General features: G+C 38.1%; 2 protein-coding genes across 3 annotated transcripts; both read right to left on the minus strand.

Annotated features, from left to right (window-relative positions):
• Positions 1-4,778: 4,778 nt before the first annotated feature.
• EXT2 (exostosin glycosyltransferase 2) lies at positions 4,779-100,220 on the minus strand. 2 transcript variants are annotated; one of them, XM_088145756.1, is made up of 15 exons: positions 100,123-100,220; positions 97,374-97,511; positions 95,461-96,025; positions 94,945-95,034; positions 88,855-88,971; positions 84,174-84,369; positions 81,332-81,471; positions 77,230-77,323; positions 52,594-52,725; positions 39,489-39,678; positions 24,606-24,772; positions 19,181-19,324; positions 15,425-15,553; positions 14,247-14,329; positions 4,779-8,845 (listed from the first exon to the last, which is right to left on the minus strand). In XM_088145756.1, exons 3-15 carry the CDS (start codon positions 95,994-95,996, stop codon positions 8,707-8,709), a joined length of 2,157 nt encoding a protein of 718 aa, XP_088001882.1. In that variant the 5' UTR covers positions 95,997-96,025; positions 97,374-97,511; positions 100,123-100,220; the 3' UTR covers positions 4,779-8,706. The 2 variants fall into 2 exon arrangements, with proteins under 2 accessions (XP_088001882.1, XP_088001881.1); XM_088145755.1 differs by lacking the exon at positions 97,374-97,511 and having other exon boundaries at positions 100,123-100,215.
• A 17,472-nt stretch (positions 100,221-117,692) lies between these two features.
• Positions 117,693-143,850, minus strand: ACCS (1-aminocyclopropane-1-carboxylate synthase homolog (inactive)). Its single transcript, XM_088145757.1, has 15 exons — positions 142,732-143,850; positions 139,170-139,786; positions 136,523-136,582; positions 135,288-135,358; positions 135,087-135,156; positions 131,942-132,008; positions 130,374-130,471; positions 129,828-129,905; positions 128,588-128,688; positions 127,251-127,340; positions 125,940-125,985; positions 125,673-125,814; positions 125,012-125,154; positions 124,074-124,227; positions 117,693-118,474 (listed from the first exon to the last, which is right to left on the minus strand). The coding sequence occupies exons 1-15, from the start codon at positions 143,387-143,389 to the stop codon at positions 118,176-118,178; spliced, it is 2,694 nt and encodes an 897-aa protein (XP_088001883.1). The 5' UTR covers positions 143,390-143,850; the 3' UTR covers positions 117,693-118,175.
• Between the last annotated feature and the right edge of the window lie 329 nt (positions 143,851-144,179).

Genomic DNA, 144,179 nt, shown 5'->3' on the forward strand with positions numbered 1-144,179 from the left:
CAAATGACTTTGCAACCAGGCCAGGTTTTAATGAACACTAGCTGAATATGGTAGCCGCTGATATAAAGCCCTGTGCTAGAACAAGTTGTTGCAAGAAGCAGTGTCTATTCATGAAAGTATTTATGTGGAGCGTGTGTGTGACAAAGAGAGATGGACAAAACTGAAACCTTTTTGCTATCTGGAATTTGGTTGAACATGTTTCCTCTTCTATGTGTCTCTCTAACCAAAAGCAACCCATTTGTGGAATTTGATCTTAGACTGTATAATTATACTTCTGCTACTTCGTTTGCTAGTCCTGCCCCAGGATAGAAAAGTTAGCAGGATATAAAAAGGGCTGAGGAGTCTTACTTCATGTCTTGCCTCTGAATGTTATGATCCAGCCTGGCATAATAAAATATGCACCAGTTTTATGCTGGTATAACCAGGACTGAAACCAAGTGATAAAGGCACTTGAGTATTAACAGCTTCTGTACCAACCTGTGAAAATGAGGTCGTATAAGTCCAGCAATTGAACTAACATAGAGATAACAAGGGATGGAACAAAAATATTGGCTTCAAAATGAACAGACTGGAGCTATAATCTGCCAATTCTACAATAGTAGCAAGTGTCTTTTTATTTCATGGTTACAGTCAATAACCTTGTGAATTTTTGAGACTAGAAAGATAAAATTATAATAAAATGCCAAGCAGCAGACCAGATTCTATATTCTGTTCATGCACCTTCAAGAGATTCCTTAAACCTTCCTCACTTCCAGCCTTCAAGGTGGTTATCATCAGCATATATGTGATCTTATGTTTCTCATAGCAATTTTAATTCCAATTTCTATTGCTTCTAGTGTAGCACTTCCCGCAATATATTCTGCATATAAATTAGTGACAATATACAACTTTAATACTCCAAATTTTGAACCATTTGGTTGCTCCATATTTCATTCTACATGTGGTTTTCTGGCTCATCATACAAATTCTTCAGTAGATAGATGAGGTAGCCTGGTATTCTTCTTTTTTTAACCCTTTTCTAAAATGACAGCCAGTGGGATTTATAAGGCCAAGCTATCTGATGGTGCAAAGTTGGGAAAGAACTAAGCATGTACGCATGTGCTGTAAGAGATCAAAGAGCACTGGTTACAGGCCTGATAAATAATTTATCTGTAACTGAAACAGAGTAAGCTTCCCCTTTTAAGACCAATTTTTATTTTTAGAACATAATTTATCATAATACGATAGCAACTGAGAATATATACAGCACTGTGCAAAGGTTTTAGGCAGGTGTGAAAAAATGCTGTAAAGTCAGAATGCTTTCAAAAATATATATTGCAATTGTTTATGTTTATCAATTTACAAAATGCAAAGTGAGCAAACAGAAGAGAAATCTAAATCAAATCAATATTTGGTGTGACTACCCTTTGCCTTCAAACCAGCATCAATTCTTACACTTGCACAAAGTCAGGGATCTTGTAGGATTAGAGTCAGCTGTATGATTAACCATTATACCAAGCAGGTGCTAATGATCATCAATTTCAGATGTAGGTTGAAACACAGTCATTAACTGGAACAGAAACAGCTGTGTAGGAGGCTTAAAACTGGGTGAAGAACAGCCAAACTGCTACTAAGGTGAGGTTGTGGAAGACAGTTTCATGTCACAGGCCATACACTGTGGTAAGACTGAGCACAGCAACAAGACACAAGGTAGTTATCCTGAATCAGCAAAGTCTCTCCCAGGCAAACATTTCAAAGCAGACTGGGGTTTCAAGATGTGCTGTTCAAGCTCTTTTGAAGAAGCACAAAGAAACAGGCAATGCTGAGAACTGCAGATGCAGTGGTCGGCCAAGGAAACTTAACACAGCAGATGGAAGACACATCATGCTTACTTCCCTTCAACATCAGAAGATGTCCAGCAGTGCCATCAGCACAGAACTAGTGGAACCCAAGTACACCCATCTACTGTCCTGAGAAGTCTGGCCAGAAGTGCTCTTCATGGAAGAATTGTGGCCAAAAAGCCATACCTCCAACATGGAAACAAGGCTAAGTGACTCAACTATGCATGAAAACATAGGAACTGGGGTGCAGAAAAATGGCAGCAAGGCTCTGGACCAGTGAGTCAAAATTTGAAATATTTGGCTGTAGCAGGAGGCAGTTTGTTTGCCGAAGGGCTGAGAGCAGTACAATAATGAGTGTCTGCAGGCAACAGCGAAGCATGGTGGAGGTTCCTTGCAAGTTTGGAGCTGCATTTCTGCAAATGGAGTTGGGGATTTGGTCAGGATCAATAGTGTCCTCAATGCTGAGAAATACAGGCAGATGCTTATCCATCATATCATACCATCAGGGAGGAGTGTGATTGGGCCCAAATTTATTCTGCAGCAGGACAACCCCAAACATACAGCCAATGTCATTAAGAACTATCTTCAGCATAAAGAACAAGGAGTCCTGGAAGTGATGGTTTGGCCCCCAAAGAGCCCTGATCTCAACATCGAGTCTGTCTGGGATTATATGAAGAAACAGAAGGATCTGAGGTTAGTTCTCCGAGGATCTGAGCCTACATCCACAGGAGATCTGTGGTTAGTTCTCCGAGGTGTTTGGAACAACCTACCTGCCAAGTTCCTTCAAAAACTGTGTGCAAGCGTACCTAGAAGAATTGATGCTGTTTTGAAGGCAAAGGGTGGTCACACCAGATATTGATTTGATTTGGGTTTTTCTTCTGTTTGGTCACTTTGCATTTTGTAAATTGATAAACATAGACAATTACAATATATATTTTTGAAAGCATTCTTACTTTACAGCATTTTTTCACACCTGCCTAAAACTTTTTCACAGTACTGTATTTTGTTACCGGTAAATGCCAGGGCTGCATGAAATAAAATCACATCTATTCATGATATGTCTGGTGGTTGACCCATGACAGCAATTGGGAATGTAGCCCAGTTGATTTGCCCTCCCAGTTTCAAGTCATGCATCAACTGCAACGCCAAAGTTGGAGAGATGAGATAGTGTGGTGATTGGGGAGATTGACAATTGCAAAGAATGCTGCTCACAGGTGACCAGTTATGAATGCCTTCATATGGACTTGGACCACAAGGACAAGCTGGGGGCACTGTTCACGTACCATCCATTGAACAACTCTTCCTGAGCCCCTGGATGGAATCTTGAGACTGTTGAAGTTCCTGAGATTTCTGCTCTTGGACTTCAACATCCATGCCCCAGGGGAATCTCCGTGTTACAGTGTAGTTTGTGAGTTCATGGTTCCCATGGCATTCATGGGCTTTTAAGTAATATTAATCCCATCACACGCATTTGATCTGATCTTCACTTTGGAGATGATTCCCATATGGAAGGCATTGACACCTATTATTTGCTGTGGTCTTCCTTGTTAGGCTGCACATAGCAGATGCCCTGCCCTCTGCATGTGGAATTGGACCCTTGGGTTGGTCTACCCTGGATGCCTATGGGAGCCAGAAGGCACTTGGGCAGGGATATTGTGTCTTAATAGCTCAGTTGTGTCTTAATTCCCATGGTAGGGAGACAACCAGAACATTGGATGAGAGTGCTTTTGCCCAATTGCCAATCCCAAACAGCTCCCTACTTTACCAATGTGCTAAGGAAGATGAAGTGTTTAGAAAAAAAACCTATAGTGGTGAAAAAGTTTGACCATTTTTAGTAAATGGTACTAAACCAGGCAGTATTAAGTCTGAGCCTACCTGGTGGTGGTAGGAGCAGCAAAGTGTCAATTATTTGTGCTTACTGTGTCTGCAGATTCCCACCCAGCAACCCTGTTCAGAGTTACCTGGACCGTTTTGGAGAAAGATGGGCAAGACAAAGTATCTGCCGGCATGCTGGATGTGTGGATTTTTTTATGCGTTAAATGGTTCCTATTCACTCCCACATCATTTGGGCAGAGTCCACAATGGTGAGCAAGACAGAGTCCTGTAAAATTATCACCTGAGGGTGGATAGGATTCTCCGTGATATGAACACCACCTGTATGCTTCATTTACACTCCTTCAGGCTGCTGGATCCAGGAGATTGTCAATGCTTCTTGGGAGGAGCTAATGCTGCCTGCTTTGAAGGAGGTGGCACTACACCCTCTCTTGAAGAAGCCTACCCTGGACCCAGCCATTTTTTTTTTTTAGAGCTTCTGCCTAATCTTCCCCTTTTAATTTATCTTATGGCATTTTTGGGCCATTCTACTTCCAATGGACTCTGGGCACTGAACCACAAAATTATAACACACTTAAAATCATCATCGCTATCATCTGTCCCCATTCAGCTTAGCTCAAAGGACAATGAACTATATGCATATTAACTTGTTTATGAAAAGCCATGCAGGGGCCACTACTGGAAGGGTCTGCAGTCTTGTCCGTAGCCCATCACATCAAAAAAGGTGGGGTGGGGACCCTCAGCAGGTCCTGTTGAAATGAACCAGGCAGGCAGGTTCTGTTCTGCTGAGGCATTTCCTAATGTAACCTGACACACTGCAGTATAGGTTTAAAAGTGACCGTCACTTTGAATTGGTTCCAGAAGCCCACTGGTATAGCAATGTCAAATTAGCACTAGCTGGGTTGACCGGGTAGCGCTCTACACTCTGCGTTTTAAACTTGCTGTAGTTTCTGAGTCATCTTCAATGACAGCCCAATACAGAGCATACTGCAGTTTTATATCAATTTAGGTTTTTGTTTTTTCACTTTATAACACCAAGAAGTTTGCTTTACACAATACTCGGAATTGTATGACTGGACAGTTTAAAAAATTGGTAAGTAAATAAGTAAATAAAATTGACTGAGACACGTTTTTATAAATGTTATTTTTCAAAACAAAACAAGTGCACACGAACATTGAGAAATATGGTCCCTGGATAACTTCTGTATTACAGAATAAGGGGGGGGGGAGCTGCAGTATAGAAACTGATATGAAATCCTTTAGTACAGTTCATTTCAAAGTGGAATGTTCACTGAACTTTATATCTGCAAATATACAAATATGTGTTCAGTTAATATTTCTGGAATCCAGGTGGACAGAGGTAGATATTTCAGACCACTCCTCATTATTTTCTCATGACCCAGTTGCAAGGTTGGATTTGCAGCTGAGTGTATGTTCAACAAGAGCTGTAACCAGCCACAGCTCCTAGACAAGTGTACAAACATATGCACTGCATTCACATTTTACACATATTTAAAATGTCATAGGTGTACGTCATAGAAGAGCAATGTAGTGCTGTTCAGATGTTATGGTACATAGTTGTCATAAACCCTTGCCATCTGCCGTGTGGCTAAGGCAGAAGTTAGAATTCCAAACACTTAAGGCTGCACCAGGATCCTTTCTTTCCCTTGGCATATACCTTTAAAAGTGTCTTATGCAGGTTCTGGGAAAGAAATGGTGAACTGAAGACTGCTGCGGAATCAAGAGCCGGTGAGTAGACCAGCTCTTCGTAATTCCTCTCCAGACAAGGATAGGACTTGAGATTGCCCACAAGTGCTCCATATAGTTGCTCCTCACAAGGAGACTGCATGACAGCTGTCTTTGGTGGGCTTACAGTTCTTGGAGATGAAGGAATAAACATCTTGCTCAAACTGTGAATGGTGATTTTGGAAAATTACAAACTAAGTGTCCAGATGAATTTGAAATAAGATTTTGGAATTAATTATAAGAATCCTTCCTGTGGGAAAATGCTTTTCCTTTGAATTCTCTTAAAAAACAAAACAAAACATGATAGGATGGGACTTTGAAGGTTGGACACTAGAGGGAACCAGAAGGAACTAGAGATTACACTTAAAGGAGAAGAACACTTAAATTTGACTTACTAATACAGAATGAAGCAAAATATTTTAAGATTGGATGTACTGAAGGATATTTTTGAACAACAGACTCAGAAGTTAATTTTAAGAGTGTCTACCTCTATAGACAGACTGTGTTTCAAAAGTGTCTTATGCAAAGTGGAAATTGGTAGCTAAGGACCACTTGCCAATTGGAATTTGCTCCAAATGCTGCTGTCTAACTTATTCCTGAAAGTAGAAATTGCAGATACAACTGAACACTCAATTAGCATCCTCAAAGAAATATATACACCACCATGGTAAAGGTCAGCTGAAAGGAAAATTTGGGGTTATACTATACTGGCATAATTATCCTGTTGAAAACAAAGAGCAATCAACATGACAGATGGCACACCGATCCTGCATACCAAACATTTCCAAGTTGTATAAAATTGTGCCAGTAATATGCTGTTCTTTACTAATCCAAATGTTGGATAAAATATTAGAGGGATTAATCATGGCAAATTGCAAACCAAATAATTAACCATGATGCCACTGTACAAAATTTGAGACAAACTTGTACCTCCTTTAGAACTAATCAGCATAACTAAGTGTACGGAAAATTGTTCCTGCTAACGTTGAAAAAACACATTGAAGAAAAAAGTTTTGGTGAAGAATAGGTGAAACAATCAGCTGAGCAGTCCTGAGCACACAGAAAGAACAGGGGACACGAGTCAAGTGGAATCTGAGCTTCAGCAAGGGTTCAAACATTGGAAGCAATTAATTGAGGCATCCATACTGCACCTTCAAGAATGGTGAAAAGGAGAGATTTTTAAGGAACTCATACATGCATTCTTAGGAGGGAAGTGTAAAGTTTTTTTAAAACCATCAAGATCACCTGGAATATAAATTATATTACATGTTGAGATGGGCTTAATTCTTAACTGATTAATAACATTTCACAGCAGGGTAAAAACCCTCCTTCACCACATAGGATTAGTTATGGAAGAATGTGGACAAGCAACACAAACCAACTTTGCATTGGCTGCCCCAAAGAAGCCTGCTCCCATGGTAGAAGCAACTTAATTGAAGAATTCCCATAAGGATTCCAGATGGTGGAGAAGTAAAAGGCAGTAACCTTCACTTTCAGAAGAGAGGCAAAATTAGGCCGCCCCAGAAGAGCACTCAAACATATAAAAGAAATGTTTTGACATTCTAGTCAATAGTACAATAGATGTAAAGTTTAGAATAAAAAAGGTAATTTAAAACTCCAATATTTAACACAGTTTGCTTTATACATTCCCTGAGCATTTGAATCAGAAATGCCCTTGCTGCCACCCCCAAATTTTGTATTCTATCAGCATTATCATGGTAATAAGAATATTTTTACCAGGATGCTCTAGATAGACAATGAAGTACTTCTTGCATTATATTTCTCTATAATTTATTTTTAGAAATCTATATATTTTTTCTTTTTCAGACTTAAGTGGGAGGGTGAAGAAACTTCCTAGTCTGTCAGTGGAATCTGCAGCTGAGGAAACTGCATGAGTAGAAATTATGGACTGAGTAGCCACTGAAAACAGAACTCAAATAGGCCTTGCAGAAATATGTTAATCTCCCGTAATGGACCTAATTAAAACATCACAATGCTGATGCAAAGAGAAGAACCCATTCCTACTCTAAATATACATCAGCTATCTTAGGTAGGGAATATTTTTATTAAGATTTAAACAGCAGAGAAATAGTTATTCTTAACCTTCCCTATCAGTAGTTTCTTGGCTAAACACCTGATGCTATACTGGCCCAGGAAGAAAGAGATTTAAAATTCCTTCACACAGGGCTCTTATGATTTCAAACTGATAGTAAAGTTCTTTCTACTTTGTGACACAAGATACTTCTGAAATGCAAAGGCGTCGCTGTCTCTCATTCTCTGGTGCATGTTCTTTATATCTACTTCAGCATCAATTGCTTACATGATGGATTTTCATTATCTTGTGATAATGAGTTCTATACATCAAGATGTAAATCCTTTCAGGAGAAGATAAACTGCTTTCTATGAATCATCAATATATTGCACTATTAGATAATCCAAATTGTCATGCAAAGCTCCCTTCCAAAAATAAATGTTAGAACTGAACCCAGTATTTTTTATCAAGAGCTCCAAAGTACAAAATACATTTTTATGTTTTCCTAGTTTAGAGATTGGTCAACTAAAAACTGTTCCAATATGGTAAGGAAAGCGGACTGAAATATCAAAATACCCTAAGTCTGAAATAGTCATTCTACACACCTAAAATGCAGTCTAGTCTGAAGGTGTTCTACTATTCAATCTTCTGTTCAACAGAAATGATGGAAAACATGAAATCTGTTCATTTACTAACAAGTAGATATCTTAACGGAAAGAAAAAGAAAAGCTGCTGCTTTATTCCACTTCAATTATCTTGTCATGTAAAAACACGAACCCAACATCAATACACATTTTCTTTTTTTAACCGACTGAGTAAAAAAGGCTGCCAATCCTATGGCAGAATTAATGCTTATGATGAATTTGAAAAGATGCTAAAGCAGGCCTGGCAAACCAGCAAAAGAGGGCACCTGTGCAACAAATCTAGAAAGCAATCTGCAAGTGGACAGATGTGAGAACTAGCAGCCCTTAGAGAAGAAGTATTTTCTGTTGTGTGACCAGAAATGTTGCATTGTGTATGCTCACATGCATGCAATCTTTATAGAGCAAGTAAACATTTCAGTAGACCAATGCAGCAATTCACCACCACTGCTTCATCTTGCATTAAGAGTTTTATGCTCTGTGGAAAGGCTTTCCAGCAGCAAAGTATTAATCTTTGTGACCTCTCTCTGTAATACTCCCTGGCATGATTCTCTCAGGCCCTAAGATTTTTCCTAGCATCAATTGCCGTCTGGGGTACTAGATCCCAATATCCAACTTGACTCGTGGCTGTTCTTCACAGGCTTCCAATGTTAGGAAAGCTCTTCAGCTTTTCAGGAAAGTCATCTTTGTACAAGACTGGATCTGCCCGGTGTTCCACCACTTTCAGGGGCATGGTCCCAAAGACAGATGCAAACTTGTTAATGCATTCGGACCTAGAGAAAGAAAGAAATGCAATGCTTATTAACAAAATTGCTCCAATGTATGTTTAACTATGTTTCTTTACCAACCTATTACAGCTCCCCCTTTCATGTTCTCCCAAGTAGTTAATATTTAATTAATTAGGAGCAAAGCAAATCCAAAACAAATAGGATATGCCTTCCAGAGATGTTAAGGCATTGCAAATGCAATAAAAGTAGCCCCTAAAAGATTGATGTTATTATGGTGCCTGCTTTATTAGAAGTAGGAAACAGGACAGGGAGCTTCTCACACTGGAAAGATGTGAGCCTCTATGACTAAAGTATACAATCAAGGCAAAATGAAAAGAGAGGCTATTAACTGCACATGCGTGCAAAGCGGTCAAGGTTTCACTAGCTCCTCTCTACCAGAATTCTAGACATTCTTAAAGCAGTACACATGCCGTAAACTACAGTGGATTAACTGCCAACATATCTCTTAAACAGCACTGCCAGGTCAAATTTGGCTCTGTACAGGGCTTGCAAAAATAAGCCTGCAGGAAACAAAAGGCATACAAAAATACTTTGGGTTTTAAATTTTTTTTTATTTTTTAAATCTACTGGAGAAACACTTTATCTCCTTTATGTTATCTACACGAACGATTGTGCTTGAAAACTTAAATTACAAGCTTTCTTTAAGAACTAAAACCTGAAATGGACTAGTTAATTTTCATTGTCCAAACTCAGTGAAACAAACTGTCTACATTTTTAAAAAAGCATACTGGATTCTTATTCACCCCACCCATCACCCCACCTCTCTCCATAAGGCCAGTGGGTGCTTGAAATACAAGAACATATTTATGTTAGGATATACAGTGGTACCTCGGTTTACGAACTTAATTCGTTCTGTGACTCTGGTCGCACCCCGAATTGGTCGCAACCCGAAGGAAATTTCCTCATAAGGTTCAATGTAATTACTGTTAATCCGTTCTGGCGTGGAGGACAGGGAGGCGGCTATTGCTTGGAGGGAGAGTCCCCCTCCCTACGACCACATGTCAGGGGCGGAAAAAGGCTGCGGACGTGTCGGGCGGAAAAAGGCCGCGGACCACGTGTCAGGGGCGGAAAAATGGCCGCGGACCACATGTCAGGGGCGGAAAATGGCTGCGGACCACGTGTCAGGGGCGGAAAAATGGCCGCGGACCACGTGTCAGGGGCGGAAAAATGGCCGCGGACCACGTGTCAGGGGTGGAAAATGGCCGCGGACCGTGTCACGGGAGGGAAAATGGCCGCGTATCCTGTTCGTACCCCGAGGCGGAGTTCGCAAACCGAGGTAAATTTTTGCAGCCGGAGCTGGTCGTAACCCAAAAGGTTCGTTAACAGAGGCGTTCATAACCCGAGGTTCCACTGTAGTTATTTCAGCTGTGATGTTTGGAGAATATTTAGATACATCTTGCTGAACATTTAGCAAAATAAATTTCAATGGATATGAAACAATAGGCCAAAAGGTACATATAGTGTATTCTGAAAGTATTCAGACCCCCTTCACTTTTTTCAGTTTTGTTATGTTGCAGCCTGATACTACAATCGTTCAAATTCATTTTTTTCTCATTAATCTACACTCGGTACCCATGACAAAGTGAAAACAGAATTTTAGAAATGTCTGTAAATTTATTAAAAAGAAAAAACTGAAATATCACATTGGCATAAGTATTCAGACCCTTTGCAACAACACTTGAAATTTAGCTCAGGTGCCTCCCATTTCTCTTTATCGTTGCTGAGCTGTTTCTACACCTTGATTGGAATCCACCTGTGGTAAATTAAATTGATTGGACCTGATTTGGAAAGGCACACACCTCTCTATAGAAGGCCTTACAGCTGACAATGCACACGATACCAGAGCAAAAGCCATGAGGTCAAAGGAACTGCCTGCAGAGCTCAGAGACAGGATTATTGCAAGGCACAGATCTGGGGAAGGCTACAAAAAAAATTTCTGCTGCACTGAAGGTTCCCAAGAGCACAGTGGCCTCCATAATTCTCAAATGGAAGAAGTTTGCACAACCAGGACTCTTCCAAGAGCTGGTCGCTTGGCCAAACTGAGCAATCAGGAGAGAAGAGCCTCAGTAAGAGGGGTGACCAAGAACCCGATGGTCACTCTGACTGAGCTCCAGAGATCCTGTGTGGAGATGGGACAAAGTTCCAGAAGGACAACCATCACTGCAGCCCTCCACCGATCTGGGCTTTATGGCAGAGTGACTAGACGGAAGCCTCTCCTCAGTCCAAAACACACGAAAGCCTGCTTGGAGTTTGCAAAAAAGCACCTGAAGGACTCTCAGACTGTGAGGAACAAGATTCTCTGGTCTGATGAAACCAAGATTGAACTGTTTGGCCTCAATTCTAAACGTTATGTCTGGAGGAAACCAGGCACCGCTCATCACCTGCCCAATACCATCCCAACAGTGAAGCATGGTGGTGGCAGCATCATGCTGTGAGGGTGTTTTTCAGCAGCAGGGACTGGGAGACTGGTCAGGGTTGAGGGAAAGCTGAATGGAGCAAAGTACAGAGATATCCTCAATTAAAACCTGTTCCACAGCACTCAGGACCTCAGACTGGGCCAAAGGTTCACCTTCCAACGTGACAATGATCCTAAGCACACAGCCACAGGAATGGCTTAGGGACAACTCTGTGAATGTCCTAGAGTGGCCCAGCCAGAACTCTGACTTGAACCCTATTGAACATCTCTAGAGAGACGTGAAAATGGCTGTCCACCGACAGTCCCCATCCAACCTGATTGAGCTTGAGAGGATTTGCAAAGAAGAATGGCAGAAAATCCCCCAATCCAAGTGTGCAAAGCTTGGCGCGTCATACCGAAAAAGACTTGAGGCTCTAATTGCTGCCAAAGGTGCTTCAACTAAGTACTGAGTAAAGGGTCTGAATACTTAAGTATCTGTGATATTTCCGTTTTTTCTTTTTAATAAATTTACAAACATTTCTAAAATTCTGTTTTCACTTTGTCATTATTGGGTACTGAGTGTAGATTAATGAGAAAAAAATGAATTTGAACTATTGTAGTATCAGGCTGCAACATAACAAAACTGAAAAAAGTGAAGAGGGTCTGAATACTTTCCAAATGCACTGTATCTGCTAAGAAGCAGATATGTTATTCTTTCCTAAAAATTGGCCACTTTAATATACTTATTTAACTGCAAAATCTGTCCCAGAAGCGTGCAGTTATCTTTAACTAGTTGATGCTTTCAAACCTAAAGTTGAGATCCAAGAGCAAACCTGAAGCCCCAATACCACATGAAGCCCAGTGAGGCCCTCAAGAACTTTTCTCAGGATTATTACAGAATTGTATTTTTTATCATGCAGACAAGGGAAGTAAGTTAGTTTATTTATGAGATTTATAGCCGAAGAAACTATATTCATTGTATCTCATTAGTGGAAAGCAAATTTAGATTTTGTCTTAGCCTCCGAATGGCTAAGGATTCTTGGCTGAGCACTTAGAGGTCAAGTGCCCAAAAAGGTGTACGTCCCAGCCTTGTGCTCCATGCATTCCAGACTGTCTCAGCACTCTTGAATACTCAATGCTTGAAGCAAAGGCAGTTTTAAGATGAAGCACCTAGTTATTGCAATTCAGTGACCAAAAGGTGAGGCAATGAGGAACTACCATGGATTTTGCTAAAATGTTAGTTTCTGATTCTCTAGAGCTATAGGAACATTTCTGCAAGTTTTCTATTTCTTCTGTAAGAATTAATATTTAATACACTTTTGTGAAATGAAGACACAAATACATAGTATGAGCACAACTCTACTGTTAATATAGCAGCTTTTTGAAAATCTGAAATGAACTTCAATTTGATCCCCTCCTTAGAGAGGGCATGGGTTTGCATAATAAAATCTACTGATATAAATTATGATTAAATGGTACTGTGTATAGCAAATAGACATTAAAGCAGTAAGTGTTCTCTACTTTTAAGAAATGATGAACCAGGGTTAAAATATTAGCACAGACTAATAGAAATATTACCAGTATCAACCAATGAAAAAAATGGGTGCATTCACAAATTATCTATCCCATTGATGATTCTCATTATTACTCTTATGCAGATGTACTATGGGAGAGGATCTGGCAAGAAATTTCCTACCTGAAGACTATAATTATGTCTCACAGTTTGAAATGTTAAGTACACATTCTAAGTGAAGGACAATGAATATGTTTCAAAACAATAACATTTTGACCACTGGATTATATTAAATTGAAAAAAAAATATTCAGCTAATAGTCCAAAACTTCAAATCCCCAAAATTTAGTGTGGTTTCATCTATGACTGCTAGGCAATAGATACTTCTGCCATGTCCTACTGTATCAAAAATATAGTATACTGCTACAGTAGTGTAGTTGTTTTATTCTTTTGGTAAGTTCACAATGATATTGTTTGAGGCTGTTGTTGAAAAAAATAGATAAGAATAATTTCACATTCAAAGTTCGTAAGGAATCCATCACTTCCTTTTGGAAACTATTCTATAGGATAATATATCATGACTGAGCAGTAGTTTCCTGATAGCTTTCCAAGAATTTAATCCACTTATTTCGTATTATATACCCTCATGCCATCTGAAATAACTTATCACCATTCTTGGTGTTTACAAGACTTAAATATCTCAAGACTTGAATATCTCAAGACTTGAATCTATTTACTTATTTTATATCCATGCTATATATATTCTTAATCCCATCACATAAATCAATCCTTCCTAAATGCTCTGATAATGTTTATTTCAACAGTGATCTCTAACATTTTGATAAAAGACAGAGATGATAAATATGCAAAGCTAATTACTAATATCTTTGTACTGTTACAGAGAAAAGAAAACATATTAGGACACATATCCTTCAAACTGTTGATCAAACTTTTAATCTGAAATATATTCTGAAATATAAATTAAATCCACTTGCTTGAATTAACATTCCTTTTCATTTTAATTTTTGTAGTGACATATAATACTGTTTTGTAGCATAACACTGTTACTGCTTTCCTTGTATATATGAACTGAAAATTACTCTTCATATTTATCCTTGTTTATGATGGCAAAGACTTGTCAATTAAGGCTTGCTGAAACTGCTCAAAAAGTTTGGTTTAAGAACAATTCAATCCTGTTTCAAAAAGCAGTAATACCCAAACTGAGTAACCATAAATCATCTGCAGTTATTAATTTAGGAATACAGGAATTCATATATTTTACCTGAAGTACTATTCAGATAATATTATAATGTATGTGTTTGTATACATCCATATATATATTTTATCAGTTTTCTCACTCAAATTTTTACATATGGACCAACAGATTTAGCTGAAGTTTGGATACAATTAGCTAACTCTTTAGAGGATGAAAATAGATTAAGCATTAGAAATGAGAAAAGAACAGGATGAGACACTCACCTTTCTACCATATGAGTCTGATCTAAGGATAACCCATCAATGGCTGTGCATTCTGGACATTTGAATTTTTTTCTGGGCGTCACCTATATAAAGACAGTATATAAAGACAATATAACCATAGACTTAACAGTGCAAACATTAATCTCTCTACTCAAAAATGCAACATTTGAAATGCAACCTATTTGGCAAATGTAAATCACATTCTTGAATATGAAGGAAAAAAATATCCATGCCATTTACTTCCATCTGGCTTAGCTGACAGCAAAGCTCACAGTGGCCCAATAAAAAATAGTCTTGGAGGGGTTTTGCCTGCTATAAGTGGAAAGTAGCAGTGATGACAAGCTTCTTAATTCCTGTTTAATGATTGTTTTCTCACTGCCAAGGTTCCTGTATAAACACCATTTGTTCTTGAAGCCATAAAAGTGATGAAATATAGCTTCCCATACTTCACCGTAACCTTAATCCAACAGACACACTTTGCTCATTTAATAGCTGATTGGCAAACTCTGTGAGGCTCTCCCAACTGTATGACTTAGCAGTGCCCTAGCAGAGTTTGGAACTCTCACAGCAAAAACACATGCTTTATCTTTTGAGGCTTTTCTCAGAAACACAACCACTGGTCTGGGTAAAAGGTGATGGACAGACAGGAAAACAGACCTTGCTAACTGAAGCAATGCCTTGAGGCCTCTAAATCTCATTCCAAGTTGACACATTTCAAAATGAACTGAAAATGAGGATCTAGGCCAAAAATGTATTGAAGTATATCAGGAAATTCATTCAGGAATAAAAGTTCATATAAAAACTGATCTTGCAATTAATGTTTTTGCAATGAATAGTCTAATAAATCAGCTCTTGAGATAGACCGAAATGGATTGTTCCTCCTCGCCCCCAACCCTCTTAAATCTTGTTTATTTTTTAAAAATGGTTTAACTTTCCCCCTTGAGTTCTCCTGCAGCTATCTGGTCATAATGATCACAACCAATGGAGTATATTTATTAACAAAAAGATGTATGGATTTGGGGAGTTGAGTCTTTTACAAATAGATGGGATCATCTTCAAAGTAAATGAGAAAAGAGGCACAGGACTCTATTAAGCTATGTTGAAACTATCTATATAATCATGTAATCTATGATACTGCTGCATAATTGACCCCGAGGAGCCACTGAATAAAATCTCACCTTAATAACTGCTTTCCCAGTTACATTGGCCACTAGAAAATTCATGGCAATATCTTCACAATTCATATGAGCATCCACCCAGTTCTTGATGTCCCCAGGCATTTTATATGTGTACAAGTAATTAAAGTACTAAAGAAATAGCACAGAAAGAAAAATGTTTAGTTTTTAGGAACATGTGCCAGAGTTGAGGCACTAATAAAACTTTATGTGGAATGAGTACCTAATGTGCAAGTTTATCCAAAACATATTTTTAATGCTTATATCATACCCTATCAGCAGCTTTTCTCAGATGCATTGAGTGATATAGTAACATCACTGAGTTATATGATCCAAAAAAAATCAAACCATATGAGGCTGATGTTTCAGATGGCAAGAGAATGACGAGACAAGTATTCCAAAGACACAGATCCCTTTTACTGAAAAGCCCCTCTCTGGCTGACATTTAGCTAACAGAAATAGAGATCTTCAAGACAACAGCCAATGTAAATATGGCATGGGGCAGATATGTGGGAATAGATGGTCTTTAACCATGCAAGTTGTTAAAACTAAGCATTTTACAGGTAGTCCTTGACTTACAACCATTTGTTTAATGACCATTAGAAGTTGCAACAGTGCTGAAAAAGTGATTTACAACTGGTCCTCGCACTTACAACTGTCACAGTGTCTCCAGAGTCATGTGATCAAAATTCAGGTGCTTGGCAACTGGCATGTATTTATGATGGTTGCAGTGTCCTGGGGGCATGAGATCGCCATTTACGACTTCCCAAAGAGTTTCCAACAAGCAAAGTCAATGGGGGAACCTGGATTTGCTTAATGACCTCATGATTCACTTAACGGCCATGGTGATTCACTTAAAGACCACGGCAAAAAAGGTAAAATTGGGTGCAACTCACTTAACAACCGTATTGTTTAGCGACAGAAGTTCTGGTCCCAATTGTGGTCATAAGTCAAGGACTACCTGTACACAATTTTCATTTTTAAACATAATTTGTTTTTTAAAAATACCCAATATATCATGCTGCCCAGGATTTATTCCCATTCAGTAGTTTAGCGAAAGTACCATCAGATATATCATTTTTTTAAAAAAAGGAATAATTCTTCCCCTCAGCAAGTCAGCTTTGCAAATGTATAAACAATTACAAATATTTTTTAAAAACTCTTTTTGAGAATTATAATTGTGCTGGGAGAAGATATCCCCAAAGACATAATATTAGCTCCATATGAAGGTCTGGATTTGAGTTACCTTAAATGTAGCCTCCCATATGCTACCTCCCAAGCTGATTCTAAAATTTTCAGAAGCATTTTAATGACATAGTATATATGGTGTCTTTCTGTCATTCAAAGGTAATAAATGCCATTATGTGGAGATATACAGTGGGGCAAATAAGTATTTAGTCAGCCACCAATTGTGCAAGTTCTCCCACTTAAAAAGATGAGAGAGGCCTGTAATTTTCATCATAGGTATACCTCAACTATGAGAGACAAAATGGGGGAAAAAATCCAGAAAATCACATTGTCTGATTTTTAAAGAATTTATTTGCAAATCATGGTGGAAAATAAGTATTTGGTCAATATCAAAAGTTCATCTCAATACTTCGTTATATATCCTTTGTTGGCAATGACAGAGGTCAAACGTTTTCTGTAAGTCTTCACAAGGTTTTCACACACTCTTGCTGGTATTTTGGCCCATTCCTCCATCCAGATCTCCTCTAGAGCAGTGATGTTTTGGGGCTGTCGCTGGGCAACATGGACTTTCAACTCCCTCCAAAGGTTTTCCATGGGGTTGAGATCTGGAGACTGGCTAGGCCACTCCAGGACCTTGAAATGCTTCTTACGAAGCCACTCTTTCGTTGCCCGGGTGATGTGTTTGGGATCGTTGTCATGCTGAAAGACCCAGCCACATTTCATCTTCAACGCCCTTGCTGATGGAAGGAGGTGTTCACTCAAAATCTCACGAGACATGGCCCCATTCATTCTTTCCTTTACACGGATCAGTCGTCCTGGTCCCTTTGCAGACAAACAGCCCCAAAGCATGATGTTTCCACCCCCATGCTTCACAGTAGGTATGGTGTTCTTTGGATGCAACTCAGCATTCTCTCTCCTCCGAACACAAGTTGAGTTTAGACCAAAACGTTCTACTTTGGTTTCATCTGACCATATGAGATTCTCCCAATCCTCTTCTGGATCATCCAAATGCTCTCTAGCAAACTTCAGACGGGCCTAGACATGTACCGGCTTAAGCAGGGGGACACATCTGGCACTGCAGGATTTGAGTCCCTGGCAGCATAGTGTGTTACTGATGGTAGCCTTTGTTACTTTGGTCCCAGCTCTCTGCAGGTCATTCACTAGGTCCCCCCGTGTGGTTCTGGGATTTTTGCTCACCATTCTTGTGATCATTTTGACCCCACGGGATGAGATCTTGCATGGAGCCCCAGATCAAGGGAGATTATCAGTGGTCTTATATGTCTTCCATTTTCTAATTATTGCTCCCACAGTTGATTTCTTCACACCAAGCTGCTTGCCTATTGCAGATTCAGTCTTCCCAGCCTGGTGCAGGTCTACAATTTTGTTTCTGGTGTCCTTCAACAGCTCTTTGGTCTTGGCCATAGTGGAGTTTGGAGTGTGACTGTTTGAAGTTGTGGACAGGTGTCTTTTATACTGATAACAAGATCAAACACGTGCCATTACTACAGGTAACGAGTGGAGGACAGAGGAGCCTCTTAAAGAAGTAGTTACAGGTCTGTGAGAGCCAGACATCTTGCTTGTTTGTAGGTGACCAAATACTTATTTTCCACCATGATTTGCAAATAAATTCTTTAAAAATCAGACAATGTGATTTTCTGGATATTTTTCCCCATTTTGTCTCTCATAGTTGAGGTATACCTATGATGAAAATTACAGGCCTCTCTCATCTTTTTAAGTGGGAGAACTTGCACAATTGGTGGCTGACTAAATACTTTTTGGCCCCACTGTAACAATCTTTGCCTTTGCTACGATACCCATAACAATATAATTCCTGAGTTTAATTTTATGCTATTATAATTTCTTCAAAAATCAAAACCACCATGTAAATTCTAAGCATTAAAGTGACTTTAAAAAGACACCTCTGCTTTTGCATCCAGATTAGCTAGTAATCATTAAGAAACTATGGGTAGTCCTCATTTAGCAACTGCCTCATTTAGCGACCATTCAGTTACAACAGTGATGAAAAAGTAACTTTTCGATCAATCCTCGCATTTATGACCTTTGCAAGTCTGTAAAGCAAAGGAAAGGTGAAATAAGATCATAAGCACAGTCATGGTTTCACTTAGCAACTGCTTTGCTTAACAACTGAGTTGCTAGTCCCAATTGTGGTCACTAAACAAGGACTATATGTACAAGTGGGAACCTAGAAAAGGTATAGTATTTGAGATGTAGGAAAATGTTTCAAGTATTTTATCAAAACAGAATTTCTAACAAAACACTGTCTTATATATATCTTATGTCCAATAACATATAAAGATCAACGCCACATTTTGCAATAAACCTTTGATTCCCTACTTGTGGAATATAAGGATCCTTTTCCCTACACCAGTGTTTCTCAACCTTACCAACTTTAAGATGTGTGGACTTCAACTCCCAGAATTTCCCAGCCAGAATTCTGTGGGTTGAAGTCCACACATCTTAAAGTTGTAGAGGTTGCGAAACAGTGCCCTAGCCAATACTAAGCAAGTTCATAATTTCAGCTTCCCACCTGTTTTTGGACTCAGCTCTTACCTTGTGGTAAAATGCTGCCCCTGTTAGCACCATTGAAACTTCATTGGTCCACTCTGATTCATACTTCCATTTATTTGTTTCATGGTCCCACAAATGTAGGCGGCCAGGATATCCAACTAATCTATCAGGGAACTCTCTCCATACCTGCAGAACACAGTAAGTGAATCAATTTATTTCAGTAGGATAAAAAATGTCACAAAGAACAGCTAAGATTAAATATATTGTTAGAGGGTGTTGGGGAAGTAAAAAAGAAATGAATGTACTGCCTACTGTAGCTAACAGAGATAGCATCTCTTTCTCTCTCATACAGTACATCCACCCATCAGAGTTATACTAGCTGTTTTTGGTGACAGCATCTTAGGAATAATTCTTTGCTTTTAGAGCAATAGATCTACAAGCTGTGCTCCTCTTGTTTTTTGAATCTTTTGCTCTTGTACAAAAGCAAAATACGTCTCCACTATTGTGGCAATGTGCTTGTTTCTTTGGTAAATTTATATAGCCATATGTGACTCTGGGCAGCGAACAAAGTTAAAAAAGAACAGTACAACAAATAATTTAAAACATAACAAAAAAAAACATTAAAAACATCAAAAGCAGTAAAACCATTAAAACCCATAAAACATAATTCCAAAAACGGAACAAAATGCAACTGGTTTGGCAGAAGAGGCTTCAGGCAAGGTAGGAAGGAGAGAGGTAAGAAAAAGCCAAGTACATCAGCAGTAGCTATGGAAAAGCAGGGAAGGGAGTATCACTTAAGTCAGTGTTGTCCGAACTTGGCCACTTTAAGATGAGTGGACTTCAACTCCCAGAATTCCCCAGCCAGCCATGCTGGCTGGGGAATTCTGGGAGTTGAAGTCCACTCATCTTAAAGTGGCCAAGTTTGGACAACACTGACTTAAGGGAATGCAGATGCTTTTCATCCAGCAGATCCAAGGGCGTCTCCAACTCCCCCCCAACTGTCTTGTAATAATCCTTATTATGACCAACTCATCTATTCTGGGCATAATTGGGGCCTTTGATATTATGTGCCATCAAGTCACTGCCAGCTGTTAGCAACCACTTAGATGATTTTCTCCAAGATGAAAATGGGGCCTTTAGGTGGCCACAGTTCCTTTCACTAACTGCTAGGAAGGCATCTGTTCCCTATCCTAACTCTTTCTAGCTGACAGTCTGGGAGTTCAGATTGCTCGCCTGCCTCTGTTTCTCAGCAGCATATGGAGGCAGGTAACTTGCTTCTCAAAGCATTAAACTAGTATTTCCAACACTGAAAAACAAATGGACATAGATTCACCAATATAACACCAATTATCAAAGTTATATTTTGGGACGCAAAGAAGTACAATAAACTGAAATACTGCTTTCAGGAAAGAAGCAGTTTCAACTCTCAATTTTATACAGGGCATTGTCAAGATTTTTTTTAAAGAAAAAGTTCCAGACTCTTGACACGTCAACCTGCAAAACCTGCTTGAGAGCAAAACTAGATTCACTATCTTTACTTTAAAAATGGTAAGTAGCTGAATATATGGTCCATTTTTTGCATGTTTGCTTTTATCTTTCTTGCAAAGTGAACAGAAATTGCTGATGATTGGTAGAAATGTTGCATAGTCCTAACTGCTTAAGAGCCCAATACATTATCTGTCAGTACTTCTATCAACGCAACACTGAGAAGTGTCCTTTTCCTGCATGCAAAACGTCCACTTAAAATCACAGAGCTATAAATATGCTTATGCCTCTTTAAACAAAACAGCATATAAAGACTGTGTTGCTCTTGTTTCAGTAGTTTCGCACTACGCAATAAATCATTAGAGACCCTAATAGTTCACTTTTAACAAGTAAAAAATGTCTGACACTTTGAGTGTTACTTTAATTTTTATGGCTGAAAGTGTACAGAGATCAAAGCACCCCTTCTTTTCTTCTTTTTTTATAACAAAGCTTGATCGATAGAGCCAGACAAGTCTGTGCTGATACAAAGTTCAACCACATGTTTAAAAATAGGGTCTGGAGAATAAGGAGGGGAAGAACTTTGCCAATATCCAATTCCAAATATTTCTCCTGAGTGAAGCAAAACCCCTAAAAAAGGAATCCTTGTAACATTATACGCTGCTACTGTCCTTACAGATTTCCCTTGCAAATTACTAAGAAATGCAATAGATACTTTCCTGGTGAAATATATAAACAGATAAATAAATTACTATAGGCTGAGGACAAGTTAAACATCTGGTAGCCAGCTCAGGCCTGTCAAGCAGGTCAAAGACACTCTGGTCTGAGAAAGATTGATCTGCAGTCACTGATTTGTAGGTTGAAGGTAGGAAATACATTTATACATGTTTCCCTTTATACTTTTGTAGAGAGGAAACTCTATCCCAACTATAATTGAAAAAAAACCCTCTGCTATATTGGCATTTGATATTTTTAATTTGGAGAAACAAAATACTACCCTTGTATTCACATTACTGGAATTTTGCATCTATCCAGATCTGTTTTATGAAGTTATTTAAAATCCCTTCTTTGTATTGCTGCCTTAGAGAGCAAAGTTATTTTATGAACTGGAATTCATTATTTTCAAAAACAACTTCTGTAAGGTGCAACACTCAAACAGAAGAAGCTGATCCAAGGGGCACCAAGTTCATACAAAGATTATCCAGGTTGTTGGGCATTTCCACAGTCCAAACATCTGGACAACACACTTCAGACAAAATAGGTGAAAAGGTCCCAGAAGTTCAAGTGCAGGGCTTGGAGCTGCAGTTCACTGATTCAGTTGATGAATTAGTGTAATATCTTGGGAAAGTAATTTAGCATTCTCAGTATAAGCCAGATTCATGCCTATTAATATACTCTGTTAATGTATAAGTGGCTTGTTCAAATGTGCATCAATGTATATTGAAAATATCCATGCCATCTGAATCACTTTTTCCTTTTTAAAATGAAGTCTGTGTGTGTGTGTGTGTGTGTGTGTGTGATCTTGATGAAAGCAAATATATAACTTCCTATGTCATATAACTTTTCTTCATTTTAAATCTAGACAACTTCCCTTAAACAAGGACATCCTAACCATAGTATACCCTGCCCATATGATAAGGATATGAGTATGAGAAATGCAGAGAAAAATTACTTATTACTACATGAATAATTCCTCCAGTCAAGTCTTTAACAATGTGTATTAATTGCTGTACTGCTCCTAGTGAGGAGTATAACAGTACACCCACACAATTTTTCCAGCGAATTGAGTCTGAATAATGATACCCAATTTTTATCAATACATAAAACAGAAACCAATACAAGGACAAGGATAGGTGTGTGCATATGTTTTGTGCATGCTGTTTTATCACTATTTTCTTTAAAACATCTTCAGGAGAGACCAACTGTTTGTTTTCTATTGACAGCCTTTTGGATAGCCGCCTGAACAGAAGGTGATTTTTCCAAGCACATTGTTCTCTTTAGCAAGAATGATTAAAATGAAAAGGAAGGTGAATGCAAGAATTCAAGCAAGTGAACTTAATTTTCAGTTTATAACTAACATATCTAGTGTACAGTATGGTGAAGACTTTCTGAGTCTTTTTCACATAGCCTTGCCAGGGGAAGGCAGGTGTTTACATAATGATTGCTCAAATCTTTGGGTCTGAGAACCACGTCTTACATCCAGGTTTCCTTGATTCAGAAGCAAAAGCTATTTGTGTTTTGAAGACAGGAGAACTCTGATATGAGCTCTTGATTTTTTTTTGCTGAGAACATCTAAGTGTCATATGAGCAGTACAGAACCCCCCCTACTATTTAGGGGTCCTTAATATTATTAATATTTGTGTGTAACCCAGCAAACAGAGCTGAAGCTATTTCATTATATTATAGATTTAGTAAGGGATTTATGTATCTAACTTTCAGCATTATTTTCAGGGTTGTTTACAAAAATGTAAATTAAGACTATAATGTGTTGAAACAGCAACATATGAAAAAGCATGGGAAAAATAAAAATATTTATATCTGATCCCAGGAACAGTAAAATTGGTCTTACTGAAGAAGAAGGGAACTCCATAAGTAGAGCTCCATAACTAAAAAAGATCCTCTCTGGCTGCTACCAGCCTTATCATATCTTTAAAAAAAAGTCTCCAAAAATGTCCTAAATAATTCATGAGACAGGACCAATCTCAACCCATATAAGATTTTAAGGGTAAGCCACAGCACTTAATACACATTTCAAAAAGATGAAGCACTGACATATTATCATTAAAATGTTCAGTTGCCATTGGCAACCTTACCAATTGAAGCTTCTCTATTCTTTTTGATTTTATTTACAAAATGTTTGACTTACATGTTTATGGCTTAAACCATTTCACGGCATAAAATAGTTAAAAAAGGAATTTACAGTATGTTAAACATGAAATAACAACAACCATCTAAAACACGTACTTAAAACTATAAAGCAGCTAAAACGCCATAGTAAATTAACAGAACAGAAGGCAATAGTATACATTTAAACAAAAGTGTAGGTAGACAGATAAGTTACAAATCTTCTAAGGCTCAGTTTTAAGAAAGAAATTCCATAATTGTGACCCTTGCATTGAGAGTACTTTCTTTCAGTAAGCCATACAGTGAATCCATGGCAAATTCAACATTTTCAAAAAGCATCCCCATTAGATGTCAATTGAGAAGCAGTCAGATAAGGGGAAAAGTTACATATTTCAGGTTCTAAACCATACAGGACTTTGTAGATCCATCAAAAGAACCTCAAACGTAGTTCAGCAGCAAATGGCAATCAGAGCACCATATTCAGGATAAGTGTAATATGTTTGTGCTCTGTTACTGATGACTATTAGCTTTGATGGATTCGCAGTAACTCCAGAATCATGAGTAGCATGCCTTGAATATTTGCTGCAAGGAAGCAACTGTGGAGGAGAGCTATCACCTTTCTACCATATTTGTGAGCTTCTTGGGAGCAATTAGGCTGGCTAATTAATACATGACATATAATGCTAGAATAGATAGGCTTTGGCCAAATCTAGCAGGGGGCTTCTTATGTTCATAATAATACATAAACAGAATCTCTGAAAGCTCATAGCAAGTGAACAGATTCTTTGTTAGTAGTAGCACCTCAACTATGGAATGCATTTCCTAGGGAAAGTAACCTGCCACCTACTCTAGGTTTTTCTTCATACATAAACATATTTCAGTCTTTCTAGATTTTAACATCTGTTTAGCCTATATTTTTTATTCACTGTTCTTGAACTGAACTGTAACATGTTTCATGGTTTATTCGTACTACTGAAATGTTTATTTGTATGTGTCATAAATAATAAATAAATATGCAGGAGACTGAACATATAAGGATTTGGACTCATTCTGTTGGAGAAATAAGAACGTTTTAACATTTCTCCTCTGAAGCCTTTATTTCCATGAATTTATACCACATAAAAAATAGCTGTCTTCTTACCTCATAACCAAACTGCAGCTCATCTGAGGTCAACATGATGATGTCATCATCAATGGCTAACACAGCCTCTGTTTCAATCTCAGCATAGGGGAAGAATCGATTACTCAGTTTGTTTTCTGTGGTTCGTACAACTGTTAACGGAACTCGAACTTTAGGCCAAACAGTTTCTGCAAAATTCAAAATCAGAAAGAGTTTATTTGCATTCCTGTGTCTAGCTGAAGTTATCATCATAACCTTCTCCAAATCAAGTCATTTTATTCAATGGTGGTACTGTGCAGGGGCCTGAACTAGGGCTACCGTATCTGGGTTGCAAAAATCTGGACAATCACTAGATGGTAGCAGAGAGATTTTTGCAACTGGATATGGTTAGTCCAATAAGAAAAAAATACATTTGATACACCAATGAATTCAAAAGAAACTGTAACATGTAAGTGTAATTTCATATTTTTTAATGTGATCCATAAGACCTCAAAGCATTATTGAAGATACAAAAATGAGTGAAAATTTTGCATGTAATTGGTTTTCCTTCATGAATTTATGGAGACTGAAAACAAGTTATAGGTTGGAATTTATTTTAGACAAAAATGTGGATAAATCAGGGTCAATTTGCCTGAAATCAAATCCATGCTGGTCAAGAAGATTGAATTATTTAAATCACAATTTATTCACTAGTCAGAAAGATTCTGTAATAATTGTTTCTCATAAAAGTGCATTCTTATTATTTGCTATAACCCACATGTACTCTCTGTAGTACTCAAATATGTAGATTTCATTTTCACAAAGCATAGAATCATAAGGTTGAAAGTAACCTTGAGGTCTTCTAGTTCAACCCTCTGCCCAAGGGAGGAATCCTCCGGTCATTCCATCCAAATGACTGTCCAACCTTTGTTTGAAAACCTCCAGCAATGGAGTACTCATGACTCCAGGACGCAGACTGTTCCACTGCTTCATAGCTATCATGATCAGGAAATTTCTCTTTAATCTGAGTTTGGATTACTCTCTCTATTGCTTCCACCCACTGATTCTTACCCTTGGGCACTATGGAGAATATACCTACATACTTTTTAGAAGATTCATATAATACTTAGATTTTTTTCAGATTAATTTTCCTTAAAAATAGAGTGATGATCTTGATACCAAATAAGCATTGGTAAGTGTGTGTGTGTGTGTGTGTGTGTGAGAGAGAGAGAGAGAGAGAGGTGAGAGAGGATTTTTTTTTTTTAATATGACCGATTAAGTGTTGTGGACATTTGGTGATTACTTTTGCCTGATATACTAGGAAGACAACAAGCTTTTATGATAATGTCTCAAAACCTCTGTTTATTTATTGTCTTTTTGGGGGGGGCAGGTTTAGAGAAAGGACAAGTACCACATCTGCTAATTTATCTCTTAACACTGTATCAGCAAGTAGAATACAATATAATTAGAAGTTATGCTTGTGATTAAAAATGAATATAGCTCAAAGTTTATAATGAAAATTGTAAAGAAAAACAAGTGAAACAAAAACTCTAATTTTAAAGTTAATCTGAAAAACATTGATTTTTATCTGCTCTGCTTACAATACTTTGTATAATTATAGTAAGGGTGCATACTTAATAGGAACTTGTAAAGAATCCTACAAATGTAATTTATAATTTTTTTTCTCTAGAAGTTTCTAGATCTGAGAAAATGAAATGAAATCTATGTTTATAGAAACAGATGCTCGGGTGCTGGATATGGTATTGCTACTATCCAGTTACTATTATGGTTTAACTCCCATAAGATGTTATTCCAGCTGGGACATGAATTGAGGTGGCCCTGTCTTTTAGTGGAAGCAAATCAGGAATAACAACAATGGAATTCTAAGTATAGCCTAACTAGAAAATTTCTAGTTTACTATGTATTTATTTACATGAATATAACATAAATTTTCTGATATCTAGCCCACTGAGGAATTCATAGGTCAAAAGCAAAACCCTGAATTGATTCCAGAAACATAATGGAAGCTACTGCAATAGTTGGATTATAGATGTCATGAGTTCTAGTCAGGGTACCCCCATCAAAAGATCCCAGCAGCATTTGAACTTAAGTTTCTAGACAGTAATAAAGAGAGTCCTACACAGAGTAAGATACAATTCATTAAAAATGAAATTTCAAAATATGAAAGGAAGTTCTTCTGATTTCAAAATGGCTTAGCCCTTTGTGTACATTCGACTACACAGGTCTTTCTTTGGTAATACAGCAGAGTATCAGTACAGGATGAATGAATCTATTCTAGAACCCTCTCTTTCCAAAATCTTAACTGTATTCTTCAATAATGAAGGGCATGTCCCTATTCAACCAGATTTGAGTTCTCTATTGTCTCAGTTGTGTCTGTTAAGTGGGTATGAGGGGGATGGGGAGCAGAAAGAAGATGTGCTACACAAACTCATATCTACTTACGTAACACTGATTATAGACCAAATATTCAACACAAGTCAACACAAGGTGCATCCTATACTGGTTATGGAGCATGGGGCCCTTGTCCCAAATAAGGTTTTCCCTATATCATTTCACTTTTGGATATGAAAATGTGAGCACCACTGTAAGTAAAGACTGCAACTAGTTTTATGTGAACCTGGCAGGGCTCACAGCTTACCATTATATGAACATACAACAGAGATGTATAGAACAATCTATATTTCATCATGAAAGAAATGTTGGCCAAGACAGCATGGTTGGATACCTACATTTGCTGCTAGGAAAATTATGATTCTATAACTTACATAGAGTACTCTTAATGAGCATATAACGTTCTGTACACTTCTGATGTTGGCATCCAAACATAATACCGGAGACAGCTTCCTTAGGAAAACTGTATCATTTTCCAAACCACACTAAAAACTATGTAAAGAAAGTTTACCTTGGAAGAAATTGGAGGAGTTTTTGGCTTGATGACCAAAAAAAGTAAAAAAGTACAGAGTGAGAAGGATTGGAAATATCATTTCAGTTTCTTACTCCAAGGTGGCCCCTACAAAACTACAAAAATGCTTTTAAAATCTTTCTAGCACTGTTAGTGAGGTCTTATTCCAATGAGAGGAATATACAATGTTTTGTATATGGAATATAATTTACTACCACTGATATTATTCTCAGTAGCTCCTCCCCCATGTTCTAAATAAAGGAGTAACAATCAGGATGGGGAAACACCGTCAGCACTGGATCACAGAATTATAGATTAGGAAGCAGGCACAGAGGCAATCAAGTCCACCTCCTGCAATATGCCCAAATCCAGATGCAAATATTCTACTGGAAGGAATTATATTCCCTGGAAAGACCAGATTTAATGCACAATTTGGCCATTCTCTGGGATTTCATATTACCAGTAGAGGCAAAGATGGACCTTTATCAGCTTTGGTTATATGTGGAAAGGGCAAAACTAACCAGAGTTATTTGTGTACTTGTTATACCCAGTTTAGACTACAGTGATACTCTTATATGGTACTGTCTATAAGCATGACTCAGAAGCTCTGTCTGGTACCAAATGCAGCTGCTTATTGCTTGTGTATCCAAATAGCACATAACATTTATTCTGTCCTGGCTATGTGAGATGGTAGTACATTTTCTGGGTTCACTTAAGAATTCTGGTGATTATCTTTAAGACTCAATTTAGGATCAGGTTATTTGAAAAACTATTTACATTTATATGAACTTGCCTGAGCTCTGAGAAGCCCAGGATTATATGCCTTTTTACAAGGCTGCTATCTATTAAGTGGGCATGTGCGTGATGCAAGTAGTTTGATCCTTATGGAACTCTTTCTTCCAATATGTGTGATTAAAACTAACCAAGGAGGAAGCTCAAAAGTTCTGCTTGTTAATTTGGATGAATGGAATATAGCATTTAACAAGTGATTCCCTGGAGAAAGTTTCAGAACAAGATTTTGAATGGCATCTGTTCTGGTTTCAAACAAGTACAGTGGCACTTAAAAGTTTGTGAAGCCTTTTGAATTTTTAATATTTCTGCATAAATATGACCTAAAATGTGATCTGTTCTCCACACAAGTCCTAAAACTAGATAAAGAGAACCCAATTAAACAAATGAGTCAAAAGCATTATACTTGTTTATTTATTGAACATGACCCAAAGCTACATATTTCTGTGTGGCAAAAGTATGTGAATCTCTAGGATTATCAGTTCATTTGAAGGGGAAATTAGAGTTGGGTGTTTCAATCAACGGGATGCTAATCAAATGTGAGTGTGGGAGGTTCTGTCTTATTTAAAGGACATAATTCTGGGTATTCACTATCAAAGTCTGATCTTTACAACACAGATATTGGAAGTGTTTCATGGCTCGAACAAAGGAGATTTCTGAGGACCTCTGAAAAACAGTTGTTGATATTCACTAGGCTGGAAAGAGTTACTGAACTACAGTCGTGTGAAAAAGAAAGTACACACCCTTTGAGTTCTATGGTTTTACATATCAGGACATAATAAAAATCATCTGGTCCTTAGCAGTTCTCAAAAGTAGGTAAATACAACCTCAGATGAACAAGAACACATGACATATTACACCATGTCATCATTTATTTTATAAAAAGAAAGCCAAAATAGAGAAGTCATGTGTGAAAAACTAAGTACACTTTATGATTCAATAGCTTGTAGAACCACCTTTAGCAGCAATAACTTGAAGTAATTCTTTTCTGTATGACTTTATCAGTCTCTCACATCATTGTGGAGGAATTTTGGTCCATTCTTCTTTACAACATTGCTTCAGTTCATTTAGGTTTGCGGGCATTTGTTTATGCACAGCTCTCTTGAGGTCCCGCCACAGCATTTCAATCGGGTTGAGGTCTGGACTCTGACTGGGCCATTGCAACATCTTGATTCTTTTCTTTTTCAGCCATTCTATTGTAGATTTGCTGGTGTACTTGGGATCATTGTCCTGTTGCGTGACCCAATGTCGGCCAAGCTTTAGCTGTCGGACAGATGGCCTCATATTTGACTCTAGAATACTTTGGTATACAGAGGAGTTCATGGTCGACTCAATGACTGCAAGGTGCCCAGGTCTTGTGGCTGCAAAACAAGCCCAAATCACCACCCCTCCACCACCGTGCTTGATGGTTGGTATGAGATGTTTGTGCTGATATGCTGTGTTTGGTTTTCGCCAAACATGGCACTGTGCATTATGGCCAAATATCTACACTTTGCTCTCGTCTGTCCAAAGGAGAGTGTTCCAGAAGTCTTGTGATTTGTTCAGATGCAACTTTGCAAACCTAAGCTGTGCTGCCATGTTCTTTTCAGAGAGAGGAGGCCTTCTCCTGGCAACCCTTCCAAACAAACCATACTTTTTCAGTCTTTTTCTAATTGTACTGTTATGAACTTTAACATTTAACATGCTGAGGCCTGTAGAGCCTGAGATGTAACTCTTGGGTTTTTTGCAATTTCTCTGAGCATTGCATGGTCTGACCTTGGGGTGAATTTGCTGGGACATCCACTCCTGGGAAGATTGGCAGCTGTCTTGAATGTTTTCCACTTGTGAATAATCTTCCTCACTGTAGAATGATAGACTTTAAATTGTTTGGAAGTGGCCTTATAACCCTTCCTAGATTGATGGGCAGCAACAATTGCTTCTCTAGGATCATTGCTGATGTCTTTACTCCTTGGCATTGTGTTAACACACCTCAATGCTCGAGACCAGCAGACTCCTAACACTTCAGCTGTTATAGAGGTAGTCACACTTGCTGATGATCAAGGGCATCTGATTAGCAGCGCCTGGCTGCTACTTAGCCTCTTCATACCTATGGAAGCAATAAGGGTGTACTTAATTTTTCACACATGACTTCTCCATTTTGGCTTTCTTTTTATAAAATAAATGATGACATGGTGTAATATGTCATGTGTTGTTCTTCATCTGAAGTTGTATTTACCTACTTTTGAGAACTGCTAAGGACCAGATGATTTTTATTATGTCCTGATACGTAAAACCATAGAACTCAAAGGGTGTGTACTTTCTTTTTCACACGACTGTAATTCCAAAGAGTTCGGACTCCACCAATCCACTGTCAGGCAGACTATGTACAAGTGGAAGCAATTCAACACCATTGTTACTCTCCCCAGGGCTGGTCGACCAATCAAGATCATACCAAGAGCAAGGCGTGGAATACTCCAGGAGATCTCAAAGAACACCAGGGTAATGTCTAAGGAACTAAAGGCCTCTCTTGTATTAGTGAATGTCAGTGTTCATGAGAGAACCACCATCAGAAGAACACTGAACAAAATGGTGTGCATAGCAGGGTTGCAAGAAGAAAGCCATGACTCTCATTGTTGCTTGTCTACAGATTCCAAAAGACCACATGGATAAGCCAGAAGGCTACTGGGAGAATGTTCTATGGATGGATGAGACCAAAACAAAACTTTTGGGTTTGACTGAAATTGGGTTTGCCACACGCATTATGTGTGGCAAAAGGCAAACGCTGCATTCCAGCATAAGAACCTTATCCCATCTGTGAAACATGGTGGTGGCAGTATCATGGTTTGGACTTGCTTTGCTGCCTCTGGATCAGGATGGTTCACCATCATTGACGGAACTATGAATACTGAATTGCAAATTCTACAGGGAAACGTCAGGTATCTGTCCATGAACTGAAGCTCAAGAGAAAGTGAGTCATGTAGCAAGACAATGACCCAAAACATACAAGTCATATGACAAAAGAATGATTAAAGCAGAAGAATGTTTTGGAATGGCCAAGTCAAAGTCCTGACCTTAATCCTATAGAAATGTTGTGGGAGGACCTGGAGCGGGCAGTTCATGTGAGGAAGCCTACCAACTTTCCTGAGTTGAAGCCGCTGTATAAGGAGGAATGGGCTAAAATTCTTCCCAACTGATGTACAGGACTGATCAACAGTTACTGGAAATGTTTAGTTGCAGTTATTGCTGCCCAAGGAGGCGGGGAGCACACCAGTTACTGAAAGCAAAGGTTCACATACTTTTGCCACACACAAATATGTAGCTTTGGATAATTTTCCTCAATAATAAATGAATACGTATAATGTTTTTGATTCTGTTGTGGGGAGATGGGCGGGGACAAGTCAAATAAATAAATAAATAAATAAATAAATAAATAAAATTTGTTTAATTGAGTTCTCATCTAGTTTTATGTAGTTTTAGGATTTGTGTAGAGAACAGATCACACTTTAGGTCATATTTATGCAGAAATACTGAAAATTCAAACAGGTTCACAAACTTTTAAGCACCACTGTATATTCCTGTATGTTATGTACTGCACCTAATACAGAAAACTGACTGAAATAACTTATTAATGTTAATTATGTGGGGTCAACCAAGAACAGTATCTGTTATATTAACAATTAGTTATTCAAAATGTTATTTATAACTTCACTGAGGTATAAAATGAAGGGACAACGTTATTGAGGCAGCAGCAATTATGAGATGTAAAAGATGTCAACACTAAGCAATGGTTAAACAGTAAGGCACATAAAATGTTCCAACTTTTTAATAGCAAATTTGTATTCTGAGCTTGGAGCAGTAAGCTGTATGTTCCAGGGTCTGGTTCTGAAGTTAGGGCAAAATACAGTATGGTGTTTTGAGCATTCTGATGTGATTACCTTATATTTTTTAAAAAAAGCAAAAACAGAAAAACAAGGCAAAGAACCTTAGGGAGTGTATTAACCAATAAAACAGCACAAATGAGTTTTATCCTTCCTTCCATTGGCTGGAACTAGTTGAGAACAGGAGGGATAGAGTGATGAAATATGAATATATTGCTGCCTTCCTAGGAAACCATTGTTTTATAATTATTAAAAAGTATTATTAAAAAGCCTCAAGCTACTATCCCAAGAAGAGTCTTTTTGCTTTTTGTTTTGTTTTTCACAGGCTGTGTTGAATGAATCTACTGTTGCTGCACATTTACTAGGCTGTTATACAGCTATTTGTATAGGCAGAATGCAAAAACATGCTTAACTGTTGCTTTCATTGTTTTAAAACATTTTAAAGTATTATTTTAACCATCCTCTTCTCTTATTTTCTGAAGTTTGGATGGTAGCATTCATCATGGATTACCACTCCACCTATTTTTGTGGTCCTAGGAAGAAAAATGAAAGATCAAGGAGCTGGTCTGAGTTCCCTATTGTTTCCTATGCAGAACACTAAACTTTTTGAATTTTCTTTCTGTCAGAACATAACCCCTTTACACTGTTCCAATTGAATGTTTCAAATGAGATTGTTTTGTTCTCAGTCCAGAATATATATATTCTATTTTATGCACATTCTACTAAAGAGTAGGGAAGAACATTATGAAAACATTTATATCCACACTGCCTAATTTTCATGAACTTTAAATGGTGATGGAAACTGCAGGATAAGCTGAAAGAATTCTAATGATATTTATAGCTACTCTAATATTTCTAAAGCAGACATTTGGACCCACTTTTTTTTTTTTTTTAAAGACTTACATAGAAAGTCAGAGGTATTTGTATGGACAACAGCCAACAATTCTTCCTTACATACTGAATGTGAGAATATGTTTCAAACATTTCATAAATGCTCTGGAATGAACATTGGAAAGCATGTATCCAGTAAATATATCTAGTAAACATAACATTCTTGTAAGCTACATGATACTATGCACAGACAATCCTCCCTAAGAAAAATGTCCTCAAAGCTTTTTTTTCATCCTGCTTCCCCTTATCAAATGTAAATTAATAGGGAAACGTGAGTGAAGCAGGATGGAGAAGGCAGAGTGTGTGCCTTGTGATTGTTTCTTCACAATTCTCTGCTTCAGAGGACCTTAGATGTCCTAGCTTTCTGTTCACACTCATTTTGATATCTTTGTTTTCCTTGGAAATCTTGGCACAAATTTTCTAGATTGTTTTAGAAAATTGGACAAGCTGGAAAAGATGGATCTACTAGAAACAAAAGAAGTAATAATGAAGTGACTAAACTCAGCATCTCCTATCTGATTAATTTCACAAGTTTATAGAAAGGGCAATGACTATTAATTATTATATCTGAAGTACTGCTGCAATCCTTATAAGATAAGAAGTTTGCAACAGCTTTTCCTTGGACTGGTGGGGATAGGACGACCTTTTTTGATCTGGAGGCCAAACTTCATTTGTATTATGATTATGATTATTTCCTTATTTCCTCAAAGAGTTGCAGGGATGTATCCCATGCAAAGAAATGTGTTAAGTAAAGTAGAGGCTGAGCACATGCATGTTGCACCTTTTTATTATAAATAAAATTTGTCACCAACTTTTGACAGTGAAATACAGGAGTGCCTTTGGGCCTACAAAATGGTGGCTGGGAGGCCCCATGTAGCTTGAAGCCTGTCCACACATAACTTATGAATCACTCCAAGCCTCTGACGCTTTTTTTACTGTTTATGCCACATCTATTATGGTATTTCTTGTTCTTATTGACCTATGGCTATTTATTTCGATTTATATAGCCACCCATCTCACTTACATGACTCTGTGTAAGGGTGGCTCGCAAGTTGATCACAAAGATCAACTCATATAAATAAATTAAAACAATTAACCAGAAATGCAAAAGCACAGGAAAGTGCCAGTCTACAGCTCAAAGACAATACAGCCATCTTGCAGGCTCCCCACATCCACAGGATCCCCAGGCCTGATGGCACAGCCAGGTCTATAAGGACTTCCTAAAGGCCAGCAAGGTTGGGTTTGATCTAGCCTCAGGGGAGATGATGCTTGTTGATCAGACCTATTTTAAGCAGAGCTGTTAACCTTTTGGTAGACTTTGTCTGAAATTATTTATTTTATTCAATTTGATGCTGCCCAACTCCAAATGACTCTGGGTGCCTCACAATACACTAGACAACATAAAAACAATATAATAATAAGCAGCATACAATAAGCAGCATACAAACCGAACTAGAAAAGGAAAAAAAAACCAAGATGGCAAACCTAACAGACACCTCAAAACATCCATCAACATCTAACATCCAGCAAAGAGGGCTTCAGCCGTTCTAGCCTAAGATCTGGGAGAATGCCAGGTCTTTATGGCCCTCCAGAATACCAACAGGGTGGGAGCCATAGGATTTTAGGGGAAACCGCTTTCCAGAGGACAGGTGGGCTCCTGGGTTCTGATAGATGCCATTGTTTAACCAAAGAAACCATTCTGTCAGCCCTTACCAGCTAGGCAGAAACCATAGTAGATAGGCCATCCCTCAAATAACCAGATCCCATATCATACAGAGTTTTATAGGTTATAACCAGTACCTTTAAATGTACCCAGAAGCAAATTGGCAACCAGTGCAGCTTGCAGAACAAAAGTGTCACATGGACATACTGAGGCATGCCCATAATTGCCTCTGCCACTGCACTCTGGACTAGATGAAGCTTCTGAGTAGTCTTCTGAGTAGCAGGGCAGCCCTACATAGGGCATGTTGCAATAGTTGAGCCATGAGGTGACTAGGGTATGAATGACTGTCTGAAGGGCCTCCTAATCCAGGAAAGGGCACACCTGGCACACAAGATGAAGCTGTGTGAAGGCCTTCCTGGCCACAGCTGCTACCTGCTCATCAAGCAGGAGCTGTGAGTCCATGAAGGCTCCCAGACTGTGCATCACTTTTGAACCCCATCCAGGATCAAAGTTGGAATATCCCTAGAATCAGCTGGCTCCAATATCCACAGCCATTACCCTCAACTACATGGTTTTCATAAGACTGAATTGAAGACAGTTCCTCCCCATCCAGGTCCACACAGCCTCCAGTCACTGGGATAGGATCTCAACATTCTGTAACTAGAATTGAATTTGGTTACCTTGTGAGTTTCCTTGCTTTGTGCTACCTACTCCTTATATTATTTAGACTAATGTTTCCTAACTTTGAAAAATGAGGACCAACTCCCATAATTCCCTAGCCAGTATGGCCATTTCTGAGAATTCTGAGTTAGAAGTTTATACATCTGGCAGCTGCAAAAATGAAAACATTGATCTAGAGCTATCTAATCAAGCACAAGATTTTAACCTTCTGGTATCTGGCAGATATCCTCTGGTATCTGTTTCCATGCCTCCCCTAGAGCAGGGCTTCTTAACCTATTTTGTACCATGGACCCTTTTGAGAGTCTAGTGAAACCTACAGACCCCTTCTCACAAAAAAATGTATTTAAATGCATAAAATAAAATACTTATAGACTGTATTACAAAGGAAAGAAATTATGCTCAAATACAGTTACCAATTTTTTTTAAAAAAGTAATATAATATTATATGTGCTTCTTTATTAATACATTAAATCAATAACAAGACAAGCTAAATTTCAGTTGGAGGATAATAAAAATAAAGCTGTAACTTTTTTTCCCATCCAAGTTCATAAACCCCCTGAAATCTATCCACAGACCCCATATTAAGACCCCCTGCCCTAGAGGGATTTGCTTTCCTAATAAAGCAATCCTAGAGTTGCTTTGATGACTGAGACAGACAATAAATTATTAAATAAATAAGCAAACTTAGAAAGAATACATCATTTTTATTTAAAAAAAAAGTCACCTACTGCTTCCCCAGTTATCAAGGATCTCAAACTGAGTGACGCCCAATAACATTAAATGCTGTATTTTTAGCCAAACTGTTGTGATTCCAGGCTCCTGTGGTTTATTTGTTAGATTTATATTCCATCTTTCTATGTGAGCTCAAGACATATTACTTAGGAATGTCCCTTTTAAATGTACAACAACAAACCTGCCAGGCAGGCTGCTCTGAGAGAGAATAATTGGCTAAAAGTCACCCAATTAATTTCCATGACTGAAGGAAGATTTGAAACTGGGTCTCCCTGGTCCTGGTCCAACACTATAGCCACAACACTACACTGGTTGCATGCATTTGCAGAAGACTTCTTGTCTCAAGAAGGAGAGAAACTAGAGTTTGAAGCCCAGGGAGAATATGTGGCTACACAATTTCATAATAAAGAGGAAGCCAGAACAAACTGTGATGCAGAGAATGCAACAGTTCACTCAGATAGAAGGCATTTGAAAATGCAGAATATGAGATGGAGTGCCTCTAAGTTTATAAGCCAGGGATTCTCCTATATCATCATAAATTACTAATAGTTGTGTTAGCCAATCAACAAAACTGACTTCCTCAAAACTCATGAATTGATGATGCTATCTAATAAGTTTATTAAATGTTTGTAACCCCAAAACAAAGCTCAGAGAATGCTAACAATGCAACATGAGTATTTGCTTTGAGCTTTGGGCCATAGAGCAGGCCAAGTCACTAATAATAACTTAGGCTATGATTTGATCTGCAATATCACAGCCAGAATCTTTAATTCACAAAAGCTGTAGAATCCCCTTATCTCAAACACAGACTTTTTCCACATGGAAAAAATGAATGCTGTGAGAGGTAGGATTTTGCCATGGGATGGATTGCAAAGAGAAATGAAGCTATTTATACCCTGCTTTGGAAACTAGCCTGTAATCAACAAACCATCTGAAAATGAAGGATTCTTTTATCTTTTCCCCTTCTCTAGAAATAATAAATATAAATTATTCTTTAATTTTTATACAGCAAATGATTTAAAGACTGGAAAAATAAATTTCTAAGAAAAAATAATAAATTTGGCATTACTATCTTTCTTGATGGGAACACCTGCAATTTCCTCAAGAGTTTTAATGACAAAGCAAGAAATCTAGAGTTTGCACAAAATAGTTGTGACCCACGGAAACCAAATTTCTGTATGATTAGGTTTTATGTCTTGTTATCATATATAACATGATCATAGCAGTAGCATTTGCTTTATAGAAACAGAGGAGGCACAGAAACTATCTAAGATATCAAAGTGACTTTAAATTGTCCTCCACCTATTCCAATGAACACTAGCATCAGTTAATATTTTAAAAATAATTTTGCCTACATCTTGCACACAGACATATTTTTACTATACAGCTTGATTATAATTAAGCCATAATAACACAGAAAGAGTTCTATTTATAAAGTTATGTGGCCATAATAGAGCAGCGGTACAATAATGTTTGGATAAGCTAAGAGACATTATGGCTACTACTGCAGTAGCCAAATGCAATTTATTATAGGCCATAATGAGTGAAATTACCTTTGATATCTGCTTATAGGTCCAATCTATGCATAGCAAAAATACTCTCTGCAGTGAACAACAGAATCAAAATCTGATTTGCTCAAAGTCAGAAATATGTTCCTTATAAAGCAATAGCCAGGATATCCTGCTTTGATACTCAACCTGGTTAACAGTTCCAGCTTTACTATTACAATTAAAAGAAAATAGCCATAAAAGTGCAGATACTACCGTAGGGTAATAAACAAGACCTTATCGTTGACAGCGGTGCGCATTACTAACTTCAAACTCATTCCTTGTCCTAATCCATCAGAAACTTCCTGGCTTTAATAGGCTATAAATGGTAGAAGCTTTGAAGTCCAAGGATTAGGAGCTATAAGAGACAGACTGAATGAAAGACTTAGTGAAGCCAACTTCTGCTGTCCTACCAAAGAGCTAGGTGGAATGAACTGTATGCATTTGAATTAAAACAAATTAAATTAAATCCTTCAACAGCAGACCAAAAGATTCCACAAGCTATCCAAGTGTTAAAAATACACAGATGAAGGGGGTAGCTGGCGGTCACATAAGAAAGTTATTAAAATATATACCTATAGATAATTAAATCTCAGTAAGAAACAAACCTATGACCTTCAAGGCCAATTATTTTTCACACCAACAAGTTCAGATGTTTTCAGCAGCAGCCAACAAATGGCTATTCTAAGAATTATTGTAACGGGCAATATTTTCAACATAGCAAATGTATTTATTTATTTTATTTATTAAATCAATTTATATAGCCGCCCATCTCGTCACAGGTGAGTCTGGGTGGCATACGACAAAACAGCAAAATCTTACTTGAAAATACTGTAACAATTTTGCTATTAATTAATGTGGGTGCATTGAAAGTTCAGATATTAAAAAGTGAACACACAGCAGTACAGAAGCAATAGCAAGAAGCCACTAAAATGCTTCTTTTCAACCTAGGTACAGATGTGGTAGACTAGAATTTTTATCATCTTCACCTGACAGTGATGTGGAAGCTGCCTAGTTGAGGAAACCTGAGTATTTATATATGATTGATTGATCGATTTTTAAAAAGATTTATACAGCCTAAATGTAGTATACAAGGAGAATAAAAACAGGAAATTAACAATACAGGAAATAACTGTTAAAATGACAGGAAAACAAACAGCAAATCATCACCAAGTTAAAGCTATTCTACAATGCTTTAAAAAGAAAAACTATCAGCCAGAGAAATAAAAACAGTTTAGCCTGGTGCCTAAAATAAAACAATGTTGGTGTCTGGCAAATATTCCTCAAGAAAACATTCCACCCTACAAAACAGCAGTGTAAAAATGTGGTAGACACAAGAAGACAGCAGGCCCTGCCCCCCTCCCCCCTTCAATGATTTAGAAAGGTTTAAAATTCTCAGAAAATAGGCAGGTCTTTACCTGGATGTGTATCTGTCAAGTGAGCATGACTGGGAAAAATGTTCCAGCAACAGAGAACACTGTCTGGTAAGCATTCAACTCAATTCACAAGAAAACCTTCTGATGATCTCAATGATCAGATAAAACTGGGACAGCAAGAATAATTTATTCCTTAGAAGCTTTAAAAATAAGCACTCATATTACAAATGAAGATCAGGAGTGAGCCAATGCAACTGGCTGTTTCGAGCATTTAACAAATATAGTTCCCACTCCTATCATGAAATGAGGGCGCCATTTTTTCCTGCCAGGAAACAATCTATTTCTATTTCTAGAAGCATTCTTGTTTTCAATTCAAAAGCATACACTCTTCTCATTCAGAATTTGACCCACTAGTACTAGAGTTAAAAGCGATCTCCAAAACATTTAAGGTCTTTATCTGACTTACCTTCTGGTGGAACTTTATTCTGATTGTTCCAAACAACTAGTAGCTTGGAAAGGCTTGGTACCTTTGAGACTTCAGTGATCACTCGAAAGAGACTTTCAACACGATCATATGTCAAGACAATAGCAGTGAAGCCTTGCGACTGGGGTGGTATCAGTGGGAGAAACAGTGGATTGCTTACACTGCTCCATTTCTAAAAAAATGAAACACAGAGAACCAAACTAAGATCAGATTAATTATAACAGAAGAAAATTTCCAAAACAAACACACAAAGGAGATCATTTTAATGAATATCTTAATTGATCCAAACAACAAACCAAAGAAACCAAAGAAACATGTATTTTAAAAGCTATCGCTATGAGAGACAGGAGACCACTAAACATTACTTTTTATATATTTTTAGTTCATGAGCAAACCATCAAGTGTATTTAAATAAGCTGGAAAAAATGCTGAAAGAAAGATTAGTGGAAGACACACTAGAGGGTTTTAAAATGTAGCTACTTTGGGTGGCTTCTGGCAGTCATCTCTCTTCTAAAATGCTGCTTTGACTGTTTATTAACTAAAACTAGGCCAGTAAGCAGCTTGAGTGCCACAATTTTGGAGTAATATGAAATAAAGGCAATTTCATAAACCTGGCAGAAAGTAGGCATGAATAACTTTTCCTACATAGAAAGAAAAAACATTAACTTCAACAAGAATGGAGTTGTTCCATGGTTCTAAATATTAACCACTTAAGCACTAAAACAACACAAGAAAATAAGCAAAGCTTCAAACTTATTTAGTGTCCTTTGGCTTTATCAAGAATATCCTCTAAATGCTTGAAAGGTTAATTTTTAATACTGCCAATATAACCAAACACAGGATACAGGAGCAATTAGCACAATAAGATGGAATTGCAGGAGAAGACATTTATGAATACCTTTTTCATTCCTAGTTACTGTACAGGCATGATGAAAGACAAAAATAATAGAATCATATAAGTACTGAAAAAGCAGCTATATCAATGAGGTTCATTGAATCTGGACTCTATAAAAACCTTAGGAAAATTATGGTTGGCCAAAAAGATTTTTCACTTTTTGTTTAAAGTCACAATTATACAGAATGCTATAAAACACAGATCTAAAAGATCTGGGCAACTAAATCACTTTGCTTAATATATGAGATCTTGAATTTCAGTTCCATGTTAAATCCTTCAAATTACATTGGATTCTGCTCCAAAGTGCATGACAATGTCCATGCATGGAAAAGACAAAGAACACATAATAATATTATTAGAAAATTGTAATAACTTGAATAGTATAGTATTATCTGTCTTAAGATTAATGGAAAGGTGATAAAATATGCTTTAAAAATTTTCATATTTCTTTTGACTAATCCACTTTCTTTCTCTCTGTAATATATAGGAAGGCTTGTTTTTTTTAAAAGGAAGAGCAATTATGCAATCCCTCCTTTTTAAATTCAGTGGAGTCTGAAAAGGGACATGCAATGTATTTTGCTGGATGTGCATAAAAAGGTCAAGAAGATGCCTTTCAGTAGATCTCCACTCCTGGTAACTGCATCTATGTTATTTTTTTTCAGCAGCATTATGGAAAGAGAGTTCAATTTCCCAGTCTAATCAAAAGCTCAGTAATTACCCAGTGGCCCTTCATTCAAAATTTAACAAGAGCAGACATTACTTTGTTTCTGAGATAAGCCAAGGAGAGACAGATGCTGTTACCTCCAGAGGCCTAAATGCGCATATTGGTCCTTAAAGGATGCACGGCAATAGCTTCAACCAAGTACAGTAAAATAATTTGCTTTAAAAAATAAATGACTAGATCCTTATTTTAAATGCTGGTATATGGTCCACATGATTACAGCTGCAGCTGTGTGCAGAACTCCATGGCTTATCCCTGGAACAGGAATGATCTGAGCATTCCAGGACTGGATTATCAACTTCCAGAAGTGTATCTTCTCGAACAGGAAGTGGCTTGTGATGTTCTGGACATTTGATTAAAGATTAGGAGGAATATCTTGAAAGTAAGGCTTATTTGATGGTGGAACAGCTGTCTATGAATTCTTGGTTAATTGTTGTTGAATTCTTGGTTAATATTTTTAAATAGAGCTTAGCCACTCATCAGCTGAATAGTAATCAACTTCTTCCATAAGCAAGCTTGAACTGTTGACCTTTGAAGCCCCTTCAGACTCTATAATTCTAAATCTTCTTCTCATAAAAGTCAACTATTAATTAAAAATGCCAAGATCAATTAAAAGAAAACAGCAAAAGCAAATGCTACAGTAGAAACCTAGCCTCCAGATGCTCTGGATTATGAATTACATCATACTTGACCGCTGGCCTTGATGGCTGCAACTTATGAGAACTGTAATCCAAAACATCTGGAGGGAACCAGTTGCCTATCTCAAGTTGCTATAATGCAAGTAAAAAAAAAACCCCAACATAATAGAACTCTGATCTAGCACTTCACTAGTAAAGAAATAATGCAGCTATACTCATCACCTCAAAAGCTTCCTTAAATAGACTCACTGTTAATTTGGCAGTAGAACTGAACTGAAAATACACTGCCCCACCCATGTTAGCAGCTGCTTGGATGGAACATTTTCATAAGGAAACATGAGGAAATAACTGGAGCCCATTTTTGAGGCAACTCTGCAAGCCTTACAAAAGATACAGCTGCTTTAACAGTTTGAAGAAAGGTGCTTTATTCACATTAATGCTCATTGCAAAATACCTCTTCCAAACATTTTGCACAGGCCTAGTTGGGTTGTGATATCATCTAGTCAGAAAAAAAGTGTAAAAACTCTACAAAACTGGAATAAAATGAAAGAATACATTCAACTTTGTGACACCCAACAGTGAACTCTTCAAAAATCAAGTTTCTTCATTTGAGAGTAACATTTCAAAAGAGCATTTAGGCATGGCAGAAGCACCATTAAGAGCCAACCCCCTGCTGCCTGCCTGAAAAGTGTGTCTACAGTCTGGGACCTCTTGACCTCTCCTTCTGCAGGAAATTGAGCAAATTCAAACCTCCATGATTTACTTGGGTCTTTTAAACTTCTGTTGAAGAAAGGCAAACAATGCAGGTAATTATCTCAACAGAAGCCTAATTAAATCACTATTATAGAAACAGGGCATGAAATTGATGGTGACATAAGGATAGTTCTTCACAAAAATGGAAATGTGACAGCTACCATTTGTTTTAGGGATATCCAGTCCTTGAACAGACCCAACTGAATGTTCATCTAACTTTCCCACTAAAGCAACTGGTGTTCATGATGCAATCATCCATCACTTTCCTTGACAAAGTGTTGACATTCAGCTATGGCTAAGGCACTCCTATCCCACTCCCCCTTTGCCACCATCAACTAGCTGATATTCATCACATGAGCCACAGTAACTCAAGACTGATAGATCTCTTATTGTGAATCAGTTTTATGCACGACCGATAATCAACTTTGCAATAATGATCTCACATTGCTCGGTCTGCCATTCCTGGCTGTTTGACAGTATCTCCTTTCTACTGATAGCAAAAGAAGCCAAAGCACAAGAATCAGAACCTGAGTGTAAGGCTGGGAAATCTACCCATTTTGGGTGAGATTAAAAGAAAAAGATACAGTGCCACAAGAAACAACTCACTTGTGTCACATTTCCATAAATTTCCCATTTACCAACATTTTATTTTCTTTAAGAACTGGTGACAACATATTTTTCTCTTTCAACTGCAGGCAAAATAAATCTATTTAAACACCAATAAAGGAATTAGTATTATTTCCTCTCTCAAAAATAAAAAACTGGACCTGACTCCAGAGGAAAGGGAAAGAGAAAGAGAAAAGCATATCAGCAAGGAAAAAAAAAAAAAAAAGACAAGATTCATGTGGGACTATAATGTGGCATGTAATAAGCTCATTTCTTCTGAAAATATCAATGTAATCTTTCTGATATAAATAGCTCAGCCATAATAGTTGAAGTAATTAAGTTTATGACAATGATGAATAATGATACTGATGTGGAAATAGCCTGATACCTAAGAGAAAGATCACAGGTGGAATAAACTCTTATACAAGTAAAAGGACCCAGAAGAGATTATTACTGGCCATATTCTTCTTAATAACTATCAACTTACAGATAGCCCTTGGGTTACTATGGCAATTGGGACCAGAACCTCCATCGCTAAGTGATGTGGTCATAAAGCATGACGTCACTCCCTGCAGTCCTGGTAGCTGTCGTAATCCCAGGACTGTGCAGGTTGTTAAGCAGGAAGAGGCAGGAGTCCTGGGGGGAGAGGTATGCCACGGGCAGGCACTACAGAACGCAGGTGGGTTGATGGGGGGGTGCTATTGAGTATGAGATCCTTCTACTCCATAGTGGGGCTCCTCGGGAGAAAAAGCAGCAGGAGGAACTTACAGGAGTGACTTGTGACCTTCCCTGCCGGCTTCCCCATTGACTTTGCTTGGTGATCATGTAAGTGCAAGCTGGTTGCCAAGCTCCGAATTGCAATCTCATGACCACAGGGGTGCTGGAACAGCCAGTCATAAGTACCACTCATTCAGTGCCGTTGTAACTTTGAGCAATCACTGAACAAGTGGTCTTAACTCAACTCAAGGACTACCTGTATTACATATATTTCATGTATCAAAGTGGCCAGACACATGCCTGATGTGGAGAGACTGCAAGTCCCAGTATTCTGAACCAGAATTCTTGAAAGATGGAAATTCTTGAAGTTGCAATGCTAGCACATCTGAAGAATATCAAGTTGGGGAAGGCTGGTGTTAAACAAATGTAAAATCTGGACCAGCTTAGAGAGATGAAGGGAAAAAAATGAATGGAGCAGAGAATGAAGAAAGGGGTAAATATAAGGCGAGAAATAGGAAGCACAGGAAAATTAAAAGGAAATTAAAGGTTAAAAGAGAGCCAGTTTGTTGTAGTGCTTAAGGCACCAGGATAGAAACTGCAAGGCTCTGAGTTCTAGTCCCACATTAGGCATGAAGCAATCTCATCCCTAGGAAGAAGGTAATGGCAAACCCCTTCCAAAAATCTTGTCAAGAAAACTGCAGGGATTAGTCCAGGCAGTTGCCAGGAGTCAACTGACTTGAAGGTACATACAGTACACATTAAAAAAAAGATTAAAAATAGGAACGGTGGAACAAAATCAGAAGCCTTATTTAGATTTGCACTTGCCTGCCCACAGCCAATTTTTATGTTGTATATTCCAGTATAGATTCCTACAATCAATAGGTAGTTCACTAGCAATCTACAGATCTTAAAGTCTACATTTGATTAGAGTTTTAAGAAAGAGGACAAAAATGGCATACCAGATATTAAGTGACAGATAAGAAAAGTTCAATTTATACATGAAGTTTATGCATGCTATTCTTTCACTGGATGCTTCAAGTAAACATTTATCATGCTTCTCATCCACAACTGATCAGAAGGAAAACATTGACAAGTTTAACTTGCTCCAGTTCTTCTGTATTCACTAATAAACACATCTAAAGTTTACCACTTTAGGAAACTTACCAACTGATTTAACTGTCATATATTCTAATAAGCTATAAAGCACAATCTATTACTGAAACATAATTTTAATCCAGCAAGGGTTATACACTGATATGTCAATTTTAAAAGATCCAAAAATCTGTATCTGGAAAATGTCTGAAAAATAATGTAACCACATCCAAACTGCACAAGATTCACATTTCTTACCTTCCCTATCAACAGGTACAGTGGTACCTCAGGTTACAAACGCCTCTGTTAACGAACTTTTCGGGTTACGACCAGCTCCGGCCGCAAAAATTTACCTCAGTGCGAACTCCGCCTCAGGGTATCAGCAGGATACGCGGCCATTTTCCCTCCCGTGACACGGTCCGCGGCCATTTTTCCGCCCGACACGTGGTCCGCGGCCATTTTCCACCTGACACGTGGCCCGCAGCCATTTTTCCACCCTGACACGTGGTCCGCGGCCATTTTTCCACCCCGACACGTGGTCCGCGGCCATTTTTCCACCCCGGCACGTGGTCCGCGGCCATTTTTCCGCCCCTGACACGTGGTCTGCGGCCATTTTTCCGCCCGACACGTGGTCTGCAGCCATTTTCCGCCCCTGACACGTGATCCGCGGCCATTTTTCCGCCTGTGACATGCTCCACGGCCATTTTCTGCCCCTGACACGTGGTCGCAGGGAGGGGGAGTCTCCCTCCAAGCAATAGCCGCCTCCCTGTCCTCCATGCTAGTACGGATTAACGGTAATTACATTGAACCTTATGGGGAAATTTCCTTTGGGTTGCGACCAATTCAGGTTGCGGCCAGAGTCACGGAACGAATTAAGCTCGTAAACCGAGGTTCCAGTGTATAGGCTAGGGGCAGAACATATTTCTCATCTCCATCCATACATGTTTAAAGAATACACAGGTAGTCCTTGATCTACGACTATTCAGTCAGTGACTATTCCAAGTTATGATGGCACTGAATGAATGGTGGTTATGACTGGTCCGTGGAGTTCCAGCCATCCCAGCACCCCCGCAGTCACATGATCATAATCTGGGTGCTTGGCAACCTGCTTGCGCTTATGACCAGTTGTCAAGTGCCCCGCAATCATATGATGGCCATTTTCAACCTTCTGTGCTGGCTTCCCCAGAAAGTCAATGGGGAAGCCGGCAGAGAAAGTCGCAAATCATTGGGTTGATCATTGGGAAGACTTGAGTGAGGAGGTCCAAGATCATGGGGAGAGTGAGAAGAATCTCAAACATCTCCTCAGCCTGCAGCCTAAGTGTGTGAAAGCTAAGAGGATGAGACTCGCACCACCCTAAGGAATTCGAAGTGTTTAGTTGCAGTCTTTGGGGGTTAAAGTTAGTCTGGCGAGATTCTGTCTAGTAGGTGTAGGCTAATAAAGTAACTGAACTGTTCCAGAATTGTCTCGCTGAGTTTCTTGGGCTGAGCCTGACAGTTAAGTCTCCTAGCCCCTCTGTGCTCACACCATGCTAGCCACTCACACACACTGCGTACCCTCCCCCTCCCTGTGCCACACCCCCACGCATCTCCTGACCCTCCCTGCACCTCTCTCACAGTCTCGTACACCATCCCCAACTTGTGCGGCACCTCTTGTGCACTCCCTTGCACCATCCCCAATCTGCGTGGCCCCTCCCGCACATCACTACACACCCCCTCACACCCTCCCCCACACAGCAGCAGCCACTTGCCTGCTGGCAGGCCTGGGACTTGCAACTTCCTGCTGGCTTCCCCACTGACTTTGGTTGTGGGAAGCTGGCAGGAAATTGCCTCACCTAAAGACTATGGGATTCAGTTAACAACGCAACCAGGATTGTAGGGATTGCCGTTGCTAAGCTATGTGGTTGCACATTAAGACCATATCACTTAGCAATGGAAATTCTGGTCCCAATTGCCGTCGTAAGTCGAGGACTACCTGTATATGTTTTTATTTTATATACAGAATAGGATACAACCAATAATGGAACTCGCTATGCCACAAAAATATTTAAACCTTTCTGTCTTGATATGTATTTCTTATTTACACCAGCATTTCATAATGTAGGAGTGAATCCATATCTATCCCTCTAAACTGATGAGAAGTTTCTATCTAGCTATGGCATATAATTAACTTCTCTGATAAAGTTAACACCCTGCTGATGAGGTGTTTAGAATTTAGTCATGTTTAGTCATGTTTTTCCTTACCAAATTAATAGATATAAGATTTTTTTTTAAAAAAGAACTTAATGTTGTTTATAAACGTATAAACCAAACAATAGCAATTATTTCTTTACATGTTGCTTTCATAATGATGTCATATGTCAAACAAAAATGACAATCTCAAAGCGTGTTTTCTATTCCTATACACGATTAAAAGCTTAAGTAAGAGTTGGGGTGCTTCCCACTCTGTAAGCTTAGTAGGCTGGCTACACATGTGAGGTTAAGGTTACACTTTAAGAATGATAATGTCTTCTATATGGGCTTACCCTTGCTGGTGCAGTATATGGTGGACAAGCTGCTGAGTGAAGATCCCAGCCAAGTGCAATTAAAACAACTGCAGTGGCCAAGTCAAGGTCAAGGATTTGCTTATGACATAGAAACCCCTAAACAGCTTGGAATGAGGACCTCTGATGGACTGCCTTCATTATTTCAGACCCATTTGAGATTGTCTGGGGAGGTCCTACTACATATGGCTAGAATCGCAGAGTACCATCTTCCAGTTGCTTATGGGCAGTCTGTCTTTGAGGTGGCACCTACACTCTATAGTGCTCTCTCCCCTAAAATTTCTGAGTCACTTGCATTACACCTGCCTGTGGAAGACATATCTCTTCTGTATCTTTTATATGAATTTTGGATGTATGGTTTTTGTTTCTGCTTTTATTTCCCCTGCCACTTCCTTTTTAGTCTCTGTGTGTGTCTGCATGTAATATATTATTGTGCATTTTTTAAATTTATAAACTGTTTTCAGATGCTTTGTATAGAAAGCAGCATTAAATAAATGATTACTATTGTTAAGATCACTATCACCACCACCACCACCACTACCACCATCATCATCCTTTCTAGCTAGTCATGCAATTTTGCAGCAAGTAACATGATTGAGCCTTCTTAACGTTTTGGTTTCTATATTCAGCTGCCTAAAACTGCACTTTACTAGGTTGCAATGAGACTGACAGAAATAATTCACGTTTTTAACTTAACTGCTATTAGTCTCAACTTTATACAGGGCTCATCTAAAATCAATGTGATAGTACTTCAAAAAGGAAATATTTGAGCTACTCACACTGAATTTTCAGGACTGACCTATCAACATGAAAAGAATAATTATCCAACCCACTTAAGTGGGTGAGTTGTAAAAATAACTGAATATTTCAAATGTTTGAACTGATATACTGAAGTATCAAGCGAGCTAAAACCAGTTCAGTATATCAGATTAACTGATACAATACAATTAGGCTACATCTTAGCCAAAAGGGGGAGGGGAAAAGCCATTTTCTTCTATCAAATAACATAAGACAATAAATATTTCTTCACGGACCATTCTACAAGAAGTGGGACAAGCTCATAGCAATGCATGACATAAAATTCTCCCTGGAAGCATCTCTTGAAAGCCCAATATTTTTGAAAAGCCCAAATTTTGAAAAACCTTTTCCAAATTTCCGGTAAATTAAGTTCCTTCATGGCAACCTCCAAAATGCTATTGTTTTTCTATAAAATGCTTTCTTAAAATTATAGTTAACACAACGGGTTGATCTAATCATTCTGGCTTAATATGGCACATCATCCAAACTTCTGAGCGCTAAATCTACAAGAACAGGCACATACATACATATACATATAAAAGCCTATTCATGGAAAAGAGTTTAAACAGTTTTGCAAGACAAGCAAAAGCTACTTCATAAGGACTAAGTCAGCATATTAAAGACACTACATTTGGCCTTAAATATCATTGCAAGCAACAGAAGGTGCACTGCCAGGTGGAATGAAACCTAGAGGAAGGGAAAAACCAAATGGACAACCCCCCTGGCTACAGCAGAAGACAGAAGCTGAATATGCGCCCACCCAAAGACTAATTTTTATTTTTATTTATTTATTCATCCATTTATAATCTGCTTCTCCTTCTTAAGAAGTATTTACATGTGGGTGCAGTCTCTCTAAGGAGGTTCACAAACACAAACCAGTCTAGCTCCAGTAGTAAAAGCATGTTAATGTGTACTTTGATCATTCTCCGCTATTCTCCTATACTTTACACATGATTCAGTTTTGTACAACTTATGTGTATTTTCATTTAGCAGGGGTTCATTTTTCTGTCTTCCAGCAGTTTGCTTTATGACAACAATCTACAAATGGAAGTCTATTAAATGCCGTGATTCTCCAGACGATTATTAAATAGTGGTGCATAAACTAAAATTTATGCTACCCATTAGCACTCAAAATTATCTATGACATGATTGAGTTAAACATTCTGTACATTAGCTCATAATAGAAAATTTCCTAAGCACGAAATAAACTGACAAGTGTAAGCACTCCCTTGATTTTAACAGAGAGCAGTCAATAAACATTGTTTAATTACTGACTATGCTCTTTTAACATAAATCAAAGTATAGAAGTATAATCCATCACATATGAATATTTTTATATCACTCTCACAGCATTGTTTTAGGGTTCTTTTGCTAATATTGAAGAGAAACAATGCTTAACAATCTCACTGGTCTGACCAACTACAACTACTATGAGATGTCTGTATTTTTAATAACATGATGACCTTTATGTAAAGGAAGATCTTCTAGGGCGCTCTTATCTGGGCAAGTTTTATATTTTAAAAAGTTCTAATTTATTAAACAGTGATAATACCAATTCTACAATTCATGTAAAATTAGGTGAATTGTGAAATCATTTTCAGAAACATAGACCGAACTTTAGCTTTTTCATCTGTGATCAAATCCATCCGAATACTGATTATCAGCCTAAGCACAATTAAATGGGTAATATTATTTCTACTGTTCTAGATAAATTACAGTTAAATAAAAACTGGTTACTTTATGTACAGTGGGGCAAAAAAGTATTTAGTCAGCCACCAATTGTGCAAGTTCTCCCACTTAAAAAGATGAGAGAGGCCTGTAATTTTTATCTTAGGTATACCTCAACTATGAGAGACAAAATGGGAAAAAAAATCCAGAAAATCACATTGTCTGATTTTTAAAGAATTTATTTGCAAATCATGGTGGAAAATAAGTATTTGGTCACCTACAAACAAGCAAGATGTCTGGCTCTCACAGACCTGTAACTACTTCTTTAAGAGGCTCCTCTGTCCTCCACTCGTTACCTGTAGTAATGGCACCTGTTTGACCTTGTTATCTGTATAAAAGACACCTGTCCACAACCTCAAACAGTCACACTCCAAAGTCCAGTATGGCCAAGACCAAGGAGCTGTTGAAGGACACCAGAAACAAAATTGTAGACCTGCACCAGGCTGGGAAGACTGAATCTGCAATAGGCAAGCAGCTTGGTGTGAAGAAATCAACTGTGGGAGCAATAATTAGAAAATGGAAGACATATAAGACCACTGATAATCTCCCTCGATATGGGGCTCCATGCAAGATCTCATCCTGTGGGGTCAAAATGATCACAAGAATGGTGAGCAAAAATCACAGAACCCCATGGGGGGACCTAGTGAATGACCTGCAGAGAGCTGGGACCAAAGTAACAAAGGCTACCATCAGTAACACACTATGCTGCCAGGGACTCAAATCCTGCAGTGCCAGATGTGTCCCCCTGCTTAAGCCGGTACATGTCTAGGCCCGTCTGAAGTTTGCTAGAGAGCATTTGGATGATCCAGAAGAGGATTGGGAGAATCTCATATGGTCAGATGAAACCAAAGTAGAATGTTTTGGTCTAAACTCAACTCGTCGTGTTCGGAGGAGAGAGAATGCTGAGTTGCATCCAAAGAACACCATACCTACTGTGAAGCATGGGGGTGGAAACATCATGCTTTGGGGCTGTTTTTCTGCAAAGGGACCAGGACGACTGATCCGTGTAAAGGAAAGAATGAATGGGGCCATGTCTCGTGAGATTTTGAGTGAACACATCCTTCCATCAGCAAGGGCATTGAAGATGAAACGTGGCTGGGTCTTTCAGCATGACAATGATCCCAAACACACCGCCCGGGCAACGAAAGAGTGGCTTCGTAAGAAGCATTTCAAGGTCCTGGAGTGGCCTAGCCAGTCTCCAGATCTCAACCCCATGGAAAACCTTTGGAGGGAGTTGAAAGTCCATTTGCCCAGCGACAGCCCCAAAACATCACTGCTCTAGAGGAGATCTGGATGGAGGAATGGGCCAAAATATCAGCAACAGTGTGTGAAAACCTTGTGAAGACTTACAGAAAACGTTTGACCTCTGTCATTGCCAACAAAGGATATATAACGAAGTATTGAGATGAACTTTTGATATTGACCAAATACTTATTTTCCACCATGATTTGCAAATAAATTCTTTAAAAATCAGACAATGTGATTTTCTGGATTTTTCCCCCCATTTTGTCTCTCATAGTTGAGGTATACCTATGATGAAAATTACAGGCCTCTCTCATCTTTTTAAGTGGGAGAACTTGCACAATTGGTGGCTGACTAAATACTTTTTTGCCCCACTGTATCTGTGGAATGTCAAATGATTACACCGTCTTGATTTAATAAATTACGCACTCACTTTCTCTCATCATACATATAATGTATATCTTGAGAGACAGAGTCATAGAGAATGAGAATACCCCAGCATCAATTCTACTATTTCAATACCGGACACAACCCTAACTATCTCTAGCAAAGGAACAGTAGGATGAAATGTTTTTATTTAAAATATATGCTGTATTTCATGGTCTAATTATCTCAGTGCAAGATAAATTGTGTCTCATTCTACCTAAGAGGTTGGTATATCAAAGGGTTTTTCAGAAGAGGACTTTGAAGAGCAGTGTGGGTATCACTTAGAATCTAGATAATGACTGATAACCTAAATTAGCTGTTCTAAGTTCATACTGAAAATGTGACATTGTATTTATTTTGCAGACTAACTATGGAACAGGAGTAGAATTATCAATTGCTGAGAAATGGCAATGGATCAGATCAACAGAATACTAGAGCAGATTTTATAACCACTGCTTTGTCACCCAGTTCTCAACATTACTTATTTAAAATGCTTGAACTCAAAAAGATTTCCTGACCTCCATTTTAGAAGCCCATCTCCAAATACACTCTTCAGAGTACTGTAGTATAGTTTGCTTGTCTGAAAACCTATTTGCGAAGGAGGAAAGTTGATTTCCTACTGATGACAATACATAAAGTATGCATGTATTTCTAGGCAAACTAAGCTTGCTCTCAGGAATCTACTCTTCTCTCATCCCTCTATACACCAAAAAATGAAAAAACAAAAACACAACTAAAAGTTCAATTTTAAGGGAGGGAAAAAAAAAAACGTAACAAGGTAATACACTATCCTTTAGGAAACTGAAGTTCAATTCAAAATGAATTCACGTTTTTCATGTTGAACCTCATAATATAAAATATTTATTCTAGAAGCTTTTGGTTTTAAACCAGTTCAGCATATTAAGTTTAATAAATAAATAACCTCACTTACAATTTCTGGGGGATCATTCCATTCTTCATATGATGTGGCAGCATATGGGTAGATCCGGTCATTGATTATCTTAAGAGTTGCCAAAGCAATAGCTTTCATTGATTGAAAGTAAGCTTCCCAGAACCACCTTGCCTGCAAAGAATAATTAATATTATTTTCACATTGTGTGTTTCCCAGACAGCAAATTTTAAACATCTATAAATGGGTGTCATACATATGATCTATTTATATTTTCAAGTTTCAACTTAAGCTACTATCATTAAGATGCTAAATCTGTTTGAAATTGAAGTAGATTTGGCCTCAATAGCCCTCTGCCTTAACTCCTCATGACTCAGGATGGTTTAGTTAATAATAACTTAAAATCAATATGTTATACACATTACAGAGGCAACCCAGGTCCGCTGTCCATTCCAAAAGCACATCAGAATAAGATAGTTAAGAAATGTAACTTGTAGCTGCAGCACCTTTTCCTTTTAGGTGTAATGTATCAGGCACCATAAGCAGATTATTTATTGAGCCACAATTGCAAAAGGTTTGAGAAACACTGTTGGAAGGTTCTTTTGAATTCATCTCTTCCAGCTTGTCTTGGATTGTAAGGGGACTGACTTATTCTTCATCTCTTCCTTTGTGCATACAGGTAATCCTCACTTACTGACCACAATTGGGGCTAGCAACTCAGTCGCTAAGCCACATGACTGTAAAGTGAAATGTCACATGACTGTGCCTGACTTATGTCAGTTCATTAGTTAAGGTTGTGGTCATTAAGTGAATCACCCGCTATCATTAAGTGCAATGTCACATATCCACAACCTGCAACTTCCTGCTGGCTTCCCCGCTGATTTTGCTTGTCAGAAGCCAGCTGCGAAGGTCACAAATGGTAATCACATGACCATGGGACACCGTCATAAATGCATGCCAGTTGCCAAGCGCCAAATCGTGATCATGTGACTGTGGGGACGCTGTGATGTCCACAACTTGTAATGCCATTACAGTACCGTTCTAACTTTGAACAGCCACCAAACAAGCAGTCAGTAAGTGAGGACTACCTGTACTATAGAACTCTCAGAAATGTGTGATAATGCTTTCAAATGATTTTTTTTGGTAGATAAAATCTCATGTTCAGGCCAGTCTGGATGCCATCTTTGATTCAACTATTAGAGTATCTAGTAATTCCTCTTATATAGCTAGGATAAATTTTAGTTTTATGATATCCATGGATATGGACAAACTGCATGGAATGGTATACTGTCCTCTGGAACTGTGCCCAATCTGGCTTGTAACTTCTAGTGACACCTCAAATAAAACTATGTGAGTGGGCAGGGGACCTCCTTGTTTAAAGGAAATAATTCTTAGCTCTTAAGAAGCCTCTCCTGGATCCTCCAGATACAGGCAATTATAGATCAATCTGTAATCTCCTATGACTGGGTAAAGTGATGGAAAGAGTGGTGGCTTCTGAACTGCAGACAGTCCTGAAGAAAGCAGATTACCTTGAACCTATTTCAAACTAACTCCAGTCAGCCTATAGGACTGAGAATGCCTTGGCTGAGCTATGATTTTTGGGGATCAAGAAAAGGAGTCTCTGGTTTGGTGCCTGATTTTGATGCCATTAGCCGTAGTATCTTTATGGATCACCTGAGAGATCTGGGAACAGGAAGCATGGGGTCTGGCAGTTGTTCTGTTCCTATCTATTAGCTAGATTTCAGATGGCATCACTTAGAGACAGTTGCTCCTCAAAACAGGAGCCATTTAATGGTGTCTCTTGGGACCCTATTCCATCCTAAAGTTTTTCCATAGCTACATGAAAGCACTGGGGGAGCTGGCTATATTTGTATACTAATGCCACCAAGATCTAGTTCTCTGTGTCATCTTATGCTGTGACTTCACTGAATGCCTGTCTGCAGTCAGTAGTGGACTGGAAGAGGTTTATATAACTGAAAAATGCAGACAAGATAGTAGAGTTCATTGTGAGAAAACATAATTTTAGCGAAGTGATAGATTAGCCTGTTATGAATAAGTTTACACTCTACCAGAAGGACCAGATATGCAGTTCTGGGCTGCTTCTGAACTCAAATCTGTGTTTTCCAAATTACAGCAAGAGCCAAAGCATTTTTAGTTTCGCTGATACTAACGAAATCCCCTCCCCAAATGACCTCCCCAATGTGGAAATGTTCCCAGCATTGAGAACAAGATGAAATCCTAAATACTAGATGTCAGCCACTGGTCTCAGATTCCTAATTAACCAGGAGCTGTTAATGAATATTTGGCCCAGTTAAGTTTGATATTTAATTCACACCATACTGAACTGTATTCTAATACCGGAGCACTGATAAGGTATTTTAAGAGGCTAGACAAATCTGTAGCCTATCAGAGCAGAAAGCTTCCTACTGAAAGAAGCATCCACAGAAACCGCTCTATCTAATGTCTGTGACATTTATTGAGGTAAACTGTTACATTCTTTAGATATATACAAATTGCATTATAAGCATTTCTTCTCAGAATGAACAACATCAGGTTATACCACAGTATATCCCCATAATACATAAAGACTCCATATTGCAACAAGACAAATGTTCCAGTTAGTATCCAAAAATGAGCAATGACTAAGTTGCAAAAAACAGCAAAATTAATACAAACATATTAAACACATGGAAGCTATGTTTAATGTGGAAAACCTCTGACTTTCACTGAATCACTTAGAACTTCTAACTGGAAAGAAGAAATTTAAGTTAAGAGAAAAGGAGATGATGGCCTTGCGAAAAGGCAGTAAAAGTTAATTGTCTAACCTAAAATGTCAGGCGCCATGGTGTTGTAACATTTTGCCCCACTGCAAGAGTCAAGTGTTCCCAGAGTGACACACTTCACACAGTTTATGAGGCCTTGAAGTATTGCTATTTTCATGTTGACAGACATTATTTTGAAAGCTTTGCTTTTGAAAATAAGTTACAGAGAACTCATATATATTTTATTACCATTAGCTCAGTTCTAGCACAACTGCACTTCATCCAATTTTTTATTAGTTTTTGTCCCTAATTTAAGTTTCAGGACTTGCCAAAAAAACCTTGCTGCATTTAAACTCCTTGCTTCATATTTTTCTAGCCATGAAATTATCAACTTCCCCTCTGCCATTAACAGCATGCCAGCACCCAATGTTTAAACAATCCAAAGCTCAATGCTATAAAATACATTCTCAAGCTTGTACCAAGTTTACTGAGTATAGGTCTTCCAAATTAACATTTTTGGATGAATTTTTAATTTGTCTATGCAGGCTGTAGGAATCAATTAAACATTTAAATTGATTACCAGAGATGTTCCTGCTTTCAAAAAAATATACCAGATACACAATGAAAGATAAACCTCTCTATTGCTGTCTGTAAACATAAACACAAAGAGGAGCCTAACCTGAAAAACACTTATTTCTACAAACATGAAGAGTTTTCTGTTTCGGCAGGTTATCTAATTCTTAAACCACCAATTATTTCCATAATTTCAAATTGTGCACATGTGCTAAAGTGATGTCATTCAAATTATTCTACATTTATCTACAAAACACTGTTCTAATAAGCCATAATTAGTTTTTGAAAACACAAAAAGCTCTGCAAAGTATTTTTTCCCCCCCAAATTTGTAGAGATACTACAATTCAAAAATATTTATCTTAGTTTGGGGACACCTCCCCCTTTTTTTCCCTGTCCTCAGCACTACTGAATTTTACACAGATACACTTGACATGGATCTGAATTAAATAAGTTAAATAAATTTTGTTAAAAATTTTAAATTTGATTGTATAATTTGAAACCTGAAAAGAACAAAAATGTAATTCTATATAGGAATGTATCTCAGATAAAGAAAGTGGGCATGTCTTGGCCATCAATACATGGACAAAATATATGCCTCTTTAAAACAAATAATTGTAACCTTTGTTGGGATATGTGTTGTCTAAATATGGGAACAGATATGTGTTGGGGCATAACACTTCTTTACTTTTGGGAATCATTGTTTCCAAGAAAGTACTTTATTTCATTCTTAGAAATTAACCTCATGAACCTCAGTTTTCATTTTATTTTTTTAATAAGAATATATAAAAGCCACTAACTAAACCTATTCCTAACAATTCATCACATTGCATGAAGGGTTCTGCAGCCAAAGAAACTAATAGGTCAATGAGGATGAAATGAATTTGTCAGTTTTTATAGAAAGAAGTAACATATCTAATTCATTTGGCTGAATTATATGTTAAAATTTCCAGAGAAAGTTGCTAACTAGTTTGATTTCTGGAAGCAAATACTTCTACCACATTTCTAGGAAAGAGTAGCAAGCAGTATTTATTTATATGATGAGTATTTTCTTCTTCATCATCTAAATAAAATCCCAGTATTTGGAGATGCAGATGGGTAATCAGGGGATGCCATGTCCAGAATTATATAAATCTATATTTTTATTGAAGTTTTTAATTCTTTTAAATTTAGATTAATAATTATCTCCCTTCCAGTTCCTGCATTTCTGACATGAGATGAGACGAGCAAGTTTGTAGCTTATTATAAACCAATGTAAAGTTGAGGTATGCCCCCCTCCGAATTAACAAATGAGGCATGCACAGAAATTTGAGAGCAGGTCATGGTGCTCTCACAACATGACTGACATAAGAGGGGCTTGACTATTTATTAGTGGTTGCCATGGATAACTGTAGGCAGTCACAACATACCAGTTTATCAGAAGACAAATTGAATATCTTGTTCCCACTTTACCAAAGTTACAGTTTTCTACTAGCTGCTCTAAATACAGAACCGGCCAAACACTAACATTCAGTATGTGGGGACTGCATTTTATAAGTTCGCTACCCTTTTCCAATTCCAAGAAGGCAGAATCAAAATTGAATTTTAAGAAAGGATTTAGTATATAGATATATTCATATTTTGATTATTGTTTATAAACAATACAGTTGATTATTTCACATATAGTTCAACCAGGATTAACACCTAGTCAAGATGGAGGGATGTCCTAAATCCCATCTAGTCCAAAAGTTATAAAGACAGTCCCCTACTTGCAAACTTTCGTGTTGCAAACTTTCACCAATATGAACAAGATGGACCTGGAAATCAGAACCGGAAGTCAGAACTGGAAGTCAGGCCAGAAGTTGGGAGAAGGTGGGAAAGGGTTAGTTTGCAGCATGCCGCAAACCAGCCCTTTCCTGCCTTCTCCTGACTTCCGTTTGCACTGGAGGTTTGCACTGGAGTTGGAGTTCCCAGAAAGGGTTAGTTTACATGGCACACTCCATCGCTGGGTGAGACAGGAGGGGGGAGGTGGCAGAGGACAGGGGAGAGGGGGTGGAGGTCTCCTGCCTAGCCCACCAACAGAGCATGCCGCACCCCACTGCCTTGTCCCTTAGTCCAGGGAGCCACTGCTGCCTCTCCTGCCTCACTCACCTGGCAACACATTGGCAGCAGAAGATAGGGCTCCTCTACCCACACCACTGCCCTGCCTCCTGCTTTTTTTTTTTTTTAACTTTTTACTTGGTTGGACTTAACGAACAAAACGGACTTATGAACAGTCTCTTGGAACGTAACCTGTTCATAAGTAGGGGACTGTCTGTATAACCAGAATTATGTGCCATCCTAAACTATGCCAATTATCATATCAAAGCCTTGTCTGATGATTATTGGGTATACAAAAAACATCTATTATTCTTCTTGTTCCGTATCTAAGACTGATTTAAAAAAAATCACAAGTTGGGATTCTACACTGACATGTGAAATAAAGGAATTATTTTAGCATGTGGCACTGTATTGTCCATATGACTTCCTGGTTCTCACATACAGTCCTTTTCCTAGCATTTGCACTGTTTCTTTAGGGTTACGTACTAAGATTTTGAGTTTGTTCCATCAAGTCTTAAGTCTGAAAACCTGGCTGTTTCCCCAGGCATTTTGGGCCAGGAGGTTAATGCCTCCTAAGATTATGGGAAGAAATGGCAGTCCCTTGAATAAATTGTCTTCAAAAAATTCACATGGTTCTAATGGTAGAGCTATTACTCATCTCATTTTTCACATGGAAAAAGAGATGAATAACAACTGGCTATTAGAACTTTTCTTAAGGCCTTCACATTGTAAGTGTATTCAACAATACTGTTGCCAATATTTGGCAGGTTTAGATATCAAACTTACTCTAATACAGAATTAATTATTGCAATGCATTTGATCTAGATTTCATCTGATCTTAAAATGAATTGGGTGTAGAAAACAAAATATATTTTTTTCATTTATTTTTCAGCCTTAAATTTACAAGGATCACCAGGTTCACAGTTCAAAATCATTGTATCACCCTTCTAATACTTGTCACCCGGGAACACTTTCTATGGCTTCTCTGTATTATCGCTGAAAAACAACTTACTCACTGATATGACTCCCAGTGGTAACATTAAGAAGGGAAAATAAACTGCATTATTACATTAATCTTACTAAGATCTAACAAACTCTGCTTTCTACTTTTTGCATTTTTATTCAAATGCATAACAATAAGTAGGCATTATATAAATATTGACCATTTCTAACTATTTGTTTATGCATAGTTTTAAGGCTAATATATATTTGTGGAAGGACATGTATAGTCATTTGCAAATTTAAGATGTAAAAGAATAAGCATTTAGACTTGAAAAATAAAAGATCTTCTGAATATATCTCCATCTTTCTTCTGGTGGATTTCCTGGTGATAATATAAAGGATCCATCTTCTCCTTCCCCCATGCTTGGGCTTTCCTTCCCATATAAACTTTATATGCTTTAGCACTGGTAGAAAATATTGAAGAGTTGGCAAGAGACTAATCTCATTTAATATGTAAAACATTTATGCACATTTGTCTCAAGCAGCCAAGGCAAAAATAGTTTAGAAAGTCCAAGAAAGTTGCTGCTTTTCATTTCTCCCTTTCCAAACAAAGTTATAAAATACAGCAATAGCTATTAACGAAAACTATGCTGGGCTAGCAGGAAGTTGCCAGCTCAGACAGAATACCAAATGCTATACTGAACCCTGGACACAATTAAACATATCAAAAATTACTGGCCACCAGAATAGTCAATGACCTGCCATTGTTATTTCTACAGAGCTAGCTTCTAGATGGATTTAGAATAACAAAAAGAAAAGGATGATATAAATTCAGTCATTCTTTCTATGTACTTCCAGTCCTCACATACAGTCCTTTTCCTAGTATTTGCACTGTTTCTTTAGTGTTACGTACTCAGATTTTGATTTTGTTCCATCAGGCCCCAAGTCTGAAGATTTGGCTGTTTCCCCAGGCATTTGGGCCAAGCTCTACTGCTGATGTGGTTTTTCATTATTGGGATGTATTGATTTACCTCAAGCATCATGAGTTATTGGTTTTAGCTGTGGTTTTAATCCTTGCATGCTGCCCAGAATCACTGTCATGAGATGGGTCATGACTGATTGATATGAATCACTGAAATAAATAACTCAGTTTTGAGTCTTAGCAACCACACAGATAGACCTTATCCAGGTTACTTAGATTGGAACTACAGGTAGTCCTTGCTTACTGACCACCTGTTCAGTGACCATTCAAACATTGACATTGAAAATAGAGACTGATGACCAGTTCTCAAACTTGCAGCCACGGTAGCATCCCCATGGTCACATGATCACAATTTGGGCACTTGGAAACCAGTACACATTTACAATAGTTGCAACGTCTTACAGTCATGCAACTGTCATTTGCAATCTTCACTGCCTGCTTCTGACAAGCAAAGTCAATGGGGAAGCTGGCAGGAAGTCACAAGTCACAGTCACATGACATCACATTTAACAGCCGTGGGTGATTCACTTTAACTATCTCAGCCAGAACTGATATCATAAGTCGGTGCGGTCATGTGACATTGCACTTAACAACCATGCTGCTTAGCAATGGAGTTGCCAGTCCCAATTGTGGTCAGTAAGTGAGGAATGAATACATACATACATACACACACACACACACACACACAATGTGTGTGTGTGTATCCACCCACCCACCCATCCATAAAGCAACGATCAAGTATTTTCAGGTCTCCAGAACCAACCAACCAACTAAATAAGCAAATGCCCCAACTTTTATAAGATGTCAAAGATCTCACAAAATTTTGGGTAAATATACACACAGAGAGACAGACATACAAATCATTAACTTAGAGATGTTTCAGGTGTCAATGTAGTGTGCAACATACATTGTATGGTGACCTTATTCATAGACAAAGGTTATACCATTTTCTACTTGCCTGCCAATCTTGTTATTAATACACAGGAAACTGGCAGCTGAAGCACTCTAAGTTCTGCGGTAGTTAGGGAAGACAAAATAATCTATCCTTCTTGCCTTATTCCACACATTTATCTGCATGGAATTCCATGCACTTGCCTGAGAACAATAGTGTTCAAGAACAGCTGGCAGAACAATGTGGACTACACCATTCAGAAACCAAGGAGCCAATAAGCAACCCAATCCCTATGGATTCTAGAACTTAATTATTTTGACTAAATAATTCTACTAACCCCAAATTATGTTAGTTATCTGACAAAGCCAAATCCACACAGAATATTCACATTCCCTAAAATTACTGCAAATATAATTATGGATGAGGAGGCAATAATCCATATTGCCCACACCTGTGCAGTTTATGATATGATTGCCAACTGAAAAAAAGGTGAAAAGGGTTCAGCTACATTTCTGACAAGTGATAGACAGCTTCTGAAATAGAAAGCAATAGGTTTCTAGTCTCGAGGGTATCACTTTCAAATATATCAATGTTCTAAGGGTGGATCAGTTTTCCATGCTGTAGCCATCCTGCTGAGAGGTGAAGTCCCAAGAAAAATATAGGAATCCGGCAGCAAGCCTTTGAGGTGGCAGGAACCAAGGGAGGTTCAAAGACAAGGCTGGTCAGTGGGTAGCACCTCCAAGCACCACAGAGGTTAGAGGTTAGTAAAGCAGGAGCCACTGTCCAATAAAACAGTGTTTAGAGAACCTACTTGGCAGATAAATTGAGGATCTGCTTACATCTTTCCCAGCTTTCTTAGCTGCATACTGATGCTTCCCACTGTGATTTGGTACAATGTCCCTAGCATCTACCTTAGTCACAAGCTGCCTGGCTCTTGACTCAGTCAGTTTAAATGTGGCTGGAAACTTTTAATCAGTTTCCAACATCATAAATAAATAAATAAGCACCCACTGCCACAAAATTGATTTATCACAACAGACTTACTAAAACCAACAAAATGGAAGATTTCCCATGGGTAGAGAGACAAAACAAATTCAGTAGCTCTAACACACGTAGACCTCCATGTCTTTCTTATTTCTGACACTCTCTTATGTTGGTGATTGTTTGGACTGTTCATTATTCTATTCCAGTCAACAGATACTTCATATTTCACAAATTGCTTAACTTCAGTGGTCTATAAAACAGTTGCATCATCTATTCTTATCTATTATAAGAATTCTATTCTGTAAAACTAGATGTTTATTTTTTAAGAAAAGAAGTATAAAATTGATTTATAACCCACCTTCTGAGTGCTGGCCATGGTAATACAGGCACATTTCACATCCTCGGTGATACTCTTGCACGTTTCATGAAACAGGATTAGGTCCAATTCCTGCTAATTCTAAGTTTCAGATCTGAAAATCCAAATCTATCTCAGAGGGAAGCCATGTTAATTTGCTGCACAGAAACCACAAGAAGACTAATACTTAATTCTCTCTCCTTTAGGCTAAACATATCCAGCACTTTCAATCACTTCTCATAGGAGCTGGTTTTTAATCCCTCATTATTACCTCACTACCCTTCTATGTAGATACAGTGGGACCTCAGGTTACGAACGCCTCTGTTAACGAACTTTTCGGGTTATGACCAGCTCCAGCCGCAAAAATTTACCTTGGTTTGCGAACTCCGCCTCGGGTTACGAACCAGATCCGCGGCCATTTTCCCTGCTGCCACGCAGTCGTGGCTTCCTGTGGGCGAGATTGCGGTAGCAAGGAGACGTTCGGTGAGGCTTGTGGTGTGTTTTGTGGCGTTTTGGAAGGTTTTTGGTGTGCTTGTCAGCATGGCTCCAAAGAAAATGCAGAGCAGGCTTGGCAAGAATAATTTGCTTCAGGTTGCAACCAATTCGGGTTGCGACCAGAGTCACGGAACGGATTAAGTTCGTAACCCGAGGTGCCACTGTACTTATCCTTGTCCATGTGATAGTAGGATATCAGAACTGGACAAAGAATTGCAGATATAGCCTGAACAGCACAAAGCAGAATCCTCTATGTCCTTTCTAGAAGAGAGTTGTTTTACAAATCTCTTAAAAAGGCATCCAAATCTTAATCTACCTGGCAAGTAGTCAGCTATCAGGGCTATCTTTCACTACCACCCCTTCCTGCTGCCTGATCTAAGGATCTTTTAGAATGGGAAAAATAGGCTTCTGCTTCATACATATGATAAGCTGAAAAAAGTGTCAAGGCCTGACATTAATGAAGAAAGAATTCTAGAAAGGCACCCTAGAAAGAATTAAAGTGGGGTTAGGTGTTCAGGTCATACAGTCTACAATACTACAAATGGCAGATGGACAAAGGTTATTTTCAATGTGATAAAGATTCTAAAAAGAAATTAGCTTCTCTCAGGGGGAAAGACAGATGGTTAGATGTCAAATATATTAATTAAAAGCCTTTTAAAGACCTAGAATTTGCTCATAATGATTTTTTCAATCATCTGTTAGTCATGCATCCAAATACACTATAGCTTGACTAGAGGTAAATCTTGTATGCATATACTAAATAAACAGGCTAGCGTGTAGCTCCCTTAGAAAGTTATCCCTTCAGACCCCAATTTGATTTGCTCACTATCTGTCTAGTACAAAAATTTTTCCTGAGTTAAAAACAAGAGATTTCTCATGCCTGCACACATTGCCTGGAGCCAGTAATAGCTTATATAGCTGTCAGCAAACTGATAAGAGCCAAAATTACTCCACAGAGTCCTCTTTATAGAAGAGCCAAAAGCAGCACATTAAATTAAAAGGGGGAAGGGTCACAGAAACCAGTCACTCATGCTGTTAATGTGGCATTAAAAACAAATATATTATTTACTCCAGCAAATGTCTGATTTGACCTGGAGATTGAAGCCCACTTGGAGGTCAGAGTTAAAGCATTTGGAAAAGTAAAAATTCTCCCTTTTGTCTGTTTTTTTTTCTGAATGAAAAGGTTAGAAAAGCACTAACCTCACTCTCCTTTTTTGGTATTAAAATGAGAGTGGTATGACAACAATAATAACAGCAGTGTTAGAGGAGAAGGGGGAAGATGGGAATTTTCCCCAGTAGGCTTTCCCCAGGGCTTGTTTTGCTCATTTCATAGTAATATCTTAAGGTGGCTACCAGAAAGCAAAATTCAACTGTCACTAGTCAAAATCCATTAAAAAATATATTCAAATAAATGTCATTACAGTGGAATAGAATGGTATGAGAATAGTTCTTTGCATTGTAGGAAAAAGCCATGTTAGCCTACTGTGGCAAAAAATCAGAAGTCTGGTAGTACCTTTTCTGAATAACCAATTTTATTAATAGGCACAAGCTTGATGTTCTCCATCATTCTCTTGCATCTGTCTACACTCTGAATAGAGTTCTGTGGGATGCACATGGGGGGAGGGGGAGTCCTTCTGTACTGTACTCCAGGGTTCCTCAACCTCAGCAACTTTAAGATGGGTGGACTTCAACTCCCAGAATTCCCCCAAGTATCAGCTACTTAGACTGAAGATAAATAATTTTCATTTATTTCAATTTAAATCTTCTAATTGTTTCTAACTATTCCCATATTAAGTATTAACCTAAGACCTGGCCCCATCAAAATATGAACTGAAATATGGTCCCATCAAAAACAGCACAGGTGGCCATATTTCAGTACTGCAGAATACACTATGCCCACAAATTAGATATGAAAAATAGTGACTCAAGTAAAAAAAGATACAGCCTAGGAATTTACTTCCACACACAAAAAACACTCCTGAGTTTGTCTTCAAGTCTAATTTTATATTGAGGGAGCCTTTATGTTGTTTCTGTTATTAAGCATTTCTGAACCAGAAACCACTGTCAAACTACTGCAAATCACCCAGAGGTCTAGAGGTATTTCCTGAATTAGCTTCTGCTCATCCTGATCAACAGATTCACTTCCCCAAAAACTTTTTTTTTGTGCATGGCTATCTAGTAAATTACTGTAATTCAAAATAATAAAACCAAACATGGCTAAAAACTATGAGCCTAACATCTTTCTTTATGCAGCTTGTACCTTTGAGACTTATCATTACTTTCTCCTTAATTCACTTCATACTATATATCTCTATGGGCCTGTTACCAGCTCCTTATTTCTGCAGCTGTTTTTTAGTATTTTCATGAGCAGTAACTCTTCATGTGTTACTCTGCCCTCCATGTACAGGATTTCTCAGACTTTTCTCTACTCACTGTTGAGGAATGGATTCTTCAAGTCTCATGATTTCCAGAACCACCCATACAGAGACTACACTCATTTTCTTACAATGATGCTGCCTTCGTTTTTTTTATTTTCTACTTTGTTCTTTTTCCCCCACAGCCAGCCAGTAATTCACTTCCATTGCTTTTCCCTTTGCACTGATAAAACGATTCAGCATTCTTTTCTATTCCTTTGGCAAAGCTTTAACACATTTCCTACAACTTCTTACTTTGTGGCATTCTTTTTTTTTCCCTCTTATGTTCTGTTGTCATATCTTGGTATCCTCTCTGCTGCAAGCATTTAGCTGCCAACATCATTCATCCCTCATCACTTTGATATGACATTCCTCTTAAAATGCCTATATTGGCTTCCTCTCCATTCTCAGAACCAATGTATGTTTCTTGTCCATCAAAGCCCTCCATGATTTTGTTCTTGCAACTTTGCTTTTTCTAATTTAACAGTTCTCCATGATTTTGACTTTTCCATTACCATACCTTCAGCTTGTCAAAGTTCTTTGACACCTTCAAAAGATCTAAACTTTTTCTTTGCTGGTCCATATGCTAAAAACTTTTTCTTAGAAATATATTTTCTAGAATACTTTACTTCTTATAAATTTCTTCTCAAAATCCATTCATTTCAAGAAAGCTTCAGCTAAAACTCATAGTTCCTATTCCTTGATGTAATTCGGTCTATACTAAAGCCTACACTTGGAACAGATCTTTGTTCTGTCATACCAGGTACAGGCAATCTGGTGCTCAGAGACAGTATTGTGCATCCTGACATCTTGCTGGTGCTACTAGGATCCTCTCCGATCCAACATTTAAAAAATATTTGAACTAAGGAAATATAATAATAAGCTGACATGCCTCAAAGTACAACCACAGCCTCCAACACTATAATTATTTGCAAGAATTTCTTTTGGGACCAGCGTGCCCGCTATGTCATCCAGTTTGTGAACAGAGAGGTGTCCCATGGCAGACATTTTCTAATTATATCCAGCTCATGCTCTCAAAATCCCAAATGTGCTCCTGACCTAAAAAGGTTACCTACTCCTGTGTTAGATCTATAAAGCACTATACAAGCCATTAGTACTGTACAAATAAAAATGGACAACTATGGACAGTTCCTAAACATGTCATTGTATCACAGAACATCTTTATTTATTCTTTCTAGAATAAATGTGAGCTAAAAATATGTAAAGGGATTGGGACTGTCCATACATCAGCAGGATAACTCTTCAAAAACAGAAAAGGATCAGATTTTGTGTAGGGGGAAAAACAGGCAAAAGCAGGACTGAATTCAAAAATAGCCTGGATCCAGTTGGGGACTGTGCAGAAAAATAATCCCTATGAAAGAGGCAGCAAGCAGGAGCTCAGAATGCTGCTGCCACCTCTATTTGTCTTCATCTTAAAATCATTTATTTTTGCCTTTATATATTTAATTAAACAGAACGGAATAAGGAAAAAAAATATTGGGGTTAGAGTTCTTATTGCTAAGAGATTTGTCCTTCAGCATGGAAGAATAAATGTATGGCCCCAATGACGCAGTGGTTGAAGTCCTGATGTTATTTGCAACTTATAAATAAGTTGCCTGTAGCCATAGGAGTTGCTGATGATTTCTCCACTATATGCTCCTATTTCTCCACTATATTCTTCCTCCTAGTCACATGATTCAGAAATGGAGAATGTGCAGCTTGCTTTGTGCTCCCCAGTGCATAAGTATACACAAACACAAGAGCAGAAACACAGACCACGTATGCTCCCACTCTGATTTGACTTTCTTTCTTACACAGATAACACATATATGCCCATCCTGATTAAACCCCCACCCCCCCATGCATACACACACACCTATGCACACACACACACATATACACTAATTATTTTATTACATAGAAAATACAGATGCCACTTATGGCCACTGCTAGTAAAGGGGTTGGAAACAATTCCAGAAGCCTTGTTCTACATGATTTTCCTACCTAGTTATTCTAGGATTGCTACTTTAAGAAGAAAAATTTAGAACAGAAAAAAATATTTTTAAGTTTTTTGTATAAGATTTTATTTTGTGTCCTTGCATACCTGCTGTCTTGATCTTTTATTCTTACAAAGGTCAAAGGATGATTGTGGGACAATCATCACCACTAAGCATAGTTTTACAGAACTACTCTGGGTATAAATTGAGAGGAGGGCACTCGTACATTCTGCTGGATTTCTTGGAAGATCATCCAAATGAAATAATCATTTTTGCTATTTACAGTTTTTGCTACTTTCCAAATTCCCATTAACTTCAGTACCTTAACAGATTTAAAAGGAGATCAAAGATAAAAATGTTCTGTAAGTGACAGAATAATAATGTGTATATGAACAATTATTTTTTGTGAAATTACAAAAAAATGATTTTTGTGAAATCAGTTTTCAGGCTCCATGTGGATTTAACATAAGGGAGAGCAGGTTGGAGAAGAATGCTTACTAGGGGGCTTTTTTAGTAATCAGACTGGCAACAGAACTTCTTAGCAGACATGGGGTGGTCTTGAAAAATCCATGTGTTCAGCCAGTTTGCTTTAACTTTCATAAATTCAGTTGGCTCATGTCTCTTCCAAGCGGCAAGTCTGCTGGGGTTAGATAAAGCCAGAAGAAGCCTCTGGTTTCTGTAAAACTAAAAGAAGGAGCTTTGTTTGGAGGGGTGGGGGGCAGAAGAGGGACATTTACACTCTTCAAGCACACATGGCCACCATATTTTTACTCTTTTAAAGGCATAACTACATGGGATTAAGCATGAACACAAATCAGATTGCAGGATTAGTAGTCAGGTATCTGTCAAATTTTCAGGTAGATTTGGGACCTTGTATAACAAAATGTTTAGCCTATTTAATTATGAAAAATTGAAATTGTAGAACTTGCTTAAGATCTCAGTGCAAGTCAGAGATAAAGGAAAAGGAAAAGAGAAAACCTTCCACCCTCCAAATTCTAACACTGTATCAAACCACAAAATACCACAGCTTCTCATCTCTGGTTTATAGTTCTCATGTTTTCTTGGCAGCTCTCAAAAGTAAGGTCACATTGAATAAAGTTTGCTTCTAAAATATTCAAGTACACCCATGAGAAAATACTGCACACCAATCTTAACAGCAATGATTAATTCCAATAGAGTATGGAATGCATTTTTCCCTCAGCAGCAGAAACTCATATAACCTACACAAAGCACTTTTCCAGGAGTTTTTGTTGGGGATTTGTGTTTTTTCTTAATTAAAAGATTTTGTTTATGAGACACAAATATTGTGGCTCCAGAACAATTTTAAATTACAACCATTTAAAACATAGAAACAAAAAGGGTTTAACAAAAATATTAGAGTCTAGAAATTATTTCAATTTTAAAACAAATTATATGTTTTAATATAGAAACTACAGAAATCTAATATAATAGTCATGGAATAATCAAGAAAATGCTTAAATTATAATAGATCTTGGTGCTAATAACCCATTTCTAATTTTCAGACTTTTCTCAAGCATTTTATAGCCACAAACAGCTACTTTAAATTCATGTTACTCTACATGACTGCAATACAAATATTACAAACATGCACATACATATGTTTGCATGTATTCTAAAACTATACTGTATATGGATTATACAGTGTATATGGATTATTAAATTATTTTGTATACAGTGTACATGGATTATCAAATGCTATTTCACTGCCTGTTCAAATCTATTATGGTTGGTCGCAGTCAGCCAGATGTTTATTATTATTTGACTTCCGAGGAAGAAATGGCAAACTCCGCTAAAAGCAGAGGAATGGAGAGCCAGCAAGTAGACCGGCTCTTCATAATTCCTTTCCAGACAAGGAGAGGACTTGAGATCCCCCACAAATGCTCAATACAGTTTTTCCTCACGAGGAGACTGCACGACAGTGGTCTCCGGTGGGTTTAGAGCTCTGGGGGATGAGGGAATAAACATCTTTTTGCTCGAACTGCAGTCAGCACCTTCAAAAGTACACTGGGTTTGTATATTTCCTTTTCTAATCGCTTTTTGGATATTGCTTGTTACCTGCTTTTCAGCTATTAGGAACCTTTGGACTGACAAGTATTACAGCACCAGGTGAGTTTCTTTCAATCCTTAGCAAAAGAAGTTTTAAATACAAGTTTAAGGAATATGAATATACATTCCTTAAATAAACAGCAACAGAGTGATCAGAACTTTCATTTTGGAAAGTTACAAACGGACTAAAGGTCCAGGTGGATTTGAAATAAAATTTTGGAATTAATTATACGAATCTTTCCTGTGGGAAAATGCTTTTGTTCTGAATTCTCTTAAAAAAACATGATAGGATGAGATTTTGAAGATTGGACACTAGAGGGAACCAGAAGGAACTAAAGATTATAATTAAAGGAGAACACTCAAACTCAACTTACAAATACAGAATGAAGCAAAATATTTTAACATTGGACATATTGAAGGATATTTTTTAACAATGGACCCAGCAGTTACTTTTAAGAGTGTTTGCCTCTATATATAGACTGTGTTTCAAAAATGTTATGCAAGAGGAACAATATTTACTTGACAAGATTGAGACTGATCTGAAAGTGGATTTAAAATGACACACTACAAGAATGATATGGAAAAAGATGTTACATTGGACATATAAAATAAACCAGCTGATGTCTTAATAATTAAAAGGGATATACAAATAACAAACTAAGAGACTGACCTGGATAATTTTCCTATATTGGATTTACAAAAGAGACTTGTTAAAGCTTTGAAGAACTTTGTGAGAAGGGTTAAAGAAAAAATGAAAAGAAGTCAAGTTTTAGGGTATTATTTGAAGGGACTAAAGATCAAGAATGTTAAAAGTAAAAGGAAGGAATATGAAGTTGGTTTATTTGATCAAGCTTAAAATAGATATTTTGTTATCTCTGGTAACCCTTAACAGACTTTTACTGATCAGGACTGAATGACGAGGCTTTAAGGATTTGTTTATAGATAGAGATGGGATATGGGAAGAAGAAATAATTTGTTGTATTTTAAGAGAAGGTGATAAGTTACTAAAATTGTTTATACTTGTTGTGATGAAAGGGGAGGTCATTTCTTTATGCATTTCTTTTCTTTTTCTTTACTGCATTATTCTTTCTTTCCTATTTTTCTATTTTTTTCATTTCTGCACTATTTTTTCTTTTTTCTTTTTTTTTTAGTTAGTGTTTATCTTTTTAATTGTAACTTTTAATAACATTACTATAAAAAATTATTCTATTTTTATCCCACCTTTTTCATATATAACTCAAGGTGGCATACGCTTAATATTCCTGCCTCCTTTTTTCCACACAACAGCAACCCTGCGAGGTGGGTTGGGCTAAGAGAGAGTGACTGGCCCAAAGTCACCTAGCTGGCTTTCATCCCTATAGCTCTACCACTTCAAATATAAATAATATTTTATAGAGTTAGGACTAAAATGTATAAATCTTTGTATCTTGAATCAGTAGTCATAAAAACAGAACATGGAAATGTAAATAAGTTATAATATGCATGAGTTCCATGCACATACATGCAACCCTTTGCTACCCTTCACCTGAGCAGCAAAACAAAGCAGGAAGTTAACCAGCTCCACCTCTGGAGGCAACAACATGCTATGCTTAGCTGTAGTTTCCTGCTTTGTTTTGCCTCTTGCACAAATGGAGGAGTCAAGCAGCAGTAAAGGGACCGAAAATAACTACGCAAAACCTGTGCACATATTTGTGTACTAAGCAAGAAACTGACTACCTGGATACAGCCAATCAAAAATATCCATGAAAATAATGTAATACATAAAAAATTAAATATTATACAAATGAGCCAGAGAAATAATCTAAAATAATGAAATTTCAGTGTAATTTGAAAACTCTGCAACCACATATGATGTTTCTTTTGAAACTACATCTGGACTTTAAACACACTATATTAATCTTGAAAGTAGCTCAGAAAGTGGAGATACAAGTATAGCAAACATCAAATCACAGAGTGAACAAACAATATGGAAGAAAAGATTCTGAAACCACATACAGGAAAGAAGTAATTTTCTTTAAAGGTTCTTATCCCATCAGATAATAATACCTTTGCTCCTACCAGCCCCAAGTGTCAGGCTTAAAGCTTGAATTGTCTCAACTCAGCCCCTAAAGCTTCGTATCCTATTCTTTTTTTTTTTAATCATGGAGGCTTCCACAACATCAGGGAAGTATAACTCTTCCAAGAAGACAAGTATGAAAGAGAAGAGCAGAATCCAACAAAGATCTGCAAAATCAATAACCTAGAAAACCATAACACTTTCTTTCTTATCCTCACCTCATCCCCTTCACATTAGAGAGAAAACAAGTATGTTTTTAACCTCTGTGTCAAGGGCCATCTTTAACCAATCACTTCATTGTGAAATAGTTCCATAGCAAAAGAGACAGAGAAAAAAAGAAAGAAAAAATGAACAGCTGCTGAGCAGGTGGTGGAAGTTTTCACATGTCTCCACACAAATTAAGAATGTGCACCCATCGACTATTTTGCCATTCAATATCTATGCTGGAGACAATTTTTCTGAATATGTATTTCCTACAAGTATCAAATAACCATGTGTCACTTTTAAGATTCCACAGATGTTTTAATATAAAAATCTGTTAATAAATAAGACTGATCATAAATGGAATGTGTGTATTCTGTGCATGGCATGCAGAAGTAATGGCCACATTTAGCAAAACCAAAGTATGCCACTGTTATATAAAATATAGAATATATTGCTATGTATCCTAGAATAAGAATACTTATTCTAGAAAAAAAATACAATTTATTCTATAACAAGCATCCAAAGATCTGCTTTTGGCTTTATTGATATAAACTTGCTCAAGAAGAATGTGCAATACTTCCAGCAGGCTGGACTACTGGATCCAATATGTTGCCCTTCTTCCAACCTTGGGTTTCTTCACACCCTTTCTATTTTCCCACAGTAACAGAATCAACTGTTCTTTAATGCTTCAACCCTTCTCTTCTAGTGCTGTCATTTTTTAAAAAAATAAAGCTTAGCTAAACTAAATCTTAATAAAAGTGAAAAATCTATTCAAATTACAGGAAGTCTCAATGAAAACATGGTACAGACTCAATTACGGTAAAATCTCAATTTAATGGATCATTCAGAGGAAGGGATATCTGTTAAATCCAAATATCTGTTAATTTAAGTAATTTGTGTCAGTTTAGTCATTTGCATAATTATGTCACTGACACAAATGGTTTCATTTTCAATGAAGACTCAGTGATAGACCAATTGATTTTTACGGATTTTCTATGATTTAGCGGATTTTATTTCACTAAGTAAGAGTGGAATGAGAGCCAGTTTGGTCTAGCGGTTAAGGCTCCAGGTTACAATCAGGGGACTGTGAATTCTAACACCACCTTAGGCATGAAAGCTGGCTGGGTGACTTCGAGTCAGTCACTCTCTCTCAGCCTACAATGTCAGGCTCAGGCGACAAGCCAGTCAGTCAATTCCTATCACAGCCAATGGATCAACATTCCGTTGGTCTGGTAAAAAAAAAAAAAAAAGTGGATCATGCACCTACAGGAAAAACGCTAAGAAGAAAAAAAAGTAAGAGCGGAGTGATGTTGTATCTGAAATCTGCTAAATCAAATTCCATTAAACTGGCTACTTCATATTATTAACACAATTAAGATATGAAGATTTTAATATTTTAAAAATTAATACTGCAAGGAGATTTTGAACTGGGTTTTAAAAAAGTATTAGTAACCATTTGAAAACATCCATAGATATAAATACTGGTAGTTATTACAGAATCTAGGAAACATCTCTGTATAGTGATTTCCAGATTCTAGATTTTTCTAGAGAACATTAAAATAATTTCATGAATTTTTTATGCTGAAATTAGTCATGCTTGTTAGTTTTTTTAAAAAAAATAATGTACATCAAGTCAACTGATGCTGACTGTACACAACTCTACAAATTATCCTAGTGATTAAAGTGGCTTTTCAAAAGAAGCAGAAAATCATCAACACAAATTGAATTAGAATTAGAATTGGAAAAAGAAAGTAAAATAAACAAGGTTCTCAACTGACTAAATTGATTAATAATCTGCTTTTAAAATAGTGTATAATGAAATTGTGAACATTATACAGGTAGTCCCCAGTTTAAGAACGAGTTCTGTTCCCAAGGTCTGTCCTTAAGTCGAATGTGTATGTAAGCCGGAACAGTATTATTGTATAATACTGTATAAGTAGTATTGTGTAATTAGCTCAAACCATTGTGTATAACTTGAATTTTGCTATAATATGCTCTGTTCTTAACTATGGGTCGTCTGTAACCCGGACGTTCTTAACCCGGGACTTTGGTAGACAGGGACTGTATAGTTCTAGGTGCTGGCCTAGAAAACAGGAGACTGAGAGTTCTGGGACTACCTGTATACCAAAATATAATTAAAAGAGATATCATGTTTGAGTTATTGAAAAGGATGTAAAATCACTGATACTTTAACAAAACCCAGCATTAATTTTTAAAAGGATAATATTTAATCTTTCTTTTTAAACCCATATATAATATAGAATCAAAACAAGATTTTAAGAATATACCCGTATTTGCAACTCCAACTAGTAAATATGACCCTCAAAATAAAAGTAAACTAAGAATCTAATTGAACAATACTCAGAATGTTTGCACTCCCAGAATGATAAAATAAAAGCAACACAGACAGATTCAAAGATCAACACTTGCATTTTTTTTTCTCTTAGGTACCCATTAATAACACCCCCCGAGTATACAAGTAAAGAAATTACGTTTTTAAATCCTAGTAAATTTGAGCAAAAGTTTCTAAGTGAAGGAATAGTTCAGCAGAAGAATAAATTACATGTGGAAGGTGTGGAATCTCATTGTTATAAAGGGTACACAAAAAACAGACTCACATAGGTCTGGAATAGCCTAAGCTGGAATTGACAGGGTGGGGGTTGATTAGATGAACCATTGGAGCCCTTCCAATTTTACAATTCTGTGATTTCAGAACACTGACAGATGTGGTTCTAATTTCATTCCTACATTTTTGCCAGATGTTGCATCCTCAATAGACTAAAAGAAAAGAAACAGGGAAGGGAAGTATCTATAAACATAATTACAAATTTAAGGATATGTATTTACAGTTCTGTGCATTACACTAGCTGGTTTCAGATTATAATTCAGACCATAGTGGCATCTACAAATACAGAATTAAAATGCCTAGATGTGCTCAAACAGGGATATGCAGACAACATATGAAGGATATGGCACAAGCATAGACGGTTTGGAAAGACAGAAAGATATAGATATAGAGAATGGTGTAAGTGTAAACTATTATTTAGCTATATTTCCTTCATGCTTTAGTATCTTCAGTTTACAATTTCTTACTCGTTATCTATGCTTTGCATAATATTGCTTAACAGAAAGAAAATGATGAGCATGTATAACATGTGATACTGTTATAAGAAAAAATAGAATGCTATGGATACCTGATCACATTAATACACAACACTTGACCGTTTTTGAGATTTAATGTACACATCAGCATCTTCAGTTACTGGGCATAACCCCTTTTGTTTATAGCCATCTCTAGTGAGGACCATTGTTTTAGTACCTGAGCCTTTCCTTCATCAGCTCAGTTTGTAAACAGCTTTCAGTAAGAGCTTATAGAAGCTCTACAAAAAGGGGACTATTACTTTAAGAGCAAGTTCTCTCTCTCAAACATGGTCTAGTTTAGATAGCAAATTTCACAACCTTCCAATTTCTTTATATTCAATTGTAATCTTCAAATGGAGTGTTAAAGCCCACACATTTTGGAATAACATTCAGGACACCAATACAGTACCTTAATTAGGTTTATTTCCAGGGGTTTCAGATAATTTACAAGGCTTTCTATTTCTTTTACTCTGTCCTCCCTCTGAGCAACCAAAGATAAAGTTTCATAAATAATTTGCTTTAGAGATTATGCTCCAAAAGAGGGTAAATATAATAAAATTTAAGACTCAAAAGTTCACGTAAACCCTGGCTGTCTCAACCTCCACATCCCCCGGAAGGAATTCCTCATTAATACACTTGCAGTAAAGACAACCCCCTATTCTCAGTCGTACTCAGAAGTTAACCATTTCTAGCATAACTGTACTGTTGAACTAACCTCGTCTATCTCCAAATAGAGAGTCTAGCAAAAGGCTATGAAAATCAGAATGAATCAAGGGAGCAGAGACCTCTTCTGGCTATTTGTCATATTGGCAAAACCTTACAGCAAAAGAAAAATCTCAGTGGGATCTCTCTCACACACTTAAGTAATCTAATTACCTCATAAATAATCCAAGTCCACATTAGTTTCCAGGACTGTCTCATGTCAAGTGACTTGAATAGGAAAATTACTACCCCCTCAAAATTTGGCCTTCATATTACAGTATGAGTTTTCCTGATATTTATGCTTGATTTCATATATTTCAATATCATCCTTGTAACCTTGATTACATTCCCTAGACACATTTATTTTTATAATGGATAGGGCTGATAGACTGATTCCTCATTAAAGTTCTTTAAAACAAGTTACAGGCTTTGTTTTTCCAAAGAAATCTTGAACATTCAACTGATCTGTGCTCCAAAACAGAAGGTTCACATTTTTAAATTGATGTTGGATTATCATTCTAAAAAGAAACAAACCTTTGTTTAAAGTTCTAACAGACTTTATCTCTGAACTCTGAATGTCAGTTCTCCTGAATCACATGCGTTTATCATTTATTTATCCAACTTTCCTTTTATCTACATATTTAGATAACCTCACTCTTAGAGTTGTCTTCCTATTTTATCATTAAACACTTGGCACAGACAATAATAATTGTTATATGACCATGTCTGTGTAAATATCTAAGATAAACAGAGAAGCAGGTACCTCACTGCTCCCAGAATTTGCACTGCATACTTTGAAAGTGTGGCTTCATTAAGTTTTAAAAAGCAAAAGGATAAAAGCAAACAAGAACTAATAATTTCTACCCTTCTTGACTATTAGTTCTTGTTTGCTTTTATCCTTTTGCTTTTTAAAACTTAATAATGTTCTTTTAAAAAGTGTGGCTTTCATTTTGTAATGTACAATATTGATCAGGTGTCTGCCACCTTCTTAAAAGCATCTGTGAAGTGTTATAAACGGCATGTCATCAATTTATTTAATCCTTCATTCATTCATTTACTATGCTCACAAAGCCAGAGTTTGATTTACATAATCTACAACTAAAGTACGTAAAATAATCTTCAGCATGACAAAATTCAAATTATGTAATACACAGGTCAACATTTATTTAGTTTCTGTGCTGTCTTTCTTCCCAGAGGAGCCCAGAGTTATTGAGTTATGGAGAGCCAGTTTGGTATAGTGGTGAAGGTGCTGGCCTAGAAAACAGGAGACTGGGAGTTCTGGGCCTCCCTTCAGCATGAAAGCCGGCTGGGTGACTTTGAGCCAGTCACTCTCTCTCAGCCCAGCCTACCTCACAGGGAAACAACTACCTGTTGTTGTGGGGAAAATAGGAGGCAGGAGTATTAGGTATATTCACCGCCCTGAGTTTTTATTTATTTATATTTATATTTATACATATACATACAGTATATATAATTTTCAAAGGCAGGATAAAAATATAATAATAATTTACAGGGGGAGAGGGGAGTTAAATAACATGGCCAAGGTCTCCAAGTCAAGTTCATCTCCTAGTGGCTTTATGAGCATATCCATGTAGTTTTCTTGGCAACAATATGGAAAAGAACCCCTGTTGCTTTCTTTCTGGATGTTTGTTTCACATTCTCCATCTAGCCTACAGCCCTGATATTTCCTAGAGGTCTCTGACCAGAGCACTAACTGGATCCCAAACCTGCTTTGCTCGCAGTCCAAACAAGTAAGTCAGGTCCTGCCACTATACTTTAAAACACATAAATACAAAAACAAAGAAACAAAGTCCATTAAAAATCATCATCATCATCAAGCTAAACAACAGTCAAATTAAAAACAGTATGATACTATAACAATTTGAACAAATCAAATGCTAACATTTAGAAACATGCAAAACATGACATTTACCCCATATAAAGTTACCCGACATATATACACATGCTTTGGCTCACAGCAAAACAATATTGGTTTATCTTCTATTTCTGCGTATTAATGGATTATCAATTCTACCTGTCTCTGCATTTCTTCAATCTGCCGCTGGGGTATGCTCTGTAGAATGTTGTACAGCTCAGGCATCTTCTCCTCAGGTATCACCACAGAAGCTCTAAATGCAGAAACAGGAAAAGAAAAAAGAGGAAATATTTTGGAAAAGTACGCCACTCCCCACTATTATTAATTTCAGAGAAATTAAAGAATCGTCTAGATCCAGACATTGACTCTCCTGAATGAAAGGGTGCCTTCCATTTGCAGCAGTGTTTCTCAAGCTTGGCAACTAAGATGGGTGAACTTCAACTTCCAGAATTCCCCAGCCAGCATGCTGGCTGGGGAATTCTGGGAACTGAAATCCACCCATCCTAAAGTTGCCAAGCTTGAGAAACAATGATTTATAGCATGATTCAGTAGAGATCTGCAGCTGGCAGAACGAAAGGAGCCTTGAAATTCAACTTTGAAAAGTGCAAAGAGGAGGAGGGGGGAATTGATAAAATCTACCTCCTTTCCATTTATTGAAATGTCCTGAATCAATCTCTCCCACAGGAATGTTTGCACTGATGGGGGCAAATTCAAGATCCAACAGAAGATCCACCTAGTTAATTAACTAACAGAAATGAGGAAATACATTATACAGCCAAGTTGATAAAACTAGAGATCTGAAGGCCTAGGGGAAAAAAAAAATTAAAAATGGGGGAATGAGATTTTTAAAAAAGTATTTTCTTTAAAAAAAACTTGAGATTTTTTTTTAAAGATGACATATTTCCTAGTACTTTATTTTTAAGTAATATATAAAATCGTTAAAATATGACAGAATTTTGTCTATGTTTGAAAATGTAGGATATCAATAACATGTGATAGAGAAACTTGCCTCAATAGAGACAAACCACTTTTCAAAAGTACATAAAATAGGATAATAATACTTGTGGTGACAGTACTTCACATTTAGAAAATGAGACTGATTTGACAATATTTAATATGGCAAAGCATACATTCTGAGCCTTGTGTTCCTTCTATTTTTGTCAGGTTTTCCTCAACATTAGTGTTTTCTAGGGATGCGCAACAGTTCTGTGCATGGAACAGCTATTTCAGGTGGTTTGTGTTTGAGCTAAAACATGCATGTTTAGTCTGAATATGGAACAAAGCTAGACTATTTTTTTCTAGATACAAGCACAACCATGGTTATTCTGGGTAGAAGTGTTTTGGGGAGGGGGTCGGAGCAGGTGAAAGCTAAGGATAACAGTGGCAACAGCAGTTAAGGTGAGAAAGGAACACGAGATCACTGGGAAGAGCAGGAACACAATGGGATATGCCACACCGGGAGCTGCTGAGAGAAGGAGGTAAGAGAGGGATGTTATGTACCATCTCTAAAAATGATTTTATGAAGTGAGCAGAGCAAGGCTGGCACCTGTCCTCCTTATAAGTTTCATACAGGCTAAAACCCCATAGTTTGAGTTTTGTTTCTGCTGAACCACAGCTGTTCCAGAAGTCTGGCAGAACTTCTGGAACAGAATATATTTGTTCTGAGTTCAAAACATTTTCTATTTCATGCACATCCCTAGTGTTGCTTGTACAGGTGAAACTCGAAAAATTAGAATATCGTGCAAATGTTCATTTATGTCAGTAAGACAACTCAAAAGGTGAAACCAATATATGAGATAGACGCATTACATGCAAAGCGAGATATGTCAAGCCTTACTTTGGTATAATTGTGATGATTATGGCGTACAGCTTATGAAAACCCCAAATTCACAATCTCAGAAAATTAGAATAGTGTGAAAAGGTTCAATATTCTAGGCTCAAAGTGTCCCACTCTAATCAGCTAATGAATCCATAACACCTGCAAAGGGTTCCTGAGCCTTTAAATAGTCTCTCAGGCTGGTTCAGTAGGAATCACAAGCATGGTAAAGACTGCTGACCTGACAGTTGCACAGAAAACCATCACTGACACCCTCCATAAGTAGGGAAAGCCCCAAAAGGTAATTGCAAAAGAAGTTGGATGTTCCCAAAGTGCTGTATCAAAGCACATCAATAGAAGGCTATGTGGAAGGGGAAAGTGTGGTAGAAAAAGATGCACAAGCAGCAGGGATGACCGCAGCCTGGAGAGGATTGTCAGGAAAAGGCTATTCAAAAGTGTTGGGGACTTTCACAAGGAGTGGACTGAGGCTGGAGTTAGTACATCAAGAGCCACCACACACAGACGGATCCTGGACATGGGCTTCAAATGTCGTATTCCTCTTGTCAAGCCGCCCCTGAACAACAAACATCAGAAGCGACTTACCTGGGCTACAGAAAAAAAGAACTGGTCTGTTGCCCAGTGGTCCAAAGTCCTCTTTTCTGATGAGAGCAACTTTTGCATCTCATTTGGGAACCAAGGACCCAGAGTCTGGAGGAAGAATGGAGAGGCACACAATGCACGATGCTTGAAGTCCAGTCTGAAGCTTCCACAGTCTGTGCTGATTTGGGGAGCCATGTCATCTGCTGGTGTTGGTCCACTGTGCTTCATTAAGTCCAGGGTCAACGCAGCCGTCTACCAGGAGATTTTGGAGCACTTCATGCTTTCTTCCGCAGACGAGCTTTATGGGGATGCTGACTTCATTTTCCAGCAGGACTTGGCATCTGCCCACACTGCCAAAAGTACCAAAACCTGGTTCAATGACCATCGGATTACTGTGCTTGATTGGCCAGCAAACTCGCCTGACCTGAACCCCATAGAGAATCTATGGGGCATTGCCAAGAGAAAGATGAGGGACATGAGACCAAACAATGCAGCGGAGCTGAAGGCCGCTATTGAAGCATTCTGGTCTTCCATAACACCTCAGCAGTGCCACAGGCTGATAGCATCCATGCCATGCTGCATTGCGGCAGTCATTGCTGCAAAAAGGGCCCAAACCAAGTACTGAGTACATATGCATGCTTATACTTTGCAGAGGTCTGATATTGTTCTATTTCCAATCCTTGTGTTATTGATGTCATGTAATATTCTAATTTTCTGAGATTGTGAATTTGGGGTTTTCATAAGCTGTACGCCATAATCATCACAATTAAACCAAAGTAAGGCTTGACATATCTCGCTTTGCATGTAATGCATCTATCTCATATATTGGTTTCACCTTTTGAGTTGCCTTACTGACATAAATGAACATTTGCACGATATTCTAATTTTTCGAGTTTCACCTGTACCTGCTTGATATAATGAAGGATAAAGTGGAGTCCTTGGGGTTCTCTGAGCTTGGTTGTTTTCTTGCAAACATTTCATTACCTGGCTAGGTAACATCTTCAGTGCTAGAATGGAATGGTGTTTGCTCTCTGTTTATATACAGTGGCATGCCCTGCCAGTGGGTTGTTTTGTTTTTCCCCTCTCTGGTAGTTCCTTGATTAGGGTATTATTTACTGCTGATTGTATGTCTGGTGATAATCTTGGTGTTAATCTCTGCTTATCTGGATGATGATTGCTGGTGAGGAGATGTTCTGGTCTTTTGTTTTTATTGTCTCTTTTGAATAGTGTGTAGATGTTGTTTATCTCTATGTGCCTGTTGATGGCTGCCTTGTCTGAATACCAAGCTTCCAGGAATTCCCTTGCATTTTTGGATTTAGTTTGATCTAAGATGCTGACAGTTTCCCAGTTGAAACTATGGTTAAGTCTGTCCATGTGTTGTGAGATTAAGGAGTTTTCATCATGTCTTCTGACTGCGAGTTGGTGTTCATGGGTGCACTCTGCTAGCCTTCTGCCTGTCTGTCCTACACAGTGGTTGTTACAGTAGCCCAAGAAGAAAAAACAGGAGTCATCTACAACATACAGTGTAAGGACTGTAACAACCACTATGTCAGACAGACAGGTGCTCATTTTCGACTTCCCCCAACTTTCCCCCCCATTATTTCAAAATTTCTGGGAATTTTTTCATCTCTAAGACAGACCAAGGAAAAGAAAGAATATATTGAAATTCTTCTGAGATAAATGCTTGGACCACTTTTCATTCTCTTATCCATGAACAGCTGGCTATTCTTGTACATCTTAAAAGAATGACAAATGGATTCAATCTATATAATATCTTTTTTCAATGTTTTTCTCAGGGTCATGCAGTCCCCAAACAAGCAACAAAGAGATGTTAACAGAATGTACCTCTTCCAGTCCAGAACTTCAGATAAAGGAAGAACATAAGAATCAGCTATGACAACAGGGATGCAACCAGCCTGAAGAACATCACTCAATACAGCTTGTCCTAAACGTGCTCCCCGCAGAACAACACAGAATGTGGCTTCCTGTGGGCAAATAGCCACAAAACAGTCATATCTGTTTTTCTATTATTTTATTAAATTAAAATTAATGCATGGCTTATTCACTGCATTGTAGAAAGTTATATTTTGGAAACTGGATTTCATGATTACAAACATCAAATACAAACAAGGTTTTCTTTCTTCATATTACATTACGATAAATGTTAATTACAACTTTAAAATTCTAAACTAATATCCCAACCATCCTTTTCAAGCAATTATTTCAGTCTCTTCAAGTGGCACTATTTGGCTCTCAGATGCTCCCATCTAATCATGAAATAAAAGGAAGCCCCATACCTTTGTGGCAAACATGTACACCTGAGTTTCCTGCATGAAAGATATTGTATTTAAAAAGGTTCATATCATATCTATAAATGTGTATTTTTAAACACCTAAATACTAATTTCTGAGTCAGGGCTGCAACATTGCTTTACCTGAAACCCACTTTTAAAACTTCTTAAGAAAAAATAATGCAACTCCTATGGCTGGCAGAATCACTATCATATTTTTTACTCATTAAATGTATATCCCACATTTCATTGCATATAGTGCTCTCTTCTAAGATAATGCTTGATGTGACATAGGCATGCCACACCTAAAAAGGAAGCATTTTTTTCAGGAAAAGTTTCCATCTCTATGCAGATACATGCAGATTTATTAGATCACAAAAAGTTTACATGAGTAACCTATTAACTGACTAATCAATTACATTTTTTCACCCAAAATTTAATAACCACAACCAGTTAGGTTTTGCAAACAAGCATATACAGATGTTTATATTTTTATCATTGAGTAACATATATATCTTATATATTTCCTCCAAGAATTTAACATTAACTTAAGAATATATTTCCTCCATTGTTCATCTATGTTTTTCGGGGGGGGGGGCATAGTTCTCCACCACCATTTCAGTATTCTTCCTGAATTACATTAGCCAATCAAAATTGAACCTTTTCCAGCAAATAAACTTCCATTTTAAGCTTTCAGTTTGGTTTAAATAGTCTGTTCATTTAAAAGCTTAACTCAAGAAGAATGCATAAGAAAACTCCAAAGCAAATATAAATTACACAGTGGAGTGATTTGTTTTCTGCAGTTTGATCACAACTGGTTTCCAGCATGGTACAAGTTATACATGGTATAACTTTATTTTCTCCTACAGGAATGAATGGGAGCCAGACATTAGGATGTTAGTGAGACACCAATGAGATAGGAAATGAATTCCTTCTGTCTGACATATTGAAGTTCACTACTAAAAGTGACCCACGTTTTTCCCTACTTACATGCTTCAAATGATTTTCCATACCATTCTTCACCTACAAAAAATGAGTTCTGTGGCATGTAGATTTATATGCTTATCTACCAACAAGCCAATTTTTCAATATGGACAAAAGGTACTTCAAGTACATGCTATATCATTATTCCAAAAAGAGACATGGGCTTCTGTAAAGAGAAGTGTTATACCTATTAATTATAAACAAATTAATTATATAAAAGAAATGGGGGGAAAAAAACTGACCAAATGAAAGAACATTTAAATTCAAAAAAGGGTCTGCATTCCAAGTGTTAGTACAGAATGTTAAGGAAACCTGATTTTACACTTCTCTTTAAATATTCAGCTTTACTCTCCTTTGTAGAAATTCAGAATCTAACTCACTGCTATAGTTAAGGATGTGGATAGCAGCATCCACAGGAACTTCTTGCTTTTGTTAGAGTGATAAAAGCAGCATCAGGCTGTAAAGTCCGCCTTATTGCTTGAAAGACTTCTGAAGACAGTGTGAACGTCAATCCCAATGTTTATTACTGAATGTAGGCAGATTACATGCAGCTTGTATTAAGATACATTCCTGGTGGTTATGCTTTACTTTCATAAATTCCTTTTACGGACTCTTCTGGTTGGCCAGAGTTTAACTATGTGGAGGAGATGAAACCAGGTGCTGTAAGAAATTATTATTCCTCTCTCATTGATCCTGGCCTGAAAATAGCAAACATCAATTAAGCCAGTTTGGTGTAGTGGTTAAGGCATCAGGCTAGAAACCGTGAGACTCTGAGTTCTAGTCCTGCCTTAGGCACAAAGCCAGCTGAGTGACCTTGGGCCACTCACTCTCTCTCAGCCCTAGGAAGAAGGCAATGACAAACCACTTCCAAAAAACCTTGCCAAGAAAACTGCAGGGACTTGCCCAAGGAGTCACCAGGGGTCAAAAACTAACTTGAAGGCACAAAAACAAAAAGCAAAACAAAACAAACACCACCAACATCCAATTACTTTAAGTCATATCCAGAACTGCCATGGGGGGAAAAAACCCTCTGCTCCTGACTCATTCACAATGGGAAAGCTGGGAGAAGGTGAGATTCCAGTAATCTTTCCTTTTCTCTCAAAATTTTGCTTTGGAAGATTGCTGGAATCCCTCAGAAGAATATCAGAAGTGGTGCAAAGTATAGGTTGGAAGGATCCTGCCAATTCCATTTTTTGCCAGAATCCTTTACTAGAGCTCAGTAACTTCTGCTCACCAATAAACTTTTCCATTCCTAGAAGGGTAACAGTGCACCAAACTCATCGTATATAATAAATGAAAGGCTGTATAAATCTTATGCTTCAGATATTTATCTGCATAACCCACCATATTTTTAAAATAAATCATACTCTCTTGTAACCAACAAGAAATGATAGGAGCAAAATGCAGCATTACCTGAAGGACCTGAGGGTAATCAAAGATCAGATTCTTATGGCAACGTTTACGAATAAATGGAATTCCCTCTGAAAGGTTGGTACACTTGTCCAAGATTAGCACAGATTCTGTATTCTCTGCTTGAAGAGTCTCCAGTTCTGAACGGTATTCAGGATGAAGAGCAATTTGAGAGGAGAGGAGGAAATATCTGCGGAGACTGAAGAACACACAACAATGGGAACCATACAAGTTCAGCAGTGTTTTCATTAGGTAATTGAAAATATATTTCTCTTTATGCTGCTACAGGACTTGGGCATAGTGGCTATACAAACATAGTCTTAAATATTTGTCCTCCTTGTTTGGTTTTTGGTGCACTACGAACAATATGAGAGTTGAAAAAAATCATATATAAACCCAATTGTGAAGACATTATTAAACAAGTTGAATAAGCAAAAAGCAGTAGACAGCACTGTAAAAAAAATACATACTTCTGATCAATGCACTGAACACAATGTGAGCCATTAAGATCAATGAATCATGAATAAGTATGGCGGGACTGCAGGCAAACCACCTAACCCTCTGAATTTGCTGATGTCATTCTCAATGAATTCAATTAAACTTATTTTCAAGGATGCACTGAAATACAATCTAAGGCTGCACCATTATTTGAAAGCAAGCTGTTTTCAAATAAATAAAACATTCTCCAATACATAAAGTTTATACTTAAAAGAAGTTTTGAAAGCAATAACATAATATGCATTTTAAACTTAGCCTCAGCATCATACTGAAAAACACTTTCTCTTAACTCTTACATTATTTTTTCATTTGGTTAGATACCAGCTTGTAAATATTATATGAGCAATAGATGCCAGCTTGTAAACATTCTATGAGCAATAGAAAACAGAAATTGTCTTTTTGGTTATAGCTGAACTATCCCAGTTTTGTTCAGCAATACTAGCATTCCTTCCATTCCAAAAATCTAAGAACTAACTTTTAATCAGGTAAATCATTTTTTAAAAAATCAAAAAAATCATTTTTTAATATCTAGGTGATGAACAAGGCCTACAAACATAATTTATTTAAAAACTTGTCATCACAACTAAAATCCCTTGAATACATACCAATTCAGACATGCAGAGAGTTACTAATACTCAACCAATAACAGTAACAGAAAGTTACAAATACAGTTAAAATTAGTTCCAACTTTCAGATGGGAACCCATAGCTTTAGAAGCAATGTAATTTAATTTACAGAACACTGCTACATGACAGTGTTATCAGTAGTCACATGTTTGTCTTATAATGGGGTTTAGCTTGTTGCCAATTTGGGGATCATACTATCCTGATGGTATATATCTTGATTCATCTGGAGAAACTAGCTCAGATTGAAGTGGTTTATAAATTTCATAAACATACCAACATATTAGTAGATATCTGCTTTATATTCTCAAAAAATGACAGGTCAATCTAGAAAAGATAGCTATTCTTGCCTCCAGGCAATATGAAACTGGTTTAATCTAAGCCAGATCAGTTTTCCATCTAAAAGTGCATTGTCTATGACAACAGGGCAAGATATCAAGTCTTTCCTATTCTATTATCTTTTTTTAATAGCTGTCTGTTACTTACACTTTATAAGTCACCTGCAGGCAAATATTTTTATTGTATTATTAAATGCCATTGCCTTATTACTCAGACTGATGTCAGATATATCATTAAATTAGTTTAGCTATTACTGGAACTCCACACTTTTAAGTATAAAGTCACAGATTTGTAATAAAAACAAAACTGAACTCATAAATTTCCAAAACAAATAATAGTTAAAACATGAAGCAACAAACCCATAGTGAAATGCTAGCAATGCCAGTAGTGTGAACTAAGAGGCATATGATTGAAATCACTCTTTAAAAATAATCTATCAGACCTGCTATGAGTAAGAGATAAAGCTCAGTTTCCAATAAAAAGTTGAACCACTGAGAATATACAACTCCAAGCAGAAGGGAAGTCAGATATTCTTTCTTTCATAACCCAGTTTTCAGGTAAAAAAAATCCCACTGAAGAATACTGAAACCTATACTGAATCTTTACACTTAAAGCAAATAGAAATATAAGCCAGCAGACAACACTCTTCATCTATAATACCTTGCTCACTGCTTGTTATTTGTTATGCCTCATTCATAGGGCTACATCAAAAGCTGATAGCCGTGGAAGTTAGTGCAGCAATGTGAAGAATAACTGAATTAACCACAAACAGAAGTAAACTGTGCAGGGCAGTATGAAAATAAAAATGCCTTATGTAAAACGTAAAAATTATTACACCTCAACAATTCTGATGTAAACTTCAGTAAAACTTCTGTTGTGGCCCCTGCCCTTTGGAACATCATCTCCCCAGACATTAGATCAACCCCAACCCTTCTGGCTTGGGGATCTGGATGGGTGGCAGAGTCAGGGTATGGTTACGTTCATCTGCTGTTGGTTGTTCTGTTTTTACCTTGGCTGCTGATTATGTTTGTGTTCTTTTTATTATGTTTTATGGCGCTTTTAACTGTTGTAAGCTGCCCAGAGTCATAAATTTGAGATGGGTGGCCATATAAATTGAAATAATAAATAGGTAAAATAAATAAACTGTGAGAGCCAGTTTGGTGTAATGATTAAGGCATCAGACTAGAAACCAGGAGACTGTGAGTTCTAGTCCTGCCTTAGGCACGAAGCCAGCTGGATGACCTTGGGCCAGTCACTCTCTCTCAGTCCTAGGAAGAAGGCAATGGCAAAACACTTCTGAACAACCTTGCCAAAACTGCAGGGACTTGTACAGGCAGTTACCAGGAGTCATCAGTAACTCGAAGGCAAACAAACTGCAAAGTAGGTAAAATAAATGTTTTTAAAACATCAATATAAAAACAGATATTAATCTTAAACTAGACTTTTGAATATTTTGATTGTTAAAACTTTTCTTAAAAGTTTCTTAAAATGTCTTACAAAATCAAAGATATTATAAATGCAGCTCAAAAATATAAATATGAATAACACATTTAATTTTACAGAATTCTATTCTGCTTTATATGAAAATGGAAGTTATTTAAAAGATATTATAACCAGCTTTTTGCTAAATTTGTAAAGACAAAGAAGATTAATAGAGAATTTGGGATGACCGATGAGAGCTTGGTAAAGAGGAGGAGTTTGGATATAAATGTAAGGGGCAATGGAGAAGAACTGAAAGTGATACAAAGGTGAGCAGGAAACACTCCTAACAGTTCTAGAATTTGAGGAAGAACTTTCTGGTCCTGAAGTATACCTTCTAATGACTAAAACCTAATAATGCAAGCAGGTCATAAAATAAGTGAATAAACAAACAAAAGCAAGACTATTTATGGTATCTTTTATCATCTACTAACCAAGGAAGATGCAGATTATGTTTTTTAAAAGCAAATGGCAGATGTTTCAAAAATACATGAAATAGTAGTGAGGGGAACTTTAGGATCTTAAAATGTATTGGAAGACAAGCTCCCAAGTATGGTCCTTTCAATTCCTGAGTTGTCTTACTGACAATTTATTCTACAAAGAATGGAAGAATAAATGAGAAAATGAGCTCTCTGGGATACAAACCTATAGGAAAGTCTTAGTCAATGAAGTGAAAGTAACAGGAACATTATGGAAAAGTGATCATGTAATACTGGAGTTCTTGATTTTAAAGGAAAGGAAAGTCATGTATAGTCAAACACATATAATAAACTTTAAAAATGGATTTTAATAAGCAATGGTAAGTAGGATTAGATAGAAGCAGAAGTTAACATGTTTTCTTTTTGCCTGTCTGTTTTGATACATTTTTTCTAGACATTTAATCTTGCAAAAAGAAAAGAAATGCGGAGCTAATGAGGAAAGGAGTTCTTAAAAAGAAGACATTAAAATGTAGTTATAACAATTCCATTGATGGGGGACAGAAAACACCAAAACAAATCAGTGAGGATACCCCAGTACCGTAATGAAGATCTAAAAACATAAAAAGACACAGCCAGGAAGTAGAAAGAACAGTTCTCCAAGGGAAAAAACACAGAGAGTTTGGAATTGAAAAGATAGTCAGAAATGTTAATGTTCAGAATGATCCAAGGCTTGGCGAAGGATGTTAAAAATAAGGGCTTCCTCAGTTTTCAAAACAAAACAAAGTGAAAAGTATCTGGATACTGCCTGCTCAATGGAGTCAGCAAAATGTTAATGGGAAAAAAGGCAGAGTTATTCAATTCCTACTTTGGCTCAGTTTTCTCCAACAACAGGGTATGTGCTCTACTGGGTAATTATGAAGGAACAGAACTAAAGCATGAGACTGATAGAAACACATTCAAGAAATACATATTTACTTTGAATGAGGTGAAATCTCCAGGGTCAGATGAATTGCAATAGGAATTCGCTGATGATCCAGTCAAACATTTATATATTATCCTGGAGAAATCATGGAAAATGAATGAAGGACAAATGTTGTTCTCATTTTCAAAACAAAGGGGGGAGAGGATCCAGAGTTTACACAGTCAGTCATTCTGACATAATATTTGAGAAGAGTCTATCGAGTCTATTGAATATTTCAGTTCTACTGTTCTGAACGACTGAAGGAACACCGATATTAACAGAATTTTACCCAATTCTGCCCATTTCTGCTCTGGCTGGTTGAATTTCTTAGCAAAAGCACAATTAATTGTACCATCTCAGCTTACCCTTGTCCTTTATTTGGTAGTTGTACTTCTGCAGATAGTGGACTGTAAACTGGAATACTGACATCATATCCTTGCCGATAGGTCCATGTAGAAAAACCACCTCCTGCCAACAGAGCTCTGAGGATGATCGAAGGAAAATACCAGATTCACATAAGTTTTTTCAGATGTTCATTCATTCAAAGGACTTAGATAATCAGAGAGGTAAGATAAAACTAGAACAGAAACATGCTGACTGAAAGACAATACGTATACAACTAAAGACAATGTATCTAAAACTTAAGCCAGGAATTCAGGTATCTGTTTAACTAAACAGTTTCTATCTACCTTTCAACGGCTATGAATGGTTGTTAAATGAAAAGCTGTATATTAGTAGTTTAATAAATGAGTAATATGAAAAGACAGCACAGTTCCGGTTTGCAAATATTTTAATTGTACTCTTTTGAGAAAGCAAATAACATGACCTCTTGCAATATCAAATCCCCCACCCCCACTAGATACATCCAGAACCAAAATACACACTGGATTAATGGAGAAGAATTTAGTAAGTAGAGATTTTTTTTTAAATTGTATTATTTGTTTATTATCCATTGTTTTTTATTAGGACAAAGATTCTAAAGCTAATTTCCTTTTCATAATAAATGGACTAATATTCATATGAATAGTTCGTAAGAATTGAACCAGAAGAGGATTTCACTTTATTCCTCTTAAATTCAGGATAATAAACACAAAATTGTAAAAAAAAAGTCCTAGATCCAATCAAATTGATATGAAATCTGAATGCCTTCATCCTCTACTACAGTAGGACATTATTACTATATTTTCTTAATAGGAAATCTTATGACAGGAAAGGCAGGAATGAGTCTACTGGTTCTTTCGAACACCTCAGCAGTTTTCAATATAACTGACCACAATATACTTCTAAGCGCATGCTACAGTGCAGAAATCTCACTCCTACAGATTTGGACAGTTCCAGAAAATGTTGCTTTGGAATTATCATTTCCCCCTCTGGCATGCTACAGGATACCATATGCTTCACGCTCTTCAACATTCCTGTTCATCTTAGGGATGTTGACTGAAGTATCACTAACATGCATTCACCTCTTCCCTCTAGATCAGTATTCCCTAACTTCAGCAACTTTAAGATGCGTGGACTTCAACTCCCAAAATTCCCCAGCCAACATGCTCTAGATAGTTGAGGCAATTTATAGACTGAACCAGTACAAGGGCAGGGTAACAGAAACAAGATAAAAAATGTATACGGTCTAAAGAGAAACCAGACTATTATACAAACATCAATGTATGGAAACAATGCAATGTACTAAGATTTATAACATCATAATAAAAAAGGAACAAAAAACAAGGGAGACTGACACCAAATAAAGAAAAGATGGCAATAATGGGGATGCTAAATGCAGACCGAATATAAATAGTGTAGAGAATTCATTGGTCTAAGCAAGTGACTTTCAGCCAATTTTAGAAAAGGCTTCATTTCCACCTAAATCAAAATATGTGGGCTGATACCTTTCGCATGTACTCCTCCAATGTTCTGACAACTGGCTGGGGCTTATGGAAGTTGAAATTCAAAATATTTGAAAGGCACCCACGTTGCCAACTCTACCATTGGCCCTACTCTCAGAATCAGGAATATTGTCTGAGACTATCCTAGGATCACACCTGGCTCAAAGTATCTTTTATAGCTTAGACTGATCTAATAAATATGAATTTACTGGACAGATAGTCTTCCAACAATTACTCATCCTTTGGCTGTCTCCCATTTGGACTGCTGCAATGTGTTATATACATGTGGCTGTGATCTGTTGTGATTTGTTCCAAAACAAATCCTTTGGAAGCTTCAACCACTCCATATAAGGCTATATTGTTATAGGGAAATAATGGGTATGATCACTTTATGATTGTTAATGGGAAATAATTGGTATGATCACTTTATGATTCTGTTTTATCACGATCATTGACTGTTAATAATTTTTTTACTGCAATTAACTTTAGAAACTCTAAACAGTTTACACAATTCATAAATCTAGTTGCCATAATGTAGGATTTTGGCATAGATTTTACATTTATACAAATTCATGGAGACTTGTAAGTGTCAGGTTTTACACAAGACATGGCTATAAATCTCAATTCTCCAGACACTCAATCTCATATTCAGAAAGTTCCTCACATCAGAAGGTTTATAAAACACAACATGGTTAGATAGGTGTTTCACTGCAGACAAGTTAGAAGACATGTGTACAGAAAAAAAAATCAACCTACTGCAACGCACCAAAATCCTGCCTTATACAGTGGTACCTTGGTTCACGAACTTAATTCGTTCCGTGACTCTGGTCACGAACCAAATTGGTCGCGAACCGAATCAAATTTTCCCATAAGGTTCAATGTAAATACGGTTAATCCGTTCTGAACCATATGTTGTTTTTTTAAACCGCAAAAATATGACACAAAGTACAGCACAAAGAGAGAGAACGCTAACCTTGCTCGACGCGACTTCTGGCGTGGAGGACAGGAAGGCGGGTGGGGAGGCAGATATTGCTTGGAGGGAGAGTCCCCCTCCCTACAGGAAGCCACGACCACATGTCACCGGAGGGAAAATGGCCGTGGATCCTGTTCATAACCTGATCTGGCGTTCGCGAACGGAGGCAAAATTTTGCAAATGGAGCTGTTCATGAACCGAACTGTTCGTGAACAGAAGCGTTCGTGAACCGAGGTACCACTGTATATAACTCTGTTCTAAAGCTGAAATACTGTTTACAGATAAATGGCAATTTGACTGCTTTCTTCCTGCCCTGGACAGTGGGAGATATTTGCTCAACGTTTATATAACAATCCTATCTAGCCTGATAACTGCTGGTTTCTACCTCACCAGTTTCAGCTCTTATATGACATTTTAAAAGATGACTTAAAATTTCACATTCTGAGATAGCAAACAATTCATTAGCAATGGGTGAAATCAAATGCCAATACATCTACTGACAGAACCAAGAAGGGTAAACGATTCCTCCCCCTATCAACTCATATGCATCCCCAACATTTCTTCAAGAAGAAACCAAAAACTCTGGACCAAATTTAGAGAGTATATCCAGGATGGAGGGAAAGTTGTGATTTTATTTATATAAATTTTGTAGGTGCCATCTGATTAACAGAAGTAAAAGACAAACAATACAGAACATATAAGTCCACTGTCCCCTAGAAAGGTTTGGCTACCTATACCTGAAGACAAATAAATAAAGTACAAAGACTTTTGGCCTACGTTTTCTTTATTAATGCAGTTGACTGTTTTTAGGAGGAATGGAATGTGGCTTTGAGAAGAAACATTGAAAGACCTTAAGACTGCAAAACAATAATACTTGACTGCCCTCTGCAGGCTAGCCATGTTCCATCTATGCATAGGATTTGACTTTTTCATTAAACGTTTTTTTCTTCAGTTTTTACATTTACAGTTAAATACTAGAAATACATGCTGCATTAGTCAGTTTTTTGCACAAAAATAATTATTTTTCTTCTAACACCTATTTAATTATCCATACTGAAGTACATATAATTTTAACAGACAACAATGCAGATAATATATTCCTTTTGTAGTGCATTTTGATATACATACTGGAATTTAAAGGCAATGCACATCCCTTAAATCAACATCAAACTTCCCTCACTTTTAACTGTCATGCATTATCTATATAAATATAATGAAATATTGAGGGTAGCTAGACACAAACCAATGACTCATATCTATGGGGCTTTAAGTTTTGAAAGGTTTTACTTTTCATCTTCAATAAGAACATGCCTTTGGAGTAACTGTAAATTGGGCCAAAATCTATATATGGAAATATTTTTTAGAAAGCAGCAAGATAAATCAATGGGCCCTCTGTCTGTTTTCTCTTCTAAAATCAGGGAAGAATACAAAAGGTCAAACAGAGAAGTGTTCTCATTTACTGAATACCCCAAACCAAGCATGTGCACATAGTCTTCCACTTCTTCACCTAACTTGTTTTTGTTGTTGTTGTTCAGTCGTTAAGTCATGTCCGACTCTTCGTGACCCCATGAACCATATCACGCCAGGCCTTCCTGTCCTTCACTGCCTCCCTGAGTTTGCTCAGTTTCATGCTCATTGCTTCAGTGATGCTATCTAACCATCTCATCCTCTGCCGTCCTCTTCTTTTGCCTTCAATCTTTCCCAGCATCAGGGTCTTTTCCAAGGAGTCCTCTCTTCGCATTAGGTGACCAAAGTATCTGAGCTTGAGCTTCATTATCAATCCTTCCAATGAGCAGTCAGGGTTGATTTCCTTTAAGATTGACTGGTTTGACCTCCTAGCAGTCCAGGGGACTCTTAAGAGTCCGGCACCACAGTTCAAAGGCATCAATTTTTCAGCGCTCAGCCTTCTTTATGGTCCAGCTCTCACAGCCATACACTACTACTGGAAAAACTATAGCTTTGACTATGTGGATCTTTGTCGGCAAGATGACATCTCTGCTTTTTAATATGCTGTCTAGGTTTGCCATAGCTTTCCTCCCAAGGAGCAAGCGTCTTTTAATTTCATGGCTGCAGTCTCCGTCTGTGGTGATCTTGGAGCCCAAATAAATGAAGTCTGTTACTGCTTCCATTTCTACCCCTTCTATTTGCCAGGAATTGATGGGTCCAGATGCCATGATTTTAGTTTTTTTAATGTTGAATTTCAAGCCAGCTTTCGCACTCTCCTCTTTCACCCTCATCAAGAGGCTCTTTAGTTCTTCTTTACTTTTTGCCATTAGGGTGGTGTCATCTGCATATCTGAGGTTATTGATGTTTCTCCCTGCAATCTTAATTCCAGCTTGTGATTCTTCCAGCCTGGCATTTCTCATGATGTACTCTACATATAAGTTAAATAAGCAGGTGACAGTATACAGCCTTGTCATACTCCTTTCTCTATTTTGAACCAATCGGTTGTTCCATGACTGGTTCTAACTGTTGCTTCTTGGCCCGCATATAGATTCTCAGGAGACAGGTAAGATGGTCTGGTACCCCCATCTCTTTAAGAATTTGCCAGAGTTTGTTGTGATCCACACAATCAAAGGCTTTTGCATAGTCAATGAAGCAGATGTTTTCTGGAACTCTCGTGCTTTCTCCATGATCCAGCAAATGTTGGCAATTTGATCTCTAGTTCCTCTGCCTCTTCGAAACCCAGCTTGTACATCCAATGTACAATTTTAGAACTACCGGTAGTTCTCGGTTCATGTACTGCTGAAGCCTAGCTTGTAGGATTTTGAGCATAACCTTGCTAGCATGTGAAATGAGTGCAATTGTGCAATAATTTGAGCATTCTTTGGCATTGCCCTTCTTTGGAATTGGAACGTAAACTGACCTTTTCCAATCCAGTGGCCACTGTTGCGTTTTCCAAACTTGCTGGCATATTGAGTGCAGCACTTTAACACCATCGTCTTTTAGTATTTTAAATAACTCAGCTGGAATACTGTCATTTCCACTAGCTTTGTTGTTAGCAATGCTTCCTAAGGCCCACTTGACTTCACTCTCTAGATGTCTGGCTCAAGGTCAGTGACCACACCAGCATGGACATCAGGAACATTAAGATCTTTCTTGTATAGTTCTTCTGTGTATTCTTGCCACCTCTTCTTAATCTCTTCTGCTTCTGTTAGGTCCCTGCCTTTTTTGTCCTTTATCGTGCCCATCTTTGCACTAAACGTTCCTTTGATATCTCCAATTTTCTTGAAGAGATCTCTAGTCTTCCCCATTCTATTGCCTTCCTCAATTTCTTTGCATTGTTCATTTAATAAGGCCTTCTTATCTCTCCTTGCTATTCTCTGGAAATCGGCATTCAGTTGCTTATATCTTTCCCTTTCACCCTTGCTTTTCGCATTCCTTCTTTCCACAGCTACTTGTAAAGCCCCAGCAGACAGCCATTTTGCTTTCTTGCATTTCTTTTTCTTTGGGATGGTTTTAGTTGCTACCTCCCGTACAATGTTACGGACCTCCGTCCATAGTTCTTCAGGCACTCTTTCTACCAGATCTAATCCTCTAAACTTGTTTAGAGACCACTTACAAAAAGACTGAAATAAACAACAGTGAATATTGCCTACCTGTCCCTTGGAACATCCAATGCTGTGTTATAATCAGGTGGTCCTCCAGGCAGCATATTGAACAAGAGATGATTCGTGCCTCGATCCCAACTAAAAAGATAAAGGAAATGAAAAAAAAAATCTGAACACAACACAGAACAGGTACTTGAATGTTGGACATAAATAAAACCCCAAAGCAATTCTAAAATAAAACAGCTAACAAAAATTAAAATATCCCAGCTATCCCCGTTCCTCTGATTTCTGCACCAACAATTAGCCTGTTTGCAATCTTATACAAAACTATTAAGAAACAAATCATAAGAGTCCAACTGAACTTATTTCTAGTGTATGGGTATAGGATCACAGCCTTAATTATTAATCTTTGGGAGGAAAGGCCACTCAGTAATTAAGACTGTTCTTCAACATCAAAAGCTAAAATGATATTCATAACTTCACTATCACATTTTTTCATAATTCCTTTTCTTGACTTCCTGTTTTAGCTCTGAAATTTACTATAAGTTTTCTCTAGGTAGGTACCGGGATAATTGTGCCAAAGCCTGAGCTGTTTCCTTGATGCGCAGTGTGTTCTGGTTCAGAACATCAATAGATGGTACAAATAGACAAGCACGATTGATGTCATCTGTGTAGAAGTCACTATCAGAAATAGCAGTTAATAGTTCATTGTATTCCTTGGAAATGGTATGACTGACTGGCATGTTATATTCATCCACATACTTCTTTAGGGAATAAATATAGACTTTGATCTTATTTTTGGGATTGAAGCCACAGCGATAAACATCAAAACATGTGTGCATCCTGCAGCTAAGATCTCCTCGTTCTGGAATGGCACTTTCTGCAGGAATCTTGATTACAGGTACATCATGAATGCTGCGCTTCTCAAGGGTCCACTCATTTGAGGACTCAATGGAGTGAGGCCAGAACTGGAACATGCCAGTGGCAATTAACCCCAGTAGCACAACAGAAAAGAGAGCAATGTAGTAGATGCGATGTTTGGTCTTCATTCTTGGGATGAGGGCTGGACCCCGAGTGTTGTATTTGACTGACGCACACATAATGAAATAAGCCACCTTCCCACAAGCTTCTGTAGAATACATATAAAGAAAAATTAAAAGGGAATATTTTATTACTAAACCAGTAAAACATGTTTGCTGATAAAAAATAAATATTACATAGATATTTCCATTCTCATCTCCAATTTCTGCTTTCTTTTTTTTTAAAGCACTTCTGACTTTTGCTTTATATATCTATTATTCTGGAACTCTGTCTCATAGAGTATCAGCTTTATGAGAAAAGACCACAAAGCCAATAGGATATGTAACAACATGGGCCACATTGAATATATCCCCAAAGCAAGTATACATCCCAAATTTTGATTGTCATCTACTACTATTTAGCTTCTGGTTCCAATATCATACTGGACATATGAGGTTCCTATCTAGGTTTATGATTTCTTGCTAAAGCAGACCAAAAAATAGCCCATTTTCTATCCCAAATAGGAAAACCTAAATTATCAACTGCACATGTACTCATTTAAGACCATTTCAAGTAATTCACACATATTTCCTCAAAAATCCTTGTAATTACCCTGTAAGGTTAAAACAACACCACAAGAGTCATATTGTGGCATCTTCAAGCTAATTTATGAGCCTCTGTGGTTCTCAAGCTGTAGATATATGGAGCATAGTCTTACAGTGCAACAAACTACACACTATCCTCCTTGGAAATCTGCAAAGTAATTATTTTCCACATATTACAAACAGAGGACCAAGGCTAATAAATAGCAACCTTCCCAAAGCCACATCGCAAATGTATAGCCAAGCTAAAGTCTGAGTCAAGGACTACCTGCTTTACTATATAATCTCAGCGTACATTATTCATACAATTATGGTAAACTGAAAATAGTTTTGTACTTATATAAGCCACTTCAGTTAAATGTAAAGCAAGCAAAATGAAAAATATCTTCCTACATTATTTTTTTTACATTTATTACAAAATTCATATCCCTCTTATTCAGAGACTCTAAACAGTTCACAAATTATCAATTCATAAATCTACTAAGTACAAGGATAAATCTGTTATTCTCTCCGAAGGAGCGGGTCTTAGACTCTGGGAACCATTTAGTTTCCTTATTCAGTTTGATTGGAGACTAGGTGAAAGCTATCCAACACAATCAGATCATGATATATATATATATTTAGGAGAGGGCACATCATTGCCTCTTGGTGAAGCTCAGTTTATAGAGGTGGAAAAGGGAGATTTAAGGATTCTGCCTGCAGTGCAGTACCAGGCTACACAACTGGATATAAAAATTGGAAAGCTCAATGACATTTGGCACGGTTTTGAATTTTAGACATCTATCATAAGATTTGTGCAGTTTTAGGCAAGAAATGGAGACCCAATCTACAAATATTTTTTCAGGTTTCACTTACCTGAAAACTACTTTTTCCAAATATAAGCTGCACACATGTTGAATTTATCTATTTGAAGCAGGACATCAACATACATCAAGTAATGCTTTCCTGAAGTACATATAAGCAAAAGTCTGACTTGTGATTCTCATTTGAATTCTAAAGGAGGGAACAGAAGTATTATATTGTACAAATCCTTCCAATATGATACATGAAAATTTATACTTAAAAACTGGCACCAGATCACAAAGTGATCTTGAAATTCAAAATGGCAAAGCAGAAGTGGGTAAGCAGACCATATGGGGAAATATTTTGTACAACATATTCAGGGGCTGAAACAGATGTCTTCTCTAAATATATGCAAGTAATAAAATTAACTCACAAACCATTACTAAATTTTCCCAGTTATATTTCAATTTATGTCATTTGAGATTTCAATAATGGTTTGCAGTAAAATAAAAGCTTAGGGTTTTTTAAAAAAAAATATTGAGAGTCTTGCCATTTTTTTCAATTAGAAAACATTCATGCTTTAAATTAAGGCTCTCTAATTATACTCAATTAAACACACTGTAATTAATTGTGGTGAATCCTATTCTCTTCCCCAGAGAATTTTCAATTTACCACACACTGAGAAAAAAAGAACCACTTAGATTGCCCCAGCAACCATCAATCAAATCTTTATTGCAGTCATAGGCCAGAACTGCATGCAATTCCAAAAAGACAATCAGAATAAATAAATTTTACATAAGATTTATGTAAAATCTTATACATAAATGAGAAATAAACTATAAGACAAGCCTAAAAGGCAGCACATAATTTGCTACTCAACCTTCCCATGCAAGCTGCTTTCCAACTTTTGTTAAAAGTGACTTTTCTTTTTTTTCTAAAAACCTGTCACATGAACATAATATGCACCCATTAATAAGCTCCATAAATAACTAGTACATTGTTTTATGTATTTATTTAAAAAATAAACAATTCTATAATATATATCATTAAAGAAATCTCTATCACTGCCTCAATTGGTTAATATAGTGCAGATCTTCTTCAGAAAGCTCCTTGATCTTGTTAATATTTTCCTCACAAAGACATTTTAATAGTTAATATATTGCCTATTGCCACTATAATAAAAGATCTTAGCATAGTAATGAAACTAATCCCCCACTCGCTCATCCACATACACAGTGGAATAACTTGATTTCATATTAAGATCAGATATCTGAGACAACTCTTAATGTGCTAAGGAAAATATTTTCTTCCTCCAGTATACTGCTATGGAACTACTTAATCACCTATATATGGATTATTACTCACTTGTGGATTCACTGCTACAAAAAAAAAACTTAGAAGTAACCAGTAAAAATATTAGCTATATGTAATTTTCAAAGTCAAGTAAACTGCAGAGTTGAGGATTTCCCCCCATCAAATGCTCAGCCATTTTCTCCATTAATTCCATAAATGATGGGGGGGAGAAAGACTGCACAAGTATCAAACCAGAACGAAAACGTGAATTCTACATCAACCAAATTAGTTACAGAAGTTGTGAAAAAAAATTCTGATATTAAAATCTGTTTAAACAAATTATGTTAACATCAGCAAAGACTTAGTGGGGAAACTGTCCTTCTTACGCAATCTGGATTAGTGACTGCTTCCACAACTTCCAACACCTGACAGCCACGCTTAGAATGCAGGATTTGCAGCTTTTGTTTGCATGCCATGCTCCATTATAAGTAATTTAACCATGGCCCACCAAATTAACCCAATGTTCTGGTTCATATAACAGACTACACTATAACCAGTCGCCTGGAATTGGTTCATACCACATGTGAGGATAGTGTGTCTTGCAAGCACAGATATTCAAGGGTTTCAGACTTTAATCTGGAAATTTAGGACGAAAGTGGTGTGAACCATCTGTGGGAAAAGTGGGACAGTTGGGATTCCTTGGAATAAACACGTGTTGCACAAACGTATTTATGATTCAAGGCTTTACTTTCAAACACTCAGCATTAAGCCATTTAAATTCAATAGCTGGATTCACACAACATGCTAAACCATTAACCATAATTTTTCAGTGAAAACGGTTAAGCTAAACCAAACAAGATGCTTTAAAGCTTAGCATGCTGTGTAAGCTAGGCCATCACTTTAAGCCATAATGTGATTTGGCTTTGCTTAGCATGTTAAACAAAGACGTCAGTTTGTTAACCACGGTTTATCAATCAGCATTTTACACAAATAAAGCCAAGAAAAAAGGTAATAGACACACAAAGTCTGGCTAGCTGTACCCATCTTTATTACTCTTTCTATCTAAGAGCATAACTTCTTGATCAATTTCATGCACTTCCTTGGATTAAAAGGGTAATTATCATACTCTTTGCTAATCAACGGTTGTCCGGATTTTTATTAGCCTTAGTTTATAAGATTTGAGGCTTAACCTCACATAGGTGTATTTCTGAACTGATTTTATCCTTTTCACCGTGAAGCACGAAGTTGTGCTGTAAAAGGAGAATAGCGAGATGGGTGAAGGCATTCAGAGGGAAGAAACCGAGTATTTCAAGACAGTCATTGTACCCACGCAGAAACCGACACTACTCAGGGCGGTTTCGGGGTCTCAAAGAAGTGGGAGCGTTTCATCTCCCGCTTCTCTGAATACCTGAAGCCACGCACTGCCAAAACCAGACCGCTCCCCCAACCTCTGAGAAACCGAGTTAGAAGCACCCTCCGCAAGAACCACGCCAGAACAACTTCGAGTTGTCACGGATACTTCTCTCACCTGCGGACCTTCCGCCCGACGGCTCGGCGGAGGGGACCGCGTTCGGGAGACGCTCCCCTCGCCCCTCCGTCATTCGCCAGCCGCAGCCGACGTTTCCGGCTTCCGGTTGAGCGTGACGTTATTTCCTGTGCGCTTTCAGTCCCCCGTGAGCGGCGGAGTTTCGAGCCGTGGAACTCAGCACATCTTGTCTGAGTTATAGATTGCGACGGCAGTTCTCGGAGCGTCGGAACCCCCGGCCAGAGACTTTTCCCATCTCTGCAGCGGCCCAGCCATGATCCCTCAGATGTCGCTACCGAAAGAGAACAAACCCTAGATTTGGAGTCGTTTAAATTGCAGAGTATGTCTGTTGGTGGATCTTGAGGTTCTAGTGTATATATGCTTTAAGAAAACGCGCAAACCTGGTTTACCTATTCTTGCGCTTCCTGGCCGTATGTGGCATGAGTACCGCTTGGGTATATACTAAGTTGGGGGAGATGGGCAGCATACAAATTTAATAAATAAACAAACAAATAAGATTAATTCCGAATGAAAGTACAGCTGTTAGGAGACTCAGTTGTTCAGGAGAATGGAGTGCAATTGATTTTGGAAAGGATGACCCTTTTCCAGAATGCTGGTGTTCAGAGTATTATTATTATCAGCATCCTGCCTTTTTAATAAATAACTCAAGGCGGTGAACGGACCTAATGCTCCTGCCTCCTATTTTCCCCACAACAACCCTGTGAGATGAGATGGGCTGGGCTGAGAGAAAGCGATTGGCCTGAAGTCACCCAGCCACCTTTCATGCCTAAGAGAGGCCTAGAACTCACAGTCTCCTGCTTTCTAGGCCAGCACCTTCACCACTACACCAAACTGGTATAGGATTGAAGTTAAATCCATCATGGAACTGACTTCTGTCTCTTGTAAATTAATGCTACTTGTTTAGGTTGAGGATTACCTAGATGAAATCTAAATCAACTCTATTTCAACTTTGATTCCTGCAATCTGCTCTTCATCCATCTGCCTTTCATGAAAGCCTGAAACCATTGGATAGTATAGAATGCATATGTATCTAATGCTTGGAATAATGTAACCCTGGAGATCTGTCATTTATTTGCTGCATATTGCTCCTCTCCCAAGATTCTTGGCTCTTGACAAAGATGTAAAACTAAACAGAACAAAAGATGATAAAAGCCCATGAAACACAGAAACACCTGTGTTATCAAACCTGAGTCAAAAGATAAAAATGGAAGCGCAGCGTCACCACTAAAACTAATGTTTGCCTGTAGAAGACTGTTTTAACTTACTTATAGAGGCTTATAGCAGAGGTACAGATGCACTTTTGGAGGCAAATGTTCCAAATGTTATGACTACTAAAATGAAGATCTGGCTTTGAGTTTATACGGCCCTTCCCTCTCATGGGCTGGCACCCTAAATATCACCTCCCTCAGTGATCATCCAGGAGAGGCAAAATCTTATCAGGAGTAGACACTTTCTAAACTAATCTGGGATTTTTGCCATGTAGGGTTCTATAGGTAAAAACCAGCGGTAGGAAGATTAGGACAGTGTGTGTATGATCAGTAAATATTAGAACTTATACTAATGTCACATCTTAAAGAGGCAGTATTTCTATTTAAGCTTTAGATATATTGTCTCTATGATGTGTGGCTGTCAAAGTGTATTACATACACATTTGGACTGTGTATGTAATACACTTTGTAAGTGTAAGTGGCATTTGGATTGAACAGTTTTTATCTCCAGTTGTAATCTGAGCAATATATATCATGTTTACTCACATGAACAAACAAGGCATTAAATTGGAGCTGTATATGCATCATCATCATAAAGAGGAAGAAATAATAGTAATATAGTAATTAAAATATAGTAATATAGTACTAAAATATAGTAATATTTTCTATATGAAGCTTAAACAGTAGGGGAGAACTTGCAGGATGTAAGTAAAATTATACTTTACCTTTTATCACACAGTATCTAATAAGAATTGACATCTATAGAAGCAACAATTTTATTTTTTGTAATAGGTAAGGTAAAAGCATTCATATGACTGAAGTTCCTTAACCCACTGAAACGAGGGAACAGCAACTCAAAATAAGAGGTAGAAGAGTCTGTTTAGCATATGATCTCTTACATGTTAATAGATTATTCTCTTGATTTACTATTTTAGAAACATAGTTGCTACCACTTTATAACAGTTTTACAATAGATCACTATATTCCTCTGTAGAGAAATGTAGCTTTTTACATCTCTCCTCAAAGATTCATATGCCATGTGTTTTGTGCTACTTGAAATAAACTTGCACAAAAAAATGCAGCTGATTTAAGGAGTTAATTCATTAGCATGATTATGATTCTTGAAGCAGCCACATTCTTTTCAAGGAATTTTTGAAGCATGCACAGCCATGTTAGGTATGAAGGCCATTTGGGTGCCTTTGGGCCAATCACTCTCTCTCTCAGCCCAAACCACCTCACAGGGTTGTGGGTTATTGTAGGGAAAATAGGAGAAAGGAGTGTTGGGTATGTTTGCTGCCTTGAGTTGACCAAATATTTTTTAAAAGGTGGGATAAAAATATAATAATAATGATAATAATAATATTGTTTAACACTGATACCCTTTGTGCTGGATGGACAAAAATCAGGATATTTTATTTTTACAAACTGGGATACTTAGTTGCAAATAAAAACTATCAATTCCAGTACTTTCTTCCTATATTTCTCCATTTACATCTTTCCTCCATATATGCTGTTGTGACATTCTAGACATTCCTTTAGCTCCACGTCTAAAAAATTACTCTTTCTCAGAGGTAAAGAAGAAGCTCAGAAACATCCCTATATATCCAAGTTGAAAAATGAATATCCTCTTGGCTTCAAATATGGTTCTTGTTTGTATTATGACCATACTTCCTATCCTTCTGTAAAGGATGAATGTACTTTTTACTTTGAAAAATATAAGCAGCTCTTAGAATTGACAAGGTAGTTAAAATATTAATTTAACTCCTTTATAGGAATGGTCCTAAATATAGTATTGGAGAGTTCTGACTTCAGAGTTTAGGAGCATTCAAAGCACTACTGTTTGCAAACTAGCAGAGCAGAAGAAAGGTGACTTTGTGCATTTTATTTTTTTACTGAGAAAATCCTTCATGTTAGGAACCTTAAGTTTGCAACCCTTCTTTAATGATACTTTTGTTCAAATCAAGTCACAATTAAGTAAAAGGAGATAGGAACGGGGAACCCTTGCATTTGTCTTCTTTGCAGAAGATACACTGAGGACCGAATTGGGATTTTGAGGAGGAGAATTTAATAAATAGACAAATAATGGTTATAAAAGTTTATATATAATAGGCACATAGAAATGAATGCATTCCTAACATGTGTCTGAAAGTTCTTAGACAACTCAAGTGTGATCATAGAAAAATCTTTACTATGGCATGGCATAAAAGGACTGGAAAATAAGTAAAAGAAATCCAAGATGGAATCTGTGAAGTTACTGGCTGGATACCCAAGTATCATTTTCCCAATTAATTGATGGATAATGTTATCAGAATTATAAACAGAATTATGAAGCATGTAAAAGTGAAATTTGCTGAAGAATAAATATAACTTTTGCAAAAGGAATCCCACTTAATGACATTTCACAGTTCCCTAGAAATATCAGCAAGCATGTGCATAAGAGTGATGGAACTGACTGCAGGTGAACACAGATTTTCTCCTGAGTCACACTTTGAGTGGTCACATATACAAATACTGAGGCATTAGAGAAGACAATGCCTAAGGATGATCTCACGTAATCTTCCTTTGCTGTTGTACTTCTAGCATCTGCTACTTTGGGTAGCTAAGGAGGTTGGATATGAATATTTTCAGTGTGCCAAATAGATACTGTTTGTTCAGATTTTCAGAAAGTCCATCAGAATCTCATGAACAAATGTAGCGGTTGTGGCATAGAAAGTGTTTCTTAGCAATCTATTAAAATATAAGAAGTGTTTCATAAGGGAGGTATGTAAACAATGGGTACCTCTCCCCCAAGTTCTGTAATGTAGATGGAGTTCAAATATTATTTACCATTAATGATCAGCCATGAGGTTTGCAGATATCAGTAATTAAATAGATTGGTTGAAATAAAGGACAGGGAAGAGCTCCAAAAGGATCTATACAATCTGGGTGAGTAAGCAAACGTAAGGAGAGTCAGTTTGGTGTAGTGGTTTAAGGCACCAGGCTAGAAACCAGGAGACTATGACTTCTAGTCCTGCTTTAGTCATGAAGCCAGCTGGGTGGACCACTCACTCTCTCTTAGCCCTAGGAAGAAATGGCAAACTGCTTCCAAAAATCTTGCCAAGAAAACTGCATGGTTTTGTCTAGGCAGGAGTCAAGAATGACTCAAAGGAACCTACGAATACATAAGCAAAAGTAAAGAGATGCACATTGCAAGACAATTTTCACCACAGTTATAGTGATTGGGATTTGAATTGGCAATATCTGACTGGCTAGGAAAGGGATCTTGGAGTAATGGTGGATACATTAAAAATGTTGATTCACGCTATGATTCCTATAAATAACATGTTGGAAATTATTGGAAAAATAAAACTCCCAATATAATATTTTTAGACAAACCTATAATGTGGCATCTTTAGTATTGTAATCCTGCTCATACCTCAAAAAGATGTTCAAGAGTTGTAAAAGTTACAGGAAAAGGAACTGAGAGAATTGAGTAACATTCCTATAAAGAAAGGTGTTTACCCCCAGTGGATAATAAAAGTAGAGCTGTTTACCCCCAGTGGATAATGAGTAAGTGAGCATGATGTAAATATATATAGAATTATGTACATGGATAGAAATGGCTAAGAGAATGAGGGATCTTCCTCCTAATAAAATGCAGGCTCTGGAATCTTTCTTGAAAATGACTTTTTAACCATATCTTTACAACAAGACAGAGGTTGAAACACGCCCTGAATTGTTAGGATAGCAGACGTGTGGGATTTCCAAAGCCAGGAACTGTAAGGGTGCAAGCAAGATACCCAGGGATCCTCTGTTAATGCTTCAACAGGCAATAGAGCCATAATATCTTCAAATACTTCACAACCTCCATTCAGACTGTTCAGTCTACAATTTTCTTCTCAGTTTGGCCTTTTCCCTAGCATAGGCTCCCTCATTTACTGTTAGAAACAACGTCTCTCTGCCGTTCAACTTTCAGAATTGGTTGCTGTTTCCCGTTTCTCCCATTTCAGCTGTATTTTCTTATCCACCACAGTAATAAACTCAGCCAATCTACTCAAAGTAAAAATGAGGGTTCAGGCCTATCATTTTGCCCACATTTCCAGACATCTCTCTGGAAGGCTGAACTCCAACAGCAGAGGGCAGTGCTGTTCCACTGAAGTCCAAAAACGTACAGTGTATGCTTGTTGAAGGAGAAACCTGGCCAGTGAGGCTTTGCAGGTACTGAAGTGGGCCATCCAGAGCTAAGCGTAACAATTAGCATCCCTTTCTACGGTGACAGAAGGAAGAGCATAAATTTCTCTCGGCTATCAAGATCTAGCTAGTGATTAGAATTGTTTTGTTTTGTTTTGTTTTGTTTTGTTTTTTTCCCCCATTGCTTCCAGAGATGAAAAATGCAAGAAAAGAAAAAAACATTTAAGTCCTGCTATGGTGAGTAGTAAGATGAACGGAAGGATGAGAGGGAAAAGGAGAATGGACCTACAGTGGCCATATGGCCCTTATTATAAAGGACAGTCCTTTATTTCAGAAAGCTGTCCTTTGTTAGAATATGCATTTTTGTAAAGTTTTTCTTGGTCTTGCTCTTGAATTTTCCTTTGTAAAGCAAAATTATGAACATAAACATTTTTTTATCTTTATGAACCTCTTTCTGATTTGCCTCTTTTTCAGGCTTGTCCTTTATTTTTTCCAAGAAAATATGGTCACTGTAACCTACACAGAGGCACTCCAAGCAATCAGTAAGCCCCATAGAATTGGTCAGGAAAGCTGAAGGAACTGCGGCAAATCCCAATATCTTGTCATTTGATTTGTGACTCAGCATAAATGAAAGGAGCACTTTTTTGGTGTTTTTTTTGTTTTGTTTTTAAGGGAATTTTCTTGCAGAATCTTCATGGACAAATCAGCTGGAGAAAGTTGGTGGAAAGGGGGAAAATCTCATGGTGAAACAATCTTGAATACAGAAGAGCAGTTTATAATGACTCTGGTTGCAACTCGAGTTGGACTCAAGTCGAGATAAAGTTTCCCATAAGGTTCAATGTAAATATGGTTAATCCGTTCCGCCCTCCGAATTTGGTCGCACCACGAGGCAAATTTCCCCCGTAAGGTTCAATGTAAATATGGCTAAACAGTTCTGAAACATAGGCATTTTATTTTTAAACCTCAAAAACCTTCCAAACGCCACAAAACACACCACAAGCCTCACTGAACGTCTCCTTGCTACCATGATCTCGCCCACAGGAAGCCGCAATCACGTGGCAGCAGGGAAAATGGCCGTGGATCCAGTTCGTAAGTAGAGGCAAGTTCGTAAGTAGAGGTAAAATTTTTGGGGCCGGAGCTGGTCGTATCTCAAAAAATTCGTAAGTAGGGGCGTTCGTAAGCAGAGGTACCACTGTACATAAATAATATCTTCCAAGGTGCTACTGATAGAAAAGATATTAAAATACAGGAACATCTTCAAGGTGCTGGCCACCCCCAGGGTTGGTTACCCCTTTTCTCGCCTCACACATGTTAGCAGAGCCAAGTCTTAATTGCTTTCCAGAAGGTCAAGAGAGTAGGGGCCTGCCTCACCTCTGGGGGGAGGGAATTCCATGGGGCGGGGGCCACAGCAGAGAAGGCTCTCCTTCTGGCCCCCACCAGTTGACATTCTTTCATCAACAGGGTCTGCAGCATACCCTCTGCTTGACCATGTGGGACAGGTTGATATAATGGGGGTGAGACAGTCCCTTAGGTAACCTGGTACACAACATGTAGTTGAGCAAAGGCCCTCCTGGCCACCATTGCCACCTGCTCCTCGAGCAGGAGTCGTGAGTCCAGAAGGACCCCCAGATTACACACTGGGTCTGTCTGGGGTAGTGCAATCCCATCCAGAACCAAAGATAGTAAATCCTTGGATACAGAGGAGCCCCCAACCCACAGCCATTCCATCTTACCAGGGTTAGGCTGAAGCCTGTTGTTCCCCATCCAGACGCCCACAGCCTCCAGGCACTGCAAAAGGATAGTCACAGCATCACTCAGATCACCTGGGATGGAGATGTATAATTGGGTATCATCTGCATATTGATGATACCTCATCCCATAGTGGTCGATGATCTCACCCAGTGGTTTCATGTAGATGTTAAAAAGGAGCAGGGAAAGTACTGAACCTTGTGGCACCTCACAAAGGAGGGGCTGTGGGCTGGACCTCACCCCCTATCAACACCACATTGGATCAGACTGTTAGCATGGCTTAATTATCTGAAGACTCTAAGCCAAATATAAGTATCTGTCACTCTTGAAATTCCTTTGATATGTCCACCATTTTGAGGTGGGAACACAAAAAACCTCCAGCACAAGCCTTAAATAATAGAAGAAGAAAGAAGTCCCCAAAACACAAAACAGCCCTGTCCCATTGTGGCCTCAGTCTCCCTCAAAATGTTAACAATGGCTCTTGCTTATCCCTTCTGTAAACAATGGGGTGGTTGTGCTCCACCATTTAACTGATCGTTGTTTCTTAGGTTCTCCATGAATATCCATTCATCCAATATTTTGTTGATGGGGTTAATGTAGTGACCTTTAATTGAATTAGATTTACTCTACTGAACACAATAGAACGTATTTCCAAAAAAGCTTGTGATACACCAACTGCTTTGCTTAGCTAGCCATGTGTTCTCTTTCCCAAGTGGGTTAGAGAAACCCGGGCTTCTCTCTGGGAACGTGCATGTTCATGCTGTCCTACTATATTACTAATGCTCATTTTAACCTTATATCCAGCTATTTTAAGGAAGCATGCTGTCACTGACTGTCCTCTCACTGTAGAAGATGATATTACTTATTGCATAGCTGAGGCAGGCTCTGCATTTAGTACAATGTCATAACACTTCTGGAATGATGCTAAGAGAGCTAAATTAAGTATCCACAAGATATAGGTCATGACAACATATAGGTCATGAAAGCAGAATGTGCTTATCATTATGAAATTTACAGAATGCTATATGCTGTCACTTTATTAGTAAATTAACCTATTCCAGATGTTGGGGTCCTAAACTATATGATCAAACAACAAGAGAAGTTCCTAGTACTTGCTTCCCACTATCAAGTAACTTTACATCCCAGTGATCAAGTAACTGGTGCTTAAATTATTTGAAGAATGTCCATAGCAAAGTGGGATAGTGGATGGACAGAGACAAGACTCAGAGCAGAAGTAAAATGTATTTCACATTTTCACCCTTTGCTTCTTAATAAAACAACACAATTACTTCAGGGTCCAAACCTTTAAAATCAAGCATTAGTTTCAATCTAGATATAACTGGGTTCAAGTAGACATGGGGTGGGAAAACGTATGGTGGATAAGCCCCACACTTGATGTTGTTGGGTAGAGCCCAAGACCACAGTAGAAGTGTCAAGAACAAGTGGGTTCATAAAGTGCATGTGCAACATTATACAGATGGCTGGAGCAATGATTTTCTGGAATTTTTTCTCTTTGTGCAGATTCTTTTTTTAAAAAAAATATTCAGCCTGTTTTAGGGCTTAATTCTAATTTATTGTTTATTAATAATTTGGAATGCTTCTCACTTTTCGACAAATGCAGGCTCTAGGGCCACAAAGAAGAGTCTTTGGGGACTGCAGATTATCCACTCCTGGAATAATATAGTGCAAACCTATTGTTTCTTAGCTTGGAGATACTTTGCTTCCTGTCTTTCAAGAAATCTCAGTAACTGGAAGAAATCTTGGGCTTCTAAATCATTTACATTTTAGAGAAGTGTGTAAACATGTGCCTGGATGAGCTCTTTTTCACAGATTGTGTCCATCCACGCAATGTGAACATTCTTATCCTCCAAGCCAGCTCAAGCTGCCACTTCTCAGAAATGGATATAAAATTTACTATGGAAATGTAAGTCATCCCTAAAGGACTTTTGACATTCAAGTTTTGCTCAGCATCTTTCAGAAAAAGGATATCCTAATGTTGAGGTATACTTCCGTAAAGTTACCAAAGCATACACAGTTGTAGTCATGGGGCTCTAAACTGGGCCCACAAATGGTCCAGATACAAGGAATTGTGCTTATCTTTATCATAACAACCTCTGGATAGCCAAGTATATGCAGAAAATTGCTTTGCTAGGGAGCATCAGAAACTTGTAGGCATTTATAAAACCCAAAATTTACTATTTTATTAATATCAAGGAGAAAATGATTCAATATGAATCAAGGATTGCCTAAAAATTGGGAAGCAGCCATTCATCTCTAAAACAAAGCATTCATCTATCAGAACGGTGACCAAGTATCACAAAGTCTTCCATATAACTGGACCATTGGTTATTCCACATGCTGCCAAGAAGAGGGGCTGAATTCTGCTGACTGTTCGGTGTCCAGAGGCATTCCATGGTATTTGCCTGGCCGATTTGAACTGGCAAGGTTGGCATGCTCTGGGTACCTTCAATTAAACAATGTCATATTTCAGGATCCAGGAAACGTGCCTTCTCTGTAACAGTGCCTGCCCTCTGGAACGAGTTTACCCTGAGAGCCAGATGCCCCCTGCTCTGCTGTTGTTCAGAAGAGCCATGAAGACCTGGCTCTTCACCCAGGCCATGAACTAGGGTGGTTGGTGCTCTCCTTGTTGGATGTTAGTTGTGGATGGAATGCTTTTCCAGGGTCACCATCTTGCTTTTCTTTCTTTTTCTTTTGTTCTAGTTTGATTTTGTTGTCTGTTTGTTTCAGTTATATTGTTTTTGTATTGTTTGGTGTACCATATTGTGAGCCTCCCAAAGTCAAGCAGCATTAAATCGAATGAATAAAATAAAATAAATAAAAATAAATCCTGTGAATCTATAGAAGGTGAAGGTAAAGTCTCTCTTGTGTTGAATTTAATTTCTGGTGACTACATAGTCACGTACATGTAGTTTTCTTGGCAGCAATAGAGAAGTGGTTTGCCAATGCCACCTTTGGAGATTTTTTCTTTTAATGTTTACTTTCCAGTTCAGCCTACAACCCATTTCCATATGGTCTCCCATCCAAGTATTGGATTTTAATACCTCAATATCCTGGATCTAATCCAGTGTCTGTGCTTTTTCCCAAATTAAACAACTGCATCAGGTTAATTCCAAAAGCAACAACTGAGCCTTGATAGAAATTAGTGCACGTAGCCAACCTGAACTGATCTAGAAAAAAAACCTAAGTAAGGGCCTGATTAGTATTGGGATGTGAGATCTCCAAGAAAGCTTAGGGCTGTAGGTTAGACTGGGAATTTTAAAAAAATATATATATTTTTTGAGAAGACGGCAATGACATCTGGATGTCACCAGGAGTCAAGCTCAGTTCAAAGGAGATTTTTCATTTAGTTGCATTCTTATCAAATAAAATAGGAATTTTGTGCCAGATAAATCAGCAAAGAATGTAAATTCAGTAAATACCGCTTTCTGTGGTGCTTAATTCTGAGGACATCTTTTAAAAATGTGAGCGTGTACCTTTCCTTGGCTCTTTGCAGAAGAGATCTTGTTTGTATTCCGATGGTACAGCTAAGCCAGACAGGTTTGCAGCAAACCAGTTTATTTTTAGATTCTGACTTGCCATTTATATCCTGCAAAATTATTCACCAGCTTCAGGTGACAGGCTATTTATTTGTATAAATACGTCAGAGCAGGGCTTTCCTCCCCCCACTTTGAGCTTTCATGTGCAGTACAAGGCAGGTGGGGAATTAATTTCAGATCACAAAGAATTTTCAGTTCAAAGCCAATTACTCTCTTGCTGTTCATTCATATTCTGCAGCCAACACCTTACCTGCTTCCTATTGCTGTAAAATGATTATCATACAGAGCTGATACTGGAGGGGACAGCAAAATGACAACAGAGCTTAGCCAGGACTCCTAGCTGTTTATCAGTGGAGATGGATTGACAATGACAACATATGGTTTAGGGAATAGTATTTTGAAATCACCCCTTTGAAGTATCAGTTGAACTACTGTGTATGTATTATAGGGATAAAATTTTAAAAGCTGACTAATGGTCATTCTTACACCCTCCTCACCTTGGTTCTGAGGTGGCCTGCTTACTGTTTATTGACGATATATCTTCACAACAGAGTCTTGACTTTGGTGCCAGCCAGCAGGCTGAAGCAAGATCAAGGTTAAAGCCTGCTGCAGGATCAACCCCGCCCTCCCAGCCCCAAGGCTCTGTGCCTCCACGACCATTTCTTCTTTGGCTGTTGAGGGAACAGAAGACTTACCCAGCAGTCATTTTTTGAGTCAGAGAATTTCAACTTATGGATACCCTCCATGAGACTGATACTACCACCTCCACCCACAGACCAATTTTTTCCTCCCCTTGCTGTTGTCCCCTTCATTGTACCTTCCTGATCCTCCATGCTTGCTGGAGAGCACTGCCACTATTTCCAAGAGCAGCAACCACAATCTTTGGAAGGACCCATACTTGACTTGGGTTCAGCAGTAACTTGCTGCTGCTGTTGGAGCCAGCAACAGTATTTCTTGGTGGAAAACCAAGACCCAAGCTTGGCTGGTGGGGAGAGAAGCAGACAGCAAAGAAGAAGACTCCCCTTCTTTATTCCTTGGTCCCCCACAACAGCAGCAGCAACCATGTAAGGGCAGTGACTCTACCAAGCTTGTTCCTAAGGCAGAGTAAGATTAATGATGTGGGGGTTGATGTATTGGAAAGGAATACCTTCCCCCACATCTCAAAAATGGGATGAAAGCTCATCTCCAGGAGCATGGAGAAGAATCCTAAGGCCAGTCTCTTCAGGCTTATCTCCCATAAGATACTAATCCTGACATATCATTTATCATCTTTGGAAATTATTAGAAAAAATAATGTTATTCAAAATAATGGTTAGTTATTAGAAATAATAATGGAAATTATTAGAAAAATCTTCAGTGAGAAATCAACCTGTAAGTGCTGTTTCTCCCCTCACAGTAGGCAACTGCATGTAGTATATCTATATTCTAATCATATTTAGGCTCAAAAAGAAGATTACTTATCTCTGTTGAGTAATTCAGGATGCCTTTGATTGTGAAGAAATCAAATACAATTCTCTAGTGTACATTATGAAATGGTATGTCCCAAGAGACATCCGTTCTAGATCAGAAATCGCACACTGTAAATTTGGCTGCAGAACATATGTGCAATTAAAGTAAAAAGAATGGAGCAGTGGAGTCACATTACTTTTACTCTATTATATCTGGCCTGAAGCCAGATGCTAATTTTATGTAATATGCAAGAATTTTACTTGTAAAGGCTACTGAGTCACCGATAGTAACAGTTCTGTACTGTTGATCCAGTACTACCAAATATCTAATGGGAGTGAAATATTCAATGTTTTTTCTCTGTATTTAACTCAAATGAAACCCTCAGGTTTAAACAATCTGGCTTGGGTCTCTTCCTCTTCTCTAGACTTGAAATTGGATTGACTTGTTCAGTCTTGATGCTACATATTTAAAGTTCTGATCAATGAAAAAAATGTTTGTTATCACAGCTAATCACAGTATCCATCTTTAACCCATCATTCATTTTCTGCATCTTGTTCAGAGGAGGAAAATAAAGGTCACAAGGAGGACTTGACTAGAATAGCTAACCCTTTGTGCATGCATGTCCTTCTGCACATTCAGAATCTGATGGAGAACATCAGGGAACACACAGAGCAGCTAAAAATAGTATTTGCCTCCAATGTTTATACAGCATGGGATCGTTATGCTTTGTTTTGCTCATGTCCTTTACTATGAATAAATGTTCCCTGCAGCTTAGGACAAAAAAAAGTTTTCGGGAAAAAAAACTACTGAAAAATCTGGACCTTATGAGCTAGGGGAATATCATATCTTTGTCAAAAACTGCCTGCACCCATAATGCTCTTTTTTTGGTTCTACCCCTAAAAGATAACTCTGTTCAAATGTGCAACCCATCATGTTAAAGTTCAACCTGCCTGCAAAGAGGGTTGCTAACCAGCAGGTACTTAGCCTATATGCTGCACTTGAATTAAAAGGCCCCAAGTTGCATAGTCTTGCTTTAGAATGACCCCTGGTCATGAACTAGCTTTAGGAAAGGTTGGTGGCACATGGCTGCTATTGGTGAGGATCGCTGGAGGGACAGGAGTCCTAGGTGACACAATGGAGAGTGGTCAGGGATGGAGAAGCAGTGAACAGACAGATGATATGGGAAATGAGCAGCTGGAAAGCCAGAGGAAAGTTTAGAGAGGAGATGGAGTTTGGGAGGTGGAAAGATATGAAGCAAGAGGATGTTGGAGATGTCAAGAGAGAGCAGAGAGCACTGGAGAAGACAGTTATAAAGCTTAGAAAGCTGTAGAGAAGGGGGTTGAGAAGGCCTAGTTGGCTAGGGCAGGAAGAATGGAGGTGGGCTAGAAGCTGGCCCCAACCCAGTTTGGAGTAGACCTAGCTTTCCCAGAGATGTCCCTTGGAAGAGTATTAGGATTGAAGGTCGGAGTTACCCACATTGGGAGGGGGGAGAGAGGATTCTGTCACTAGATGAATAGACAGGACCCTTTGTGGAATGAGTTCAGCTGCCTATAAATTAGATCTGTGCCACTCCTGGCTAATTCATGTGAGCAGAGAAGGAATGGCAGCATGAGTACAGGAGATGATGAACGTGTTCCTAATGGAGGGGTGATGTGCCCCCTTGAGAAACTCTCATTCAACTCAGTTATCTTAGACAGTTATCAACCTGAATTCTTTTTAGGAAGGTTTGTTTGCTTGATTCATTGATTTAGAAGGCTGTCCTACTCCAAAATGACTCTGGGTGGCTTACATAAATTAAAAAGAGAAGAAGCAGCAATTAAAAGAGTATACACCCAGAAAAAATTCATCCCAAACCTGATAATACTACACAAAAATTGCCAGAGGCTCAACAACCAACCTAACCCCAGGCCTGGGAGAAAAGCCATGTTTTTAAGATTTGCAGAATCCTTGTAGGGTAGAAGCTGCATGAATATCTGAGGGGATGCTGTTCCAGAGGGCAGGTTGCCTCAACCATGGGTCTTCTACAACTACACAGGGCCCTGAATGAAGTGGCTTATCTGGATCTCTTTCAGTCAAGTTCAGGTCTTGGCATGGGGTGGAAATTGCAGTGGTCACTCCTGTTGATGACCTGAGTAGACCTGGATGGCAATGGCACACTGTTCTCAGTCCTGTTAGATCTCTCACTGGCATTCCATACCATCCACCAAGATATCCCTTTGGGCTAGCTGTGGGGATCAATGGCATTGTTTTGCAATGATTTCACTCCTTCTTGAGTGGGCAGTTCCAATTGGTATTGATGGGAAAAAAGAAGTTGAGCCCTTGGGCATTTTACTGTGTGGCTCTTAAACCCTGGACTTCTCCCCCCCCCCCCCCCCCACGAAACTGCTAGGGAAAGTTATCTGTGGGTTTTGAGTTTGATTACGGTTGTGAGTAACTAGATGAAGTATGACAGATTCAGACTGAATCCAAGCAAGACAGAGTTGTTTGTACAGAAGCCCCTCATTCTGTGGATGTGTACTTACTGCTCTTGATGGGATTGCAGTCCCCTGAAGGAACAGTATGCAATCTTGGGGTTCTCTTGGATTCATGGTTCCTGCTAAAACAGCAGGGGCAGGCCACGGTCAGGAGTGCAGTCCAGAACAAGAAGTGCTATAGACAGTGAATCAGGTCTTTGGCATCATATGATTAGATTACTGCAATCAGCTTTAGAATTTAGCAAAGTAATATTTATTTTGTGGAAACTGCACTGGTTGCTGGTAGGCTTCCTATTGAACTGAGGCCAATTCAAGATGCTGGTGGTTACCTATAAAGACCTTTAGACCTTGTTATCTTTGGTAGCTTCTGCTCCATGCGGAATATGTCCACTCTATGTGGCCTAGATAGGAGGGCATGTTGTGGGCACCTACTTACTGGTGACTGGGGGCTGGGGCCCAGAGGACTGCCTTCTCAGTAGCAGCCCCTTCACTATGGAACAGAGGTCAGATTAGCTCCTGCCCTTTCATCATTTAGAAGGGTAGTGAAGAGAGATGTATTTCATCAAGCATTTGGAACTGGATATGCTTCTTAGGTGACAGTGATTGGATGGATATCGTTGCACTGATTTTAGAGTGCTGCTTTTATGTTGGAAGGATACTTTACTGTTTTAGAGAAGTAAGCTGCCCAGAGATAGTTAAATAGCAGGCATACAAATTATTGTAGATAAAATAAAAAATATGTCTATTGTATAGAACACATTCTTTCTTCCAGAGCAAGGTTTTGCCTCGATATGATCAGGAAGAGAAGGCAGTACCCCCATCGGAAAGCCCTAGTATTTGTTAAAGCATGCCCATCTAATTTCTTCGGCCATCTTGTCTCTCTAGCACCAAGAGAAGTGAAAGTACCAGTAAGCAGTAGGAGGAATGAGAGTCATCGAAAGCCTTTCCTTTTTGTCTCCCATTCAAACTAAACACATATTTCTCCATGTAGGGTACTTTAATTCAGTGTTTCTCAACTTTGTCAACTTTAAGATATATGGACTTCAACTTCCAGAGTTCCCCAGCCAGCCATGCTGGCTGGAGAATTCTAGGAGTTGAAGTCCACATATCTTGAAGTTGCCAAGGTTGAGAAACATTAATTTAATTACTTACAATCAAATATATGAAAATCCTTCTGCACTGTCAAACTTGTTACATGGGTTTTTCCTACAACCCTCAAGGTATAAGGCTGTATCAAACTGCAATTATATCAGATTGCCCTGTTAGTTCTCCATTCAGACCCGTAATACATAACATCTTATTTCGCACAGCATGCAGCATAGTTTATAGGGCTATCCAGTTACAAAGTTATTTATAATTCTTTAAGAATTTCTAATTTTTCATCACCATCCATGTTAAGTTCTGACAGCAATATTCTGCTTCAGCTTTAAAGACGACCCTCATATCAAACCTACAGTTTACAAAAACTGCAGCTTTGAGAAAGTAAACTCAATTGCACTTTGCAAAACAGAGCGCGACTTTTTATTATTATTATTTTGGGGAAAGAAATTTTTAAAAATTATGAAACAATCAAGATAAGGCACACTGACCCATCATCGTCATTTACTACCAAAGGCTAACTCAAACAACTGAATCTTAGAGATGGCTGCTGTGGGTCTTCCGGGCTGTGTGGCCGTGTTCTTGAAGTTTTGTTTCCTAATGTTTCGCCAGCACCTGTGACCGGCATCTTCAGACTGTGCAGACTGTGCTCCTGCACTCTGAAGATGCCGGTCACAGGTGCTGGCGAAACGTTAGGAAACAAAACTTCAAGAACACGGCCACACAGCCTGGAAGACCCACACCAGCCATCGTATGCCGGCCGTGAAAGCCTTCGACAATACATTGAATCTTAGAGAGGTTATTTTCTCTTTCTCTTCCTCCTGCTGGATAAAAATCATCTTATTCTGAAAAACAATTTAAGAAACAACCAGTATTCTTCAGAATGTGTTGATCTGCAAACCCTTATTTAAGGTCCATTTCTTTTCATGTGATGCTGCATTTTCCACTTATTTACAACACAGCCAGTTAAATTAGGTCCCTGTCCATTAATGGGACAATCCTACCACAGAACTTTTAAAAGGGCATCTTACAGCAAAGTTTATTATAGATCAACATTTCTCTTTATGCTGTGAAAGGATGTTCTTTTGTTTCAGGACTGATGAAAGACCAATGGATTATTTTATTTCAGAGATAGATCCAAGCTATAAAAAGAAGCGGACTGGCCATCTTTGATTAATCCCAGGGTTGAATTCTTCAAACTATTACAGAATTTAGGGTTTTGTGTTGACTCTGAAGTTTTCCCGATCAATGCAGATGTAACAGTGTCAGTCTGCTAAAAAAATCCAAATTGATTTCAGAACTTCATGTCCCATTTCCTTGTGAAAGCTTTAATTGTACCACTAAAATTTACAACTTTGGAAGGTGCACCAAGGCTTTGGAAGGCGACAGCTTCTGCATACTTGCTTTAAATCAGATGTGGCAACTTGTAGCCCACATGTGTGTCCTGAGACCCATTTCTGCAGCTTCTAGAGTCTGGCAATATTGTGCCACAGTTAATTTGCCACAGTTAAATACTTTTTGCCCTGCCCTTTCTGGTGATACTACTATATCACTTCCATGCTTTTTGTGATCCCAAAGGCCATTTTTTTAAAGAAGACAAAGTATGCATACTCCCTAACTGAAAAATATGCTTAACTCCACTTTAAATCCTAGTTAAAAGTTAGCATTTAGTACAGCTAACCGTAGTTAATGTCAGACATAACAATTAGTCATTTGGAAAGGATGCAATTACCACTCACATTTGCGAGGAGAAGAACTACAAGGAATATGTGAATCTAGGGTCTCCTCCTGATCTCTTCAATTGAGTGAAGAGACAGGAACTGTGACATCTATTCTGGTCTTGAGAATCCTGAACTTCATTAGTAAATCTATTCACAATGGAACAGATAAGATCCAGACATGACTTTCTTTATCTGTGTAAAAATACATTTAAATCTGTCTCTATTTTTTTTTCCTAAAGTGGTTTACAAAATGCTTAATTTAGATCCAAGTTAGCTATATTTTGGGTTTCAGCTGAAGACATGGCAATTTTTTAAAAACAATCTATTCAATGGAAAAAACCTTTCCCTCAGAAAAAGATGAAACCAGAAGAGCACCACTGCTTTCTGCTTAACAGAACACAAGTCTACTAATTAAAAACAAAAAGACAATACAGAGTTTAGAGACTGCAGAAAACCCAATCCTTGCTAGTTGGGCCCTATCCATCATAATAACGAGAAGAAAGCTAAAAAAAAAAAAAATGGTTTCCTACTAAATAGAAAAAATAGCAGTAAGTAATTTAAAAGACAAAATCTTGATTGATAGCCCCTGCAGGAACACACCAGTGCTCTCTATTGTTTTCCCACTAACTTGCTGAAAACATCATAGACTTCTGGTTTCTCTTGTGCAAACTGCCCCACTGTATTCTTCTGCAACCAATCAGATGAGCGCATTTGTTGCTGAAGGAGACCAATCAGGTCACCAAGGGTGGAACTCCCAGAGGAAGTTGGTTCCTGGTGGTGAGACACAAAGATCACTTCATCTGTGCTGTCTACTGTGGCTTCCGATTCAGACTGACACAACTGATCTTTATCTTCATTCAGGATTTCATGCTCCTGTTCTTCTAGTACTTCACAGATTCTCTGCATCCCTGGAAGAAAGGGTGGGGAATGGAGAGTAAGGGAAATAGACAGGATGAAATAAAAGTTGGATGCAGATGTGGAACTATGATGATAAAGCTTCCAAGTAGTGGCAACACTAGAAAGTTTACTAACATCGCAGTCAAGTAAAGAACCTGCAGCTTACTACTTTTTGTTTCACTTCAAATTAAAAAGTTGATCATCACATGATCCAAACCTTTCTGGGGCAGTACCATATTCTGACTATCGTAATACATTGTACACAGGGATGCTGTTGAAAAGAAAATATGTCCAGAAAGCTCAAATGATATGCAGAATGGAGCAGCCATGCTATCCTAGAGCTGACTAATAAAAACATAGTGCTCTTTGGCTAAAAAAAATTTAGTGGCTTCTCAGTTCCAGGGCTCAGTTGAAGTTCTGGTTTTTGACCTGGCACCAGGTTATGAAAGGGATGTGTTTCACAGACGTTAAACTGCCCTTCATAAGTTCTTCAGAGACCTTTCCCCTAGTATCCTTAGCTTAGGAGATACGGGCAGCTAAAGAAAGATGAGAGGATCTTTTCAGCATTGGTGCCCAAGTTATGGAACTGCCTCCCAAGGAATATTTTATCTGGTGACTTTTTTTCTTTGTTATTTATAGGCATCAACAGAAGGACCCTAATTCTTCCTAGAATCAAACACCTTTCGATTGCTTTTTATCAGATCTTCACTGGGGCTTCAAATGCATGTATCTCATATTTGTTTTAGCTTGTTTTTGTATCATTAAGTTGCCTTGAAGCTATCAGGCAGGAGGAAGGCAGAATAGTAGTCTAAAAAGATTATGTCAGGTCTTAATGAGAATGCTAAAAGAAGAGTTCAAATTTATTTTGAGATGGAAAGGAAAATATTCCTTCAAATGCTTTCTTCTTTCCTCACAGATTAATTTGGATTGCTCCTTTCTCCAGCTTTTTATTTTTTATATATATAATTTTTATTGAAAGAAAAATTTACACATGATTAAAAAACTATAGAAACTTGAACTGAAAAATAGAAAAAAGATATAAAAGCATAAAAGGAAAAGTGAGGAGCAGCATTAACTAGGTCTTTTAGGTGGAGATTGAATGAATCTATTCTGCAAAAAGAACATGTTGTGGAGGACTGCAAGAAGAAACTAAATGACTTTTTTGAGATTAATCTAGATGATAAAGGTGTAGATTTAAAAACAGTGTGGGATACCAGTAAAGCGGTTATGAAGGGAAATTTTATTTTTCATAATCGTATTCTCAAGCGAAAGTCTCAACAAAAATTACAAATGGTTTTAGATCAGATCAAGTTGAAGGAGAAGGAACTCCAGGAAAAAAAGTCTGATAATAATATTGTTTATCATCTCAAGTTACTACACCAACAAATTTCAATGTTGACTGTGAAAGAAATTGAAATGAAATTAAGATATGCTAGAAGGAAATGTGGAATTATTGGATAATGAAAAGATAAAAAAGCATTTCATAATTTCTTTTCTAATTTATATAAAAAACAAGAAATTTCTTTGGAAAAGGTTGATGAATATTTGAATAAACAAAATTTACCAAAACTTTCACAACCACAGGATCCTCTTTTAATTAAGAATTATAGACCAATTTCACTGTTGAACAATGATTATAAAATATTTGCTTCAGTGTTGGCAGAAAGGTTAAAAAAAATCTTGCAAGAATTTATTCATCATGATCAATGTGGATTTTTGCCGAAAAGACAACTAAGAGACAATATTAGGGTCGTGCTGGATATTACAGAATATTTACAATATCATAATGAATGTCAGGCGGCTCTTATTTTTTTGGATGCAGAAAAAGCCTTTGATAATTTGAATTGGATGTTTATGTTTAAAATTTTGGAAAGTATCGACTTTGGAGAACATTTTGTACAGGAAATAAAGTCAATTTATATGCGTCAGAAGGCTAGTATTATTGTGAATGAAAAACTAATATTTTGGTTCTCGAAGTCCTTAATAGAGACATTAGAAGGGATGAACAAATAAAGGGCTTAAAGATTAAACAAGAGGTTTTTAAATTGAGGGCTTTTGCTGATGATTTAGTTTTGATATTTGATATACAAGACCCTCTGGTATCTGCTGAGCACTTGATGAAGAAATTGAAGAAATTTGGTTCACTGGCGGGTTTTAAAGTAAATAAACAAAAAACAAAAATGTTAATTAAAAACATGACCCTGCCTGATCAAGATCTGCTGATGAGCAAGACGGGTTTCAGGACTGAAAAAAAGGTGAGATGTTTGGGGATGATTCTGTCTACCAAAAATAGTGCGTTGTTCCAGAATAACTATGGCAAAATTATGGAATGAAGTGAAAAAAGATTTGGTAAGATGGGAAAAATTACAATTGTCTCTCATGGGGAGAATCTCAGTGATTTAAATGAATGTTTTGCCTAGGATGTTGTTTCTTTTCCAGACTATACTGATTTTGACTACAGATTTACCGTTTAAACAGTATCTAAGTTCATTTGGCAAGGCAAAAAACCGAGAATTAAATATAAACTGTTACTAGATGCCAAGGAACAAAGAGGTTTGGGTCTGCCTAATTTTAAACTGTATTTTGACACTTGCTGTTTGCTTTGGATGAAGGAATGGATAACCTTGGAGAATAAAGAATTATTACAACTTGAAGGTCATGAATTAAGATTTGGGTGGCATGCCTATTTGTGGTATGATAAAGTTCAAGTTAATAAGGATTTTAAAAATCATTATATTAGGAATGCCTTACTGCGGATTTGGAACAAATATAAGGTAAGACTGTCTCCTAATGTACCCTTGTGGTTGTCACCTCAGGAAGCATTTACTAGAAGAGAAAATGTGGGAGAAATGAAGTGATTAAAATATAAAGATTTACTAAATTTTGAGGAGGGTGAACCAAGTTTTAAAACAAGAGAACAGTTAGAATTAGAAGGTTTTATATGTCACTGGTTTACTCATATGCAATTATTTGAACATTTTAAGCTGGATAAAAAGAATTATAGATTTGTTAATGAAATATCTTATTTTGAGACTCAACTTTGTACAAATGATGAACATGTTATTGCTAAAATGTATAAGATGTTGTTACAGATGAACGTAGAAGATGAACAAGTCAAGGAATATATGATTAAATGGGGTAAAAACTTTGGACACAATATCACATTGGAACAATGGGAAAATATGTGGAACAAAGGTTTGAAATTTACGTTGAATTATAATTTAAAAGAATATTTTTATAAAATGATGTACTGCTGGTATTTAACTCCTGATAAGTTATCAAAAATGTATACTGCTATAACAAATGTTTGTTGGAAATGTTCACAGGGTGAAGGAACCTTTTATCATCTTTGGTGGACTTATGAAAAGGCCAAAAAATGTTGGGACCAGATATGTATTGCTATTCAAAAGATTCTTAAAGTGAACATTAAAAAAAAACATTCTTTCTACTGGGTTTGATGGAGAAAGGATTGGAGAAACAACATGGAACTTTGCTTCTATATATGATCATAGCTGCAAGACTATTATACGTGTAAAGATGGAAAGACTCACAAATACCTACAGTGGAAGAATGGATTATTAAATTAATGGACTTGGCTCAAATGGCGAAGTTAACAGCTTTAATAAGAGATAAGACTGTTTCCAAGTTTGTCTCCTCATGGCAACCTTTCCTAAATCACGTGCTTGGGTTGGGAAAAAAATGAAGCTTTGATTGTGGGATTTAATGATTAGATGGTTTGTGTTGAGAGAAATAATGTGAATTTGGACTAATTAGTGGTAAGAGATTAACTTTTTTCAAATTTGTACTCATATCTGTATTGGAGATAGTCGGAAGTCATTTTCTGTTTCATCTTTCTACCTATTCTCACTATTTTAGTTTTTGTCTTTTTCTTTTAGTTCTATCTTCTTTCTTTTCTATTCTTTTTGATTTGTATTTGATTTGTACTTTTTATATATTTTAATAAAAGTTCTAATAAAGAAAAAGAAAAAGTGAGGAGCAGCAAAAGACAAAGAAAGAAAAGAAATCTAAAGAAGCAACTTTAGATCTTCTTTGCAGCAGTTATAGACATCATAGTTACAATCTCCACACTCCCAAATTACATATCTTGGTTTCCTTCTTCCCATAAACAACCCCTTTTTAATCAGTAAATCCAGAAATCACCAGTCATCTTTATCTATTTTCAGCAAAAAGTCCATAAACAGTTTCCAATCTTTTATAATAGTAATTATTGTTCCCTTAATCAAACAAGTCAATTTAGCCATTTCTGCAAACCCTGTCATCTTCACAATCTATTCCTCCATTATGGGTATTTCTGACTTCTTCCATCGTTGTGCTCTTTCTCCAGTTTTTTAGATGAGGTGACAAAAACCATACTATTGCAAATACAGCTTCAGTATAACATTATAAAAGGCATTAGAATACTTTTAAAATCTTCCATATTTTAGAATTCAGGTTTTAGTTGGCTGATAGCTTAGGCTTTTTCTGAGATAGGACCACTGAGTACACTGAACAATAGTGTGACATCCTCTGAGCAGCTCCCCTAAAACAAATATCCCCAAACTGGTGCACTTAAGATGTTGGACTTCAACCTCCCATAATCCTCCAGGGCCATGGCCATATTATGGGAGTTAGAAATCCAACAGATTTGGGAAACACCAGACTGGACTATACAACCCTACTCTGTAAGTGGCCTCAAACAGCAAACTAGAGAGGAGAGATGGTCACACAACCCAAACTGACCAAGATGGGGGGCGGGGGGGAAGGAATGAGACTCTTTTAGACAGGAAAATGTGTCTAAAAAGCAGATGAAGGACAATAAACATCCATGAAAACCTGCATATCAGTTATTATGAGTGCATTCTTCCAATTTCTGGTGGTGTCTTTGAAGCTGTTCCTTGCTCACATACTTCATAAAATATTTCTGAGAATACTTTAATAAGAGTCGAAAGCACAGCTACCATCAGACTTTTTCTTTGAGCTAGATGAATATCCCACAAAATGAACCTAAGCTGGTTTCCATGATAATCTACACCTGCCACCAACTGTTTCTTTTCCGGTATGTACCTACAAATGAACCACTTCAAGACTTTTCAGTCCACTTCTGTGTTTCCAGTTGTGTTCAGATCAGCTGAATAAAATAGGTCTTATTATTTCCCAAAGAATTGTCCATGACATGAGGGTTGGTCTAATAAACTTCACTATCATTAATAGTACATACTCCAACTTCTCTCATTCTAGAATGTCCATCTGTCTTCCAAGTGTTTTAAAAAATGAATAAAACCAGAATGCAAAGAAGAGCTAGGATGGTAAAAGTAAGGAGGAAAGTATGATACGCGTAACTTTTGGCCAACCAAGTTGAATACAGTCCATCAATCATGTGTAAATCCATCCTACCTGGCATTTGGTTGCTAATGCCATTTGCCCAGGACTGCAAAATAGCAATCAACAGCGATAAAGAGGTCCCTGTATCTTCAGAGTGGGCTGGAAAAGCTCCAGAACTACTGTCAGTCAGAATAAAACATCCTGTCTTATGTGGCAGCTGGGCTGTTGATTTGTTGGATCACCTATTGGACTAATCTTGGATATAATATAGGAGAGAACACCACTAACCAAGCCGCAGCCGATGTATCTTGTCAGCAAAGATGATGCGGAACCAGCCAGGCTCATTGCACTCAAATGAGTTACCAGGAGAGAGTAAGACCTTTTTCTCCAGGAAGCGCCTCCAGAGTATCATTTCCTCTTCAAATGTTCCTTTTCTTAAATACTGGAATCAGTTAACAAGAGAGTAAAAGAATAAGGAAACAATCTCTTACACCCACAAGAAGGAATTGTATCATTCTCTCCCGAACTGCAGAAAATTTAACACACACAGGATGGGTAGAAAACCTGTGGCTTTTCAGATGTGGCACAATTATAACTCCTAGGAACCTCAGCCAACCCAGCCAATAGTGAGAGATGCTGAGATCTGTAGTTCAGAAACTTTTGGAAACCACAGATTCCCCATCTCTGCCCCAGAGAATAAGGGTAGACTGAGAAACTAGCAAAAAAGTAAAAGATCTGCTCCAACAAGAAAAGAGTGGCATTTATAATGTGTGTGTATGTGAGGATGCAAATGTGTATGCAATGCATGTACACTCACAATGATGAGTATGTTTCAGCCCTCCCAAACTTGGTGCTCTCCAAATGTGTCAAAAACATAAGTCCCACAATTTTAAAAGTGTGTGGCAAATACGTATATTTGAACTACAACCATTTTTTCCCAAATTTATAATTTTAGATATTGACTTGATTTCTGCCAACCCTTTCCTGAGACCAGCAAGGGAATTTCTGGCTTATCTAATCCATCATTCTGTTTCCCACAAAGGTCAAACAAACTGGATTATAAAAGGCAATTGTTGTTTTTGCACCATGATAAACTAAGTGGAATCTGAAACCAGATGCTGGATACAAACAATAGAGAAGACCAGCTGCCTTCACACCCTACTTGTAAAAAGAACCATCTGTTTTTCCACTAGTGAACAGATACAGGGCCACTAAAGACCACTGACCTTTCGGAAGTCAATCCATATAAAAAAACCTGCACTGCGGTTGAGGAAGGGAACACCAAGGGTTTTGAGTTCATCTGTCACAAAAGTGTGCGCAGCTTTCAGTCTCTCATGGTTGGCCCGTAAGTATACTTGGTTGATCCAATCTAGCCAAGAATAGAAAACATTTAGCAAAGACACAAATATGTATGTACTACTGCTTAATTTCTAAAAGCCTTGTAGGTTAATGGATGAAGACTACATTAAAAAATACTGTCTGCCTGCTGCATTTGATCTGTGATAATTTATTTGTAGACATCATTCATCACTGATACTTTACCAAGCAAAGAACATGTATGTGTGAACCAGACCACAGAGAAAAAAGTGGACAAGAATTTCCAAGGCTATATATTTGATGTACTTGTGTGCGTGAACACACACATAAGTTTAAGTGAAGGAGAACAATATGAACATGATCTTGGTGCAATGTGAGATTTTTTTTTTTTTATTCCCAGATTTGTCAAATTGGCAATCACCTTCAATATACTTCCTAAAATCCTATGATACATGACAGAATTGTGTCGGATATACATTTTATAAATAAAACATAGGAGCACCTGTAGCAAAAGTCTCTCCTCAAGAGGAGCAATGAATATAGGTGCTCCTAGTTTACTCTTTGCCTCACCTCTGTCTCTGAGTAGCTGGGCAATTTTGTATTGCATAGGCCCACAGATACCATGAAGGTAACCAAAAGAAGCCACACCCTTGATAACATCTTGGTTTAGCGTGTACAAGGTACCAAACCGGATTCCAGAGGCAGCAAAATCCTGTAAAGGGAGAGAAGAATTACCAATCCAGCTTCCATAATATAAATAATATTTTGATTCAACCAACATTCATAGTCCAGGTATTTGAAGGAGTACCACCTGAATATTAGTAGAGTAGTACGTACCTTACTAACCCCCCATATTACATGGGTACGTTGTGGATCAGGCAATCTGAATGTAAGGAGAATACATATATGAATATTTGCAGTAAATAATGGAGGCTTCTTGATCAACCTTTTCCACTCTGGTGCTTTCTAAATGTATTAAACTACAACTCCCAGAATTTCCAGACAGAAGGCCATGTTACTTTGGAGTTATGGGAGTTATAGTAAAACACATTTCAAGGCATTAAGTTAGGAAAGATTGTTCTTGATCATCAACCCAGAGTTCCCAAACAACAAAGAACATACTTAATAATTATAAATATTGTTAATGGAAACTCTGTTCCATAGGGCCACATTAATGACCTCTTAATTTTGTGAATATGGAAAAAGTGGAGAAGCTGAACATTCTCCCTATTTAAAAGTCAACAATATTCTCTTCCCCTTAAGCCAGTGTTTCCCAATCTTGGCAACTTTAAGATGTGTGGACTTCCCACTTCTTAAAGTTGCCAAGGTTGGGAAACACTGCCCTAAACTTCTATTTGCATTTCAGGGAAGTGATCACTAGAAGTAAAAGCAGAAGCTTCTTAGAGGAGGCTTCTGTCAAGACTATGGCAGGATACAAATGATTAAATCTTCCCTTCCCTTGATCCACTGATCAACAGTAATTCCATAAGTTACATTTAGTCTAGCAGTCCAAAAGCAAAAAAGTGGCCAAGGCCTCCTTTCTTCCTGAAAGCGATGTATTCCCCAAATGTGTTTTAGGAAGGTAAAGGGGAAAAATGCCCTTGAGTTGAGCTCAACTCCTTTCCCTGTATGGATGCATCTATCCAATTTTCTTAACAGCTTTATGGAAATGGTTTGCCATTGCCTTCTTCTGGGATAGCTTTCAGCTTCCCAGGCAACCAGGTGTCCCTCATCAAAGTGACTTAATCAGGGCTGACCATGCTTAGCTTCTTAGATGAATGTTGGCAGGTGCTAGAAAAGTTCGAGAAAAATGTTGAGAACAACATAAAGGGAGAAGTTAAAGAGCTGCTCTCTCAGTGGTGCTTTCTAAAGTGAGGAAAAATCAGGTTACAAAGAAACCTTTGAAGCCACATGATATGCTGGTGCAGAAGCACAAAAAACTACTGTTCTCATTTAGGGAATATAGAATATTTTACTTCCAACAACAATTGCCACTTCTGAGCTGGAAGGACACTATTATTATTCACAGATTGTTTGATTATTTATTTATTTATTTAATTCCATTGATAAGGCTTCCAACTCTATAACGGTTTGCTAGTGTTGGTGACCTTTGTTACTAAATGACTGAAACTATAAAGCAGACCTTACCTGTCCATTTCCAGCACACTGTGAAATGTGGCAGAATCATCAAAAACTGACAGCATATAGATCTCATCAACAATCACATGCAACTCATGTCTAGAACGGAGAAAAATAAAAACAGAGAATACTTCAGCAATTGGAAAGAAAATGACTTGCTCTCATGAAATAGGCAAGAAGTTTTTGTTCTTTCATGGACAGTCAGTAGAATGATTGACTAGAAACGAGCATCCATGGTTCTGAGAAAATTTGAGAATAAGAATGGAGTTCAAGCATCAGTGACTCAAGGATACGCTCATTGCTAGAGATTACAGCAAAACCTCCAAAGATATTACAGTCTCCCCATAAATGCTTGGATTCACAAAGCAGCCCACTGATAAGAGTTAGACTGGTTTAACTCTTTCAGAAGAAGTAATGTAATGAAATTAATGAAATGGAATGCAAATCAGAAATCCCAGCCCCATGATTTTTGCTCCTTCAGCTTTATCATTGTCTACCTGAGTACCTCCTATTTCCTTAAATTCTTTTTTGTTCCCTTTTCCATGACGTTTTTGGCTTTAATCTTTAGCCTAAGGGTCCAACGGAATTTAGGTCTTAGATAGATAGATAGATAGATAGATAGATAGATAGATAGATAGATAGATAGATAGATAGATAGACAGACAGACAGACAGACAGACAGACAGACAGACAGAGACAGACTTAGGCACAGATGACATATTTTGGGGGAAATCAGCCAAGAAAGCTACTCTGGTAAAATTCCTGGACCTCTTAGTAAGATTCTGTCCTGTCAGATAAAAATTCCTTTTGAAGAGGCTGTTCTGAATGGAAACTGGGGGTATTGCTATTCAGTGGTTCTATTCCTACTGAGGTGGATATTTCAAGATGGTGCCAAATTTCTCATTTCATGGCAGGTCCACTATAATAATTAAATAGGCCAGTTTCCTTTTCCATACTGTTCAAAATCCACATATAACTCTTGAGATCATCCAGGAATGCAATCTTAGAATCATTAATTCTATTCTTCCTTTTCATCAAGTTCAGGTAAAGCTGGTCATAATCTATATTAGCATCCAAAATCCCAGAAAGTCCTAGAGAGCCTAGGATGCTATTATTTTAGGATCACCTGCTCTCATATAAATCTGCTCCCACTTGAAAGTTATGAGTTATGATATTTGCATTCCAGATTCTGGCCAGCAACCAACAGAAAAGTCTCTAAATACTTTTAAAGTCCATAATGTAACAACTGTTTGTAATATGCAGAAATGTTCAACACTAACTAAGCAGCATATCATATTTCAACTTTTGGACCATCAGATGCTCTAAAACTTTTAAAATTGTCATACCTTTTTGCAAATTCCAAGTAGTCTTGTAACTCTGAGAGAGAATAGATATCCCCCAAGGGATTTTGTGGATTCAGGAGAATTAAACCCCTTACCTTGACACCCTATAAAAGAAACAAGAGTGTTTAAAAGTGCACATATATGTGCATATGGGAACTAAACACATCAGCATATCAAACAAAGCCTGTCAAGAAACCTGCTTATCCTGCAGGAGTTTGATTTTAAAAAGCTGACTCTTTTTATTATTAAGTGACTGAAGCATATTTATTATTAAGTGACTGAAGCATATTTATTATTAAGTGACTGAAGCATATTTATTATTAAGTGACTGAAGCATACAGTTTGCTTTTCCTCTTTAAATCAATGCATTCTACAGTGTGGCAAATTTCCTTTTATGCACGACCCTGCTGGATTTAAGTCCCACCTGCTTCCCCCAAAGAATTAATCTCAAAGACAAATAACTGCACGCTTCCCTTAGGAGTGCTTTGGAGAAATAATGCAAAAAAGCATACTGTAAGATTAGATCAGAGATTTCAGTCTTCCAATGTCCCTGGTGCCTGCCCCATCTGATTTAATAAATCAAGTCTTGAGTGATTTAGAGCTACAGACTCTTTCTATTTCACTCTAGAATATTAAACATTTCTTTAATAAAAATTATTAAGCAATTGAATATTAAAAGAAAATATGTTTAATTGGTAAACACCCCCAGACACAAAATGCAGAAAGGATAATGAAATAGTACAAGTAATTTGAACTTCTCTATGTAAGTGATCCATACTGAAGAAAAAAAGTTCAAAAGTCTTTCTAGTGAATGTTGAAAAAAAAAATTATGAGAAAAACATGAATGGGAATCTTTGCTAAAGCAAATTTCTTTATTATATCTTCATTTATTCTAAGTCAGATTAGCAAGAGGATACTTGTAGGTAGCACTCTGATCTTCATTTCACTCAAAGTCAAACAGGATTGGGGAAATTTTCACTGGTTGAAGGTAATACTTCAGAAAGGTTTATTCATTCTAAAGCTCTAACATAGAAGAAGGAAAATTGCCATAGATCAGTCCACACCACACTTGGCAGCCAATGTGCACAAAAATAGTTGAGGCTGATAGACTAGCTTGGCCACTGAAATAATTTGAAGCCACGTCTAAAACATGTGTAGTTCACTCCATAACCTCCTTTTGCCATGTCCCCCTATCCAGTCCTGGGCCAGTATATCTAGCAAGAATTGAATCAGCAAAGTTCACCTCTGATTGTGCATCCTGCAAGGCCTTTTTTAGCTTATCCACCGTAAGCTGGAATGGACGGGTGCAACTGCCAGTGACCTGAAACATACCAGACAAGAGACTGAGTAGTGGCTTTCAGACCCATTGCATGTAACAATAATAAGGAATATGGTTAACCCACTTCAAGGTGGCATCATTCACAGAATTTGAGGTCTACCCTGTACTTCAGGATGGATATTTCAGCAGGACAAAAAGAATCTTGGAATACTAATCCAAACACAAGCATATACTCTTTATCTATATCACAAACTGTTTACATCTCCATGTCCCTACAATCCATTTTAAATTCACAAACAGTTGCTCTCAAACCTATCTACATCTACATCACGTAGCAGAATCGCTAACATTCTGCTGGTCCAACCTAACAGAGAACATTCAGTCTATGTGGGGGTCAACCCAACTGTTTAAAAGCTTACTGTCCTGTGAACTATTAAGTGCTATGGCCAAAAAGCTGAATGGAGCGCCATGAGATTCCAGAATGTGATGGTCATCCATACCCTTCCTTACCTGGCTATCTAAATAGGCATAAACCAACTTGACATTGCCACACAGGGACACATTTCTACTGATTCCTCCATAGAAAGGAGTAGCAATCAGGAACGCTTCTGAAATCAAAAGAATAAAGACAGTAACCCACTGCTGCTGCTGTTGTTCCTTATATTCACTGAGGATCAGGTCAATTATTCATAAGCTTTGGTCTATATGGTAATTTCAGGATTAATTTTGACTCTACAGTCTGTAGTTCCAGTGGTTTTAATGTCATTTCCATACCTCAAAGACAAAATACACATTCCTCAGTGGAATGGAAAGGATGAGGATTTTTTAAAAATCTGTACTCAAGAATTCAGTCAAATTATCAAACAAGAAGTTAATTAAAAAAAAAACTAAGGCAGGGGCAGGGAATCTATTTTCAGCTGTAAAAGTACAAATTAGGTGTCTTACCCCTTGCAGAAACATAATAGACTTACTTTCTCTCTTTTAGTGAAGAAAAGATGAAAAACTGCGTTGCTGTAAAAGAGCTGTTTTATTGGGGAAGCTTTGGAGATGGTGCAAAGATGGTGGCTGCATAGTTTGTCCACCATGTGAGATGAAGCCATACCCAGCTTGCTGAGTACACTTGTGTTGACTATAACTCCCATCACACACTATCACCATGGGCATTAACATATGGAAAGCTCTGCTAGAGAAATTCAAGTAGCAGCATATGAGAAAAAGGACTAACAGAACAACCTCAAACATCCATTCCAGTGAAAAAGGGAACACAACTCATTCATCTCCCATCACTGCTTTCTTGCAGTGTCAGCAGAGAGAAAGATAGGAGAGAACCTTGTCCTGAGGAAGATATGAGCACTCTGTGCTGAGTCCATGAAAATATATACTTTTCTCCTTTGGGGCTTAAAAAAAACAAAACCTTGTGATTTCCTGGTTTGTCACTTCTAGATAACATTTAAAGCAGAAGAGAATTATCCTGAAAGGAAAAATGAATTGATAAACATGAAAAGAATTAAATTCTCTGAAGCCCTATACTCAGATTTAAGATGGGAATATCTACATGGCCACTTTTTTTTCTGTCTGTCACTGTATCCTTGGAATGAATGCATATACTAAGTCAAAAGTATGAATGCTGTGCACATGTTATGAAGTGAAGCAAGATTAAGGAAAAAAAAAGAAATGAGTTCCATTATATAATTCTATAGAGATATTCTGGCACAGATACTCTTTTTTCACAGAGTGCATGTCCTTTTGGCTCATAAATCATTGGCAGTATACAAATACAGTAAATGAATAAATATCTATGTATTTTTGGTTTCATCACATGACAGTGTCTATGGAGTATACTGTCATAAACAAGCAGGTTAAAAAACAACAACTTGTAAATAGCAACCATGGCAACTAATTAATCAAAGGTCTTCTCCTGATCTGTCCTGATTAATGAGAGTTATTCAGTACAGGCTCCTGTGCTACATCTGACATCATACTTAGAAAAACACAAGCAATTTCACTCCTTTTCTGCAAAAGTCCTACTTTGCGGCCATCTAAAAAACCTGTATTTTAAATTGCTCCAGCTCACTTACCGTCTGGGTCACAGAGAACCATAGCCAAGGCAGAAAACAAAGATCCGCAGCCATTCAGCAGAATCACCTACAGAAAAGACATTCAGACAGACATTACTTTCTTTCTGGAGAGACTATTCTTCCAATAAGATTTCTAGCATCAAGGATTATCCATTCTCTTCTATCTCCAGAATGTACATAAACACACTACTATAGTGCCATTGCTGAGTCTTTACAGAAGGAAAGCATGCTCTCATGACCCCTACTTATCCTGGCTTATTTGATCTGGTTGAGGAGCACCAACCAGATAAATCAAGGTAGTGATGACTGCACCCTTCTGTGATAGTGCTGCCAGCACTCCTTGGATCCAGAAGCTTTTGCCAACTATCACCAGACATCACAAGTGCTCCCTTTAGGGCAAGATATCTGAAAGGATATCGTATGTGCATCTACAGACATTCTTAGAGAGTAATTATGTTGACCCCTTTCCAACTAGGTTCACCTTGATTTTGGGACGGAATCAGCCATGATCATCTTGATAGATGACCTACTGCAGAAGACAGAGAGAGTGCAACTTGTTTGATATTTCAGCGGCTTTTAATATATAGACTAGGATATCTTCCTTAACCACTTCTGTGAGTTGGGATTGGGAAAACTATATTACCAGGGTTTTACTTCTACCTGCCAAAAAACCTCAGAAAGTGATACAGGGTGACTGTGCCTTTAGATCCTATCAATAAAAGGCACTATTTTATGTCCAGTGCTGTTTAACATCTATATGAAGCTCCTTGGGGCAGTCAAAAGATGTATTGGGTTTAGGAGTCATCCATAAGCTGATGACATTCAATCTACATTACTTGAATCAAACAGGTTCCTAATCTGAACTAGTATATTGATGCAGTGATAGGATGAATGAGATATGAATGAGGGCCAACAGACAAAGACAGAACCCTGACAACAGGGTGATTCTGAATGAGGTGATTTTTCAGTTCTGAATGGAGCTGCACTCCCTCAGAAAGAACAGGCACATAGTTTACCAGTAATCGTAGAGTCATCACTGTCATTCTAAAGACAAAGAATCAATTGGAGTTGGGTGGCCAATAAACTTAAATAAACTAAAACAAACAAACAAACAAACAAATAACCAGCTAGATAGGAACAGCAGTTGATATCTAATAACCTCACATTTAGATGTATAGTAATGGACTCTATATGGGTCTGCCTTTGCCCTTGACCTGGCAGCTGCAGCTGTGCAGAAGGAGGTGGTCAGACTGCTGAGTGAACATTGGTTATGCTCACACTCTCTGCCAATTAGCTATGGATCCAGGTTCCAGGTATGTTCTTGACCTAGGAATACTGAACAACTTGGGACCAGGATAGCTAACAGATTACCATTACAAACTGGGTTAATCATGAGGACCACCTCAGCAGGTTTTCCAGTGTGTGCTGAGAACTGCACAGTGCCATCTTGACAGATGGGCTATTTTGGCAGATGGGTTATTTTGGCAGATGGGCAGCTATATAAGTATGTTAAATAAACCAATAAACTGGTCCTTCTCTGAGGTAATACTTTCTGTAAAGCTTTCTACCATGAATTTGTAATTCACTTAGAAGTGCATCCATGGATAGGAACTACAGGGCATATTCCCCTTAGGCTGAACACTCATTCTGGGCTGAGTTACCAAGTAAACTGGTGTCACCCAGCTTCCACACATAGGAAAACAGTGACCCCAAGAAAGGAAAACACCTCCCGAGGCTCAGATTCCTGAGGCTACAGCAACTCCTACTGCTTGCCCCCTTCTAACTCAAACAAGATGTAGCCAGAAGCAACCACACTCCCAGGGAGCAATAGAGAGGTAGAGAAAGAGAAGGGCTGGTATCTGTCTCTCTTTCCTGCTTTTCTACTGCTATTGCTCTGCTCTGTCTAACCTTTTTCATCAGAGTGGTAGCCTGGTCTAATCTGGCCTGGCCTAGTCAACTTGCATTTGGGGGAAACCAGTCTTTCTACAGGTAGTCCTTGTTTAGCAACTGCTATTTGGGACCAGCAACTCGGTTGTTAAGTGAAGCAGTTGCTAAGTGAGCCTGCGACTGTGCTTCTGATCTTACTTCAGCTTTCCTTTGCTTTATAGACTTCCAAAGGTTATAACTGTGAGGTAGCAAAGTTACTTTTTCACCACTACTGTAGCTGCGAGCAGTCCCTAAATGAGGCAGTCACTCAATGAGGACTACCTGTATCTCTATGGAAAGGTCATCAATAAGAAAATGGAAGAGTAGTCCTGTTGGGTTGACTTTATGGTGTGTGGCTGTACTGTTACTGAGGAACAAACACTTGCCAGTACTTTTAGTGCAGGATATGCCACAGGTTGTCCAACGAGGAATGTGAATGAAGAAAAAGAATCCTTACCAGATAGCACTTTGGATGAGACCGCAAAGCAGAGGTCAGGGACACTCAGATACCTTGTTATTTCAGAGCAAACATTTGAACTGCTGTACTACAATTTAAAACTGGGTCCAGATTTTGCAGCATTCGATGCTCTGCCACTCAGATGAATACTCCTCTTCCAAACACTTAATGAGATAAGAATGCCTATGAAGCCTTTGTTCAGACTACCTTCACCAACTAGAAGAATTTTAATAGCTGCCAGCATTCTAACTTGTAACACGCAGCAGCTATCCATGCTGTAGTGGCTCTAAATCCGAAGTAAACACTTGATTCCGTTTTTCAGGAAGCAAACAAAAGAAATGCAAGAGGCTAGAAGAGACCTGCTGACCATCTTATCATGACTTCAGTGTCTAGTCGGGGTGGTAGTTCACAGTGTTCCACAACTGTTCCTTGGAGAGGCTGAAAGAGCAGATTATCTGCTGTAATCATGGGTGAATTGCAGATATTAGCCTGGTGGAGAAGGTTTTATTTTCTTTTTGCATTGCTACAGTGGATACGTGTATTGAGAAATTGGGGGGGGGGGTTAGAGGTTAGAAAACTTGTGACACAAAAGTACAATCTCTGCTGTCTGCATCAATCTGCAACTTCTTAAAGCTGCATCTTTTCCCAGCACCGTGACCTTGCCCCCTACACACCCCTCACATCTAGATATAGTTGTCTGACATAGAATGGTAATCACTTGCTGAAAAAAAACTAGACAAACCAGAAAGTAGGTTGACTTACATTTTCTGCTTTGAGAGGTGCAGCTGCTTTGCTGTAATAGGTCAAAAATCGAGCCACTTCCTCTCGCACACTGAAGGAGATATAAAAGCGGTCAGAGTTTTCCAAGGGAAATCGTCACTCCTCTCTAGGCTGTATTGTGGAAAACACAGATTTGGGCTTTCTGACAAAAGAGGGAGGAGGTTCATGACAAAGGCTACTTACAACAAATGGCCCTTCCAGTCAGGATACTGCAGCAGGGACGGCTCTATGAGGTTCATGCTGCTTTGTGTCAGCTATCAGCAATGAGAAGGAGAGGACAGAATTATTAAGCAGAGAATATATGTAGCTCAGGGTTGAGCTGTAGAGTCTTTTGGCTTCTCTGAGCTTGGTTGTTCTCTTGCAGATGCTTCATTACCCGGCTAGGTAACATCTTCAGTGCTAGAAGGGAGTGGGGTTTGCTCTCTGTTTATATACAGTAGCTTGCCCTGTCAGTGTTGGTGTGGGAGTTGTTTTTGGTAGTTCCTAGATTAGGCTGTTGTTTACTGCTTTGTTTGTTTGAGTTGGTAGTTCCTTGATTAGGGTATTGTACAATACCTATTGTACAATGAAACGTCTGCAAGAAAACAAGCAAACTCAGAGAATCCCATGGACTCTATTAAGCATAGTGCCAGAAACTGGTCTGGAAATCAGCAAGTAAAAGCTATGAAGATTCCATAATTTCCTTCTTCACTTGGAAGGCATTCTTGCAAATGAACTACACACACAGAGGCTGGGTTTGCACATTATGATTCATTTGATTTTGGCTTAATATGTGGTGTGAACCCAATCAAGAGTAATTTGTCCAAGAAACTACAATTGTACAAACCATGACTTGGAATAATATGTGAAAGGCTATGATTTTATTTAGTGATTTAGATCACTATAATGTTGTAATTTCACAACATATATATAAAATGCAAGCTTGACAGACATATATGTATAATGCTTAAAGAGCACTGCCATTCATTTAAAAGACAGCAGTGGCTTTGCTTCCTGTCACAATATACCAGTTTTTTTGCCTACTGCTTCCCCTCCCCACTTACTCCATGGAAAACTTTGGGGAGGGGGAGGAACTAAAGGAAGTATATCCATTTACCACAAAACCATTTGTCTGAGATTAATGGATAAAAAATAGAGTGGTGAGTGTCATTCACATGTATTAGTGACCCTGCAAAGCTCTCTAAATGGATTTCCAAAAGATCCGTGGTCCATGCCAAAGGAAGAAGCATGTGGTTATTCATGAAGAGGAGAACAAAGCCAACTAGTATCAATATAAACAGATAACAAAACAGAAAATCAATATAAGCCTCAGGTGACTCATCTGGGAAATTTACTTTGTGAAATCTTCATGAAATGCCATCACTTTCCAGTGGTGATCACTATTACTTAAGAATGAAGTGTGTTTACAATATTCTTACCTTTTTGGACATTAGATCAAAGCAGAGTTTGTTCTCACTGGTACCCAAATTAATGATACCCTGGGGATACAGATAAAAGTTTCATTAAAGACAAATATTAGTTGGTATCCTATCAGCTATCTCAAAAATTCTGTTCCATAAAACATTATCATTTCTAGAGCCAGTAAGGATTCTGGAAAGGGGATTGTGATAGAAGATACATATAGGTCAAGAGGACATAGCTTAAGTTTCATTCCACTTTTTGTTGTGAGAAACTTTTAAAGATTTCAATTGCAATTTGCCCACATTTATACTCTCCATACCACTGTATATTCTATACTATTGCTTACATTTGGAAGCTTCATTTTTCATACAGGACTCAAAGAAACTGCAGGTTAGCATCACACACACGCACACACTTATTCATTCATTCCCCATGAAAAAAAAAGTTTAGCCAAGCCACTATTTTACCCAGATAATTTTTTATGGATAAAATGTATGTTTTACATTTAAATACTACTCTATGCTAAAGAGAGATACATGGATTTATGCCATTTTATTTGCACAAAAGTCCTGTAAGCTAACTTTAACTGAGCAACAGTAAGTATAAAACAAAAAACAAACAAAATTCCAACTAAAATTAATGGCTAAGAGAGGATTTGAATCCAAACCAAATCAGTTCAACAGTTCAGCTATAATACACTGCCTATACTGATTGCTATGGAAGAATGATTAGCATTCTAATAATGGGTTTCTCAGTCAAGAAAAATGTAATGAGGCTGAATTTTTTAAAAATTCTCACATTTTGAATGAAATCCTAGGTTACGGTAGCTATTTGAAGTTTATGTAATATAAAAAGATTACACTGATTAGAGCTAGCATAGCTGGCTTTATTAAAGGATAGTAGTGTTAATGCTGTTATAATAATTTGGATGCCCTGCTGTTTTAATGCCTATCATGCGGGCAGAGTGTATTTCTTTTTTACTGTAAGCAGCTTTGGAAATTCTTCAGGACAAAAGAGTCCTTTTAAAAGAGTTTACTTTTATTTTACAGTAAAATAAAAGTATTAAATGTAAAATAAAAGTCAACTTGCAGAAAATGCTACTAAGTGTTGCTCTGAAGAAAAAGCTGAAAGCTACTTTGAAAATCACTAAAGAATCTACACTGATACTAGATTTTTGATATGACAGCAGGAAAAAGTTCACTATAATCAGTGTTTAGAATGTAATATCACCAATGAAGGGTGAAATGGAACAAAGAATTCTAAACCATCATAAAGACAGATGTTTGGGGCATATGATTTTGCTTATGGATGGGGCATATATGGTCCTGCAAATGTTGCTATATTAAAATTCTTAACACCCCAGAAAGCATGGCCATATTGAGAGATGCTGGGAGCTATAATTTAGAAATCTCTGGTGCCGATAAGCGCCTCATCTTTCAGCTAGCTTAAGTTAGGGTCTGGCCAGTATCTGGATGGAAAACTACCTGAAAAACTACCTTGAATCCATTGATGGAAGCAAAGTGGAACATAACTGCACTGCTTTGAGACAAAATATCTAGTCACGTATCTAAGTCATCTGCATAACAAATTTAGAAGCATGTGTCAAGTAAAGTATGTATCAGGACTATTCTCTCTCTTAAAAATAGAACCCAATCACAATGACTTGGTGTGGTTGGCAAACTTTCCTGGCATTCAAAAATAATCATAGTCCTTATGGATTAAAATGTTCTTATATGTCATGTTAGGAGAATTATTTTATTTATTTGTTTGTTTGTTTTTCAAATTTGTCACTGCCCATCTCACTGCAGAGCGACTCTAGATGGTTTACAGTAAAAAGAATAAATATTAGTTAAAATAGAATAAGTATGAATTAAAATACATTACAAAAAGACTTCCTATATAAATAATAAGTATCTTAGATTTGGGGAGTGTCTTCAAGGAGCTAGCCACCCCCAGGGTTGGTTATATCCCCTCTCGCCCCATGCGAGATGGCAGAGACAGGTCTTCAGCCCTTTCTGGAAGGCAGGAGGAGTGGGGGCCTGCCTCACCTCTGGGGGAAGAGTGTTCCACAGGGCAGGGGCAACGGCAGAGGAGGCTTTCCTCCTGGGCCTCACCAGTCAACATTCTTTTGTAGCCGGGGTCTGTAACATACCTTCTTTGCCTCTTTAACTCTAAAAACATGCCATTTAAAAATAAATAAAACAAGACATTTTCTTCTAATGTTCATTTCTGCCTGGTGGGGCAAGGTGGGTTCATGGAAATTGTAGAGGAAATTATTAAACCACTACCTCCCTAGTGTGGCTTCTGCCTAAGAAAAGCTCATCTTTCTGTTAAGTTTTTCAAAAAAAAGTTTAGTTCAAGATGGTTGTTAACTCAGTAAATAAATGCCTTGATAGAGTTAGGGAATAGCAATTATCTTCCCTTCTGTCCTACATGACATACCCACCATGATAGTCCATGAATGAACAGGCTTTCCATCCACATTGGTTGTAGAATCCATAAAACACTCTCAACCTCTCAGATAAGCCTAACTAAGTCATTAAAACTCCATACTAAAGAGCTGACACTTTGTTAAAGCTTTTCTTTCTTGATGGCAAATAATAAATAGCCATTGAAAATCAGTATGCTTGTTTAGAAACAAGTAACTGAAAGACTTTTACTCACACTGGGGTTTTTGTCCTCATCATACTTGTCAGCATGGTAGACCTCGTACCCCTCTTCTGAGGAGGTCCAAACAATACTCGCACTATTGCCTCGGACAGAGAGGTAAGGGCTGCTTTGAAAATCAGCTCGGTAGCAGGAACCATGCACACTGGCTATCCTGTCCGATCTGGTTTGCCCTAAATGGAGGGCCTTGGCTTCTTCTGACATCCGTTCTCCTATTTCCGTGGCATTGGAAAATGCCTGGTTAAGGTCCACATTCGGAGCCACTCCGGTTACAGAAGAGCCCTGATTGCCCTGCCTCAAGATGCTCAGCATTTGGGCAAAGACGTTGAACATACGGAAATCATGATCCCGTTCCAGTTCAAAGCGTCGCTGCTCCAGCTGGATTCGGCGCTCTTCTGCCTCCAAGTCTCGCTGGAGCCGGCGTTCCTCCATCTGCAGAAAGCGCTCCTCCATTTCCCGCTGTGCAGTTAAAGTCTTCAACAGCAGAGCATCCACAGGGTCTTTCAGCCGCTGGCCTTTCCTTTTCTTCCGCAAGCGGTGCAAAGTAGAAAAACCAGACCAGGGCCCTAGACTTTGGAGCCGAGATGAAGAAGCTGCATTGGGTTCACTGAAACCTAAGAGTAAACAGATTAAGAATAATCAACCCTACCCATTTCTTTTTGGCAAAGGTCAAGCTTGCTGGAACGATTATGTACTGCCCTCCCTTAATCATCCGAGCCCTTAGCAGACTGTCAGAGTAAATGAGTTACTTCACTAATGAATATTGAGAAATGTGCATTTTTCTTTATATAATAGATAACATATGTTGCACAGACACAAGAATGCAGCTGAATTTCCACCACACACTATATCATAAAATATAATGACAAATTACAGCAGCTGGCTTTGCTGAATACACTAAATTATAAATGAGCAAAGCCACATTTTAGCTTAGTGTGTCATACAAATCTAGCCACCATCCCCTCCAGCATTTCTCCTCAGACCAAGAATATTGTAGAGCTCCATACTAACTCAATATGCAAAATGGCAGACCTGCCACTTTTTAATTCTATATACAGGCTAACAGATATATATATCCAAAGTATCGAAAGGTTTAGAGAGATCCCAGTCACAATTATAAGTGGTTCCAAGTAAAGGATTAGGGACATGTAACAGATTCTAATACTCATAAGACCTATTAAAAATAGTAATCTAAGTGAATTCATCTGCCTTAGCTAAGGAACTTCCATCGCCATGTGGAGCTCATCCTATAGAAGTGTACTTCAAGAAAGTTTCTCTTCCAGCTTAATTAATATTTGCTGCTGAATGGAGGGCAGAGCTCATTTTACGTCTGAATGCATTACTCTGGGTATACTGCACAGAAGTGTGCTGCCCATCATTTGAGATCATTTGGGACCATCACTCTCTCTAAACACCTGGCTGAATATTAGGAATAATATATTATGTGAGGCAGGGGAGACCAAGCTGTTGTCAACATTCATTCTCGAGTATACAGTCCAGTTTGTGGGGTCTCATTGACAGCACTCAGTCTGCATTTTGTTTTTAATCTAGTGTTATAGATCCCACCCTTGATGTATCAATATAGTTCAGGCAATAAGCATTTTAATAAAACTTATCAATTTAAAAAAAAAACTACCAGTTTGTTGGCTGCTAAGCAAGCTAATAAGATAGGCTGAATCTGTATTTCCACATATACTTACAGAATAGAAGAGGCAGCAACAGGAAAAGATACTTGGAGAAGCACTGAGACTTGTCTGCTTTCTCCATTCATATCTCTGGAATCATAAGTTACTATAGAAACATGGAGAATCCTGGTTCACATTAAGCCCTGGGGTAAATGTAGCATATCATTTTGAGGCCTCAGAAGGATAACGGTGATTTCCTAAAACATTGTTAAATGTGCAGTTCTATCTGAAACATACACGTCAGCTCTACAGATTCTAAGACCCAATGACTTCCAAGAGATGAAAATTGATGCATAAGAAAATATTTGCCAAGTAACTATCTTCTTTTATAAATTCCAGTGCTTTTCTCCCAACCAAAAATAGCTCCTCATTTCCTAAATGGTTCTGGCGCCAAGCAATCATCTTCTGCTGAGATTGCTAAAAGAAAGTCCCAAAGAACACTGTTCCCTCTTGGTCTAAAAATAATAAAAGAGCTCCATCAATCCATGGTCAATGATACTACTCTAAGTCTCTTCTGCTTTAACAAACCCTACTCTGTTCAGGTGCTCTTGTGGACTTGGAAAAAAACGAATGAAGAGAACAGTACAAGAAACTTACTTTGTGACTGCTTATATAGACTTGAAGGTGTTTAAGTAACTAAGTATATTTGCTTGGTGGAGTTTAAACCTCCAGGGTACTTTTGACTTGTAATCAGAATTAATTGGTCTTTATGAGATCCAAAGCAGTTTACGTCTGTCCTGAATTCACTTAAACCTCAGTTTTAAATACTGTCTGTCATGGTTTAAAGCTACTGTTTGCACATCAACGAGGACACACAGCAAAGGTCAGTTTCCAAGCATGTTTCAGTTGTGTGACCTAAATTATTTTGGATAAACTTAAAAATATTTCTAGCAACAAAAGTCACTCATCCACTTACCATAGAGTATTTTGAAGGTCACATTTGCTATTTCATCATTTCACTCCCCAAAAGAAGCTAATGTGGGAAAGGCTTGGACAGCACTGGAGCGGGGGAGGGAGGCTCCCAGCCTCCACTCTGTCTTCATCCACTGGGTTCTACCTCTGAGTGTTGTCAATGCCACTTTAAGAAGGGAAAGTAGTGAGTCTTCCTGTTTCACCCACTCTGGATAACTGTGCAGGAAGATCAAGTCCTGCTGTTTACCCATAGTACAGCAAAGTGGATAGGCAACAGAAGGAGTCCACAGCCTGACTACCCTCTGGACAGCAGAACAATGAGAATTCCTCCAGGGCCCCAAATTCTCTGAGCACAGGAGAGAAAGTGAAATGGATTTCCATCACCAATTCTCTGCATAGCAAGCCAACATCACTTCTTGCACTGTGGTCCCGTTTCTCTTTGCCCCAGTGTCCAACTGAAGGAAAGAAAGGAGGCAGAGAAACGTTCCCTACAAATAGCAGAACTCTAAGGAGGAAGTACTGGGGAGAGAAGAAAGATGAATGGAGTGGGCAGAAGTGTCCCTCCCTTGTTCTTTTTCAGTCTCCATTGCAGGACCCTGAAAAAGAGGATTACAATTTACTGTGTGCTACTTGACTGTTTCCCATCACCCAAGCCAGCTTGGCAGATGCCCACTTAACAGGACATGCAGTTAGGTCCTGAAAAAAAGGTTCAGTCATTCTCTTCAGGGCAACAGCATTTCAGGCTGCAAGAAGGTGGGAAGCCTGGGGAAACCTTTCACAATGACATGTATCTCTGTGGGCAATGCAACCCATGCAGGGGCTGTATGGTTCCCACCACCCAGCCTTCCTTCTGGTCCTTCAGATGTGCTTATAAAGTTCCCGGGATTTGGCCTCTGCTCAGTCTCTTTCAGGAGCAGAGGAGAGGCCCTGCCGGTTGGCCTGATTCGATCTGGCATTCCTACCTGAAAGGGAGACAGTGGTCTCAATGGGGATCTCCACCCTGGAGATGGGAGAGTCATTCTGGGACCTCTCCAGGAAGGCCCTGTCTATCTCGTGCTCCTCAGCAGAGCCCCCCGGCTGGTAGGTGAGAGAAGGCAGAGGCTCAGGCGTCAAGCACTGGTCCTCTGAATCCACCTCCTCGCATTTGATCTCCATCAGCTCCGGGGGCTGAGCGGGCGGGAAGGCCAGCGCCGAAGAGGGGCCCAAGGGGGGGTGGAAGCTCTCTACCCCCCCGCCAGGGAGCCCTTGCTGCGCCAACACGTAGCCGCCGCCGCTGCCGTTGCCGGCGGCGCTGTAGGCGAGCGGAGGCCGGCTGGCCAGGACGCGGTCCATCACCTCGTAGAACTTCCACGTCCGGCCCCCGCGCGGAGCCTTGTTGTTGTCCTTGAGCCGGCGGTACTCCAGCTTCATTTTCTTGATCTTCTCCCGGCACTGGTCGCCGGTGCGGTGGATGCCCTTCTCGCGCAGCACCTCGGCGATCCGGTTGAAGACGTGCTGGTTCCGCAGGCAGCTCTCCAGCTCCGCCTGCACCGATTCGTCAGCCCACAGGTGCAGAAGCTCCACCACCTCAGGGTCTGACCAGTTGGTGCCCCGCTCGTACTTCTTCCCTCGAAAATCCATGCTTGCTCGGCGCTCAGTTCCTCCACCGCGCCTACCTCCCCGCTAAGAATCGAAGGGCAGAATCGAAGCCCCAGAGAACGAAGGCGCGCGGAAAGCCATGGAGCGACGGACGAGGCGGCTATTGCTCGACCCCCGCAGAGAAGCCCTTCTGGGGCTAGAACGGGCTTGGCTTGGTTCAATTTATTGGTGCTGGGAAGCCTAACGCTTTACTTCATTGGGAAGGCGAAGGGGGGAGAAAGACGGCCTTTTCCCCTTCCCGTTTCCGCAGCTGTAGAAGCCGCAGAACGGATCGGAGAAGTTGGCACGGCTCGGCACGGATTCTCGCTTTTTTCACAAAGCGAGCTCCCGGGTAAAGCAGGCTGGGAAGCGGGCGCAAGTAAGCATGTTCACATCCGGTGTGATGGCACATGCGTGCTTCCTTTATTCCGGGATAACTTTGGTCCGTGTCAATCACACGATCCGCAACCCGGCCGGGCTGGGCTAAACGAGGCAGAAGTGCACGAATGCATTGGGGCGGGGCCTCTGGAGGCCCCGCCTCCACAGACCGCCCCCTTTGAACGCCTCGAGCAAGAGGCGAGAGAACGATTCCGGGTAAATAGATAGCGCGAGACAAGTTGAGTGCGGTTATCAAACAACTGAGTAAGCTGGACGCAGTGGTCCAAGTCTCTGGAAAGTGCACTGAATCAACAATTGCTAGAGATCTGAAATTTTTTTTTTCTTACAGCGACTGAACATGATTTTCTGTTCTAAATATGGTGAGGACGACGTACGCCAGATTTCCCCTTTGCGC

The sequence above is a fragment of the Python bivittatus genome, unplaced genomic scaffold (genome assembly GCF_059951505.1).
Source record: "Python bivittatus isolate LINGU-HERP-01145 unplaced genomic scaffold, Pbiv_v1 ctg000480_np1212, whole genome shotgun sequence".
Lineage (NCBI taxonomy): Eukaryota > Metazoa > Chordata > Lepidosauria > Squamata > Pythonidae > Python > Python bivittatus.

What these genes read in the sequence shown, in the direction of transcription:
- ACCS (XM_088145757.1), bottom strand. Translation starts at nt 143,389, where the DNA reads ATGGATTTTCGAGGGAAGAAGTACGAGCGGGGCACCAACTGGTCAGAC. An exon ending in AGTGTGCTGGAAATGGACAG is followed by an intron (nt 125,986 to 127,250) that starts GTAAGGTCTGCT and finishes CCTTACATTCAG; the next exon opens with ATTGCCTGATCCACAACGTA. An exon ending in TAATATGGGGGGTTAGTAAG is followed by an intron (nt 125,815 to 125,939) that starts GTACGTACTACT and finishes CTCCCTTTACAG; the next exon opens with GATTTTGCTGCCTCTGGAAT.
- EXT2 (XM_088145755.1), bottom strand. Translation starts at nt 100,195, where the DNA reads ATGACGGAGGGGCGAGGGGAGCGTCTCCCGAACGCGGTCCCCTCCGCC. An exon ending in GGAATGATCCCCCAGAAATT is followed by an intron (nt 39,679 to 52,593) that starts GTAAGTGAGGTT and finishes TCATTTTTTTAG; the next exon opens with AAATGGAGCAGTGTAAGCAA. An exon ending in GGGCAGCATTTTACCACAAG is followed by an intron (nt 15,554 to 19,180) that starts GTAAGAGCTGAG and finishes CTATTTCTTTAG; the next exon opens with TACTTTAATTACTTGTACAC.